Source organism: Pseudopipra pipra, chromosome 1 (assembly GCF_036250125.1).
Source record: "Pseudopipra pipra isolate bDixPip1 chromosome 1, bDixPip1.hap1, whole genome shotgun sequence".
Classification (NCBI taxonomy): domain Eukaryota; kingdom Metazoa; phylum Chordata; class Aves; order Passeriformes; family Pipridae; genus Pseudopipra; species Pseudopipra pipra.
In genome coordinates, this window is record NC_087549.1 from 131,533,331 (window position 1) to 131,677,509 (window position 144,179).

The 144,179-nt window shown below is 37.3% G+C and overlaps 2 protein-coding genes across 4 annotated transcripts; one reads left to right on the forward strand and one right to left on the reverse strand.

Moving 5' to 3' along the window:
- Positions 1 to 1,597: 1,597 nt before the first annotated feature.
- Positions 1,598 to 83,615, reverse strand: VPS50 (VPS50 subunit of EARP/GARPII complex). Of its 2 annotated transcripts, XM_064677525.1 has the most exons (29): positions 83,479 to 83,615; positions 81,639 to 81,707; positions 72,547 to 72,669; positions 71,886 to 71,957; positions 67,497 to 67,550; positions 64,498 to 64,568; positions 63,965 to 64,082; positions 63,841 to 63,876; positions 61,270 to 61,352; positions 59,444 to 59,486; positions 58,150 to 58,248; positions 54,832 to 54,972; positions 50,168 to 50,303; positions 43,587 to 43,684; positions 42,766 to 42,860; positions 42,033 to 42,131; positions 38,969 to 39,059; positions 37,268 to 37,444; positions 32,898 to 33,016; positions 31,300 to 31,406; positions 25,674 to 25,795; positions 23,991 to 24,047; positions 21,051 to 21,131; positions 10,536 to 10,684; positions 9,385 to 9,481; positions 9,079 to 9,237; positions 6,766 to 6,887; positions 3,733 to 3,922; positions 1,598 to 2,339 (listed from the first exon to the last, which is right to left on the reverse strand). In XM_064677525.1, exons 1-29 carry the CDS (start codon positions 83,509 to 83,511, stop codon positions 2,220 to 2,222), a joined length of 2,961 nt encoding a protein of 986 aa, XP_064533595.1. In that variant the 5' UTR covers positions 83,512 to 83,615; the 3' UTR covers positions 1,598 to 2,219. The 2 variants fall into 2 exon arrangements, with proteins under 2 accessions (XP_064533595.1, XP_064533604.1); XM_064677534.1 differs by lacking the exon at positions 23,991 to 24,047 and having other exon boundaries at positions 83,479 to 83,613.
- A 168-nt stretch (positions 83,616 to 83,783) lies between these two features.
- HEPACAM2 (HEPACAM family member 2) lies at positions 83,784 to 112,294 on the forward strand. 2 transcript variants are annotated; one of them, XR_010435557.1, is made up of 10 exons: positions 83,784 to 86,339; positions 90,878 to 91,228; positions 92,038 to 92,322; positions 98,722 to 99,018; positions 101,794 to 101,919; positions 102,002 to 102,026; positions 102,150 to 102,187; positions 103,505 to 103,578; positions 107,089 to 108,458; positions 110,462 to 112,294. XR_010435557.1 is itself a non-coding variant. In XM_064677547.1 (10 exons), exons 1-10 carry the CDS (start codon positions 86,270 to 86,272, stop codon positions 110,469 to 110,471), a joined length of 1,389 nt encoding a protein of 462 aa, XP_064533617.1. In that variant the 5' UTR covers positions 83,784 to 86,269; the 3' UTR covers positions 110,472 to 112,294. The 2 variants fall into 2 exon arrangements, 1 of the variants encoding a protein (XP_064533617.1); XM_064677547.1 differs by having other exon boundaries at positions 107,089 to 107,201.
- Positions 112,295 to 144,179: the final 31,885 nt, after the last annotated feature.

The following is a 144,179-nucleotide window of genomic DNA, read 5'->3' on the forward strand; positions in this document are numbered from 1 at the left end:
GCAGAATAAGAGGCTTCTTATTGCCCAGGAGAATGAAGATGCACAAAGATGCTCAAAAATCAATGGTTTGTAAAAAATTCTCACATCAGAGGATGGAAACTACGAAACAGACGCTTAGTAAGTTAACAATTCAGCATTCAGTGAAAACTTGGCTTCATTTGTCACCCAGGACCATGGAATATAGAATATCCTGAGCTGGAATGGACCCACAAGGATCACTGAGTCCAACTCCTCACTCTATACAGGGCAACGTGACAGTTAAATCTAAGAGTGTATGTAGGCCACTAAGCTATGTGGCTCTGCCCTTAGCATCAATCATGGGGAGCAAGGGAAGGCTTCTCTGGAAAATATAATTTCTGAGGCATATATGAATGAAGATCAAACAGCTGTTGCATAGGTTTAACACTGCATCTCGCACATTCTTTTATTTGGGGACTTACTTAAAAATAACAAGTCAAACTATACGTACACTACAAAAAATCACTGCTGACTATGGTTCATGCAATTGCTCACCTTGACTCTACATTCCAGTCAATGCTTATACTCCTACCTTTTGGTACACAATCAAATTACAGTGACCTAAGCAGTTCAGGAGAAATTAACCATGTGTTCAGCTCACCAAAGCTCTGGTAAAGATATCTGAATTTCTTATTTCATCCAAGAGAAGAAAATTGAAACATATTTTACACTAATCGTCTCCGACACGTTTCTGTTTCTTCTGAGAGCTCTCGCTCAGGATCTGACTTCAGGGCAGATACGCTGACGCAAAAGTCCACACTTTCATTTGAACCACCTTTTTAATGAGGGTAAAAGTGATTCAGCTTCAACCTACATGGTGACAAACCGCTTAGCAAGTTTTAAATGGAACTAGACATGACAGCATGGTCAATAAAGAATGGTGCTAAATTTTGTTTTAAATCTTATTTCCTTTAAAATACACAGATAAACAAGGAAGCTGAATACCACACAGTCAATATTTAAAATGTAAATTCTATCATTCTTCTAAAACTATATACAGGCTTTCTTTGAACTCACACAATGATGCTCAGTACACTTTTGAAGAGGAAATTAAGCCACAGAGAAGAGCAATTGATGATCCAAGGGGCAATTTTCTGTCACTAGGTTACTGCTGTCATTTGTATGTCCTGATTCTCCTATGTCTGAATTAAAAGTACAATAGCAAGTATGAATCACAAACTGAGAATTTTGCATGTTGTATACATTAGTGGATTGCATCTGTGTGAATTATTTTACCTATTAGCTCAGTGTTTCCTTTTAAAAGGTCTGAGAGTACTACAAAAAGTTTATTATGTAATAAAAAATAAAATTTCTACAACTTTACGTACTGAAAACCAAGGGGAAACCTGAAATCTTCAGTCTAGTCAGTGAAGCTCTGACAAATTGATTTCTAGGACAAATATGCAGCCAAGCCATTTTGCTTTGCTCAGGATCACTCAGGATGTCTACAGCAGAGCAGGAAACAGGAAGATCTTAGTATCAATCCAAAACTTCACCAGAAAAACATTATTCCAATTCCCTGGCATTACTGCTGACATTTTGAGTTGTTGAATTGAAAAAACAAACTCTCACAAAGAAATCATATTAGTGTACAGTATTTATTACCTTCTATTAATATGAGGTCAATAATTTTGATATGACTAAATTAATTCTGAAATAAACAGACATTTTTAAATACATATAAGGATGAAGGGCTTTAACATGAGAGTTATTTAGTTGATCTGGACTCTTAATCCACATGCAGGATACATCGATCGAATATTGTACATTTCCTTTCATTTTACACTGGTCCATAGTATAGCACAATTTCTGAGGGTGAAAGCAGGGAGGAAAGAAATCATATTTTCAAGTAGCCCTTTTATTTAAAAAGAGCATCAATGATATATTAAGCCAGTGTCTTTCTATCTGATTTTGATTTTACTTACAGTATAAGTTTTGCAAAATATACAGCTCACCAATGATACACAAACAGTGGCCCTTTACTAAGGGCAAGTAACAAAAAAAAAAAGAAAGAAAGAAAAGAATTCTACAGATTAGAAAAGTCATATTTTAGAACACTATGTCACTTCAGAGTGCCTCCAATGTTGGTAAGAAAGGTCATGCACAACATTTCATGTTGTCATTAGTTCATGGGAGATTTGTCTGCATGCTTCACATGAACAGAAAAAGGTACAAGTCACAAGGAAAGCAGCTTTCTCCAGTTATCTTTTAGGCCTGTCTATGTCGTCAATGGCAGCTAACAGCTTCTGTCTTGCCTTTTTGTTGATGTGGGAGCCCAGACAAACATTCACCAGATTGGTCAACTGCTTAGTGGAGTACTCCTGGCAAACAAAAGCAGATCATGTTACGCCAGAATAAAACACCAAAGATAGAAAATTAATAAAATGCAGACATACTCAGTGTGGACTTTTCACATAGTAGCAGTCAGTACACAAGGCAGATTTAAAGCGGTAGTTAAGTCAGGTCTGGATAGTTTTCAGAGTTGAGGCAGAGGACAAAAATGTATTTCACTACATGGCAGATTATAATGGAAAATGCTTAAGACTTTAGAAGTGTTGGACAGAGTTCACAGAAAGTAACTGTGAATATGTATATAAATCAATTTTTAATATTTTTTCCATTCTTTGGGAGGTATGGTGGGAAATATGTGTGCAAATGGTTAAGCTTTTAACACAAACTGTGACAAATGTTGATCTTTTTTATTTTGTCTTCTCATTTCCAATTAGCTTCTAAATGCTTCTGTCTACAGAGTCTCCAAACAATGTTAATTTCAGTACATGGTAAAGGAGGGAAAAATGACAAAGATGTTAAGACAAGAATTCTTAACATCTGTGAAAACACCATATTTGCCAGGATTACCTTTATATCTAACACTATCCAAAACACAGCTTCCACTAATGGGTTTAAACAAGAGTTTTTCCACACAGGTCATCAAACAACAGCTCACAATCTCTCTCTTGACTCCAGGTAAAACAAGGAAAATTATATTAAAGACAAATTTCTTTCATTCATTTCTACTGGGATTTAAAGTAATCCCAAAATACAAATTTCAAGTGCCCCACTTTAAAAGACTTTTCACTTCAACAACGGGCATCTCCAATAGCATGTGACCATTACTTACACAGTCCTGTTAATAATTGTTAGTTTATGCTATCATGAAAGCATGCTAAATGTTCTCAAAACACAAATGAAGACATCTCAGAGAGCAATGTTAATCCTGATTAAGCACTATTAAATAAGGAAAGAAAAAGCAATTATTCTTATTCCTTGTGCCTTACAGCTTAGTTTAAGCAAACTACTCCTAAAGGCAATGCAAAACTTTATGGTGCAATTTCAAACCATACTTCTGGATGATGGAGTTGTGCACTTTGGCATATTCTGAACAGCACACAAATGTTTTCAATTTCACTTTGCTCTAGTTCTCTACATTTTTGGATACAGTAGGTAGCTGTGACTGGTTTAGTCATCCTTCCTAGTCATTAGACATTAAACCAATACAAACACATACTGACTTCATGTGAGAATGAACACATACATGCACATATGCAATTACATTTATACTTCTTCCTATACAGATTTTATCATAATAAATTAATAGATGCACATATATGTATATATTAATTTTTAACACATTATTTACAGTTGTTAGCATGATTTTATCATCGTGGTGAATTTTCTTGACAGACAATAAAAGAATGCAAATTTAACTCTTACCCTGTGTTCTTTTATCCAGCGTTCCATGTCATTTTCTGTTAGGTAGTATGCTTTAATGTAGGTCTCCACAAATTCTTTATCTGGAATGGGCCTAATGTCTGTTAACTTTTCTAGTTTCATTAGGAACTGTTGAAAGTCCAGTTGCATCAAGGCACGTCCTTCATTGCTGCACTTCTTTACATTGGCATAACTAAAAAGAGAAACAGTGGAAAGCAAAACTTACAAGGAAATAAAAATTAATTTTGCTTCTCAAAGTTGTTAAACCTAGCCCTTCAAACCTTGAGGAGGAACATAATTATGGTTTTAAATTAAAAGCAGACAAGAACTTCTAGGATGTCTCCTGTAGAGCTTTATTTGCATTAGTATGATACGTCTTAGCCCCAGTCATAAAACAGAACCCCACTTTACCCAATGATACTGAAAAAAACCACATGCCCCTCCCAAAGCCAATAAAAATCCTACACTGAACACCTTACTGTAAGTGGGTTAGAGGAAATTAAATCAATGCCCATCAGCACACTGGACAGTGGTTTCACATGATCATGACCACTAAAGTCTGAAAGGTACTATGACTGCTTTAGGAGTGGTCACCAGAACTGTTCAACTGAGTGGGAATATCAAAGAAAGGCACAAAGCTGTTTGCTCAAAATCAGCCACAATAACCAGAGGATAAAGGGTGCCAGCACTGCCTAATCCCTCTAAGAACTTAGTGTGTTAATGATTGACAGAGGAGACACTAGATGAGCTTAAGGCAGGTAATACTAGCAAGGATTACAGTGGGGTGATATGCAACAAATGAGGAAAAGGATCTCTGCGGTTTTTAAAATGGGTAAGGAATTGCATTTGTCAAGATCAGAGGAAATGACACTGCAATGCCCTTAACAATGCCAATTTCAGTTGTGTACAGGGAATAAAAAGGCTTTGGTCAGGAGCACAGTCTCTTGAGAGACTTAATCCAGCTCACCCACAGGCTGCTGCCACAATTTATAATCCTGCCCCACTCTACTCCTCTACTGAATGTAGAACAAGCTCAGTTTTCCACTGATTGATGAAGTCAGCCCTTATATATATATATTTATATATATATGTATATATATATATATATATATATAGTCCCTAGATTATCAGGTCTGATGCAATGGATGCAGCAGAAACATGCAGCTAAAAACCAGATACGCAGCAAAATCAGGTTAAGAGTAAGAAGACATTTCACACTTACAGTGGGTATGTAGAAAGAATTTGCAGAATGCAAAAATAACAGAGGCAAAAAGAGAGGACACCAATACAAAAGTCCTCTGGAGGACTTCTAATCTTCATAGAAGATTAGAAGATGATTCTCAATAGGCTCAAGAAGCCAGCTGGAAAACAAGAGACAGCAGAGAAAGTGGAGATAGGGAAGGTCAAAATTCAAAGAAAGATATAACTGACTGTAGTGGAGATGATTCTTCACTCAGTAAAGAGCCTAATGAGAGCAATTTCAGTTGACTGGTTGACTGAAGGTATTCAGGAGTCAGCTGTTCAGAATACCTTCCTTCCCTTTCCCCAGTGGGAAAAGAAACTACAAGATATGGAACAAAAGAAGAACTGGGCGAGAATGAGAAATTACAGGCAAATATTTGAGAGGAGATGATAATGAGTCCTCTTTACACTCTCAGAAAGGGCACAGGACAAATTATATCAGCAAGGTATTCCCAATCCATCCTGACCAGCCAGTGAAATGTTTAGGTTAAAGTGACAGTTCCATGGTAAGTCATAAGCGTGAACCAAAATTGCAGCATGGAACAAGACATAAGAGCTAAGAATGAAGTGGGTCATGAACACCAAAGTCACAAAAGATGAGTGAGATTGTGATGTAAGAAAAGAAAACAAGTTCAAAACACAAAGGCTGTGAGAAAGGAGGTTGGTAGTGACTGACTGAGTGTTATTGACTTGTAAGGTGGGCAGGGTGAGGAGAAGAGAGAAGTCTTTATTTCACTTATTTTGATTTGAGGTATGGTAAGTGGAAAATAAAATTTCAAAAAGGAAAGATAGTTGTATAGGTCATATGTCATATGAAGGAATTGAGAAGCCAGAGGGAGGTCATGGCTGGATTTAGTTGCCCTGAACATGAAATTGATCTCTCAAGAGACTGCAAAAGGATCACGGCATGAAAAGAAATGGGCATGAGTTAAAAAATGATGGTTTGATGGAAACAGTGAAAGCTGACAATCCTCAAAAGGCAGCTAACACTTATAGAAGAAGGATGTTTTGTTGAGGTCCTAATTTAGAGCAGACAGCAGGAGAGTGGGATGTCAAGAAATAAAATAGGTAGTACAAAGTGCATAGGGTAAAGATAACCAGGAAAGAAATATGGAAAGAAGGAGTGGAAGACAGCATACATTCTATGATGCAGAAGAAGTTGTGATGAGAGCCCAGACATACGTAGCAAGGGGACAAACTCACAAAAATAAATGCAGTGGATCAAAGATCTACAATACTTAGGCTACAATATTGAATCTGAAAAGACTGGGACACTGATTAAAAAAGAGAGGGATAAGCAAGCTGTTACAGTTCCTAAGGTGCTTGAGCCTCTACTGACCAAGCTAACTAAGACACCTTTCTATTCTTGATGCATTTGGAAAAATCCTGTTCCAAGGCTACTCTAAGATGATGGCTATGGTTGACAACTCCATCTTTCTTCCTGGCTAAGATAAATTGTATCACCACTGAGGTGCTGACAATTACCCTTTTAATTTTCTTCTTGCCCTGCTGGGAAATGGTAATTTTCATACAGAAGTAGCTTTGAAAGAGCACTATGTTTTCAAATGCTTCAGTGAAACATTCGATGTCATTCTTCAGAGGTGTCTAGGAACAAGACCATCCCTTTTAGGCTTAGGGCCACACTCTGTGAAACAACTGCTAAGGAGTATGTTAAGCACTATTTTTCAGGCTCCCCAAAAGCACGTGGCCACTACAAAATTAGAACTTCCATAAAACAGATGTTATCATTACAGACATACTTACCCAAAAGCAAGACTTTCATGAACTACTCACCCTTCCACTAGAGTTCTATTGGCCAAGCGTATGCAGTGCTCCCAAAGGATGTTGGAGACTGGCAGGGGAATACGGACTCTCTTAGACACTTCATTCAACCTTCTGTTAAATTCTTCAAATTCCTGGTAAAATATAAAAGATGTTTATTCTTTTAGCAAAAAATGGATCATACTCTATACATCATACAACAACAACAAAGAATTAGAGATGCACATGAAAGAGAATACTGAAAAATAAGAGCAAAGCAGAGAACCTTAATAGACACAGACTGTACAGACAAGATTAATGTCTAAAGTAGAAAACATACCACTTTCTGGTATATAATTCACAACATCACCTCAGTGATTTTTTTTTTTCAAAAGGAAATGCTGCTCTGCTCCCCAGGGCTGTAGTTCTCTGTGAAAATGACACCTTTGAAAATGAACTAAGTAGCTTATCCTTCAAATGCCATTTTCATTGTCTCACTCCCTAAACTCATATTTAACTTCTTTAAGTCAATATACAGCCACTGAAGAAAATCCAGTGATGATCTCTTTATCCCTCTAAATACCCACCCCATCAGCTTTCAAAGAGAAGCTCAGAAATATTGTAACCATTTTTCATTCTTCAACCTTTCAGATTAGAAATTCCTCAGTCCTTTAAAAGCAGCTGAGAGAATCCATTGAAAGAAGCCAAATCTAACAGTTCAGGAGCACACTGCAGCACCAGATAACAATTCAGGTTAAGGGAAGGCACCTGTTTCCACATGAAACATCAATGGCCTGGATGAATTTGAGCTGATACTAGGAGTAAGAAACTAGTCATAACTGAATGTAAGTACTACTACAATGATTTTGTGACTTAAATAAAGTGAAACAGAAGTTTGCTGCCGGTGACTCATGCTTCTATTGTTTAAAAAATGTATCAAATTACTTAAATATAAAGCAGACTGGTAATGAACTCTTCTGTATAACCAGCAAAAGCAGTTTGCAGTGCGGTCTATTAAGACCATATTTGTCCAACAAAGTGTTTTTATTCCAAGGCTGTTAATTTCTTCTTATACCCTTCCCCATCAAAAATTCAGTAAGTGAAGAAAATCATTAAGGAATCCCAGTAACCAATTGGTGTTTAACACAAATTTTCTGAAAGATGAATTTGGCAAGAAGAAGTAGGATACCACAATGTCATGCTTTAATTGGCATACAACTCCCACTTCTGAAGACGCCTAATGCTCCACAATAATCAATTTCTTGAACAATCATCTTTCCCCATTTTATCTGCTTCCATACATACTCTGAATATAGGATTTTGCATATGTGTGCACATGGCTGAAAGTAGTTGATTATTACTTTAGACACTACCTATATTTGATATTCCTGGAGTCCTAGTGTACACAGCAAATCACTAATTGCTTAGCAGTAACCTAAAAGCTTTCATAGTAATTAGTACTAGCCATATAATGTACAGACCAGAATTGGTTTTAGATGGTATTAGACCTGATTGTCCTGAAGCAAATTCATCAGCAGTTGCATACTCACAAAAGGAAAAAGTTTTACCCCAGTGATTAACTATTTAAAGTACAAACTGATATCAAAAAGCCATGGCAGCATAAACAAGGGTAATCACAAAGACTCTGTCAAATTCAGTGCAACAATATATCCTCTGTCAAATTCTTCCTTCTTTGCCCTGATTTTTTTTCAAGCAGAGAAGAGCTACAAAGTACAAAGGTGTTATCAAAACTGTTATTCAACACAGATGTGTAGCTTTTTCTGGGATACACAGTTCACACATCTTTAAAATAAAACGATGAAACTTTCAGTTTCTCTGTAATATAGTAGTAGTATAATTCTACTACTGCCAGATCTTCCCCCTGAAGACCTTTAGAAACATTATTTAGGCATATATAAAGAATGAGAAAGGGACTGTCCCAAGACGTAGCAATTGTATAACCACTTCTACTGAAAGCAATTGAGAAGTTGGATGAATAACTTCCCTTACCTTCCTTTTCAAGTATTAACATCTAAATATAGCAACTTCAATTAGATACTGTGCGATCATTTTCGGTGGTGATTTGACCTACAGCCCCTAAGACAATCACCAAAATTATTCAGAACAGCAAAAAGACTTTGTTAAAAAAAACAAAACACATTATCCACCAGATTTTCCTCAATGTTACTCTGTTTGCTACACATTTCTCTACAATTTTAGACTTAGACATGAGATTCATTAAACTTTTGTGGTCACTTTCACCCACCACGTAGTCAAAAAATCATCACTGAAAACAGTTTAATGCTTATATAAACTCTAGCACACCATTTCTCATAAAGTATTCACCTTTAAAAGAGCATCTACATATACATTGTGCTGTGACATGATTTCCTTCACATCCCATTTCACATTAGCCATGAGAAGTAGCATTTGTTCATAATCAATGGCTTTAGCAGCAACAATCCAATACACTGGTTTACGTAGTTCACTGGCAGTTGACACTGTCTGAAACAGAATATAAATAAAATTCAATTCAGTAAATTTCTGGCTATCAGGAACAATATATAACTATTAGGTACAAGTATTTGCACTGTAATGTACAAGTTTCAAATCTTCTGTTCAAAAATCAGCTGTGAATTACACAATTCTGACCTGAGAATAGAACTGCTGAAGAAAAGGTTTCTTGGCAGCTGGCATCACTGCATCAAGATGAGGTTGAAGAAATTCAAACTGCTCAGCCAGAAATACCCTTTGAAAGCAAAGAAAATTTACTGTGAACTAAATGCAATGTTTGGCATGTCTCTTTACAATTTTTACTCTACAGTTGACATATTTGACAATAACAATATGTAACCTTGGAAAATTTAGTCCTGAGAAGAACTGTATCAATTTCATGACAGCATAACAAGAAGTATTCTCAATTCTGACAATTTTAAAATATGCATGCAAAGAAAATGCTTGAATAAAGAGACTAAGGCTTAAATACCAACAATTCATATTTCTATTTTACTCAGAATACATTGCAAAAGTCTGGTGCAAGGTCTAGTGGCCAAGTGTCAAGCAATTTCCATACTGCAGGATAGTGAACAACAATATTAATAAATCCATGTCATAATTAAAAAAAAATTCCTAATTACTTATACATTAGTGAATCTATAAGACAGAATTTGGTATCATATTCATTGTCACAGGTAGAATTTGTTAATAACAACATAACAAGGAAATACATTTCTAACTAACCGCAAATGAAAAATATATTTTTAAAATTAATTTCTAATCTTTAAGTGTCATCTTATGTAGGGAAAAAATAATTCCTACCTGACCCTTACTATTATTCTGATCAAATAAAAACCACTGTGTAACTTTGCATTACTTGCTCATTATAATCTCTTCTTCACAGTTCCGCTTCCACTCATTGGAAAAAATATGGTAATCCAAGCTAAACCAATATGAACTAAGCAGTTCTGAGTCTCAGCCATCACTATTTGAGTACTTAATATAAGGTTAAAATGAACCATACAGATTAAATTAGCCTCTTTAAAATTAAATGTTTTTCTTGTATTGGCACAAATTACTGGACTACCTGCAGTAAAATTTAATTGTTGTGCTTGCAGGTTGTTAGACCAGATGGTCAGGGCCCACTATCTTTAATAAAGAAATTACCTCTATCACTCGTATTTAAAGTGTCATTAAGATGTAGGAATTTTTCAGCTCTCAAGAAGGTTTTGGCTTGTAATCACAATTTCTTAAACAATCCCCAGCTTTCAATGATCACAAAATACTGTGTACAGTAAACAACCTACAAGGATTCTGTGGCCACCACTCTCTCTGCCAAACCATACAGTGAATTGCCAGATGTCAAAACTACGAGATGACTGAGATGTGGGCTTGGCACCTTCTCTTTTCTCTCTTCAGCAGCTGTGAGAGTTCCTGAAGGATCAGCAGAGACCTCCTAAAAACAAAGAATTAAACAAATTAAACCCCACAAAACCAGCAAGGATGGCTCCAGCTGAGCAGTTTCAGATGCCAGATAAGATGAAGGAATGTTTCAAATTTTAAGGTGTAATTTAAATCAAGCCTGAATCTAAAGATAACCATAGAGTATTCTATTTGAACAGTATAATGTTCAAATGGGTGAAAAAAAATCATATAATATAGATCAGTATCTAAGGAAAAAATAAAAATAAGAAAAGAAGGCAGAGAACAAACTTCTCACTACACCTTAACACCCAAACAGGCTTTAGCCCAATTGCCTTTTGCAAAACTGACTTCTCACCCTTGCAGATAGTATCCGCAATCTTACAGCAACCAAATTAGAAGTCATATCAAAGGAATGTTACTTATGCATGGGCTTTACTGCTTATGTGAGCTGTGGCTAATGTAAGTAACATACAATTGATGTACTCAATCAAGCTACCATTCCACAAAAACTTCTATTCTGAAGACATCTTGATGGCAGAAAACCAGAAAATACTCACAGCAAGGGAACAGTAACTGTAGTAAGAAACAGGTTACACCATTGCCCTGTTGCAAAATTAAAGAAAAAAAATAGGGAAAACCTCCATCTGTACATTTGAGGAATGTATGTACAAGTTACAGCTAGGAGAGGAATCACAGAAGGAAGAAATTCCCAGAGCTATCACATTGGTCTAAGTGGGTGTATAAATGGACACCCCTTGAAGCTTGGCTACTTCCTAAAACCGCAGGAGGACATGGAAACATAAACGTAGGTCTGGCTTTGGATTAATTACTCATATCATGCTTACACACAGGCTATAAAAAGGTGAGAAATGCTACAAAGTAAAGGTAATATAAACCCCAGAACAGATAAAGAAAGTAGGCATGACATGGCACTGATTCAGTAAGTAAGAGCCTTTTATGTCTCTGGGGATAGAAACTCTGTGGCCAGACAGGTGCTACAACATATCAGCCTGTATGTTTGGAATGAAAATAAATAACAATAACACAGTGACAAAGTAGTAGTAAAAATAATTTCTTCAAAAGCAAGATCAGTGGCACAACATTTCTGTTGTAAAGCAGCACATGAACACACAACAAATGTGACAACAACAATGCTTAAACATAATATTTATGGTTGGACTCAAAAAACCAAATCAGTTTAATTCTCAAATGGCTGCAAAAAATTTGACAAAGATGAAGCCAAAAACAAGATAATGAAAAAAAAAAAGCCTTGAAGTTTGTGGATTGTTTGTTTGCTTGTTTCAACTGGAGATAGAAATAAAATGAGAGGAAATTGCAGTGAAGTAACTAAAGAAGGAGGAAGAAAAATAGGCTCAAGCTGACCACAACAGTCACCATGAGTTTCTTCCAGGCTTCACAGCAGAGAACAACTGTGAGAAGTGACCTGAAATAGAATCATTGCTATTCACACAGTTTTTTTCAGACACTTTTGCCTAAGGAGAAGAGGAGAGCAATGAGCACCAGAAACATCAATGGAACTTAGTGGTAGTGTAACTCATTCTGTATGTCAAGATTGAGACAAGGAGGAATATGCATTGAAGCCAAGAGAAAAGGTACTGCACAGATGATCAGGTGAAAAGTGGAAAACCAACAGGGAGGTTATTCTGATAGCAAAATATCTGACAGACCTATTGTGGTTATACTGCAGCAATTAAAGGTAGGACAGGTGAAAATTGATTATGTCAAAATGTGTAAGCACTTGGTGAAAATTAAATGAGCAGAAAGATCAACACTTTGCTGCCATAGACAAAGCAGCACCAGAATGTGTTTACTGCTTGGATGAAAGCCAAGCCAAAAAATGACATTAAGAATATAAAACAACTGAGAAGATAATAATGTCCAAGCTGTTAAAATGGTTTGAGGTGTGGAAGAACAAAAATTCACAAGTTTCACTTTAACTATCTTGGATTTTAGTTGACAGTTTCCTCCTGTGGTGTGGCAGGCCAAGGCAACAGGGAGGTAGATTTGCTAAATCAGAAAGGCTCTTTCAGTTTTGCATCTTCCAAAGACATCAAACACAATGATAAAAACAGGCTACAGCAGATGGAACAATGCACAGACTGGGAACGCACAGTTCTCTCTAACAAGGATGAGGAAAGTATCCTCAGATTTTTAAAAAATTTTGTAATAAGGTTACAGAAGCAAAAAGCTGATAAAGCAGGGAGCCTTGATGGATCCCCACAGAAATTCTGACATTAAAAACAAGGACTGCTGACTGAACAATACCATCAACACAACTATTTGTAGCGTTAAGAGATCTCACAGAAATAGATTGCTGAGCAGAAGATAGAACTTCTAAAAGAAGCTTATGGCAAATGCTATTAGATACAGTTGCACTGAGCACAGGAATGATTATAAAGGCTAGCCACAATGCTATGTTATTTGCAAAATGAATATTCATTGCTCTGATCTGTATTCACATTCAGTCAGATAAATTTGCAATTAAACTGGCCAAATGCTTCACAATACAATGAAGTTTGCATTCTGCTGAGTCTATCAGAATGGATAAGCAAGTCAAAAGGTCTGGATATCTGCCAAACCTCACGTAATCTCTTTCAGGCAGCTCTAAGATACCTACTGAGCACATCCACAAGTATTCTGCACTTGGGCAGTGACATCCGATCATCTAGGCATAACAGTCAATTATCTAAAAATATTAACTGAGCCAAAGACACCACTAATAAACTATTAAAATTCTCTCTTTATGTGCCCTTTTTCTTTTTTCACTTCATTCCATTCTCTAAAAACCCAAACCAACCCAAACAAACAAACAAACAAAAAAGGGAGAAGCTTTGAAATGTTTACACAGAACAAAGAGAAACAAACACGCAGACCACTCTGTTCTCAGGAGAGACAGAAAGTCACAAAGCAGGGGGAAGAGTATCAGTGGTAAAGATATCAGCAGCTTTCTTTCTCTCAGACTAATTACAAATTATGTAAAAAACAAATATTTTGAAGGTTTAATTTTGTATTTATCACACTTCACAGTTGTCTGCCACTTTGGAGACATTTTAAACACGTTTTTTCTTCCTGCCTGCTTCTCATGAAGGTAAATATCCTATTAATCTTTTAAATGCCAAAATCGTGTTGCATCTGAAGACACAAAATGTACATGAGAACTGGCTCAGTCAAAGACACGCTAGGATTCAACTAAGGAGCCAAACTCTGGTTCAAATACACTGGCCAAACACAGCATGAGCATTTATTCTCCTAATTTGTTGTAAAAAGCAGGCACTGCAAAAGTAAAAAGGAAGCCCAGGGAAACAGCCGATGTGCCAATCCCCAAAAAAATCAGAAGATCACTCTGAAAGGGCCTCAGTGATGCATGTGGTTTTTCCTCCTGCCTTCATTAACAGAAATGATCAAATGACTGAAAGCAGCAATACAGTGGCAAAACATACAGGCTAGAACAGGAAAAAAGGCTACAGACTACTTAAAGAGATCGGATGTTTTTCAGTGTACCAGACTTTTTAAAGTTAACCCTTCCAGTAATTCAGAAAATCTGCAAGACAATGTCTGTTGCCAGTGACTCCTTTGGAGTACCATAGCAAACAGGTAAAGTCCTGTAAACCAAAAGTGAGTGCCAAGCCCAAGGGGAGGAGGAGGAGAAGGAGGGAAGTATAAGCCAGGACATTAAACAGCAGCCAACCAAATTTTAATTTCAAGAAATGTCAAGTTACAGAGAACATATTGTAGTACCCAGTATCAAGCATGCACAGAGCAATATCAGAGCAGAACAAACTTGCTTAGCTTTTCCTTGGATCAAACTAGCAGGTCTTGCTGATTGAGCAGAACTCTGATATATCTAAGACATATCACAGCCCACACAACATCCTTGTAAGCAAACTTGGCAAAAGAGATTTTATAAAATAACTTCAAGGTATACATGGAACTGATGCAAACTACAAGATGCTCTTCTCCTTCCTTGACAAACAGGAAGAAACCCGAAATGTCAAAAAAAAAAAAAATAAAATTCATTAAAGGCACCAAAATTATCTGAACAATAACTACATGAACTGTAGCAGGTGCAGCAGGACAGGTTAACCAGGATTGCACACAGAAACTTTACAGCTGGTCTTATCCATTTAATTTTCTCTAGTCTAGTCTAATTTCCTCATACCATCATAGGAAAAGAACTGTTTTCTAATGCTACACACGACTGGCATACACAACTAGCAATTATTTATAAAAATGGTTTTGCTACAAAGGTCTGAAAATATCAGCATAAAGAAGTGTTAAAAGAAGCTTACGAAACTGCTTTACCTGTTTAAGGGTTGCTAATAACACTAGCATGAGTGACAGTGTGTGCTTCGGGAAGTATCTTTATGAGATATGCATATTTGAATTAAATTCCATCTGGAACATGTTTTTACAAAAGAAAGGCATGTATTAGCAAAGATCAGGTATCAAATGAATAGAAGCATGATATTGTTTAATTGCTGGGTATTTTTACTTTAGCATTTAATTGTTTACTCCGAAGAAGAAATTTTAAATGAACAAGAAGGAAAAAAAGACCTGTAAGGAACAAGCATCTCCTTCAATCTCTTCCTCCAAAAAGTGTCATGTGTAATACAAGAACATTTTCATTTCAGTAGTTTGGCTGAACCCAGTAGCAAATTTCTGTTAAGCCTTTCATCTTAGTGGGAAGAGAAGACTATGAATTAATTACCTTAATCAGAAGTATAAACTAAGTTAATTATGTAAGTCAAAAATTTCACATGCAATTTGCAAGAGAGACATTTTTACGAGGCCTGATTTCATCATGAGAAAAGAAGTATGTATTTATTTCAGTTATCCAAAAGAACTTATAACCAAAATGACTGATTATCTGCCAATTATGGTGGGGATAGTTGACAGTTAATTACAATCATCCACTTCCATTAACTTTTAACAAAAACCAGTAAACTCCACAACCCGTCTCCAGCACACAAAGTTCTGCAGATGACACTAACAACCAATAAATTCTTCAAAACTGTGCTTCTTCTGACCTAATACTTTTGCATAAGACTTTAGTTTTAGAATTGTTTTAATATATACACATACAATAGCAAAAATTTTAGTTTTGATTTTGCAATACCTCTTTATGCTACCGGAAGGATCTCAGTCTTAAAGGACTAAGTGGTGTTTGAAAGGCATGGACAAACCTATACTATCTGAAAAGGCTCTGGAGTGGAACGGTCTACAGCAGCTCTGACGTACCAACACTGTTACCAAGAACTTGATGTGTGCTGATGGACAAGGAAGAGCAGAAAGCAGACTAACCCCAAATGTTTATACAAAACAGGGTAGCTCTATCGTATATAAAACTGTAATTGATAGTTTCTGTAATATCATGAGCACAAATTACAAGAAAATAAAGTGATCAAAGAAAGTGTAACTTCTTATTGTATTCAAAAGCTGTCTTAAAACAGCTCAACTAACTCCAAGTAGTTGCTTAATATACAAGAATTTTTTTCATAAGAAATGTACTGAAAGCAACAAATCAGGTTATTTTCCTCCCTTTTGAGCTTACACTTACACATCCACAATTGTTCTTCAAACAATGCTAAAAATGATAGGCAAGGTCAATTGTAAAAGCACATTGCTTTCAAGGTAAAAGTACTTTTTGAATATGATGTAAATGTGTTAAGGTTTAAAAATGGTACTTTACAATACTCCTACTATGTTTTCAGTTGCAAGATGAGTATTTTCTTGCTGAGGGGCATGAAGCCTACCAAGCAGGTAATATTGACTCAATTTTTAGGAAAGTAAAGCAAACACAAACAATGTAAACTACTACAATGATCACTACTCTACAGACTTTAAGAAAGCATATCATTAAAAACCAAACAACAAACCATCTTGAGAAACCTTTACAGCACAAGAGCCATGCTGCAACAGAACCTCAAGCTTCCCAACACATACAGTGCACGCATTAAGCATCAGCCCCAGGGCTGAGTTGATCAGCATTGACTCACGGCAGGCATGAGGTTCTGACTTCTAGAGTGTGGATCCTCCATGCTCTTTGTCACAAAACAAGCATGTCCCAAACCTTAGTTGGGTCAGTCCCACTGACTTCAGTAGAAGAGTATAAAGTATAAAAGAAAACAATGTTTGTGCAGAAACTTCTGGGATCTTTGCATTTCTTTTATTTTTTAGTGTTCAAAGTTAAATGGAAGGCTTTTTGCATAAAAAAATTACCAGAAGTTAAAAAGTTTATATATTTGTGTGACCCAATGCAACAAAGCCTCTATCAGGAATCACTGTGTGCTGACAGACAACCGAGGAGTCATTAACTACATTCTAAAAAAAATAAACATCAAATGAGACACCACAGAAAAGCACACCCACTGCCACAGCCTTGGGAACCTGAACCACTACCTTACAAAAAAACACGTAAGACAATCTGGTCTGCTCACACACATTTTTACTGCAGCACTTTCTTATACAAAGAAAGTTTTTCAGCAGGAGCTGCCACTGGTTCCCAGGTGCTCAGCTGTAACTATGTGGACAATTGCACTCCTCTGGAACTGTTTTGAGTGCCCAGGAAGGAGAGTCTGAAGTGACTAAAATAAGATGGCTCAGAGACCGCCCAAAGAGAGACCAAGCAATTGCCAAAACCTAGAAAGCTTATTCAATTAAATAAGCTAGAAAACTTCACTAAATTATTTCAGTCTACTTTGGTAATACAGCCAAGTAAACAAAAAAAGCTGTAAGAAGAACTCTAAATGAATAAATGTGAGGAAGCAAAACAGCTGCAGAAGTCCTAGCATAATTTCAAAGTGCTTGTCATGTCAGAACTTTCTTTTGTGTACACAGAGTTTTCTTCCTTTGACAAGCAATTCATACAACATCTTAAACATTGTCATTATACACCTTATGGAAAGCTTTTTCAAAGAGAGGAAGGGAAAAAAAAACCACAAATTGCGTTTCCTCTTTTTTTCTTCATTTTTTTTTTTCTTTTAAGCAGCAGGAGACTAAGCAAGGATTAAAAAAATTGCAGAAATTATCTTCAGCCAAGCAAACCTCACCAAGAATCAGAAATACCACTTCACTGAAGACCTTAGTTATGACCTTTAGGAGCTGAATCCTATGCTAGGCACTGCCATGTCAAGTGAAAAATTCCACAGCAAGATTCTCCAGAGCTTGCCTTTGAAATGAAAAAACATACATAACAGGGTGTATGTCCACACTAAGTAATGCAGGACTGTGCTGTGACATTTTAGCAAATGTTTGTTTCCAGAACTGGGACTAATGTAAAGAACTGTACCATTCCACAACATCAAAGGGTCAAAGCCAAAATGGGCGGGAAAGTCAGGCATGAAGAAAATCTTACCAATCCTTATCTTATTTCCACAGATGAAAAATCTACATTTTCCTTCTCTGCACCATCAGTCTCTAACTTACTGACTCTGTCAAAAGACATATACTTTCTGGGGAAAGAGATCAAAAGCCAAAGCAAAGATAGAATATAAAATATACTGACCAACACTTATTTATATCACTAATTCCTTCCATCTACTCTTCTACACATTGCATTGAAATGCTTGTATACTTTACCACAATGATTTATTTCCTACTGCTGTAAGGCAGAGAAAATCTAAGAAACTTCATCTAAATTTCTGTTTTGCTTGGGCAAACTTCATTGCAATGAAATATTTATGAGTATTCCATGGTTATTTGCCCCCAGTATTCTCTTTTGAATGCAGCAATAACGCTCAAAGCAACTATTTACATACACAGGACATTCACAGACATCATCTAGGTAATGGCAGTATCACAAGTGCACTACATTTGGTGAAGATAAGGGTGCTGGTTGGAAATAGATAAAGTAAGGAATCAGAAGTAGAAATTTTCCTTTCAAACCACCAATTATCACAGATCACACCATTCTGATTGATGCCTTGTACCTAGCTGAGGGCTTACAGGTCTCAGTGAACAAACATGAACATCATTACTGTGTAAAAACACATTCCTGTTAGAAATGAAAAACACAAGGACCAAATGTGTGCAAGTATCTCTACACACCCCACTCAGGAACTCCAAATGAGGAGATATAGGCAACTCAGAAACAGGGACTTGTTTTGATGTATTTAGCCTAATCAAAAATCACATCTTAGTGAGGCTGAAAGGATAGCACCTCTTCATCCCTTTTTCACTCTTCTCTTTCTGTGTTTTCTTTTTAATACATCCTGCCGATATGAATGAGTAGAGTGCTTTTAGAGTGCTATTTCTGGAGGATTGAAATTATTAACTCTGAAGCTGCTGCAGAGCAGAAATCCATATGAAACCCATTTTGTACTATCTGTGCAAGGGCCTGACTATGAAGTTCAGATACACATATTATGGGCAGTACAATGTAGTCAAACAAATTTTTGAAAGTCATACTGTTCTCTTACCTCTCAGAAATGAAACTGGACCCTAAACTATTTTGAAACAAATACTCAAAGTGCTTTTATTTTTTATACTTCTGAGTTAGCCTACAAGTATTTCTTTAAGGTAAAGTAGGTTACACACAGAAAACTCCTTACAGAAAACTGTACGCTGCCAGAACAATTCCACATAATTTACTATAAGAAAGCAAATAAAGGCAGTTTTGCTAATTGGTAGGCCCCTTTTATTTATTTTTAACTAAACCTGTTTTATTTACTTATCAAAAGAAATTTCAGATCATACTTAAACCAGTATCTTCAATAGCAGGGCAGAGATTAGAAAGAGCCATAATTGGACAAAACTTCATTATTAGTATATTTGTAAAAGTTTGAAATCAGAAGCATGTCTTCCTCATAAATCAAAAAGTGAAAAATTTCCATTTATAGTATAAGACCAGCATAAGTTCATAAGATATTAACAAATCTCATAGAATGCCTTTAAGTCAATAGGAGTTAGATAAGATTTCTTTCCCCTTTAAAATCATACCTTGAACTTAGCCATTAATTTCAATTGACAGTAACATTATCTGTTACAGGACTGTTAATGACTGAGGAAGAAAAAGAACTGCTCTTATTTTACTCCTAGAAACTTTGGGGGTTTTTTGTTTTGGGGTTTTTTTTTTTTTGTTTGGTTTGGTTTGGTTTGTTTGCTTGTTTGTTTGGTTTTTTTGTTTGGATTTTTTGGTTTGGTTTGGTTTTTTATTTTATTTTTATTTAACTGCTAAAAAAATTCAAGTCTGTAAAGTACTGTCAGGAACCACCACTACAGAGTAAGTTTAAAGAATGGATTCCATAGCTTGTCATTTTTCCATAATCTTTAACTGATTTGTCTGCAAGTTCTTCTGAGAATTAATTTTTCTCTCTTAATACACTGCCTTTGAGAAGAATATTAAGATGAGTAGCCTTTGTCTGTTTTTTAAAGGCCTAGTCTTATTAGTTATCTTATGCTCCCTCTACTGACTCAATAAGAAATGGCCCCAAAACCCTTTAAGACACTTCTCTGAGAGAACAGTTTAGGATTTGATATAATATTTCAAGGAATTAAAAAGGCATAAAGTATATTTCTGTGGAGTGTCAAATCTTTGTGAAAGTCAGACTAGAGCATCTGTTTTCTACTTCTTTCTAAGGCAGAAGCCTTAGAAAATAAAATGTTCCTGTAGCATTAACTACTATACAACCCAGTTATCATATCCCTAGGAAATTTATTCATAATGTTTGAAGGCATTTATATTTTGGTGGAAAAAGAGAACTTTAAATTTCCATTTCTGGTGTAGTTCTTATCAATATTTCTCTATAAACTCTGCTGCTCAGTTGAATCCACAAAATCTACCTAAAGTCTCCTTTACTATCCTCCTGTGAAAGACAGTAATCTACTACCAGTGTGACAGAGCACTGCATTTAGTTTTCACATTTTGAAAATAAGTCATGAAGTGACCAATGAGACACAATGTAAAAAATATATCAGGGAAAGTTCCCCAAAATTAAGAAACTACTTAATGAAGGACTTTGTATACTACCTCTGCTATCTTGAAAGACAAACAATCTTTAGGATGGTTTACTGTTTTGCTATTCTTTCACCTAAGAAAAATGAGTCATCTATTGTGTTGGTTTGGTTTTCTTTTTATAAAACCTCTCTTAATAAGGATAATACTGATTGTCTCTCTTTATTACATGAACTGTAATAGAAGATTTAAATACAGAATTTCACTGTTACATCTAGCAAAAGCTATTAAATTAGTTTTGCTGTGTATTAGAAACAAGTCATTTCATACAATAATGATCTCTATATCATGAAACCAAGCCTTTCTCATTACAGACACTGACGTGAAAAAAGGAAAAAATCCAAAAGCCAAGATGAAATATAATTCCTAAATTTTGTACAGAGACCTCTATTCCACTGAGCATTAACAAAATACAGGTACTTACCAGATCAATCAGACTCTCCTGGATTCTGTTCAGTGTGGTGCGTAATCTGCTGCTACTGAGGCCCAGCCCTGTTAATTCAAACTGGAAGAAATACATTCTATATAAGTTGGGAAAGGAAAACTCATTGGTTTAAATTTTACAGTTATACAGCAAAACTGAAGTTTGCAAAGACTATCTACAATTTACTTACATTAAAGTTTTAGCACATAATCACAACCATACAAAATGAAAAGAAAATCAACAGAGCTCATGGCACTCAACATTGCACTGGTGTGAGGACCGACATAACTATCTTTCATGAAGATGACAGCTTATCATTCATGTCAATAAAACAACCAGTATCCTTTACTATTATAATACTGCATTTGGCTGCAGGACTCTACGTTTTCTCATTTGGGCAATGAGCCCAGACGGTGCAGCACAATGTCCCCTCAGAGACTTGCACGCACACCCCACCCAAGCCAAATGGTCTTCACTCTAGCTATAAAATCTCATTTAATTACCCATCATGTATCTTGCATATGTAGAAATTATAACCATTGATCTTTATAAAAGAGTCATTATCACTTAATGCTTATAAAGATCTACCTGAGAAACATGCCATCTTCATGTTAGTGGCTCAGGAGTATATGGTGCAGAGGCTCAGCTGGGATAAATCAATATAGCTACACTACTTTCCTGCTAAGTGCAATGAATTATACCAGCTGAGGGTCTGATTTGACATGCAGAACTATTGTAACTACTTATCTTCTACTTTTAATTAAAAAGAAAACCAATAAACTAAAAACCAGTGAAGGTGGAAATGGACATCTAAGAAACACACATTTAAGTCAACAATCTTGAAGGATTTGAATACAGTTCTGGTATGTGATTCACACCAAAAGGCAATTTACTGAACAATATTTAGAGCTCTGTTGTGCACTGTATTATCAGACTTTCTTCAATGGGCTGAATCAGGGAAGCCAAGTGTTTGAGTTCAAGTCCTCTCCTCTGCTTCTTTAAAAGACAAACCAGTATAATTTAGGTCCTCATTTACTGAATCTAAGTTTCTGACTTAAGATGTCCATCTGCCCCAATTCTCCTACCTATTAAATGAAAATTTACGTCTGAGCTGAATTCCCACTGAAAGTACACTCTGATGAAATCTAGAACCTGATCTAGGAGACATAATCACTATCTTGATGTCCACATTTGATAAACTGATAAATAGAAATGTTCATGCCTTTGTTTTTCTGCGAGTAAGATTTTTACTAAAATAATTTGTATTTTTCTTCAAATTTTTACTGTAGGAGCATCAGTTCTGAATTGCCTTTGATTTTGCAGGTATGTGACTGAAAAAGCAAATAACATTTTTCCCTTACAGAAACACATCCTTTATTCTTAACGTTATATAGTTGTTGTTCAGGAAGTGGGCATAAGGACTGCAAATTCAAGGCTGACTATTCTCTCTGTCAGGGTAAGAACAAACGGAAAAAAACCCCTACTTAAAAGAAAAATATACATGTATTAAAAATCTATTTGCAAGTTTCAGCCATTAAAATTTTATTTTAAGAAATTTGCAGCATGAAAACTACACATCATGCAATCTACCGCTAATTCTTTCTTTCTCTACCTTTTGATTGCTAACTTTCAATAGCTATCAGTAACTTTTACTTATTTCTTAATATAATTATAATATATAATTATATAATTAATATATAATGATATATTTCTTTCTAAAAAAGGGTAATTTCATATTTGAAACATATCTGAATAAAAAAGAATGTAAAAACAAACTTAAATTTCCATGGAACACTACATATTAAGTAGCGTTTTACTAGTTAAAACAGATTTATCAGGCAGCCTGAAGTCAGAATCATGTACCCATATGTATGAGTGGCCAAAAAACCAAGAAGCAAACAAAAAATATCAAAAAATAATTGTTGCTCAGAATTTTTCCACACAGACAGAACCTCATGGCTTAACACAGAACGTGTCACTCATCAGTACATCTGATTTGCTTCATAGAAGTTTTTACTAGTTCTATATGCAAAATGATAGGTATTTAAATTCCACAGGTTGATGACCTAGTAAGGCTAGTAAGCAGAGCATTAGACAATTTGCAGAATAATTCTACTCATCACCAATTTTACATAACTCCCTTCAGTTATAAAAAAAATTATGTTTACAAATTGGTGTGATATCCTGTCAAAAGAAAATTAAAACTCACCTCACCTGTTTTCTGCTAAGGAAGATTATTCTGTGGTATGTTCATGAATGTCTTACACTGTAGCGAGTAGATATTAAACAGAGCCAATTTCTTTTAATTTATATTGGATTTCTCCATAATTTGAGACAAAGCAGTCTTAACTTCCATCGCACAAACAAAAAAAGTGTTGAAAGAGCAATTCTGATTACAATGATGTTTAATTTTTGACAGTGAAGAAAGCTAAATACTGACTACTTAGGATAATGGTTCTAAAGAGGTCTGGAAAGAACAATGACTCAGCATCGTGACCAGACATAGAAGTCAAAACATTAATTTTAAATCCCTGGGTTTCACTGAACTGGCAATGAACTCTGTACAATTAATCACTCTCCTTATGTGTCTACTAACTCATACATACAACATAAGCACAATATTCACAAATAATTTCAAACATTTATGCTTGAAGTTATGCCAGCGTACTCTGAGAATCCCATTTGAATTTATTTTGTAAATAAAAATAAACCAGGAATATTCTCAGTGGTCTAAATCACATACCATCACCCATCTCTACTTTCTATAGGTTTATAAACACTATGGGGAGTGAGGATATTTAAGCAGCATTACAAGAGGGTTTATTACAATCATAAACCCTTGTAAGCATTGTGTTTCCCACGGAAAATCATCTGTCAAAACAAATATTAGGCATGCTACAAAAACATCACAATTTTACCACCATCTGCTATAATGTTTACCTGCCTATCACTGTGCTGTTCTCTGTTAGAAGCACAGAGTAAGGAAGTCGGTATGGGCTTTAGAAACACAAAATGGGAGGTGCAAAAGAAACAAAACAAAACAAAAAAAGGCAACACAATGTGAATATCAGAGCAACTGACTAAGCCAACAGAAATCAATTATCTTAACAAAACAAAACCCAAACAAACAAACAAAAAACCAAACAAAAGAAAACAAAAACAACCAACCAGGAAAAAAAAATTCAAAAACCAAAATACTCTGTCTTGTAAATACAAATTGAAAGCATATTTGCCCTGCCAAATAGAACAGCTCAAAACCATTCAGAACCATATGCCAAGTCTGAAAATCCATTACAATTTGCCAACAGATGATGATGAATTTGGAACCCCTTCATATTACTACTTGTGGAGTAATTTAGGGGCCAAGAGAGGAGAAAATTGTTTTTACATGCAATTATTCATAAACACTTAAAGACAAATAGCGTGGCCAGCAGGAGCAGGGAAGTGATCCTTCCCCTGTACTCTGCATTGGTGAGGCCACACCTTGAGTATTGTGTTCAGTTCTGGGCCCCTCAGTTCAGGAAGGATATTGAGGTGCTGGAGCGGGTCCAGAGAAGAGCAACAAGGCTGGTGAAGGGACTGGAGCATAAGTCCTATGGGGAGAGGCTGAGGGAGCTGGGGTTGTTTAGCCTGGAGAAGAGGAGGCTCAGAGGTGACCTCATCACCGTCTATAACTACCTGAAGGGAAGTTCTAGCCAGGTGGGGGTTGGTCTCTTCTCTCAGGCACTCAGCAATAGGACAAGGGGACACGGGCTTAAGCTCCACCAGGGGAAATTTAAGTTGGATATCAGGAGAAAATTCTTTACAGAGAGAGTGATCAGGCATTGGAATGGGCTGCCCAGAGAGGTGGTGGATTCACCATCCCTGGAGATTTTTAAACGCAGATTGGACGTGGCACTGAGTGCCATGATCTAGTAAATGGACTGGATTTGGACCAAGGGTTGGACTCGATGATCTCGGAGGTCTTTTCCAACCCAATCGATTCTATGATTCTATGATTCTATGATAATTCAACTGAAAGTGATCTATGTTATGTAAAGACATTGCCAACAAGTACTTATTTCAACTACAAGATCACTGAAAAATGTTTTCATTAGTGCAAGTAGTTTGACAGAAGAACACTAGATCTGAAAAAGTATTTTTCAAACCTCTTAAACTTGAGTTACAATTTAACTTTCATGGTTCCCTTCTCCTCTTTTCTTTTACTATTCTTATGGAAGCCGGAGAAATACATACTGAAAAATAAATCACCTCACACTCCCTGGGCTCAAAATCACCACCATTCTTCTGCAGACTGCTCCTTTGCTACCCACTTTCTGCCACTACTTATATGTGTCTCATGGATTCTTTCCTCCCTTCTAATACTGCTGGAAAAAAGAATAGAGAATCTATCTATTCAAAACATAACATAATTAATGTCCTAGTGACAATAATGCTTTCAGTACTTATTTCCCTTATGGCTGATCTAATCAGCCTTTTCTTACTTCTACATTCAAATCCATTCTGTTGCTGCTAATTTTTTGGGGATTACACATTGGGTAGTATTTTAAGCAAAGAGATCTCCTCTGTATTTTCATTCTATGTGTACAGTGATGCTTGAAAACTAAAAATGTTTCCACCTACCGTGTCATTTCGGCCAAAAAACGTATAGACTGCATACAGATAATAATCGAAGAGCTGGGACATGAAGTGGATCACATCAAATGCAATTGGTTTCAGAATATTCATCATCTGCATGTATTTCCCTTAAAAATTAAGTACAGAAGATCAGCTTTCTCAGTATAAGCGCTACAAAGACAATTCCAAGCTCTAAAAACTCAAAACCAGCTTTACAAAGTATATTATTTAGCCTCCAATATTGATAAACAACTCAGTAAGTTCAGAGACGGGGAGGTTTAAAAACCAAGATAAAAATGACACCTAAGACATCACAAATGCCTCAAGATTTCTCAAAATGTGGACATTAATCCATATCAAAATGTCTTCTAACATTCTTGACCTTCTGGTACCAAATTCAAAATACACAACTTTCTAAATCCTCTACAAGTTTCAGCTTCATTTAGCCAAAAAATAATAGTCCCCTTAAGTAGTTTCTGGCAAGTGCTATATAGAGTCACTGAAGATTTTATGCATTAGTGTGTGTTCATATATGCATATAGGGATATTTTTCAAGCAATAGAAAAGTACAGCATAAAAATTATATGACCAGGATTGGATTTTACCGAAGAACTCTACAAATAATGTGTTTCACATCGGTTCTATAGCATTTCCTGCTCTCTCTCCCTTTTATCCTGGGGTAAGAATCCCAAGTGGTTTTAAGATGTACACTTGAGATACTTTTAGAGGGACAGACTGTGAGTAAGGGAGAATGATGGGACCTTGGCACATACAGGGAGAAGACTCTTCCTTCCTCTTCTCTGTTGTAACACATTTGACTTGAGAAAATGAAAAATTTCTTAAAATAATTAAAAAAAACCCAGCCTCAGGACTTTCATCTATATGTTATCTGAATCAAACTGATCATATGATTCGGACTCAGAAGAAATTTTTCTCTGCAGGCCTAGTTCATGGGGCCTATAGTTTTCAGTTATTTTGTTTTCCAGCACAGGGCATGGCTCTTCATCAGGTCATACAAGAAGAGGATTTAATGAAAACCCTGATACTGTAGAGCCCCCAGACTGCCTGCTGGTTACCTCAAAAATGACATCCTGCTTGCTCTTTTAGCATTTTAAAAACATAAAGAATATATAATAAGCTTTTGGTTATTATAGTAAGAGACAGTAATTTTTGAACTGTAACACAAATGCAGCCTACCCAGCATGTAGGATATAGCAGATCATTTAACAAATTGTCATATTTCAGACATGTTTTGACGTGACAGGTTGAAAAAATTACATGAGGGTGCTAAAACAATTTCTTTTTCCTGTAGTCAAAAACATTGTTTTTCAAGTTAATGTTGTGCCCATCAAAGTATTTTACTAATAGATACAGAAAATCTTGGTTTAATCACAGAAACTGGGTAACAGAGAAACAAAGTTACCTTTTAGTACTGAGGCAATGGGGAGTTACTTAAATTTTTTTAAGCAAGTAATTGGATAGGTTAGCAAAGATAACATTAATTTGACAAATACACAATACAGCTATGAACCCAGTAATATGGTAGAGCACCATATTGGTTGGTAAGAACCAACCAATAACCTGATTTTGCTACTTTCCAGATTTTTATCTAGCTCAGAAAGAATTCAATCCCTGCTTGAATGCTATGTGTCTGTATCCCTGTTTGCTAACACACACAAGCGTATATTTTGGTATTTTTGGACATTTGACACAGGTGGTAAAATTCAATACTTGGCAGTTTAGACCAAACATTAACTCTATGCATAATTATTAATGCTTTGACCCACAGTATTATGAACAAACTGAAAAGCAGACTTCAAAAATTCTATTTGCCTTCCAAAAGGAAAAACCAAATGCACAGCCCAATGTGGAAATTTTTGGATGTTTGGGAAATGATGGTACCCCAATCAAAGCAACTGTCACCTTCATCTGTGTTATGTAAATATTCTGTATTGCCACAGGCTGATTTTTTCCACTTACTCTGTGATAAACACATTTTTAAACTCGCCTGCAACCTAAACACAACATAAGAGTGATGTGTCACATTCTGGACAGTTAAGACTTCCATATATCTGTGCAGCTGGCATGAATATTGAACGTAATCTCTTGGGTAGTATCTTACACTTTTCCAAAGGGCTACACACTGTACACTGCCCAAGTATTGTCCCTATAAAAATTTTCTGATGCCAAGAACATTTCTCTATTACTACATCACTCAGCATCTTGACACAACAACTGTTCCAAGAACATTTCCTCCTAGTTGCTCCCTCTAACAGGACACTAACTTTTAATTTCTACATATTGTTACCTAATTGCACTAAAATTCCTATTTGGGGTGAAAAAGGGATATATAAGAACATTTCCAAACAGCACAAACAAATCCACACCATGATAGAACTTCCAGCAATACCTGAAACCACCACTAAACAGTTTCAGCAACTCAAAGTAGCTTGACTTTCTAGAGGCTCCCTGCTAATAGCTAAAACTGCTGAACATTTGCCAGGTTTCTTTTGAAGCACTGCTTCCAGCACTCCTTCTATCCTTAAAGATAACAAGTAGAGAGTATTCCCTAACAGACTACTCTATACAAAACTGATGCACCTCACGAATTAGCACACACAAATCTTTGCCGATGGAATGGCCAACCTGGAAAAGCAAGCTTTAAAGTAGGAAAGCTGGGGAAAAGGGGAAGTTATAGTGCCCACCCAAGCATCAAAAGAAGGTTTAAGCGGAGATACCTCCAGCAAGTACTGGCAACCAAAGACAGGACTATAAGACAGGAGCATGGGGCATCCCCTTGCACTCCCACTGGGATACTGACGCACTCATATACCACTATGAAGTGCCTGTACACCAACGCACGCAGGGCAAGGAACAAACAGGAGGAACTGGAGATCTGTGTGCAGTCACAGGGCTTTGATATCATCACAGTTACAGAGGTGTGGTGGGATAGTCTGTGTGACTGGAATGTTGTCATGATGGCCTACATGCTGTTTAGGAAAGACAGACTGGGAAAGCGCAGTGGTGGGGTTGCCACCTATATAAGGCAACACTTGGAATGTATCAAGCTCCATCCTGGGGTGGGTGATGAGCCAGTTGAGAGCTTATGGGTTAGGGTAAAAGGGCAGACTAGAAAGGGTGACACTGTTGAGGGTGTTTGCTACATGATGCCTGATCAGGAGGAGAAAGTGGATGAAGTCTTTTAATAGACAGGCCCTGTTTCTCATGGGGGACTTCAACCATCCCAACATCTGCTGGAAGAACAAAACATCAAAGCACAAACAGTCCAGGAGCTTTCTGGAAAGCATTCACAACTTCCTGACACAGATGGTGGAAGATACCAATGAAGAATGGTGTGTGGCTCAACCTTATACTAATGAACAAGGAAGGCCTCGGAGGTGTGAAGAGCAGGTGCAGCCTTGGCTACAGTGACCATGAGATTGTGGAGTACAGTATCTTGTATGGAGGAAGCAGGGCAGCAAGTAAGGTCACAACCCTGGACTTCAGGAAAGCTAACTTCAATCCCTTCAGGGATCTTCTTGGAAAGAATCCCATGGGAATAATTAACCATTAGTTCAAGTAATGTGTTTGATGCCCCTATTGTACTATAAACTAGCAGCTCGTTCTTTGGCAAAACAATAGGCAAGTACACCTTGTACACCCGCCAGCTGTACAAGGTCATTACAGATGGACTGATAATACAACAGAGACACAATGCAGCGAGATGTCATTCAAAGTATTGCACATTATTTTGGTAAGACTCTAACAAAAGTAGAAAAACAACTGGTAAGAAAGCAGGAGATTTAAGTTTCTGGCAGATAAATACAGAGGATGCTAAAAAGCTTAGTACATTCTGTTTAGCAAATCAGAGAGTGAGAAGAAATAGGATTGCTTTCTGTAAAACCAGCAGCACAGTATGCCCTGAAGAACAAGACAATCTGTTAAACATAAAAAGTTCTTTTGGCATAAGATCGAGTGGGTAGAAAGTAAGTGGATAATTTTTTTCTTTTTTTTTTTTTTAACCATTAAGTTGTTAAGGTTTCGGAATACAATTCCTATTAGACAGAGTGGTGGGAAGAGAAGTATTTTTAAGCCGGAGCTCAAAACATGCACATTTACAGGCAGTAGTAAATGACACAACTTCCTACAAGGGGCTGCAGGGGGTCATTTTCCAATTCCATGTTTCTAATAGTGGTATTATCAGTCATTACAAAAACAATATGAAACACCCCAAATAGCAGAAAAAAATTGAAAATTAATCATAATTCCAGAAGGAGAAAAAAAGTGTATATATGAGCTTTGAAAATTACGTTTAATTTTGGGTTATGAACAGAATCCACAAATAGAAAGACTCCTTATGTAAAACTGGAAAACCAGAACTACAGCTCCACCTACTCACACCCTGTTAGGGCAGGGGCAGAGGCTGGGGTTTGCATGAAAGTGCTATGAGTGGTTTCCAGATTCGATTCTAAATTTTCTTAGATTAGAAAGGAGCAAACAAATCTCTTCAACGTAACTCACAAACCAACGCCAGAAAAGTTACAACAGAATAATCTCAAATCTCATTTCACCTCTATATTGTAAATGCTCAAGGTAAAAAAAGGTTTCAGCAAACCTGCAAAAAACGTTTAGTAAATTAATTCCTGATTGACATGCTGCCCCCAAAGACAGCAAAAGGTACTAATCAAGTGTTGGAGTAGCCTTTTTTAAAAGAGCTTACTCTGAAATACAATAATCATTTTCAAGCACATAAATATTGAAGACAAAGTTCATTAATGCAACACATACAGAATTCCTCTCTCTTCTGCCTAACCTGATAAATGTAGGTAGTTACTTCTATGAATAAAATGAAAGTCAGTAGCTACTGTACAATTATCTAGCTAATCAAATGGAAGGCATGAACACAAAAAATCAATTCCATTAGACCTAGATTGGAGGCAAGTGTTTTCATAGAAAATGTGGCTAGAAAAGGACTGAAGAAGTGGCCTAGTGCAACCTCCTGCTCAGAGCAGGTGTAAGGAAATGAGGTTGCTCTGCAGCCTTTCCAGTCATGTCTTGATCACATCCAAGGACAGAGATTCCTTGAACTCCCTAAGGATTAATGGGATGCATTTCAATTACTGAAATTATAGTACGGGTGAGTTTTTTTCTTCTAGTTGTTTACCACATAGTAAAAATAGTTACTCTGGATGTGAGAATTTGTGTAATGAAAGAGGAGAAAAACCTAGTCTGTAAATTCTTACTTCTGCAACAATTCTACTTTAAGACAAAGCATTTAATAAGACACATCAGCAACACAAGCATTCATCTTTTTGCTTGCTATCTCCACTCTTTTTACACATTCAATATGTTAGACAAATAATCCACCATTATAAGTTAAAAATCAATATATGCATGCAGATTAACTTTCAAAATGAAGTAACCCATAAGATAGAAGCAAATTTGTCTATTTAAATAAAAAATACTTGTTTAGTGATTTATTCCTATTTTATTAACATTTTCAAAGAGTAGAAAAGGAGCCCAACTAGGTATATTTTTAAGGTCTTAAGTTTCATTCAACATATTTGCTGTAATAGGTACGTTTGCACAAAAATCAAAAACACTTACAAAAAACTACAATTGTTCTACATACCAACAAGCCGTATTACATTCAGGGTAGTGTTTGTTAGAATAGGTGCGTTCACTTTATTGAGGTTGTAATCTGATCTCTTTCTGCTCCTCAGAGTTTCTCGAGAAACACTTTAAAGAAAACAAAATACACCAAATGTGACAATATTTGAGGACATACAAATGAAATTTAGTAGAAAATACATTATTCCTCCCCTCTTCTTTCACATGACAGTATGTCTTCCGGTGAAGCATTTTATTTATGCCAAAGCATAACTGGGTTAGGATTCTAACATTTAAGAGAGAAGCCTGACCTAATTTACACAGAATTGTACTTGAGAAAGGAATTTCTTGGACTGGTAGTCCAAGGCTTCAGTTATACAGGCCTCTGCCTTGCCCCACCAACCGTTTTAATCACTCTGACTCAAGACAACAGTTCATGAAGTAAAAAAAAGAAAACAACACAAGCCACAACAAAACAGGGGCAGATTAGTCAGCTACAGATGAAAATTACTATCTGGAAATGGAATTAATTTTGAGGAAGATGAAGTTAAAAAAAGTCACTGAATTTTTCATGAAGTCTAGTCCTGCAAGTGGCAGGGAGTCGGACTCAATGATACTTATGGATCCTTTACAATTCCAGATATTCTATTTTCCTATAAGAGAAACCTTCTGCCAGCTGCCATAGCTCAAAACAATATTATTCCAAAAATTCAGAATGCTTGAATTTCACAGCACAAACATAAGGACAGTAAATATTGTTTGTTCCAATTAAGGAATTTTTAAATATATCTCCATCAATTCTTTGAAATTAAGTAGTTTACATGACGTATCTTATGGATTCATTTAACAATATTTTATCCTGAGGAGTTATTCTGTAAAAAACCCATTACTCTGCTTTGACATAATTGATAGCATTTTGGTTCTCCTGCAATCCCTACATAAAAATAATGTTATCCTGCCTTACAAAGTCTGAATAGACATCTAAGTTGTACAGTGTACTAGACAAAAATTTCTATTTCAGATCCTTTTAAAGGCTACAGAGTTGGCTTTTGTTTATATTAATAGATACTAAATTTTTATTATATTCATCAAAATAGAATATGTATATTCATTCATATATGTGTGTGTATATATATTCTCAAAGAAAAAGATAATTTAAAATTCCAAAGGACTGTCTTTAAGCTATGGAAGAATCTCATTTTTTTTCTTCCTCTGTAGAAGTTTACTGTTCTGCAAAAGCAGAAGCCCAAAACTCAAGCCATTTGTCTGCAAACAACTGATTTTGACACAACAGAAATTATACATATGCACAACAGCTGCTATAGAAGAACCTTCAGTTAACATCTAGTCCTTGCTAATCAGTATTCCATGACCTGCTTCAGAGAGCCTTTGTCCTCTTTCAAAATGTTGCTTTTTGCAGCTTCTCTCTGCAATAATGATGAGCAGTTTTATGTTCCTCCCCATTCTGGAGATCTAAGTGCTGAGACCTTCTAACTGTGCAGGCAGCATAAAGATTATTTAATTATTATTCCACTGTTGTAGATTATAGAAAGTGAACTACTTAGAGTACTGAGATGAAAAGCATGTAAATTAGACCAAGGACTCACAGAGCCTACTTACCTTTTTATCGGGGCATCTCCTGTCTGCTCATCCACATAATCTCTTTTCAACTCTTCAGGAACATCACTGTCACTATCATACTCTTGATATGCACCTTTTTCTTGTTCATCTGATTCATACTGTTCAAAACAAACAAACAAACAAACAAATAAATAAATATACTAACATATCTCTTATAATAATATCACTCGTAATGTGGCACTTTGGTAATTTCTTGTCTTTTACCTTGATCATAATACAAATAATTTTGCTGGTTGAAAGGCTGCTGACAATGTTCATTAAAAATGCAACAAGCAAATTATACAAAGCCATTTTTAAGTGCATTTCTATTTTCAGATCTTGATTGAGTAAATATCTGCATCATCCTATTTCTCCCATCCTATTTGCATTCTAGTTGGTGTATCAAGTACCCACATATCTGAGATTTTATTATTTACTTTCTAATCTGAAAAAATAGTAATAAAACCTCAAAATTCATCCATACAATGGTAATAAAAAAAAAAAGCCTGGCACTAAAGAATCCTTAATTATTATCGCAAGAAGGACTAAACTATTACTTCACAAAAATACTTATTTATATTGTACACATTTATTTTTTAAAAAATACAATACCAAAAAAACAAACTTGCAGTTGCTTGCAAAATTGCTTTTAGAATACTCCAAAAGACATTTCTACTAGAGAGTCTTTCAACCACTTAACCTGATAGAGACAATGCAATTTTGACTAAGCACAAACACTTCACAAAAACAATATGTCTAAGGTCACTTGGTCTGTTCAGCCTGGAGGAGACTGAGGGAAGACTTCAATGCAGTTACAACTTCCTTGTGAGGGGAAGAGGGGGGGCAGACATTGATCTCTTCTCTCTGGCAATCAGTGAAAGACCTAAAGGGAACAGCCTGAAGTTGTATCAGGGGAGGTTTAGGTTGGATATTAAAAAGAGGTTTTTCACCCAGAATATGGTTGGGCACTGGAACAGGCTCCCCAGGGAAGTGGTCACAGCACCAAGCCTGACAGAGTTCAAGAAGCGTTTGGATGATACTCTTGGGTACATGGTGTGACTCTTGGGGATGGTCCTGTGTGGGACCGGGAGTCGGACTCGATGATCCCTGCGGGTCCCTTTCAACTCAGCATATTCTGTGATTCTCTGAAATGCTATTACAACTATGTAAGTATTTCTCATGGCTTTATCAGCATGTAATTTTTTTCTCACTCATTTTTCTGCAATGTATGCCATACTATCTACCTCAACAGAAAGGCGGATAACTTTGCATACATCTGTATGCCCTATGCACACAAACTTTTCACTCTCATGGAACAACCAAATATTGCAGAGCATGCAAGCAACAGGATTCTGCAACCCAAATTGGTGTATTTTTCCTCATAGAGAACAAGAACTATAACAAATCCCAAACCCACATGACACCATATGATTGTGAGAAGTACTCTAATGATATAATTCAACTGTATCAGTGGAATAAATCACTGGGGCCTAGATTAAAAGTATTTTCCTTTCTCACCCACCCTTGCTTTCTCAGAAACCTCTATCAGGTGTTTGGAGCATGCTTGCATTCATTTGTGTGTGTTGGTTTTGTTTTAAAACAGACACCATCCCTTATCTAGTTAAAGACACAGAATCCTGATAGTTAAAATATTGATGTAATTATTCATGAAACAAATCCTTTTTGATGGAATAAAGTCTCATGCACCATTTGCTTCATTTGTCACAAATTATTCCAGAATAACCCTACAAAATATGTGAAAGCATAGACAAATTAATCATGTACACCTGCTTCAAGACCTGCCTTTCTATACATTTCATGTATACATTTGATGGTAATTCCACCTCTTGAAAACTATGAAACTGAAGCAGATACAGACAACTACTGCCTCCAAACTCTCAGCTGCATTTTTGTTTCTTTGAAACTGTTTCTCTCTGTTCAATTGTTAAATTGCGTTTCAGAGATCACAAAAGAATTATTTTCAACTCAAGGATGCAAGGTAGGAGCCTAAAAGGTGATATCTGGAAAACAATAAGCAACACAGGCTAGCACACAGAAAATACAGTTTAGCATTTCCATGCTGGACATCTATTACTATTGCCAGAGTATGAGCTTTGTGGCTACATACTAGTCACAAATACAGATACTAAATGCTTTTTATAAATATGAAGTCACACATACATATTAAAAGTGTACAATTAGGATTTTTACACCTGTAATTTGCAATCTTCTTTTCACTCCAATTAAAAGCAGTATTTAATGCCAATCTCTTTTTCAGGTGTTCTAGGTTGTTCTCTAGCATACATGCTTCAGACACTTCAGAAATAATGAAATAATTTTTTTCACAAAGTGAATTTCTTAAGCCAGAAAAGATTAAAGAAAAACAAATACTTGATGCTCTGTGATACAACCCTTTTTCCGGAACACCTACACAGCGATTACAAAGTTAATCGCACCCATCAGGCTTCAGAATGCACTTGAAGAAACCCTATCACTTTTCCTTTTAATTTTCCTTAACATGTACATTGCTTTGAAGCCACTTTATCCAAGTAGTCAAAAGTGACAGATATGACAGACAGTCTGGTTCCAGGATCCTTAAAAAATGGCAGGTTTTTAAAAAAGGATAAGACCTCTCTAGAGAGGAAAACCCAGTCTCTCCATCATGCAAAACACCAGGAAATATATTTTTTCAGTTACACCTGGCAATTCCCAGCCCAAATCCCAAGTTCCTGAGACTTGTAAAGCCTAGCACTATGAAAGCACCATATTATAAAAGCAAGAATCCCACATTACAAAAATTCAAAGCAAAAACAGCTCAGGCGAAAAAAAAAGAATGTAGTATGAGACACATTCTAAAACGAAATATTGACATCAATAGTATTCACAGGCAAAATTTCTGCCTCTTGACATTTTAGACAAAGGAAAGCTGTAATGAAAGCAGCTCATTTATTTAAAAAATGAGCTGAGTTCAGCCGTGGCTAAGGACAAAAAGAGCCACAGTTTAACTAACTTGGGTGGAACATTAGCACAGAGAATTACCACCACTTATTATGCATTAATATGTAATAAATGACATGCTGACTCAATTAAAATCCAGTGACAGTAAAATGATAAATTGAGAACAAACCGTTAACTATAATTCGTACTGATATATGAATCTGACAGTTGACATTAATTAACTCTCTTAACATCATAGAATAAAAGGATTTTAAAAAAAAAAATTTAATGTGGAAAAATACTTTATTAAGTCTCCTCAATATAATGCTATTAATGATCTGGAAAAGTTATTTAATGAGTTAAATGCATCTGCATTTTAAAGTATGCAGTAACTCACAACTATTAAATAGTGAACTCAACCCAAAGAGATCTTATAAATCTATCTTGAATATGCACACTCTGCAGTAAAATTTTAAAGTGATGAAATGAATTCAAGTATCTTAAATGTTTAGGCAATCAGCCCAGGCAAACCCATAGGCAGTGGTAAGATTCATCAAAGTTGAAGAATGCTACAATACTTTGAGTTAACTGTATCACAACAAATACATTTTAAGAAGCTACAGAAAAGGGACATAAAGCATCTCAATGAAGATCAAGATACAGAGCTGAGGTGACTGGGTCCAGAGGCCCATTTTCAGTTGTCCAGAACTGCAACAACTAAGCAGTTACAAAGACTTTAAAATTCTCAAAAGAAATCCTGGCAGTTCTCACCATCCTACAGATTATTTAACAAGTAAATTAATTGCTTATGTCCTTGTCATGATATTTCTTAAAATATTTGGAAACACGTCTGCATTCTCTGGAAACAAAATTTTGCAACCTCTATCTGCAATAATTTCAATTTTAAGTTCTAAAATGTGCCTCCATCTTAACCAGTCAGTTAAGAAACCAAAACATAAAGCCTCCATATAAATTTCATCCCACATTACCTAAGCAAGTTATTTCTCTTTCTGTGTAAAGGATAAGGAAAACCACAGCCTGCCACTGCAGAACTGCTGAGGCAGCCACTCTCAGCCCAAGCAGAGCAGGTATATGGCATCCTGACAGGACTCATCTCCACCACAGTGCTTGCAGCAATACAGCACCTACCTGCAGAGCATGAGGCAATCCTTTACTAGCAAACTAATGCCTACTGTCTAAAGTAGCTCCCGCTCTGAGACTGAGCCTCACACACCTTCAAAAAACAAACTGAACTTTAAAAAGGATGCCTGACTTTCTGGCACTGCTAAAAGAAAAGCAACACAGTACTGCAGGTAACTGATTCTTGTATCAAGACATTTTGCTGTCATTGTTACACAAAATGAGTCAGCATTTACTGAAAGCACAATATGCTCTTCTTTTTTTTTTTCTTTTTTTCCTGAATCACTCCATACCCCGTTGGAAGCTAGCACGTCCTCTGTCTCATCATCTTTGTTGTCGGCCTGAATTTCAAATGGGTTTCCTCCGTTACAGTACTGCTCAAATAACGTCAGCGTTGCTGAAATTGTTGAAGCAGGCTGCTTACTAGGTGACACAGATGGGGAACGTGACTGCTCCATGAACTTAAATTCCTATTAATAGAAATAAAGTACAACTTTAATCAGGCAGTTTCAGTATTATTATGACAGCAGTTCTATAAAAATAGAGGATAAAAACAAACTTTTGGACAATTAGCCAAAGATTGCTGCTTATTTAAACATGCTTTTCATGCTGGCTCAAGTTAACCTTGAAAGTGGCAATCTTATACTGCTGGTCTTGGCAATTTTAGCAGTTTTTCACTATGACATGCAATACATCTGCATTCTGAAAGTATTTACAGTCTAAAACTAGGTGAAAGCTAATTGGTTTTTTATTTCACAGAAATGAGGAGATAAAACAAGACTTAAATTCTATCCAAAAATGTAGTTTTCATTACAAAAGTTACCAGGAACTTCACTAAAGCTGAAATTTTCTTGTTGATACTTTATTTTTAAAAAGTTCTTTTCCAAATTTTTTATTTCTCAAACCCACTGCACATAAGCTTTCTGATCACTGGGTGAGTGCAAAATCTTTTGCAAATAAATGGACCAAGTAGGACACATAAGGCATGATTTTTGATATTTTTTTCTAAAAATCCTGACTTAGTTGATATACCATTTTTATCTATTAAACTCTAGCTATTGATTTTCAACAATGGCAAAATGTACATCGTCATTTAACTGAAGGTTTAAAGATCAAAACACATGCAGCTAAAAGGATTACAATATTAGATTTCTGTTTGCTTAAACGAATCAGTTACTTTCTGCAATTTTCTGCTGCTCCAGTCCCTTGAGCAGTATATATGATTTATAATCCCATTTCTCTACTAAAAATATTATTTCTTTTGTTACTGGATGCTACTGAGTGTCCTCCTTCCTTTTTCCTTTGTACTATTACTGCCCCAGTAGCCTATTGCTTGCTTCTACAGTTAACTCTACAGAAGCTGCAAAACTATCTTTTTCTTAAGATTGCTCCACTAAATCATTTTTCACTTTAGTTATAGCTTTAATCACAGGCACCATGTTTTATTTGGCAAAACAAGTGAATTTCATTCACCACATGCTGAACTTAACAAAAATCACTTTAGGACAGAAAGTGAGCACACCAATTACTTGCTTTCAGTTGGACTTCAGCACAGGAGAATATTTTTTTCCCTTTCCAAATGAGCCAGTATGACCTATGTTTCCAGAAACAGATGCCAGATTGGTACAAGGTAGTGAGCACTCATGCCACTACTTTTAGGTGTTCATCTTTTAGCATCTTACTGTCAGACAAACAATTTAGAAATTGAAAACAGACATATTAACAGTACATTAAAACATGAAAAATAAAGGCTAACATCATGCTTACAACTCTAGCATCTTCCATAAACCCCTACCTGCCTGAAACAGAAACACTACCATTTTAAAACCATTTGGTTCTTGGGTTTCCAATATCATGAAGTAAAATTTAAGGGTTTTTAGCAGCCATTAAAAACATTTGAACAGTAGTTCATGGATCTTACTACTTCTTAGAACACCTGGACTCTTACTTGTTAAAGTATTAATACATTTGTATGTTTTATATGTAGAACGTACATGAAGCTGCAGAATATTAAAGCTTGATTTAACAGGACAAAGTTCCCAGGTCTCATTCTCCAAAAACATTCTTAGTTCTTCAAGACGGGTTCTGAAAAACAACAAATGAATACTCTTAATTGGCAGGAAGTGTAAATCAGAAAGTCTCAAAGAATGTCTATCTCCAAAATTTGGAAACAAATCTTTTTGGTCAAAACCATTACAAACTATAGAGGGACATCTATGATTATGCAGCAATACTGGACTTTTTTTCCTCTATGTAAACTGTAGAAAGCAACACTATTAGCAGTACAACAGCTTCTCAAAGACCAGACAAGATAGATGCTCCTTTCAAACACACTGAAGCCAACACATAGCAAAGGGAAGTGGAAAGAACTCATGTCCCAAGGGCATCTCAACTTTTCAGAGAAGAAATACTAAATGGCTATTAATCTGTATTTTTCTTCATAGCTTAACTTCCATTTGGTACCAATTAGAAACTGTAATAAGGAAAAGTAATCAAGCCATTACATCCCTGCATTGTTTCTGTTATGTTTTTAATCTCTAGAAAAGCCTCTGTTTGGTCATAAGCAGAAATACCTTTAATAAAGAAAAAATTTTGTCACATAAGTGGAACACAGAGGAAAAGACAGCAATGAGTGCTTATTGAGGTCACATAGCTCTATCTTTTCTTCTTAATATCTGGTATATTGTTTCGTTTAACAAGTATCGGTTGGTAATTTATGCACTGGGTTTCTAATTAGGTAATAAAATATTCTAGAAATACCACTACTTCAATAATGAACTACAACCACTGCTACCATTAAAATTTGCCTGCCTCAATGAGATAAAGCAATGTGTTGAATTATGACTACAGTTTGCTGTGTCTATTTAAATTCACCAGTTAAATGCAAATAGACTTCAGGTGCTATTTTCAGTGCATTTAGTAGCCACAGCTTGCAGACCTCACAGAAAAGCCAACAGAAACAACAGACAGAGATGCTGTGAAAACCAGAGTTAGATTAAAATTCTTAGTGAGGGAGACTAAGGGGAAAGAATCACAGAAAAGCAAACATTTAAAACCCACACAGCAACAGGCTTTGTAGCATTTCAAAACTGAAATCAAGGCTCTGACAAAGTATTTGAACAAATGCTCTTCATTTTCACCAGCATATGTCTAGAAAGGGGCACACACAGAAGACCTGATGCATTCATTCTCTGAAAAGCTTTAGTGATCAGGCACACCTTTTTACAAGTGTATCAGTACAAAAAGTAAATTGAATTCCAAAAAGCACCTTACTGATGCTCTTCACCAAAAGCCCATTCAAATTTCTCAAAATAATCAGTTTTCACTGCAAAAAAGGCTCTAGTACCATGTTCTCTTCCACATTTTTTGAATTACATGGCAAATTCCTTTGAATGTTTTCTTTGTGTTGGCAGTTCTCTATAACTCCACACTGCCCAGGAGGTCACATATGTCAAATTACACAAAAAAAGAACTGATTACTCCTGGACACTAAGCATTTCAACTCTATGTAGCTTTTATGTACTAATTAATCCTTAAAAGCACTACTGCTTTTCTTCTTCCCCTCCAATTAAATACACAAGAGGAATGAAAGCCACATTAGCTTGATCTGAAAAGGCAAGATGCTTAAAGCTTTTATATAAAATAACCAGAGGCACATAGCTGTGAGGCAAGGTTTTTTAATATTTTTCCTTCTGAGGATGAAAACATCAGCCAATTAATCGTCACAAAACCCACACAGCATAAAATACACAGGAAGTATTAAAAGGTTCACACAGCTTGAGTCATATCAATAAATATTTCCTTTTATTTTCACAAGATTTACATTACATTTTTAAAAAACACAAGTTATTTCAAAAAATTATTTCTATATGTATTCCATCAGTGTTCCTTAACCTTTATTTTGCCCAAAGATAATTCAGAAAATTAGTCCCTAAGCAGTTAAACATAAGCAAAACCACAGCAGTCAAAATGATATTTACTTAACCAAATAAGGCATTATGTGGTAAGGCAGTGTAGTAAAAGATGGTTAGGTAGACCAAAATCAGTTAATGAAATTCAGTTCAGGATTCGGAAATGCTTTCAAGAAATAAAGATAGGTGGCATCTCCTGACAAGACATAATGTAGATATGATTAAAGCTCAAGTTTTTCAGACAAACTGGAACTGAGCTCTTCATCAAATGTCCAAAAAGAAATACTAGCTACAAACTACCAAAGCTGGAAGAAATTTTAAACCACATTCTCATCTTCTGAATTTAGACACTGTCTCATGTTCTCCTGCCATAATTTTCATACTTTATGGATTTTAGGCAGAAAGTCTCAGACCAAATATGTCTGGATGTTATTAGCTGTATGACAGATGACAACAGATCAAGACTAGGAAAGTAAGTTTCTTAGAACACAGAACATTCTATTTCTTCTCATATCTTTCTAGCTTTTTACACACAGAAAGAACATAATGCTAGACAACTGGAAGAAAAAAGTTGCCAGTCATCCAAACCAAAATATTTGGAAAATCAAGGCAATTAAAACAAATAAACAGAAAGACAAGTCTTGAAGCTGTCATAGCCATATATCATATTTGAGTCCAGAGACTACCTGTCCATGACAGCACATATAACTGGCCTCAGATACAACAACAGAGTTGACTGAAATGTAATTAGATACTGCCAATGAAAACACCATGAAAACATGACTCAAAAGGATGGACTCAGTTCTAAATATCTCTTTTGATGCAAGACAAAATTGCACATTGAAAAAAAAAATTTCATAGTCATACAGGACCACTCTTTTTAAGCAGTAGCATAGAAAAAGAAGTAACAATTTGCTACAAAGATTGGACTTCAGAGGCATTCATCCTCAGGATGCCAGGGGACAACTTAAGAGTTAACCTGCAAAATTCTACATAAAAAAATTGTTCATCTTTATCTGGCTTGCCAGCTACAGAACTAGGGCTTTCCACAACCATATCAGAAGCAAAGGCTTCTCCTTTGGAAAAGCATTTACCCAGCAAAACTAAATGCCATTAGAAACATTCACTGCACATATAGCAGTCTCACCTGTGGTATGTTTTGAAATAGTTAACACTTTGTTTTCTGATAGATTCTTGCAAAACTTCAGACTTACTGCCACAAAATTCCTCTCCAACTTGCATCAGCCTATAGTAATAAAACAAAGTTTAGAAATATTTATTGATTTCTTAATACTGCTGTTCCAACCATGAGTGTACAACATGTATCTCCATAAAAGCAGAGCACCAGTGTTACACTGCAATGCCAGGGCTGCATTCCACAAAAGCCCATGTCTGATTTCCCTCTAAATCTTATCATTATGTTCCATACACATAGAGACAAAGAGCCATATAAGCAAAATAGATTTTTTTTTGAGATCCCACTATGCAGGGCAAGCTGTCAGCTCACAGTCTCAATCTGTCATTTTTTTACCAAAACTGAAAGATATAATATTGTAAAGGTTGGCAGTACCACAGTATTTTTCTGCTCTTGACTGAGAGTCCCTTTAAAAGCTGTTAGAAACAAAATTGCTAGACCCACACATCTCAAATCTTAAAGGCAGACAATACTGAAATCATATCACACTTAAGCACTACTTGAGCAGCAAAGTAATTCATGCTACCTCTCCCAAATACATCCTCAAACTCCCACATAAAGAAGAATTGCTCTTCAAGCTCAGCACATATGACTGAAGCCAAAATGTTAATATCAGCCTTAATCAACTGTGCTATCTTATCAGAGTGGACGTGTATTAAATGGTCTTACGACCACATCAGTATACCTGCTGATAACATCAAGTACAAATATGAAGTCGTCATATTTGAAGTTAGACAGATCCGTTCCCAGAAGGTATGTTTTCACTTTCAATTGAACATCCTACAAAACACAAACAAGTTTTTGTATACCTAATACACTAAAGACAAAAAGTGAAGACTCAGATGCCTGGTTCATTAGCACTTTCTGGTTGCTTGCACTTATAACTTCTATTTTTGAGATTTAGAGTAGAACTCCATTTTCTTTAACAGGGATGAATTCTCTAAAGTAATTTTATAATCAGTTTCTTTAACACTCTATACCACAAGGTCAATCACAGATGCTTTATTATCAGTGCAAAAGCAGAGCTCAGGATTACAGCTTTTTCATCATACATCTGGGGTGTCACTGCACATCAAACTGATCCAGTGGTCAGATCAGGAATACTGTGAAACCAGGCAGATTCACAAGACTCCAAGTTCTCCATAGCTCTGGTTATACCAGAAATATAAAGCAGTATGACTGTGCTAACACAGAAAAGCACATGAAAAGAAAATAGATAGTGGGGCAGCACACACACGTTGTGAGAAATGGAATCAAACTGAAAGTCTTATTACTATATCTTTGTATCTTGACTGAGTTTGTAAGCGCAGCAACCAAGTAGTAACTGAGTCACAAATTATTTTTCAATGGTATTGATATATTCAAATCAAACCAAATCACTTTTTAAAAAATCCCTGGAGATATTTCTTTAAGAAGATTAGTATAAATATAACTGTAATTAATAATGGGGGGTGGGAGAAGGGAAGGAACAAATATTTAGTGGGTAAAAAGAGTCAAAAAACATACCTGCCATATTCGTGAAAGCCCATGTTCTAATTTCTTTTTCACATAGTTGCGGTCAAAACTGTTCTCTTCAGTTCCCATCACATTGTTGCCATCTGAAACTTAAGGTGAAAGGCACTGTACATAGTTCCAAAAGCTTTGAAATGTATCTTATTTTCCTACCCATAATGAAACTTTTCCTTTAGCTATTGCCATATTATCCATTATGCAAACTCCAGGGGACCTACTTTGCTCTAAACTTTCGAATGGAAATGAATAATGCACATATAAGTATTATATGCTAATACAAACCAGGAAAGCTCGTGATGGCTTTTATGTGAGAAAGATATCCCATTAAACAAATTAAGACAAGAGCAACATATACTGATATTTCAAATAAAAAAAGTTAAATGATTAAGTGAGCACTGCTTATCCTCTACAAGATTCTCTAAGACATTCTACCTTTGTAGACAAGAATCATGAACTTAAAAGTTTCAGAAGCAAGATTTTTAACTTTATGCCGCAGCAAATTCTTACTGCAACTCCAAGGAAAAATACTGGAATTTTTCCATGAACTATGCAAACTATATGGCATCTTCTTTCCTTTTCCCCATACTAATCTATGTTTGTGCATGAAATAATGTCAATCATACAACCACTCCCACAGCACTGCATCACTCTCCAAGAAAGCACTGTAATGCATGGTAAACTGCTCCTGCATGTGCTCCCCCTTCTCCCCATGGAGGAAATAGATTTTATTTCCATTTTCAGAAAGAAGAGGTAATATTTTAAATGCAGTTTGTGAGCCTATAGCAGTAGTTACCCCTGCAGTCAGTGATGGCACAGTGTCATACAGTTTGCTTCACAGCCTATGACTGACCACAGGAAAGCTCAGGTTTAGCCAGGCTATACAGACAAACGATAACTGTGCTTCCCTGACAAGGAGAAAAGCTATACATGTCCTCAAAAGCCTGAACCATTTAGTGATTTGACATGAAAAATAAAAAATCCCATAAAATAACACACTGGAATATTACACAGCATACAGTCCTCCTTCCATTCCATCATTCAAGAGGCTGCAAACACAGAAGAATTAGGATTGCCTGTAGTACCCTAGCATTGCTGTGCAGCTCAGACCAGTCTTTCCATATCTTCTGCAACCTGCAGCTAGTTTTCAGTCTCTTGCTCCCAGCCCAGCTGGTCACATCTCTCTACCTCCACACAAAGGCTCCCAACTCAAAGAAATTTCTTTCCCTTACTCCTGATCCCAGCATCTCCTCTCAGAATACTAAGAATACTTGAGCCCTAAACTGTCACTTTGCACACATATTAGGAATTCTCCCCTCTGCCTAGGAGTCACAGGAACAGGCAGCACAAAGCCCAGATCCTATAGGTGTGCAGAGAAGGACCTGGAGAAAACTAAATAAACAGGCAAACAAAAGCAGTTGTTTATGATATCGTGGGAAAGACAGTTACTATCTATAATTTGAGTTTACTTGGAGATAAAAAGGACATGTCTAACAGATTAGGGCATGTCTAACATTCTTGCCTTAGATTATATTCCTGAAAGAGAAAACTCTTTTTTAACTTCAGACTTCACAGCCAGATAGATACTACACTGCTACAATGAAGACAGGAAGGCAAAGGAAAGAGTAGAACTTTTAACAGCTCCTCAATGACCTGCAGTAATGTATTGGTCAGCCCTAACTTGCAGAACACTTTATGTGGAACAAATAAATACTAAAAAAATAATAACATTTTATTTCTAGCATCAACAGGGAATTCAGAAGCAATCCAAGGTCACCAGGGAGACAGCACTAAGGTCGTGTAGCCTTTTCAGCAGTTAAACTGTGTGATGCTACCAGATGCCTCAGGTGCAGCTCCAGAAGCTTTTCATTCATGAGCTGACCTCATCAATGCAGGGACAAGATTTCATGTGGTCATTCAAAACTTGCAAGGACAAAAATGTCACCTGCATACCAAATACCTGTCACAGCAGTGTTATTTAGATGGTAATGTGCTACTAGGACCACAGTGAGAGCTAATCCTGACTGACCGTTGCAGTTCTTCATTACCAGGCTTCACAGCTTTTTCCAGAAAAGCTCTTGGCTTAGTTTCACTTTCCTCAGAGGAAAGAGCAATTTTTCATGTCTAATTGCAAAAGAGTCCAGAAACATAAAAAACCTACTGTCCTCCATCTGTCAGCACTAAGAAATTTTTGTCAACAACTTGTCAAGCCTTGCCCTGAATCCAGACCTTGCAGTCTAGATGAGTATCATGTAAATACTGTGAGCACTCTACTAATGAGCCAAGTAAGGAATGGGAGGCCAGACACAGGACTTTGATCAACCTTTTCAGATGTGTGCAGAACAGATCTCCACGGCATTATCTGGACTACCACATATTTAAGAGAAGGAAGGAAAAGCATCCAGTGACAGGAATGGTTATGACTGGTATCAGACACTGACAATTCAACTAAACCGAAATACAAAAGAGCACAGCAGTCTGACCATGTTCTGATCATGTCTTCTTCAGATCATCCAGTACTCACTGTCAAGTGAGCAGAGTTTCCTTCTCTAACTATCGCTAATCATAAATAGCACTTAACAGTGTTTCATACTCCCAGTCTTAGGCCAGACTCTGTGTAAGTAGAAGAGCATGATATAAAGTTTTTCCCCCCTCAACCACCTGGTTTTTGCTTTGAACCCTTGCAGAATATGTTTCTCAGAACAAGAACTGTTACCTATTATATGAATGTTTATAAAACATATAAGCATAACAAGAATAACAAAAATATGAAATCTTCAACATCTGTAACTCCATTTAAATTTAAAAAAATGTGTGGAATATGAATACTGAGAAGGATGCTGGCCTTGCTTAATTTCCTTCAGACAGAGCTATGGGTGTATTTGGACATGTTATTAAATTATGAATTTTATCAAACACTGAGAAAGCTTCAACTGCAAGCCAGGGACCATGGTATGAACACTATCAAGAAGAACTGCCTACCCAATATGTCTGCCCACGAGGCTAGAACTCAAGAATACAGAACTAGTGTAATAGTGAGATAGTGTAACTAGCCAGAATGTAAAAGCTCTGGTACTGTCAACTGAATAACTCCTCATCAGAATTAAAAACATAACAAAATACAGTCTGGAATTTGGGCTTATATTAGGGACAAATATTCGTTTCTTCCAAGGCTGCAAAGCTATATTCAACTTTTTCCTCTTTAAAATCACTGAGACTGCTTTTGCAGATTAACTGAGAATTTACCCTAATTACTCAAAATGAGATGATGAAAGGCTGTTTGATATGCAAACAAGACCCAAACATAATTCCACACTATATCTACTCTTGCAGGGCACTTAAAAAAATTTTTCCTTGTGAAAGAAAAATCATAAAACAAATATTAGCCTCCTAAATATGTTCATCTTCTGAAAGTAATAATTCTGACAAATGCATTTTCATAAGTGATTTACACGGAAGATTAAACAAAATATAAACAGAAAGAATAAGCCAACCAGAAAAACTCTAAGTGGATTTACCATTTCTCAGACTATACAAGGAAACAAACCCAGCTATCTGAGCCACAGCACGCTCTTTGTATGATTCTGTGACCTCCTCTGTTCTAAACTTCTGCAGATTGAGGCCACTCCTAAAACAGTCAGTGTCTTTGACATATTCTCTAGATTAAGACCATAGTCCTTGTACTCATAAACTGCTACTCATGAAGGAATGGTTGGACAGACATTGTCATATAAATGCTATTGTTCAATGAAAAATCCATGCAACATTCTCTCTGTCAATCTCCCGGTGCTCACATGGTTTACGGACAGTCATGCTACAAGGTCTTGTTTCCAGTCTTTTAATGAACTGTACTGCAGCTAATTTCACACATCCAAACATATTAATTTCCTTGAAAATCAAGGATTGGACAAAGGTCCACAAGCATTTATACTTTTTGCTTTGAAGAATTTATAACATGTAACAGAACACATAAATGTTCATAATTACACAGAAAAACAAGAATCAAAAGCACCCAAGGAGTTATTCTTCTAGATGGCTGATTTAAATACAGTAATTCTTCAGGTTTTTCAATATTTCTCAAAAACTCATAAAAGCAGTCTTCAATCATAACAAAAGGTTTTTGTTTAATCCTCGCTGGACAAAGGAAAGGGAAAAAAACCCCACCAAAATCAATCGCATCTCTGTCCTCTAGCCTCACTCTTTCACTCTTTAAATAGAAAGCAGATCTTGCAGAGAATTTATACAGTACTATAAATGAAAATTTTTGAAAATTAAAATGGTTGACATTCGATTTACATCTTGCATCATTTTCTTCTTGCTTTTCTCTGAATCTATTATAGATATTAGAGTTATTACCAAGGATTACACCAACTGTAATCCTTTTACCACTAGGATTACACTTGTGAAATCAGTAAATGCTACAAGTGATCATTTTACTGCCTCCTTTCGTTCTTCTGTTAAATCATTGTCGCATAAATACAAGTAAATTACATCAAGGTCACAGTAAATTCTATGGTATGTGAAAATCCAACTGAACCAGACAAGGCCTCGCACAAACCAATGCAACTTCGAACTTTGCTTAGAGCAGGGAAGATAAAAATGACCCGCACAAGTCCCTTTAAAATTCATTTTCTATTTGATTCTCTAGTACAAACACAAACAATGCTCTGACCACAACCAATAATGCCATGGAAAATTTTCCAGTAATTAGTTTATTTTCAGCAATGAAACTCCATATCACAGCAATTTGCTGTTTACTGTACAAGCAACAAAATCACAGAATAAGCAACAGTTCATTAAATGTGACATAGAACTTACTTCATGCTATGAAGTTGATAAATTTAGTTCACTAATTTTATCTTCAGTAGGATTAAACAAGTTCTACCTATGGACACTTAATTCTGTCTTTCCAACAGTATATTAGAACAATTAAGTGTTATTGATAATCATAGAACTATTAATACCATACATTTCACTACGATTTACTGCTATTCTGTTACAGAACACTTCAGCAACCTAAATCTCATGATTATTTCCTTTTTCATGAAAGGTTCTAAAATATGTCTCATTATTTTAAAATAATTAGGATTCCATTTATATCTAGAGATAATTATTTGTTTCCATTTAGTTTATTTCAAGCGAGTGTTTTTTCAATTGATCTTAGAAAAGGTAATCCCCAAAGATCAGTCCACACTATAACTGAAATAAACTGCAAATTCTGAACTCCATTCAATTGCTCTTCAGACTTCTCAGAACAATAACGAGCAGAGTATTTGAAGATATAAAGCAGACGCCTCTTTCCTCAGAAATGCAGAAGGGCAATTATTTACAAGTTAGGTAAAGTACATTTTAACATCTGTAACAGGCCTCAGTAATCACAAACACTTGATACATGACCTAGATGAAGTGCAACCTCCTTTCGATAATCCAAGCAGGACTTCTTTTGGATAAGATTCAGTATTAAAATAGAAAGAGCTATGTAAATCATGCCATCGAAGTCCAGCTTCCCACTTCTACAGCTGTGTTTGTGCCCTAAAATCAAGAATCCCTTGACACACTTCAGGTACTTTCTTAGAGTGCTGACATCAACTGGTACAATGACAGAAAAATACCAGGACAGCCTTGAGTTCTCAAAATGATAAAAGGCAGACAAACACACAACACTGAAGCCTGCCACTTCTATTGCTTCGGTCTATGGGGTTTAATTGAGGAAACAATTTTAGCATAATGTCCTGAACTGCCTCCCTCTTTCCTTCTCACATACATGCCCTTTCTACAGGAATTTTACTCTTTGGCTTTCGCACATATCACAGCCATTAAACTAGTAAGTATGGAATGAGAATTCCATGTATGGGTTTAGTAATTACTGCAGCATGAGCAATAAGTTTTAGAAAAAACCTTTAGTAGATATTTATAGTCCCTCTGAAATTGTACTTGTAAAATTCCCTCTGTGTGCTTTATCATTGTAGAGGTATTTGAAAAAGTGATTCAGTAGATCAACTATATTCCAGTTGTACATTACAGCTAAGCCACATCTCCAGAACCTTAAAAACTAAGAGACAGAAGATTAGTAGTAAACATACCAAAACACTCTGGCATGCATGTAAAAAGCAATGAATTTAAAATTACTCATATGACTGTATATACCACTTCATTAGGCTTAATGGTTCCTGTAAAAGGCTTTGCAGTGCAGATTATTTCTTTCTTCAGGATATCGCAAGGAACGACACTAAGGGGAACTAGTTTTGGAAGTGCATCTGTGGCTGAGTAAGTTGTCAACTGTGATAATGTTTCCATGCAATAAATACCTGCTTGATTTTACAACACACAATAGGGGAAGGACATGTCCCCTAAGAATCGTTTAAAATAAATGCATTTATATCTACAAGACTGGCACATACAAATATTCATTAAAAAATGAACCTTATACTGAAGAGTGCAAAAATCCAGTGAGTATTTCAGTTCTTCCTGCACTCTATCAGCAATAAGGCTGAAGGCACTGAGTCAAGACCACAAAGATACAGCACAAGAAAAGTTACATCCAAATATCAGAAGTTTTGTTTCCAGAAGTTTCTTACCAGAAGACACAACTGCTGCCTCGTCTTGGTCATGGTTCTCATGCCACTGCATCGTTCGGTAGTAACTGAGCATGACTTCCCAGAGGGCTTTGCAGAGATCAGCCAGGCATGGAATGTAGCTGTCTGATGTAATATGCTACAGAAAAACAAAATAACACTGTGAAACTTCAAAATTGTGTTCGTTTTTTACAGTGGCAACACAAAACATACAAACCCTTCCATATTCATACAGCTGAGGTGCTTGATATATATCAGTTTCATTTTCAAATGTATTTGAGAGGTGACAAATTCCTAATTTTAGTCAATTAATCAAATACTGTCCAAAAGCACAAAGTTTATTTGTTAGCACTTTTCTCTTTTCTCAGTTGGCCCATATGTTAAACACCTCTTACATTTATGGAACAATGAAGCAGATACAGAGGTAAAGCCATGAAGTCTAATGATCAGCACATCTCATTATCAAAGAGGGATGCAGACACCCATGACATGCAGACACTGCATCTTTTCAATGATGCAGATTCTTGTACTTCAGTAGTACACAGAAGCCATCCTGGCTAGTACCCCATTGGGTTGAATGACGTATAAAGAAGTAGTTTAAAAGCAAACAAATTTAGATGGTAGCTGCCCTACTTCCCTGAATCACCCTGCTCCAAAGAGCCAACTATGATTTCAGATACTCTTTAGGCAAAGAGTATAAATTTTATCAGAGAGCCAGATACACAGAAGAAATAACTAAGATGAGATTGTCAGGAAAAAGGATGACTTTGAGAAGGGGTCTTGCTGGATAAAGAAAAAACTGTAAAATATATTGTTCATTGGAGTGGCAATGCTACGCCACCCTTGTCTCAGTCACTGTGAAGCACAGTGTCACAACTTATAGACAAGGGTAAAGTCCAGCTGCATAGATATGATTTTAATTACATTGTTTACATTGTTATTTAAAGTTTCTCATAGAAGTCTGGAAATTAGCACTTCCAACTAACACTGCTCTAGAAAAGAGATCATGTTTTCCAATAGCTATATCAGTGTCCACAGCTGGCTTCTGCAAGGTTAATTAGCTTTTACCAACTGGGTACTGTGTGCCTGCTAACCCAAATACGTATATCCATGATGGTACAAAAGTTTTGACATTAGTTACAAGAAAACTCTTCAAAAATACGAACTGCTTCTGCAACAGGGTGTCAACATAATCACCAAAAGAATCAACCATGGATTCCATAGAGAGCAAACCTTTAATTAAGGCAATCAATTCCCTCAACTGCATCCTCATCCACTGACCTCACTGAGGCTTTCAAAACATGGTGTGTCCTTCTCAAGAATTGTAACACCACTAATCATCTTCAGTACATCTGCTGGAGAATAAACATTACACTGAACAGATTTCCTATACTCCTCCTATTTTTCAGCTTTCAAGTAAAAAAAAAATATAAATCGCACATCTTTATTTTCTATTTAATCATGTTCTCGTTTCCCAAGCTTAAATAATGTTCCTGGCAGTAGGACATACCGCTCAAGCCATATTTGCCTAAATTCCACTTATGATTAAGGACTCACAGGAACTGCTCTTCAGCATTAACAGATGTCACTAGCAAAAGCATCTGGAGACTTCATGTTAATAATCATGTCCTTTCATTATGCTTGTTTGGTTTTTTTTAAACTGTATTATTATCCTGGTTCTGTGCCCTACCAAACCAGAGCTTCCTCAAGGATATAAATTAGGTATCCTGGACATATTGACAAAAAAAAGAAAAAAAGTCATGTTCTTGGTACATAAAAATTCTAACAATTGAGACAATTACTTTTTTTCTAAAACACCCTTTAACTGAACAGTTGATATACATTAGTGACTGCATTATTGAGACATTTTAATCTCAGATACTATAGGCCTTTACTAACAATCGAACAAAATAAGGTAATAAGTTTATTATTCAAACAGTAAATTGTCCTGCCAATTCACCCACTGCTTCAGCCATTTTCTCTGCCAACTCATCAGGAAATGTAACTCTTACTGTATTTCAGGGTGTTTAGTAGCTAGAAAATCTAAACCTTGCTTATGCAGATCATTATACTTGAAGATATACTGGCCTTCAGGTGGCCAGGAAGAAAGTATCACTTACTAATACCAAGTTAATTCCATTTAGACTAAGGAAACGAACAACTGAATTTCTTTGGACTTTTACTCTCTGAATATAGAAATTCAAAACTTGAAAATGAAGCAGCCAAACTCTGCCCTGCTCCAGTAGTATTCCAAAAGTGAAAGGATGTAAAAGCTAGAGCACAGCACATTGCTAGGAAAAGAAAGAGTCAACAAGGAAATAGTGAGTCTGAGTGCACAAGTACATAACTTGCATAAATGCTTAAAAATTTCTGAAAATATTATTCTTTTTAAAAAACTCACATTATTATAATATCCAGTATCTGAAGAAACAAACAAAACAAAGAAAAAAAGCCACTATACCCCCCCACTACCCATATAAAATAGAAATGAGCTAAATGAGTTCATTGTGACAGATTTTTAGAAACACACAACAGGAGATCTGTTCAAAAAGGAATACTTCAATTTTATATGACTTCCATTGTTTAATTAGAGGAAGTACTCCATAATCACTTATATGTTAAGAGCATCCTGGCTTAACAGCATAGATAGCCTGAAGAGGGTTCTCACTAGAACTAAACAAAGAAAAAGAAAGCTCATATTTTAGTCTTAAACAATTTATTCCTCCAAAACAAAATGCAAGAGATAAAAATCTGCTAGTGTTTTTGCTGCAGGAAGTTAGAAATTTAATTGCTATGACAGTCCAGCTTATTCAGCATTCTGATTTCACAAATGCACTGCAACGGGTAACAACCAACACTGAGCAGCATGGTTTGTAAGAGATCAAAATTGCCCATCTGCAGCCTGTCCCTAAATACCTAATTGTTACCAAGAGAGTAATGAAAAAAATAAAAAACTAAATTACAAGCAAATTACAGCAGTATTCATAGTACATTACAGTCCCAAAGTCTCAGTACCTTCCTTTATACAGACTGCCAGATTCCAGCTATTGCAGGCTCACATAACTTAAGCATCATCTCATTAAGGTTTTGCATAATTAAAACCAAATAGAAATAGAGGTAATAATTTTGTAACCATGCAGTTAAAGCCACTCTCTTCCTGTGTATTACAAAATGCGATATTTCCAAGTATCTGAAAGATTCCTCTGCACTGTAAAGAATAGGGATCAACAGCAGCACACAACTTGTATTTAGAAGCTGTCAGAAGCAGCTCAGTAGTACTATTTGTAAATGTAAATAAATGGGCTTAGTATCACTAGCATTAGCAAAGAATGAGAAATAAACTAAAAGACATACATAAGTATAAAGCAGAAATAAATTTAGACAAAAAGTGCATTAGAAAGAAATGAAAATAAAACCACACTCTGAAGACTTATAGCAGAAAGATGAAAGGGCTGCAGTCTAGAGAACAGAGATCAGGGTTTGCTGGCTTTCTTCAGCTAGAATTCATCTCAGTGAAGTGTGAATTCCACCCATCTGGAACCTTTTTCATTCTGTTCATTAATACTTGTGTCAATTATTCCCAATAAATTAATTTTTCATATCACACTTCCATTCATGTGAAGGTCCTTAGATTATGTAAGCTTTCAAAGTCAAAGGGGCACCTCTTTAAAATTAAATGGCTTTCAATGTCGATGTGTTTACTAGTTGAAGCTACACGATTCCAGGAGATATGAGAAGTGAAAGAGCAGAAAATGGATTCGAGTATGAACTTTAATCTTCTTAGGATTGTACTTTAATTTAATAAATTGCAACTGACAGGATGGGTCCATGAGTTGATGAAGTATAATAAGGATTTAGCCTGTGACTGAAACAAACATCCTACAGCACATTCAAGATAGAAACATAATTTCAAATTTTAAATCAATGTTAGAACCACCTAAAATATCTAACATTCTTCCTCACCAACACTGAAGTTTAAGCAAATTTCTCAGGGTGTAACAGTAAAATCGCAAGTGAAAAAACTAAAGAGTGAACTAAAAATGCTACTCAAAATACAGTAATTCATTCTAATAACATTTAAAAAAAATAAACAAAATACAGATGTGGAAGAAACTGCACCTAAAATTTATACCAGAGAGAAATATATGGTTATTCCCAGTCCACGTTTTCCCTATTATCCAGGTTTTACATCTCAATATAACAGCTGTTCCTTACCTTGATATCAAAAACACAATGAAACTGATACAAAGTCATTTGGGAAGACTCTAATTAAGTTAGTATCTTTACAAGAATCCTTACTGAAATGCAGTATTATAGAAATTGTGAATACTACTTAAATGCACTAGAATAGAGTTCAAAGTTAATAATGATGCAAATAACTAGCATATTATAACGAAGACATGGGAGTTTGTCTTCTGTTTGTATCCTATGATTTACTTCGTATTTAGATGGAGTGCACAGTAAGTCCAAAGTGTTAAGATTTAGTGCAATCAAAATCAGCATTAAGCTGTGAATAACAAATCTCTCAGTTAGCCTATAAGTTGTACTAATAAACTATAGTAGCTGCAGAGTTATTCTCATAACTGAGTCCCTACTGACATAAGGTACACTTACAACAGTGGAAAAATTCAGATTAAAAAATATACGTATATACAAGAATTACATACCGTACAGAGGTCTTTGTACTGTAACTTCTGAAACTTGGTGTCTGTGTTTCCTGCACACAGCTCCACATATCCAAGGACTACTTGAAACACGGTGTTGTGAATGGCTTGAGTGAAGTGCATATGTAACTGGTCCATTGCTGTCTGAAAGAAATGGAGTGACATAAAATCAAATACAAAATTCAATTTGTCATATGCCATAATCTTTAAGCCATCACCCTTTAAGTTAAGTTTTTTTCAGTTCTGAACAGAAGAAACTGTAAGCAGTATGGCTTTCAATCTTTGTCTCAAAAATACCTAACATAGAACTTGATAATACTACAATCCATCCTCCCTCTACAATTCATTGTTTTTTTTTACATTAACACGAGTAAATATTAATTGTACACCTATATAATATGGCTAAGCATTCTTTTACTCTCCCAATTACTGATTTTGTGTCAAAAAGAAATTAGTTGAGATCTGTGCTCTTTCTCCCACTAGAAACACTTCCAACTAAAATAAAAATATTTCCTTTGCAATTATTAAAACTAAAACCACAATTACAAAGTCTTCAATCCATCCACTTGCCAAACTGAAGAATATAAAGTAGCATTAAGTGTTACAGAAAGGCATGTACATCATATCAATAAATTTCCTATAAAACTCCTCCTTGTTACAGAAAAAAAGACATTTGTTTAAAAATAGATTACTTTTTCCAGAAAAAGATATACCAGTACATGTACTAGGGACTAATCAAGGCATAACATATTAATTTTACCACAATCATGCCTGAGTTTCAGGTCAGGATGTTTCCTTAGTTTTCATGTTGTTAATAGACTGTACATAACATTAGTGCACTTCAGAAATGGAATTTTCTCACTGTTTCATGATATGCAAATAAACAGCATATGGTATATATAGGAACCAATAAAAAATATCTTTCAAATGCCAGAATGAAGTTATCAGATCCTGCAGATTTGAAAATGTTTACTTTCACTACTTTCTATTTGACATTTTTAGCTACTGACAAGAGCTGAGAACTCAATCATCCCATAAGAAATGAAAAAGCAATTCTGCTTAAATCCTATTGCAAACAACCAATCTTCTACAGCTAGTCCTAACTTGAATCAGTCAAAGAAAACAAAATGACAAATGAAATATGAGAATTACTGAATATACTGAAGGTTATTGACATTTTGTTTACTGAGAAGGGGTCAAAATGGGAGATATTTCAGTAACAATGCAACTAAATTATATTTAGGACAAGTTCAAAATACCTACTTTAATAGTAATAAAAAGAATGTCAAAGCCAAGTCACTTCATCATGAGAACAAAGCAGGCAAAACCATGCAGCAACAAATAACACTTTTATTTTGTTCAGAAACTTCATTCCTCTGACAAACAATCTGCCTTTCTCAACATATCATGCACTTGACTTCGGAGCAGTGAACGCATTATATCTACTTTTGTTCAGTAAATAAAGAAATCACATACAATGCACCAATGAGGGAAAAGCCTAATTAATCTTCTCCCCTGGTTTTAAGTTGCAGACTCGAGGCACTCTAATAGTTCTGCACATTATCAAAGTATGGGAAGATAAATCCATTTCTATCCTATTGCAGAGTTACACTGTTATCACTGTCGAGCCATGAAAAAAAGAACCCAACTTTGCTAGAAAGGTTCTAATTAGAAAGAAAGAAACAAACAAACAAAAAATGAAACCAAACCCAAAAAAGCCAATCTACTAAAAGATATAATTCTGAAATCTGGAAATACCATTAAAAACCCCAAGCATTATAAAGAACAAATGGGGTTCTTGTCCTGTCTTCATCAAGGGATAGGCACTTTGACATGACCTGTAGCAACTAAAGCTTTCTGAAGGAATCTCTTCTCCAAGCAAATCATCACTGCTACACTGGCACCAACCATGCTCTGCCTCAGTGTGTTATGAACACCAATCACTGACAAAACATGCCTCCAGGATTTTCTTGTTTCTTTATCCCTCTTTACTTTGCAGGACCTTGGTATTAGCTCCCATACTTCATACCTGCTTCAGAAGGAAACTGGTTCACCACCTTCCCAGAGAAACCATATGAAGTCTCAAGGCAGTGCACCAGCACTTACATCTTACAGGAGAGCTTAGATCTACTATTTACACAAAAAAATGCTCTTGGCATGCAGAGATGTAACTTTTAGGACATATCCACAGTGTATGTTTGAACACACATCAGTGTTCAGGGCCAGGCTGGATAAGGCCCTGAGCAACCTGTCTAGTGGGAGGTGTCCCTGTCCACGGCACAGGGGGTGGGACTAGATGATCTTTAAGGTCCTTTACAACTCTCAACATTCTATGATTTTTTTTATGCCTTGAGACATATTTTATTACAAAAAACTATCTCCTCACCTCTTCATTCCTGTTGTGTTACAGTACAATATAAAATGGAAACACACATGTCAGGTACAGGTTGTGCACAACTCAGTGACACAGATCTAGCTATTGAAAAATATTATTCACATGCCCAAAATCAATTAATAATGCAAACAGCATTATAAACAGAGCTGAAATATGGAACTGTTACGTATGCTATATGTTGGAGTAATACACAGTTTACCTTTACCAAGTACTGTTAAATTATCCAAGCATTATAAAAGCCTTTGAATACCTGGCAAGATTCATAAGCATTAGTGTGCTGATTTTGGCTGGAATAGAGTTCATTTTCTCCATAGTAGCTGGTATGGGGCTATGTTTTGGATTTGTGCTGAAAACAATGTTGATAATTCAGGGATGTTTTAGTTATTGCTGAGCTGTTGCTTACACTGAGTCAAGGCCTTTCCTATTCTTCATCCCATCCCACCAGAGGGTGGGGGTGCACTAGTAGCTGGGAGGGGACATAGCTTGGACAGCTGACCCCAACATGTTCCATAACATGTGGCATCATGCTCAGTAATAAAAGCTGAGGGAAGAAGGAAGGGGGGAATGTTCAGAGTGATGAAGTTTCCCTTCACAAGTCACTGTTACACATGATGGAGTCGTGCTCTCCTGGAGATGGCCGAACACCTGCCTGTCCATGGGAAGTGTTGAATGAATTCCTCATTTTGCTTTGATTGTGTGCACAGCTTTTGCTTCCCCTATTAAACGGTCTTTATCTCAGCCCACAAGTTTTCTCACTGTTATCCAATTCTGTCCCCCATCCCACTAAAGGGGAGAGAGTGAGTGGCTGTGTGGGGCTTAGCTGCCAGTTGGGACTAATTAGGAAAACAAATTTCCATCACAGTACTCAAAGTTCCACGCTGTTACATGACTGTTCTTTGTAACTTACTCAGAAGATGAGTACTAACCTGTGTTTTTCCAAGCAGCCTGTAAGCCTGCTGAACCTTTGTATAATGATTGATATCAAAATTCTTGCATATTTTGGAAAGTGCTACGTCCAATTGTTCCTATATGAATGAAAGAAAAGACTGTTAAACATCAGATAAAAACAGGCCAAGTAATATATTACTTAAATGACAGCAAAAGAGGAAGACATTTACTTAAACAGTCTGATAATTATGTTTGTAAACTAGCCAAGATTGTACACAATCAGACTATTCTGAGATGCTTAAATGTTACTTCTTGAGCATAAGTATTTCAGTCTGAAATTTCTATCAGCCAATGAGTTCCACTATTTCCAAGAACAAGCACAGTAAAAAGTACATTATTTCACTGAAGTCAAATTCAAAGTGATACTGAGAAGGCCTAGCACCCCAGCATGGGAGAGCTGGGATTTCTAACTTAGTCTAACTGAAGGAAATATAACAAAGTTCTAATTTTGCAGGGAATTTAATAACAAGGTACGATAATACATGCATCAATCTGACTTTCTAAAGAGCACATGACCACAGGTGTAGACAGCTGCTGGAATAGCTAATTCAAGTTCCTGTTAAGCATTACATGTGTATGCATTACATGCACTACATACACATTATATATATCTACGTTACCAGACTTCTTACAAAAAGCTCACCAAGTTCCAGCTCAAAATTACCTAACAGTGGAGTTAAAAGAATTCCTTTTTTTCACCACCAATTTCCAGCAAGACACTTACCATGTTATATTCATTTGCTTTTGTGGTACTATCTAACTTAAGACTGGTCTTTGTTGCATCCTTCACAATTATTTAAGTCTTACTTCCTCTGGCTTAGCACTGGCCCTATCCAGCAGTTTGCTGACCTCTAAAATTTCCAGTGATACTGTGATGTCTTGTGTAGCTTATCCAAACCTAATGGCTTGCTGCTGATTTACTTTTCACAACTATTTACAAGTAGTCTAAAGAACTCACAGAAGTTCAGTACTTCAAATGTTATTTGACTTTTTAATTTGACTGCTCTACCACTTACAGTGGGCACAACTAGTGAACTGGGCTCATAAGTATGACAACATATTACAGAGCATTTAGATTAATTGCATCACAAAAGTTTACATGAACAGCACTGACCATAGCATTCCAAAGAGAGTAATTGAAAGAAATGTGCACGTTCTGTAATTGCTAACAACATTGTATTGGAAAGCTCTAGTACTTTAGAGGTTAATTACTAACATATACTTAGAGGTTAAATACTAAAATATACTAAACATCAATATATCAACTTTTACCTCTATTTGTTCCAAGGTGTCTTGCAGTTTTGAATTCAACTCACTATTAATGAAAGAAAAAAATGTTTAAAATAAAATTACTGATTACGTTAATATTTCAGACCAATTTCCTTGTTTCCAAAAACACGTTTGCCTGCTACCAAGCCACAATATAGTAATTTATCATAAACCATTTAAGCTGCTGTTACTGTGTCAGACTAGCACCATCTCACCACTGTTATTGAAAGGTATCTACTTCAGGCATATGCAGTATTCTTAATGCTTCAAATTAAGGTATTTGTTGCAGCACACAAAACCCTAGGTTTACAACGCAACACTGTTAAGATGGCCCAGATAAGGCCCCATCCTGCTAGGGTTTAACCAAGTATTCAAAGACATTCCCAACCCCCAAGAAACTCATGCTTCGAATGTTTTGGTTTGGCACTGTGGTCTAGAGCAGAACATACCCAGAAAGGTCAAGGCTGTCAGGTCTTTGTAAACTATAGTAACTTTTCTTTGTTGCTCGGGAACCTGTTACAGAAATGCTATAAAAGAACTCAAGCTTACAAAACTCTCAGAAAAATTTTTAAACACCATTATTTCACTTCTCTGAGCTATACTTGGTAGAAAAAGATTAACAAAAAATAGTTACCATAAGAGACACTCCTTAGGACAATGAAAGACACCACTGCATCTTTGCAACAATCAGGTTTAAAAATTTTAGAACACCGGCCAGAAAAATAAGACACAAAACATGACTACTATGTTTTTGTTCAGAAGGGTCAAAGCAACAAAGAAATCGGCAGGATATTCTCTTCATGCATGGAAAGCACAGTTTTCATTAAATAATCACCATAGCTGATTTTAAACAACTTCCTTCTGTGCTCTGAATCTTCTCCTAAGGGGCCTATGTTAATTATCAAAAGATTCTAGCTTCCCTACTTAGTTCTGTAGCTTAAAGATTATGCCCATCACCCTCCTTTTTTGGTTCCATTAGCAAAACTGGACACAACATCCTCCAAAGAAAGGTTTAAATAGAAAAAAACTGCATCAAAAAGAGCTGGCATTAAAAACTAGAGTAGAAAATATTTCCTTATTGTTTCTCCACATGCAACAAGCCTTCAAACAGAAAAGCCTCCACAACAATTTGATGTTACTACATCTCCTGCTGGAGTTTATGAGCATTTCCTGCTTATTTTTTTTCCTTTTTAAAAGTATGGAAACATCAAGTCTTTCTAAGTTAGGACTGCAGATATTTGGATTAGTTCCAGTTCTGAAAGCAATTTCTTCATGTCAGCATGAAATTCTGCACTTGCTAATTTCAGTGCCAAGAATCAGGGTAGGTTATCCTCCAGAGGCCATCTTGCTGTAGGTAAATTAATTCCAGAATATAAACTTGCTTATTAAAAAATCAGCTCAGGTATCCCTAGGCTGCATGTTGTAGCACAGTTATAATTCAGTCTTAGTTGAAACTTTACCTGCCAACATATTACAACAGTTACAAAACAACGATATAGTCCAAACACAGATTATAGATTGTGAAGACTGGTTAGTAGTGGTACCAGAAAGCGGGAAATTACAGTGGATACTTATGTTTTTATAAGTGACTCAATTTACTTTTCTAAGAAGAAAATAACATTTCCATCAAACCTTTAGAGAAGAAGAATTAATGGTCATTGTTTCATACATTGAGACTGGATGTGGCACTTAGTGCCATGGTCTAGTAACCACGGTGCTGTTGGACTTGATGATCTCTGAGGTCTTTTCCAACCCAGTTGATTCTATGATTCTATACAATTTCCAAATAAAATCATACAGAAGCTAAAATCTGCACAATGTTACCTTACCTTATACAACTGTAGTGTTTGAAGGTGCTGGCAGCTTTCTGGCATTCTAAGCACAGCTGAATAGCTCCTGGATAATCCTCTTCCTTAGGATAAAATACAATTGAAAGCTCATTTGAAGCAACAGTACAACACCCATTTTTGCTTGCATGCTTACAAGTTAACATTAAGAATAAAATATTTTGCCTCATGTCCATACAGTAAAGTTAAAAGAAAAGAGTGAGGGTCTACTGCAGCACTTAATGTGCAAGTAGTTTGGAAACTGAAACAGATGTTAGCAACGTCTGAAAACACTATCTATTACATTACCTTATGCAAACAACTTGCTGTATTGCTTCCTTTTGCATTCATAAAAAATACATCAGAAAATTTTTATTACAAAACAACTAACATCTTCTCAGTTAAACATCTTTCCAACCTTTGTTAATACAGTATGATCTATTCATGAGCATGGAAAGAGGTAAGTTCAGACACTGGCAGGCTTAGGTTACAAAACCTAAAAAGAGACAAGGAAGACACTTCTAACATTATGCCCAAATAAACACTATTTAAATTGACACATTCTATAGGTTATTAGAAATTAATTTAAATACAAGTGGCCTCAGACCACACAAGGCCTCAGGGCAAAAAGAACATACTTTAGAATAAAAATATGGGCACATTGTCCTAATTTGTAAAAAGAATATCCAATATTCTGATTCATCCAACAGATGAATCAGGAAATATATGAAGATGTCAGGACAAAAACAAAAAAAACCATAGCCACAAAAATATAAAACCCCAGGATCTTGCCATCAGAACATGGACAGTGATTTGGATATATCTACTATTTTTGTATTTTATTAGACATGAGACCAGAAAGAGCCTTGGAGAAAGGAAAACCCTCTTTAATAGCTAAGAGCTTCCCTTTTTTGTCATAATTACATCAGCTATAATATGTGCTTTAGAGAGCTCAAATACAAAGCTGTTACTGGCATTTCAGTCATTGACTGAAGAGTAGAAACGCAGGGGCAATTTATATTCAGCTATTATCATAAAGGAGGTTCTGAAATGAAGTTGGTTTTAACAGCAGTGTTCTAATGCAGATCAAGTTTAGCTAAAAAAAATACACAAAAAAATCCAAATACATTATCCATTAGATGAAAACAGAACAGTACATTGGTCTAAAATGATTGCTGCATTTACAGGTCTTTGCATCTTTCTCCGTTGTAAACCTGGTATTTGCTCCATTAAGTCTAACAGAGCTCAAATCAGAAAGCCTGTTTGCATAAGATATATTACTCATGTATTCCAGATGCAGCTTAGCCCTATAAGCTATTGTAGCTTCATTTCTAGCCCTTTTCAATTGGGAACCCTTTCCAAATCCTCTTCTGTGAATGGCTACTAATAGCTCTTGTGCATATTCCATTACTAACTTCTTGGAGTAAAGTCAATAAACTGGTCAATATCTGGGATAACTTATTGGGGGCAGACACTGAGCACAGCTTTAAAACTGCACTCAGCTAGAAACAGCAGTTCCAGCCCTTAAATATCACTGACGGATTACGATAATCAGATATCAGAGTCTGTGTGTGAATGCAACACCCACGCCTCTATCTCAAGACAACTCCTACTAGTAGACAGTTGATTTCCTGTATGACAAAATACAACACAGAAATTAAAAGCTAATCATTGTACAGGGCTTAATGAGCAGAAGGCAATATTTACACCACCTGAAAATGAGTACATTCCTGCTTGGTACAGAATAAGAAAGTTTGCTGACACAAGGGGATTTACTCTAGACGGAATTAAACTCAATCTTAAAAGTTACAACCATTAAGATCCAACTTCCAAATTTACTAACTAAGGATTATCATCATGACATTCCATCCAGTAATAGCTGCAAATACATGTACTATGATTAAAACATAGTTGTCAATAAAATTCTGAATTTTCTTTCACACAATTAATCATGTTAAGACAGGATCTTATTTCACTCTGTGCAGTATCTACTGCATTTTTAGGCAGTATATACAAGAGTATCAGAATTTTCAGTGTCATGAGCTGCATGCTGCAATGTTTTCTACGAGTGACTACTAAAAAGCCAACCCAATGAATAAGGAGAGAAGCTACTACACTTACAAATAAAATACTATTTTATTAATAGAACAAAAATAATTTACAGCCCCTCTATAAATTTGTACAGTAATATACCAGTAGAAGTACTTTATCGAGACACAGCATATCAACAATCAGCTAAATCTCACCTTCTGTTCTTCCCAACTATCAAGCTAAGGTCAGAAAAGAAGTATAAGTTGAGGGCAGTAGGGGGAGTGAAGATTCCACAGCATTTTTACCAAACTAACTCAAGCCTCAGATCTAAAGGCAGGATTAAGGTTTTTACAAAAAATACTCTGTCCTGGCACAGGGGCTATCTAATTGGATATGAAGTTTTTTGCACAACATTTAAAAAAAAGAATAAAAATAGAATTTCATCCCATGCACGTACAGCCACAGCCTGTTTGCAAGAGGAAGGGAAGAGACAAAAGTAGACTTAGAATAGCTTCAAATTTAACCAGTCCAGCAGGGACTTACCTCCAACATCTCACTCAAACGCACATCAGTTCTTTGCTACAGAAAAAAACCAAAAAACAAAGAACAATAACTACACAGAAAATAAGAAAAATACTTCCCACTGAAAAAAAATAACTATACATACCAGTGTTTTTATTGTTCTCAGAGACTTTAGCAGTCCAATAAGCAACTGTCGCTTCCTCTGATTTGCAAGAAGCCCCAAACTAGTTTGTGTGAAGCCTTCCTTTGCTATATTCAGGTGTCTGCAAAAGTTACAAATTAACACCATCTTCAACAAATTCAGAAAATGAAACTTACTTCTAATCAATTCTAACATGTCCATCAAAATACATGCTAGAAAATAAGATCATCAGCATTTTTAAGGAAACTCAGAAAATGAGATATCAACAGACTACTAAGAAGGTACATCCTCCCTTCTGCATTTGTCTGTGGATCAGTGGTGTATCTCAAAACCTTCCTGTTTTGAAGAGAACCCCCAATGGCAAAAGTGAGAGCTGCAAGAGTTTGCAATCATTTTAGCATCCTTAACTACTACTGCTAATAGCATTCAGTACATAATATGGAAATATCATCAGCAAGCAAACTTCCTGGGTATACAGATTTCTTCTTAAATACTTTTTCTCCCTTTCAATCTCTGCAGTTATTTAAGCAAGATACCTTCTTCCATTTGTGCAAATAACAGCTGCCAACTGAAGGCCAGTCTGCAATGATGTAACACGTTCAAGTTCCTACAGAGAGACAATAGGTTGAATAAATATACAATTTAACGTTGTGCTACACACCAGTAAAGACTAGTGATTAGTAGATTTCTCTTGAGATGTTATAAAGACCTTGTAGAGTTGCTGTATATATTATTTGTTTCATCATTTTATATATGGTAAGCATTGCAATGTAACATTAATGAAAACTATCTTTTAAAATACAACTCTCTTTTGAAGTTAGATATTTGAAATCCATTTCCATTGCAGTGGGACCCTCTATATTTATATATTATACATTTAGCCTAAGAATCTCTAAACCATTAGTGCATCACAACAGAATGATCAAAGCTTCAGGGACAGAAACACAGGGACAGGCATAATTAATATGCCAGAGAGCAGCAAAACAAAACAAACAAAAAAAACATGTTTCACACAGCATTTTCTTGTTTAGAAGCACTTGTGTTCTACCAATTTAATAGATGTCACTTCATAATGAATGTTAATTGTATCCTGTTGAATTTCAGCTGAAAACTCTTCAGCAGAGGTGACCTGATTTTAGCTTGATTTTTGACTCAGTGAAGTGCCTAGTGTAATCCCAACTATTAGGATTTCTTTTGTTAGGAACAGTACTGTAGAAAAGTGAATGCTTTCCCCACACTAGAGAAAATGATAATTTTTTTTTAAATTCTGTTCATCATTTCAAAACATATCAAGTGCTTTCCATGAGGGGAAGGGAGACTTTCACTTTGAAAATCAAACTAATTCTAAAGATATGACAAGCAAAAACAAGTCCACAGTTTAGTTCAGTTCCAAATCAGCTCCTGGTCAGTCTCCAAATCACTGAGCTGCACCTTTCACCAAAATCAGCTCCTTTATGTTACCAACGTTGCTTTTGTAAAAATGACAGCTTAGTTGCTGATATGCAAAATATCTTAAGAAACCAAATTCAAAGATTCCTTTCCTCAATACCTACTAAAAACATACTTTGAAAATATGAGAGTTATTCAAAAGGCTTTTATTTCCTTTTTCATGAGGAAACACATACAATAAGGAGTAAATCCAGTCCTGCCTGTTGTAAAGATTCTATAAAATCTCTCCTTTGAATGTGACTGGATGAAGAGGCACAAGGAAAAAGTGCAGCCTAAAGGTCCCCAGAGAGAGTCTTCTGCCCAGCATTTAGGGCTGAATAAATTTTTTCTCTTCTCAATCTTCCACCCGCTTTTTGTTCCTAAAGCATGTCTTTCCTTTCAAGGAGAAGGGAAAACTATAAATCCATTGCCCGGTGTCTGTGCTATGCCTCTGTTAGCCCATAGTAGTGCCTGTTAGACAAGTATTTCATACTAGAAATGGGGTGCAAATCATGATATCCCTAAACTTTACTTTGCACAGTTAAAATGCATCCAGGAGACAGTCAACTGCATTTTTTATTCTTCTAATGACCTGCTGCTGTAATTGGACACTGAACTGCAGATGCCATTATTGACTTAATCAGGCAAATATGCACTTAAAAGAAACGTTTTTAAAAGATTCCTAGTGGCACAATGGATTTTTAACTGTCCCATTGGAACATCTGAAAGCACTTCTTGATATAAAACATGAGCACCTTACTAAGATGTTGCTGCGATAAGAACATTAACATTACACAGCAAAATCCAAGCAGCACATTTGCCACAGAGAGAAGAGGTTTTCAAAGTGAAGCTGCTGGATTCAGAAAAGCAACACTCACTCAAAAGTATCAATTTCAAACACGTGTGACAGTGCAATAATACCAGAAGGTTTTTATACCACACAATTACTCCCCCCTACACTACCTTACGAAATGTCAACCACTGTAGCACTTACCAGCCTCTTTCTGCAATAGCCTCCCACCTCACTCCTTTAACTAAAACTGAAACATTACTGTTACAGCTTTTTTCTTCCACCAGCTATTGCAGGAGATGAACCAAGCAGTGCCCAATCCCCCACATTTATCTTTAAACAGCAGCACTCCTCCTTTCACCGAGTGAAATGCCAAAGAACAGATGGCAGGGTCAGTAAGGCTGGATGCACGGGCCATAACCACAAGCGAGGAGAAGAGGATGTTGTGCCCTCAGGATGAAAGAGGAAAATAACTGCACCTCCATGACAGCTACCATGGGTTCACATTCAGAAGTACAAGCCATCATTGCTCTCCCACACTCTTTACAGCTTCTTGACCAATATGTGAATTGCCATAATCACTGGTATGACAACGGTGGCAAAAGGTGCTGTACATACACAGAATTATTCATCACATGATAATTCTCAGACTGACTTGATAACAATCACTATTTTCCACTTTGCAGAATTCACCATGTTGTTTCCTGAAACAATCACATAAAATCAGGCAGTGCTGACCACACATTATAGGAACAGTATGAAGAATAAATGAGTAAAAATAAATGAAAAAACCATCTTTTTAGAGAATCATTATGACAGCTGTTGCAAATATGTTTTGGGAGGAAGGAGAGAAGCCATGCCAATATTCTACTGCAAGCAGCTAAAGCAGTTTTGCTTTGTTTTGCTTTTAAGAGATCTCTGACATGGTGAGACTATTTCCAGCTCAGTCTTCTCTTACATGCTTTCTTCTCGCAACTGCCTGAGATCAGTGAAACTGTTCCTAAGCATAGGCACTAAAGCAGTTCCTATTCCAAGTCCACTAGAGGTACTAATCAAGCTTGTGAATTCATGTTTTCAGAAAGCCTTCTTAAAACTGACCATATGCCAAAACATTTATCATCCTAAGGAATTCCAACTCAATATGCCCTTGGTTCTTTTCACTAGAGAGGTTTAGCATGCATAAATAGCTGGTTCCAACCAGACATTAGCATCCCTACTAACAGATGACTATATCAATCCTCAATGAAACCAGTGCAGCATTATAACATCACAAAATTGAGCAGTTTACTCTTAAAAAGTAACTGTTAGTCTTCTTACCTCAACATATGCAGGTTGTTTCTCAAGGATCAAGTCTGCAACTTTTTTAGATACCTTAAAAAGAAGAACATTCCAATGTAATACATAGCAATCTCAATTAAGTAGGCCATGCCCATACTAAAGTTCTACAAGTTTGTGCTTCTCTATCATTTACTTCTCTATTTTTGAAATTTCTTAATAAATGTTCCACAACAACATAAAAAAAATCATAACAATTATGATCAGTTTTCCTTAGAAGCAAGGTAAGAAAAATGTTCACAGTTTCATCTAGGGATTAGTGGGCATTTTTAAATTAATCCCTTAACTCTCTGCTTGTTAAGGAACATTAGCTAGAGTATATAAATAATTTGGCACACTGCAAGTATATTCTGCTCATCCTACTACTAGAGTACAAATTTAAGTTAACCATCTACCAAGGTGTGCTGGTTTGAGCTGGGCTGGAGTTAATTTTCTCCATAGTAGTAATATGGGGTTGTTTTGGACTTGCACTGAAAAGAGTGCTGATAACACAGAGATGTCCTAGCTGAGCAGTGCTTGCACAGAATCAAGGCCTCTTCTACTCGTACCATCTCACCAGTGAGTGGGCAGGGTGTGCACAATTTGCTGGGAGGGATCATAGCTGGGATAGCTGACCCCAATTGACCTAAGGGACACAGGGTCAATATGATGACCTCTATGTGACCATACGGTGACATGCTCAGCATGTAAAGCTGGAGGGAGAGGAAGGAAGGGAAGGATATTCAGAATGAAGGCACCTGTCTTCCCAAATAACTGTTACACGTAATAGAGCCCTGCTTTACTAAAGATGGCTAAACATCTCCCTGCCCATGGGAAGTAGTGAATTAATTCCTTGTTTTGCTTCACATGCTTTTGCTTTACCTACTTTTCAGCTTTTTTTTTTGCATTATCTACCTTTATCTTAACCCATGAGTTTTCTCCTCCCATTCTCCCCTCCACCCCACTGGTGGGGAAATGAGTGAGTGGCTGCAAGGTACTTCATTGCCAGCTGGAGTTAAACCATGATAGACGGAGATCTAAGAAAGCCATAAAGACTGACATTGCATTAAATTAAATCTGTATCAAAATGAATATTCACCCTATGCACATTATACCCTTTCTTTAGCACACAGAATATGCGTATTTTAAAATTTTCCTCATTGTTCTGAAGTAACAGTAAGTGAAATACTACTGAGAGCTGCTGTCTGTACTGAATTTTAAAAAAAGGCATTGCTACCTCTTGTGCACAAACACAGAAGCTTAAAAAGAAATACAACACTAACAGTCTTACAAATGCAAGCTTGAGAACAGTGTGTTTTGTTTTGTTTTTCAGAAGGGACTACAAATATTTAAGAAGAAATGGTTTCAAACATGACAGAGAAATTATTGGTATTGTTATATATTCTTCTGAGGGAACAATACTCGCAGAAAGAGAAATAAAATAAAACTGGCTGACAGCCAGCCCACAGTACACTACTGGCAAAGAGAGACAATGAGGTTTTTCTACACCTGCCTGCTTAGTCAAACATAGCACGGAGTTGGGATCTTCAATAAGCATTCCTGTAACAAACTTCTACCGGCTCCCCTAAGTAAATTCCCATCCTCTGGAAGAACATTTGCATACAAATGGTCTTCAAAGTATTCCAATATCGTCAGCTGGCAATCTGGAAAAGGGTCTTATACCTAGCTATGCTTTCTTCCTTCCATATTAAAAGCAAGTCAGAATCACAAAGCAATTTTAAAACTTCTTGCTGGTTCTTAAAACCTCTCAGTAGTTCTATAATTAATAAAATGTTCCTCTTGCAGGACAGCAAAAGAACCACTCCAGAGTGAGGTGTGGTCAGGAAAGGATGTTATCAGGCCAAATGCCACACGAGCCTACATGACCTTCGGGCTCTTAAGAAGTTTTGTTCACTGCACAGTCTATGCCCTGTGAAATTTTTCCTCCCTTTTCCAACATGTTCTTCATTCTAGCCCTGTACCTGTAAGAAACTTCAGGACATGGATATACCTGCTAGTTATCCGTTGCTCTAGTATAAATCTAACAGTTTGATTCTTCACTGTTAAAGCAGTACAAGTGAATAAGAGATATAGTTGTGCTGTGTTAACTCTTGGAATCCTGAATTGCAGTTGCTAGCAACAAATGTGACCACCACGGTTATCAAGGCATGACAATAACATTTTCTGAGGGGACCAAACAATTGTCTCTTTCCTAATCACATCACATCACATTGTCTCCTGAAGAAAAAACAACACAGCTGAGGATATTAGCCTACTAATTAAAATGAAGTATGAAGTCTAGCAGACATACGACTCAAGAAGCCTTCTAATACAAGTTGTCCATAGTAAGGTGATTACAAATTAATGTTGTCATGATACATACATTAAAAAAAGTTTGAGTGAGCTGGAATCCATCCAGTGGAATGAAAAACCAATGAGCAAACTACAGAAAATACAGAGTGTATAGTGACTCTAAAAACAAAGGCATGTCCAAGATCAGCTGTGCAAATGCAGATGGTAACAGTCAGTGAGAAGTGAAAGATGAGCTCTAGTATCTGTAATTCACACTCATATGACTGCTTTGTATAAGAGAAGTTTAGAAGTTGGTATTATCTCTAAACCACCGTTGTAAATTCCTATCCTACCTATAGGTACAGACACTGAAGTGAAAAAGGCAGTATTTAGTCTTTTTCAAAAGCAGAGGTATTGTGTGATATGTCAACAGACTTCTTGAGTCCTCTACCTAATAATTTATTCAAATCACGATTAAAATATTTTTAGGACTGAACTAACAACATACAACATTCTGTACTACTGTCTTCCACAGAGGACACTAAGCTCCTTTAATGCAGACAGTAATCTAAATGACCAATCACAAGATAAATGGACAATAATTAAGACAGAAGAAGAAAACATGCAACAGCCTCTCACACTCCACCTGGAAATATGACACAAGGACATGAAATACAGCATGTAAGAAATTTTAGCACCTTGGCACATGCCTAAGGAAGAAAACAACCAAGCAACAATTCCCTCCTATAGCAGAAATACATTTTGACTAGATTAAGGAACAAACAAGAAAGGCCCAATCCTGACTGGGGAGATGGTAGGAAAGAACTGGGCACATGTTTCTTGTCAAAAGTTTTGGCTTTTACCTGTTTGTATTCTAAAAGAAAGACACATCTGGGTGATATTTACTGGAAACCTTGTGTTCAGTTCTCACCCCTAATATTCATTAGTTGCATGCACTTTCCAGTTCAAATATTTCAGCAGCAGCCAAGCCCTGAAACTATTCCCCCAGCTGCAACCAGTTCCCATCCTGAAAGCAAAAATGGCCAAGACATTGATAACACACATTAGGGTTATTCAGCATATCTCAGTGAAGTTGTCTCAGTCATGAGAGCATTTCCTTTCAAAACAAGGTAATCACCAGATGTTCCCTTAAATTTAAAAAAAGAAAAAAACAAATAAAACAAAAACCTACCACTCACAACTTCTTTCCTTTTAGCTCTTGGTGAGAAATATGGGATATTGGAATATTCATTCATTTCCTCAACTTCTCACTAGTACTTCACATAATTTCATATGTATATTCTGGGGGAAGCAGCCTTAGGCAGAAGGCACTTGTTCTCTATGTATTGTTAACAATGCAACATTCCCCTTCTATACATTTCTTTCATTTAAAGACATGAATTAGGACTACTGCTTTTATTTTACTTACAGATACTCTCCAAATACCACAGTTAATACATTTGTTTCCTGTACCATATTATTCATCTTAAAAGAGCAATGGAACAACAACTAATGTATGAATAGAAAATAAAAAAGCCAGGAATATAACAAGTACCTTTCAAAAACTGCAGCTTTGACTTCTCACCTTTGACTACTCATAACATTCCATTCAGTTTATTATGTAATAACTCTGTACCAGTATTCACTAGAAACTCTTGTGGACAATTAACAAATTGGCAAATGAAAAGTAAGAGAAAACAGCATCTCCAAGGAGACAGTTTTCAAAACATTTTATGTCTTACGTTGCTAGAAACCCCGCAAAAAGAGAGATACTACTGCACCATTCAGCGCCATGTTGAACATGACCTTTCTGGTAATAGACATGAAAAGATGAACATTCAGAAAATCAAGTTTCTAAAGAAATAGTTAGCACATCTGCTCGTTACTGTACTTGTCACTAAGACTTACTTCCATGATTTTATACGATTATATGAGGTAGTGATGCTTTTCCACTATAAAGGCCCACAATATAATATTTTTTTAAAATTGCATAATATCTGAAGTGTTTAAGAAACCAAAACTTTTTCAGTTACACTTCTTGCTAGACTTATAGACAATATGCAAATTGTGTGAGGGTACAGAAGAAACAAGTTTACTTACAGCAGCTTGCTGTTGTTTTAATTTGTCTCTGTACTCTTCCAGTTCTTGAAGACTAAGGACTGGAGGAAGCCTCTGCATATAAACAATAAATTAAATTCAGTGAGAAATTAAAGGATGTTAAATCACACATAGTATTAACTAAGCAATCAATTTCATTAAAGAAACATTCTTATTGATTTTGCAATCTAATTTGCAGAATTAATCCATTATTTCAAATGATGGATACTGAAATCAATTAGTGGTAAGATATACAATGTATTATCATAATTGCCTCATAATTACCTCAAAGTTACTTTATTTTAAGCCATATATACATACACACAACCCCCAACAAGGAAATTATTATATCTCAGTTAAGTTTGCTAAAAAAAAAATACACAAAATATAGAACCAACTTTTTTTTTCCTGAACATTTTGGCTTTTTCACTATAGTTTGAATTATGAAGTGTCTGTTAGCACAACTGATATTAATGCTACCACATTAAAAGAGACTGCACCAATACTATACACTAGAACTGCAAAATGACGTAAGAGAGTATGGTTTCATATTAATGCAAGATATAAGAAACAAAACAAAAAATAGCTCATTGAAATAAGCATATTTTTGATCTTCATTTTTTGTTATGCTGCTGTCTTTTCTCTTAAGCAGAGAAAAGCTTACCTCTAACTCATACTTCACAATATCAAAGGAATCATTGGAAAAATAAACTTCTTCAATGCTGTTAATTATTTCCTGCTGTGCCTGAGGATCAGTTGGTTCTTCATGTAGTTCTCTGAACTCCTCCTGCACAAAACAAAAAAGGATTTCCATAATGTAATAACACACCCTAACAAAAACAATGTTTTAACAAACCAAAAATCTTTAAAAAGCCATTTACAACATTAGTACAAGAAGCAAGGGCAAAAAACAGAAAGATGAGTATGCTGTGGCTTGTTCTTCCCATTAGGGACAGCAAGATACCTAAAACATTTCAAAAAACATAGTACAGATTTCAACATTGCAGCTCATTTAAACACTTCTTCATCAATACATTTATGGCACAAATGCATGTTGAGTCCATGGATTTTTCCCCCTGAAGTTTAGAAATTCTCATAATAAACTGGCAGGCTATTTCTCAGAAGGAAAAAAAACCAAAAACAAACACCAAAACCTAAACAAATAAAACCTGAATTTTTAAAATCAGAAGAATCCTCTTTGCAAATGTAAGGTAGACAGTGACACTACAAATGTATAACTTTCAAGTCAGCACTCACAATTCACTGAAATAAAAGTCATGTCATTAAACACTTGAATTTTTTACAGGTAAACCCAGAACAGACCTGCCTTCTTTGCACAAGATTAACAACTCTCAGATTTTAGCACAGTGGTCTAAGCAGAGATGTGCTGTCAGCTTTCTGAAAGCTAATATTCAAGAGGTAAGCATTCCCCTCCTTGCTGTCACGATCTCCCCTCAGTCTTCTCAATGACTCAGCTGCTACCAGTGGCTAGCAAACCAAGAACTGAGACTCCCCCTGCTGTACTGGACATTGCAACTAATTCTTATCCTGTCCCAGATGTTGTTCCCACCAAAGGAATGAAAAATCCTTCATCAGACACTCTTAAGGGAGAAGTGCTAGGATATTCTTCCATCAAAAATAAAGATAAAACGGACCAAATTGCCTGATATCGGAATTAAACCCTGGTGAACCAATCCAGAGGACTGAAGAGTCCCATAATGACCCTGAGCCTCCCAACAGTGCCAGGTTGTTACAGGGACAAAGTGCCTGTATTTTCATCACCAAGAGCTCAAGGGCTTATTTCACTAGCTAGAGGCATCAGATTTTAGATTAATTGACTAAACAACCACTAACTTGCTTCTTTTGTACATCAACTGAAACAAGGTCAATGTGTACATATTACGAGGCAAAGTGACACTTATAATGCAAGCAAGGTGCTGTTTTTCTACAGTTGGGGGCAGCCAAAGGGTGACGAGTGGACGGTTTGGAAGAGCATCAGAAGGAGCCGCTGCTCCTCTGAAATACCTCTCACCGGAAAAGAAGAGAGGGGCGAAAAAAAAAGAAAAAAAGGAAAGAAAAATAAATAAAAGGGGGGCAGACAAAAAGCAGCGGCTCTGATACACAGAAAAAAAGATTTCCAGCGGATTTCGTGATCCCGAGCGGCCACAACCGAGGCTGAAGGAGCGGGCGGTGCTCGGGCGCCACCCGCTGGGCCGCGGGCGAGGCCGCAGCTGGAACGCGTCTTGGAGCCGCGATGGGGCAGCGGGTAACTCGGAGGAAAGCCCTCGGAGCTACCTTCTTCCTCTCCTGGGCGGCCCCAGGCGCCTCTGACCTCGTCTGAAACGCCTGATGCAGTCACTGCCACCAGAGCAGGTGAACGCAGCGACCCATCTACCAACAGCACGCACCGGCGGCAGGTGAACGAGGGAGGGCACGGACTGCACCAACAGGCCGAGAGAAACAAGGAAATAATACAGATCAATAACTATATATATAACAACATATATAATAAATAACAATATCAAAGGAAACTGATGCCGGTGTTTAGGCAAACTCTTTGGAGCGTGGACCCGCTCTTAGCGAGCGCGTCCCAAGTGCCACGAGCCACAACAACGTCTTGCCGAGACGAAAGCAAAGGCTGGGTCAGCTCCGGCCACTGAAGAGCAGAAGGTGCCAACACAAGTTTGCAGGAAGCGCCTGCAGCTCCACACCGGCACCAAAGAGACAGGCAGGACTCCAGGCAGCCAGGACTGTCCCTTCAGCGCCAGCCACACAATTCACCCAGCAGTGACACCTTTCCACCTCATGTTTCCGCTTTACCAAGATCACGAGAAACGGAGGACAGGAGGGCTGGTTAGGGATGAGAGCAAGAAGATTTTTGACAAATAGTCCTTTAGAGTCTGTTTCAACTTTTTTATCTGTTGTTTGAAGTTTCCCTCACGTGAGAGCACACGGACTGGCAGAGGACACACACATTCAGACTCAACGGCATACCACTTTTGCACTAATTTAATTTAGAAAGCAATGAAGCTAATAACTAACCATATGCATTCCTGCCCCTTAAAACAAACAAAAATTATTTCCCTCCGGGCTCCTTAACAAATCATAGCTTTATACTGTACATCCCTCTATAAATCAGCTTCACATCTTACAGTACATTTAGTTTTAGCTATATGAAACTAAAATTAAAAATTATCCAAGACAGGAAACAGGGTCCACTGAACCATTGCAAATGGAACGATCCAATTTATCATCTGATATTTGCCTACAAGTTCCTGCATTGCTGTTTGCTAACAGAAAAAAGATGAAAAACTAAACCCAAGGGGAAATCCTCAAGATCATTTAAAATCTGCACCATTGATATCTTGTCATATTGGTGAAATAATATGTTAATGCGTAGGTCAAGGTAACTGACATCTGATAAAGATGCATTAAGAAAGCCACTGTGGACACATATTCTGGATTTGGATCCATGTGGTAATGAATTGGAGGCGTGTTTTTAATATTAGGATTTCAATGAAGCCTTATCAATGACATTTGCTGTCATAGAACACCACAGTTTCCAAGACAAACATAAAGCTGATGTTGATGTGACTATGGAAATGGCTAAGAAAGCATTTTATCCTGCCTCAGAAAGACCATTCACCTCCGTGTTTCTTGCCAAAATACTACTCAGGAAAATATTTTTTAAATGGACAAGGTTTTTCATTATATTGTATATTTTTTTAGAAAAGCAGTCTAATGAGATAACTCTCCAGGATAAGCTTTAGCTCCCATATAAATTACACTGTCTGCCACCAGATTTTATGCCATGATAACCTGCACCTTCCAATACATTACACTCCACTAGTTTCAAGGAATAATATGCTGAAGGCCAATGTATTCACTCACCACTGAAGGATGCAACCACCATTGGCTACAGCTTATTTGCTGATATTCAATTTTCATCATCCCTTCAATTAGATATACAAAACAATTTTGCTATATATAAATAAGCCCACAGTTTCAGGGGCCTCAGCAAAGGCCAGATTTAGCAATGTGGAGCTTGTACTCACACACTTTGCAGATGGAAAGAAGGAAATGCTATTGAATCCCTCAAGGCATTTTTCCACCTCAAAACCTTTAACTATTGCCACTTAAGTATCTGCCTTTAAAAAAAGTCATCATTAAAACATACTTGATAGTAAATTTTATGTTAATTCAGCAATTCCAAGTGCTATTCTGAATTTAAAAAATTGCAACAGAGGGAATCATATGATAACAGTCATGCAGAGGACTTTGCCATTGCTAAACTGAATCAATTAAATATATAGGAGATGAAGAAGAGCAGCAATTGGCAAGGTGGATCCCACAGTAGTCACTTCAATCCACCTGCCCAGGTTAATACACACGTTCAGCAGTTGGATCTCTCCAAGCAATAAAGGGCCAACAGCCATCTAAGAAGCTGTGTCATGGGCTACTCCTTTTTACAAAGTTTTCTTCAGCAAGAGGCTTTACCTCCTGAGTAAAACTTGTGTCACTTGTGAAGCCAACCGTGCTTTTCTTTTTTCCCCCAGTACTTTCGATCATACTTTCATGGAAATACAATTTCTCCTGTCAGGCTGCCATCAGTGCAACCCTCAGCAGCAGATCTCTTCATAATGCTCCCTAAATAGATCAGTGAAAGACAGCTTCTAGGGAGGGAAAGAAAAAAGAAAAACCCTACCAGTCTGATGGCTTTATATACTTGAAGAAGCCATTGCCAAGTAAAATACAGTGCTTGCATCCACACACTTCTCACATCATTTTGCCTTCCTGTTGCATGGAAATAAAAGTTTACCATCTAGGAGCCTGTGGCAATTCCTTGAAATATATTTCAGAAGAGTCATCTCATTGCAGACTCATCTGAAATGCAGTTTAGCAAGTTTTAGATGACTACCCAGCTATTTCCCAGTGCGTCACACTCCCACTCTCCTTGTATTCTATGCTGCCTGTAACAGCAAAACCAATATTGCTCTGTTGAATGAAGCATTACTGGTAGGGAGTTGAAGCAAACACCTTCTGTATTCCAGTCACTATCAACTAAAAGACTTGGGAAGTGAAGACGTTGAAAAAAGGTAACTGCTACCACTCAGATAAAAAAAAAAAAAATTCTAATCTAATTAGAAGCTGAAGTTCAGAAACAGCCTATGTACCTCTACCCAGAGAGTGCCAGGAGCCAAATCTGTGCTATACTCACTTGGACACAGCCTCCTTCTCTTTGTCATGAAACAAAAACGCACCAATGAATATGGTGTAGATTTATATCCTTCCATTTTGAACAGGAATAATACGTCCATTAAAAGCTAATCCTAAATACCAGGATGAGGGCTCTGCTCAACAGATTCAATCAGCAGGTATACTGCAACATCCTACCATTATGAAATTAAAAAAATATAAAAAAGTATTTATATACATATATACATAAACCAAATCGTTTAATTTTATCTATATACAAATAGATAGATAGATATAAAATATGTGTTCTATAATGTATATATAATTATATCCATAAACTAACTTTGTTTTCCCTCCCTTCTTTTCGCCCACTTTCCCCCACATGCAGGAAGGCAGTCCCACAGGGAACTTTAAGGTATTCCCTATCTTTGATGCAAAAAGCCCAGAACTTTCTTTTGCTCTTTCCTCCTTCAGTATGTATAGAGAGTACTTATTAAAAAGCTCTCACTAAACCAAAACAAACTGTGAAAACAGCTCTCCTGATTAAGAGAACAACAAAGCTGACCTATAGAACAGCTATTAGCCACACCACCACTTAATGCACTCCTTTGAAGCACTCAGCTACTGCTGGGGAAATAGAAGCCCACACAGACTAACAAAGCCATACTTCTGTATCTATAGGAAAAGCATAAAAAATAAACTTTTGGTGTTGTTTACCACCATAAGCCACAAAGTCAAATAATAGTTGTATACTGTGTATGAGCTGATTATCATCAAAATAAACATAATCTAATTCAAAGTCAACTCATCATTAACCCCACACACTTGAATTCAAGCATAGAAAATACCTATCTCACCCTTTTGTGACAGAATCTGCTAAACAAAACTGTTATCAGCTTGGAAAACAACAGAGCTGACAATTCCAGAATGGTTCAAAAAGAATTACCATTTGCCAGGGCGATCAAGGCATACCAGTGAAGTAAGGTATCTCAGACAAAAAAGATATTAAGTCTTTCTGCAAACAACTTTTTCTTCTAGATATCATAGAATCATCACAGAATCACAGAATGGTTTGGATTGGAAGGGACTTTAGAGACCATCTATTTCCAACCCACCTTTCACTAGACTAAGTTGCTCAGAGCCCCGTCCAGCCTGGCCTTGAGCACCTTCAGGGATGGGGCATCCACAGCTTCTCTGGTCAACCTGTTATATCCAGCCCAGCAGTTCAGATTTGATTGCTCTGCAGACACTAACACAGACTTAAACTATTATACACTTACGTCTTACTATGATACAATTACTATTATACACATACTTTGTGTGAGTTGGCTGTATGAGTCTGTACTGGAACATAGAGTAAAGCAACTTTGCTAGTGATTTGGCTTCATGTGATAGAAGCAAATTGAAATTTTTCAAGATAGTTGCAGAAGTTATTGGAATACTGGTTAATGTGAGTGCATTCACTCAGTAAAATACCCAGGAACCAAATAATTTCATTCCTTAAAAATAAAAAATTGAGAAGCACAGTCATCATTGAACATGCTGCCCAGCAAGCAGTCAGCAAACTAACAACTTTCAGACATCAACACTCAAAGGAATTTTGCCGGATTTGCCATCAAGAGATGAATTGTCAACATGTTCTTCTTCCTGTGCTCCATATTTCCCATTTGACCTCCAAACTAGTGTGACAGTCCCTCATCTCAAAAACATGGTTTTGTTCCCAGAGTCAGCATGATCTGTCAATGGCTTGTGCTTTTTCCAGTAATTCATGCTGGCCCTGCAGCCTTTCACTCTGTATAGCCCTCCATAGCTTTAACACAGTTTTTTGAAGCTTTCAGTAACACTTGCCCTAAATCAATCTGGAGATATGAAACCGAATGTGGAAGTGTGATGATGAAAGTGCAGCATCATAACCATTCTGTCATCAAACATCTTGAGACTTTCATGATTCAAGATATAAACAAAAACAGTTATAAAAACAGGGCAGCAAAGAAAAACATTTGTGTTCAAGTAGCAGCTTGAAACAGTACAAAGTTATGCTTTTACTCATTGCCTTTAAAAATCTGCACCTTTTCCTAAGTCTTTACTTTTGCATTCAAAAGTGAATTCTCTTTACCAAACCTGTCCATTAAAATACAATAATTACTGAGAGGCATTAGATTATATCCAGCAAAGCTGCTTGATCCTACAATTATAATGCAATTCTGTTTTGTGACATCAGTACATTGCCAGGGCACTGAATACAGCTTTAGATCAAAATAAATACCAATATCCAAAAGCTCAATGACTTTCAATTTCTGTGCAGTACTGAAACCTAACCTCCTTGACAGTTACTCATACCAGAAACAGAGACAACATCTCCCTCTCCTCAACCCTCAAAATTCCTGTTTTCAGCATATCTGAATCTACCCTCCCAGTGACAAGAAACATATTACTGCGCCTCATCTGATGTCTCATCACCTGAAAAGTAAAATCCTACAATAAAGGCTTTAACAAAGCTGAGGAGGCATGACAATGTAAATCATTCCTCTTAAAGAAATGGGCTGGAAGTAAAGTTACTGTGACAAATGGGTTGGGACCCTAGCCAGAAGTTAAACTGATCAAAACACATTCATTATACTCTTAGAATCATAGAATGGCTCAAGTTGGAAGGGACGCATAAGGATCATCAAGTCCAATTCCCAGCTCCTCACAGTACTCCCTGAATATAAACCATATGACCAAGAGCATCATACAGATAATCAAATAACCACTCAAATTTATAAAGGTTTCCTTCAATACAGCTTTTTGAGGAGGTGAAAGCAACTCTGAATATATTCCAAATATAGAATGTATATTCTGAATATAGTTGTTATTTTGAGAACTAGTCACTTAAAACATTTTTGAAGGAAAAAAACATAATTATAGAATTACAAAGTGGTTTGGCTTGGAAGAAACCATAGAGATCATCTAGTTATAACCCCCCTGCCCTGGGCAGGGACATCTTTCACTAGATCAGGTTGCTCAGGGCCTCATCCGACCTGACCATAAACACCACCAGGGTTGGGGCATCCACAATTTCTCTAGGCAACCTGTTCCAGTGCCTCACCACCCTCACATTAAAGAATTTCTTCCTAACATCTAATCTAAACCTACCCTAAATATTAAAAGACTGAAAAATATAAAAGCTTTATTCTGTGGCACAGGAGAGAATAACACTTTAATTCTATCAACTCTAAAAAAAAAAAGTAATCAGATTAAAAGTTCCAATGTTGATGCAATCTACGTTTTTCAGGCCCAGATTTCTGTTTGCAGGACAGATGCAGATAATTTTTTCACATTGCATATGTTTGACATAAATGTGTGAAAAAAATACAAATTATTGAGAAGTATTCGATTTCCCATTGTTGTTGATACACAGCTTAGATTTACCAGACACGTAACATCAAACTGTTACAGAACAGAAATCTAGCCAAGATACCCTTCATCTGCTTTTACATGAAGAGTCAACTTTGTTAAAAACATAGTTTGAAACTGGATGCTCAGTGTGTGGCAAGAATCTGCAATTCTGAAATCTAAGCCATGGAGATGAGACAGTTCTTTCAACATCGCTGCGACTGAATACTTTTGCTCTTTGATATCAATATATTGGCCACTGTTTAATAGAGTGTCATGTACCAATTCAGAGATTCTTACTTGATTTTTTAAATATACAGTAATGCTGATTTTCTGGTTGGCCTCAGCATAAGCACCATATTACACAGTACTTATATAGAGGCAAAGAAACACAAGCAGTCTTTTGGGTTGTTTTTTTATTGTAAAATGGCCATCCAAATTCAAGTCAGTGACTTAAATATCTTATTGGTTAAAGGCAAAGCCCAGATTAGGGGAGAATAATAGAATAAATCCACAGAAGTCTTGTGAATCATCCACTCAGATCAAAAGGGTATAAGGAACGGTCAAATATTGTGGTAATTGTTCCCTGACACACAAGTTATTCAGCATGACTTGTGAGATGAGAGTGAGCTGCCATTAGTTAAGTATTGAGACCCACAAAATGCCAAAAGCTATTATTATTATTATAAAGATACAACTTTTAAAACAGAACATGAGGTTAACTATATATGCTGAAGATCAAAACCATGACACTACAAAATATACTTACAGCACCAAAACCATGAAGACACTAAATATCAAGACCAGAACTATACAGGCTACCCATACAGTATCTACTTTCCAAAGTAAACATTAAAAAAGGCATTTTCCTTTCTCCTTCTTTTTTTTTTTAATTCACTCCAGCAAGAAACCTAGATAATATTAAGATCAGCATCCAGTGACAACTCAAAAGTTTCAAGAAAGAAATTTTCATGCAAGTTCATTCAGAGTTGGTGAACAGGTTTGTCTCACAGCTCTTAGTTCTTTCATAAAATAAAATATTTTCAGCAAGAAACAAAACTCTCAAAAAGAACAACAGCAAACCTTGTGTTTAATAAAAAAAAAAGACATAACAAAGTGTCATCAAACTATAAAATGAAAAAATAAAAACTAAGGACATGGGAGTGGAGGGATGTTGTATCATACCTTAGTAGGAATCCGAAAGCTTTCAACAGGACTGAGGTCATTAACACTCTCCTGAGGACTTCTTAGACCCTTTAAGAGAATTTTCATAATCAGTTATGATTGATTACTTTACGTATCTTGCAATCAAACTGCACAAGTCTTACCTGATGTTGAACAGATACCTGTAGGTCCTTTGACAAATACTCTGATGTGGCTGGAAAGCTAAGACCTCATTCTAGAAACATTTAAGCAAGATCATTGGTCTATCAATTATGCTCCTCAAACATCTAAGCATTTCCAACTTTATGCTGCACTATGCACCTTTTCAGCGCAGTTTACTAACGTTCTCTTCATAAAGTTCACTTACATCCTCCTCTCAACTTCCAGACATTACTTTAAATTTTAAAATGAATGTGTGTCCAAAAACCCTAAGTACTCCTGCAGTTGATGCCAACAGTTTTTTTGCAAGCCCCTTTCAGGCTCTAGGTATCTATATTTCTTTGAAACAAAAAGACCTCTGCAAAACTACTATGTGAGTTTACAATGAGAAAAGTTTTGTATTTGTCCTTTGAAAAGGACAATGCTAAAGTGTTGTACATCACTTCTGTCGTAACTACTATATTTTACAATTGCTTCATCTTCCCAGAATGCAAAACCTCTTCATTTTGGTATTGATTCTCAGATTTCATTGTGCATCATTTCAAAACATCCTCCCTTTCCAGTTACCACCATCAAAGATGACTCACCTCTATGCATCAGAAATTCAAGGTAAGGAATAAACAAAGCAACTGCTGCAGCTTCTTGTACTTCACACAAAATCCTTCACATATCCTCTCAAAAATCAGCAGTACTAGAAGCTTATCTCCAGAAGGAATCAAAAGTTTCACTTATCAAATGCTAAATGGAACTTTATCCTTTTCAAGGACTGAAAATTGTTCAAGCCGTATTATTTTCAGACCACATCTCCACACTGGGCAGACTTCCCACTATTTTTCTTAGTCAAGTTGTAAACTCATCAAGTACCCCTATACTGAAGGGAAACAGAAGATTATTTTGCAAATTCCACTTCTGTGCCAGTATTCATTTTTAAGCCCTGCCTCCTGCATAAGCATTATGACTCTGAGGACATAGTTTAAAAAAGAAAAGTTTCTGACTTTCTCATCATTTTCTGTATCTATCTAGAATATTTGATGTGGTAGGTGACACAAGTGATTATTTAAGTTCTCCAATCTAGACACATGGACAAACAGGCTTCATTTCAGATGTATCTCATATACATGAATTATCAAATGTTCTGCTGATACACTTCTTTAAAAAGACTCTCAACCTTAGAAATACTGGTCCAAACGTAGGCTTAGATCTACATAATCCTAAAGACCACTGGTACAGCTGGTACAGAGCAGTGCGGTGACAGACACACACCGAGTGCTCTGGCACACATTCAATATGTGCCCACCCAAATACGTCCCCGGCACCTCCACAGCCTCGCCTACCTTTGGACCGAAAGCGTTTGCTGTCAGACAAAGCCACGCTACCGAAACACAGCCCAGCGCTACAAAATTACATGTCAAAAAGGGAACATGACACAGGCCGGCCCTGTCATCTCCAACAGCGATTAGTCTGGTGTGACACAGCTACGCGCTGGCACCTGCGCACGCTTCCATTTCTCGGTGTAAAGAGAAAAACAAGGTGGATGCCTGTGCCCCGGGAGAGACCTCACACGCCCCGAGCCCTCCCTCCCCGGGCAGCCGGGCAGAGGGCGATGCCCGCGCCTCGCTGGCCCTCCAGGGGGCCCGGGCACGGCGGCCCTGGGAGAGCCCCGGACCCCCGCGGAGAAACCCCCCTTAGAAGAACCGCTCACCTGGCGGGTCATCAGCGACTTGATCTTCTGCATGATGGCCCCGCCGCCCCCCCGACAGCGCTCAGCGGCCCCGCGCGGCGCCGGGGCACGGCGCAGCCATGTTGGGCGCCACCTGACCGCGCCCGCCCGCGGCTCCCTGGGACCGGTAGTTCGGCGGCGGCGGCGCCCGACTACAACCCCCGGCAGCGCAGCCGGGAGGACGGGAGGGCTCCGGGAAGGGCTCGGGCCTGGGAGGCCTCTTCCGTCCCGGATCGGCTGCTGGGCGCCGGCATCCCTGGGCCGGCTCCTCCCGGCGGGGTGCGGGGGTGGCTGGGGTTTGGGGTGTGCTAATGGGGTGTTTGGACCATGAGGTTCGCTTGTGTAGCCTTTGAAAGCAGTTACTTGAGAAGACAAAACGAGGCTTTGTCTGTGGAGAGAAACTAGAAAGTACACGTAGACAATGAGCATTTCCCGGTTGCCGCGGGTTATTTCGAGTTATGCACAAGAGCGTCTGGCCTGGTCACGGGTGATGGGGTTTTGCGTCGCCAAAACAGGCTTGTATCTCTGTTTGGTTGTATAGATATCAGCTACAAGCAAGCAAACAAACAAACAAAAAGCAGATAGCTTCTTAAATCTACTTCATATCAATGCAAGAAAAGGAAGAATTTATCTGACAACCTTTGCTTAACATCCGACAGTAAAACTACTACCAACACATTCCCTATAGCATAGTAGTACCTCCAGAAAAGGTGGTGTTTCCTTCTGGAGTTATAGAGTGTGCGCCTAAGTCAGCCCAGCACGTGTTTCCCAATCCTGTTGTTAGTTATCTCCCATCTGACCAGTGTGTTTTTGCAGGGTAGGTCAGGTAAGAGCAGGCGTCTGAAACGACATAGTGTCAAAAGGAGGGTCAGGACCGATGGTCCCCTCACTGCTTTCCTTAGCAGGAATTCATTACTTCTGGCTACCATTAGGCATATCATGTGTAATTGTTTCTGTGGAAACCTCTAACGAGTTTAGCACATAACGAAGTTACTTCTTAGTAATAAAATAACTAAAATTTGCAGAAACACAAGTGTTCAAAATGCTAGTACAGCAAATAATGTTGTTTTAATGTAGTTGCTTTTATTCAAAAGAGGGAGGTTTGATTTTCGTAAAGTCTAAATGCCATTTAACGACTAGCACAAGTTAGAATTCTATAGAAAAAATAACATGCATTTTTAGCATGCACTACATTTTTGTGTTATTCAGTGTAAAACTTGCAGCATATTAGTGACATCAAGAATTATTCAAATGCTGAAAATGAGGGGACACACTTGAAAAACATAACTGCTACTCTCTTTGGTTTTTTTTTTAGTGTCTTTGCCCACATCAGGTGTTTAAAGCACCAATACAGGCTCTGTGCCAATGTGAAAGCTCCCATTTCGGTTAGAAATTAGTTGGAACCTGTGATATTTTAATATATGTTGAAATAGTAGATAGTAATTTCTAACTCGGGTTTTATAAAAGGTTGTGATTTGATATATCTAGCCTACAGTTAAGTGGATTAAGCAGGTTATAAACGACAACATTCAGAAGGGGCAGGACAATGGACCCAGGAAGCTGTTGGGAATATGTGAAATACCCTCTTCATCTCCTGGCTAATGTCAGATGGTGATATTATTTCTGCTGGGACCACTGTATTTCTGTTTTTGTTTGCCTGACATAACCCTTATATGTCTTCCATTGGACCTGGAAGGATCTGGGTGTTTTCGCCTCCCTTTAACTACGGTAAAAATTGAATGTTTGGCCCTTCTGCTGAGGGCTTAGAACCTTGCTGTACCCCTGCTCCTAGCACACGATGAGGGGAGACATTTCCTTGCTACCAGTCCTTCATGCACAAAGCAGGATACAGTCTAGCCTAATATTTGTTAATCCATAATAGCCTGCCTAAGTGCTGTATAGTGAAAAATATAATGTGTTTTTGTATGGATAAACCATCTCTGTTGCTGCAAATATTTGCTGTTGCAAACTGTTACTGCACAAGTGTGGGAGGGTTTGCCTGATTTGCTGCTGATTTGTATGGTGAGTGACAGCTTTGGACAAAATCCAAATCCTACATTAATATTAATTTATTGATGTAAATTAATGCAGAACAAACAATAATCAGCAGCTAGCTCAACAACTGTAGTAAGCTGTCCACTCTAGCCATAGGATTCTTATTTTGAAGATGCCTGATAGACACTTGACATCATGTGTTGTTTAGAGAAAGGGAGTAAACTCTTTGCTGAGTTATGCTTATGTTAAGGAAAAAAAGTACGGAAAATTTATGGGCTTGAAAAGTCCTAGGAAAAAAATTAAGTGAGGCTCTTTAAAAGCTGTTTAATGTTTTTTGTAACAGAAGAGGAGAGGCTGTCATTGGCAAAGATCTGAAAAAAATATTCTGAGGACTAATTCTAGTTTGAAATAAGCAGAAGCATGTAGCATCAGGGTATTTTTTATGGAACTATAACTAAGGGAAGTTAATAACTGTATAACCTGTACACTTGGTGCGTTTACTTACTTCTATTAATTAAATGTACTTTGTATTGTGTGCCCCATTTATTACATTCTGTGTCATATTTGCTGTGGCTGCCGGGGAAGGCAGTGAAGATGGGTGCTCATCTAACAGGTGCTCCACTCCCTTTGTTCTTTGTATACACATATTCAAATCACATAAGGCAGGGGACAGGATAGGGCCTGTTAACTCATTACTGATTTCCCTAGCAAATAAACCAGCTGCAGGTCCAAGCCCTGGCTTAGTGCTGAGGAGAAGGTGGCATTTGTGTGGGACAGGATGCTTTCATGGAGCCCCTTAGCCAACTTCTTTTGGGACTTAGAGTGCAGAATATATTTTCTACTTGTAGGTAAGATACAGTATAAATTATATTTGATTGTCCTTGTGGAAATGGAAATTGATTTTATAAGATTTATCTTTATAAATTTAAAGATATTCCTGTTGTGTTCTCAGTTGTTTTGTTTCAGGAAAGTAGCCTAAGAGCTTTTAATCATTTAAATCAGATACTGGCACCCTGTTTTATGAGTGGAGCTCAAGTTCTAGCACCTGACAAAAATGAGTGCTATACGTAATCTATATGTAAAATGTGGGCATTGATTAAATATATATAGTCACATTTATTGAGTACTATATACATTGTGCATTCTTTTTAAAAAGTAAGGCTGGAGAGGTTCTAAACCAAAGTTCATACAGAAGCTGTTACATACCGCTTTAAAAATTTGTTGAGACAGTGCTGATACATTATTTTTCATTTCATTATGATTAATTTATATGTAATACTTAAGTGTACTTAAAACAAAATTAAGCTTTTAGTCAAATGAAGAATGTCTCTCCAGTAATAGTGCATTTGTTTGGTATCTGGGTGCAGTTTTCATAAGTGTGAATTTTTGTTATCCATGCAGTGGATAAAAAGCAGATGTTCTATGCACTTTGACAAGAATATCCTGTCAAATGTTAGAGAAACTTATTTCTACAAACTACTGTAATTAACTTTTTCTATATTTAATTGGGCTTGTAAATGTCAACAGAGGAAATATATACTATTACAAGTGTAGTACATCCTCTAATCTTTCATCTATAAGAAGAATTTTTCTCTTATCTTCTTTGTGAACCTTATATAAAGTCATCTAGTTTCCTTGATTTTGAGCTAAATACTTTTTCAAGAGTTTTTGCTTCATAACAATTGCAGATTTATATGAAGATTATTCGATCTCTTCTTTAAAAATGAAAAATCTTTGGTTGACAAAAAACACAGTGAATGTATATTTTATTTACATTACAACTTTATTGGATGTTTTTCATTAAAACCCTACTAGAGATATTGTCATGCAAACAGAATACTTTAGAGTACATTTGTTCACCAGGAAGTCTTGTCTTATACCCTTACTCAGATATATATATTTTCTAGTAAGGGAAATGTGCTGCTCATACTTAATATCATGACAAGAACCAGGTGCATTGGAGACATAATGCAAAGCCCACTGAAGACATTGACCTCAGAAGCTAAAATTAAGTCCAGTAACAAAGCTCAGTAGAACTTTTTCTTGGGCAAAAATCCCAACCCAGGGAACAGTATGCCCGAGTTTTTCCTGATATAAATGGAGATACAGAAATCGCAGCTTCCCTGGTCCATTATATCTGGGATTTTTTTTCATAAATGAACATACTTGCAAAAAGTGAAAAAAATGCAAAAACTATTATCACTGATCTAGTGACATTTTACACTGAGTTCGGGGAGTTTGGAGAGCTGAAGAACTAAATGAACACTGGTGAAAAGCAGTTGAGAGTCTAAACTCACTTTGACAAGATGTGCATGTTAAATTCAGAGAATGCTAAAACCTCACTAGGCAGGTTTCAGTTTATGCCATAAACTCAAAAGTTATGTCATAGTTTTTTATTTAAACTAAAACTGCAGCCCTTGTTTTATGTCAACAATTCTGTTATGCTTGCTAATACTGGTGATAGCAAAGTGAGATGGAAGCAAAGCACAGATCACTGAGCTCCAAGTGGAGGTCATTTTGGTACAGCCCTTATGGTCATTAAACAAAAACTAGTTTCTGAAATTACATTGTCTTGGAAAAATATATCATATTTGGAAGGCTGTAGGGATAGGAATAATTATATGGAATTTGTGCCTGATGAATATGAATTTAGTTTGGCACATTGGCTTGATTTTGCTATTAACATTAATTCAAGGATTAGTCAAAACGATCTCCAGTTTAAATTTAAAATCAAGACTAGTCTAATACAAGAGAATCATAGAACCGTTTAGGTTGGAAAAGACCCTTAAGATCATCTAACACTGCCAATTTCACCACTAAACCATGTCCCTGATCAAAACGTCTACATGTCTTCTAAGTACCCCCAAGGATAGTGGTGAGTCCACCTCTTCCCCGGGCAGCCCATTCCAATGCCTGAAAACACTTTTGGTGAAGAAGATAACTCTTTCAATAAAGAATATTCCGGACTGCAGAAGATACGGTCTCTGCAAAAACCAGAATTCTTCCATCAGTGCTCCTGTAAAACCCTTGCCTTCGACAGAGCACCATTTTCTAATAACTTGCCCCAGTCTCAGCCTGCCTTGTCCCTTGCCCTGCCAGCCGTGGAGAAGTTCCTGTGTGCTGGTGGCAGTCCACAAAATAATCCTAGCAGAGCCAGATTGAGCAACAAACCACCCCTGAAGGGACACCAGGGGAAAAATGGAGTTTCCGCCCTCACTACCAATGGTCTTGGCTAAAAGAATTTCCTTAACTGCACATCAAAATGTCTTTCCAAGCTGTTACATGGAGCAAATTTTCCCTGTGAATCAAGTTGAACGATGTTAATTTGCAGTTTCTATTCCCGCAGGTTTTAACTGCAGAGAAAGTAAGCTTTCCAGCCAAAATTCTCTTCTTGCTCTAGTATGGTATTACCTTTCATACTGGTGGTCCCACTTACCCTGCTGCTTGCAAGACCTTTTGGGGTTTTGCTAATTTTCTGCACAAACAGATCTGTGAGAAATATTATTTGTTTTACATATTTTATGATTACATTGCAGCTGTTACTGGCTTCTTATCCAACAGCACAATCACTTATTGATAGCTAAATAAACCCAGAAATTGAGCAGCATCATATGTAAAGAATGAGGAAGGATATGGACAGATCTTTTAACTGGTCATTTACAGATCTTCCAGCTCTCTGTTTGAGAGATGTTTTTTACTTCATTCCAGTTGATATAAAAATTGAAATGTATTTGATATGTTATATAAAATAGATCTCCAACATTACAGATTTTCTGGAGGATTCTACTGAGAAGTTATTCTCTTTTTCTGTTTTTTTCAACTGGACAACAGCAATTTAAATCTGGTTTGTGCAGTAGGGTTGTCAGGGAATTAACCTCTGAGAAATGTTACACACATATTTTTTAGCAGTCTTTAATAGCACAGTCACATATTTTTCACACGTAGCTCCCTCTGTCCTCCCCCTACTACACACCACTTTCCAGGTAGAAATGTACTCTGTGTGCTTCAGGTGGGGATTTACTTTTTGGTTACAGGTATTTGTCAAGAATCACAGAATCCCAGGTTGGAAGGGACCTCAAGGATCATCTGGTCCAAAGAAAGATGATCAATAGCAGAAAGAGAATAGATGGTGCATGGTGAAAGCATTGCACGTTGTCCTGGGTAGTGCATTCTCAGTCTCCAGTGTGCTCTTATGCAGTGTCAGATTACTTAAATCCCTTTTTTTACATGTCCTTACTTATGAGAGGTTGCCTTTTTTTTCCTAGGGTTATGTCTTAGCACTTCTAGTGTGCTTTTCAGCATTACTGAGCACTCAAAGCTGAGCAATTAAACCTGGAGTCAATAGGAATTGCATCTTGAACATACTAAAATATGTTTCTATGTATTTTGGGAAATCCAGTCCTTAACATTTCAAAATGATCATCCAAAATAAGTGGGTATTTTTGCTGTTCATTTTCTCTGGGCTTAAATTCTTCACTTATAAAATCTTATCAATTATAATGGTGTTGTGAAATCAGTTCATTAATGTCTATGCCTTACATCATTGCTGTTCTTTTGAGTTCTGTGGAAAAGTTCATGTGAAAATCAATCACTCAGTCCAGAGACTAAACCTTTAATAATGTTCTCTAAATATGTCTCAGGCTGGCACAGTGAAAAATGATTTAAAAAAACATACATGGGAAAGACAATGATTAACCAAGGAGTGGCCTTTTTGCACCATAACAGAGACAGAATTCTTGGAGAACAAAATTAATCATGTAGCTGAAAAATTTGCTTTTGTGGATATCAACATCAATTCTGCTAATTTCCTAAGATCAGAATACTTGACTTTTGCAGGCTTAGTAATGTTTCATGAGTCTAGTCTTGCAGATACTCAGCTGTCATCAATAATAACTATATATAATTATATCAAGCATTCATGGAAGTTCTGCTTGTCACATTTTCAGTCAGTTTCTCAATATAGCTGGCAAAGCAACTAAGAAGTTGCTCTGTAGCTGAACCAACCTAGAAAAAATTCCTAAAAATTGAGTGTGCAATCCAAGACTATTAGGGAGTGTGAGACCTAGAAATTTGAAATATTTTAAAGGGAAAATATTTTATACATTAATGTAAATGTACATTTTCTCATTTTTCTCAAACTTTTAACAGTAGAAGGTCCTTCCTTTGGTTTTCTTTATATTTTGAAGCTGCAGCTAGACCCAACTTCACCAAGGTCAATGAGCGTTTGCCTCTTTCTTACTTGATTATCTGAGTTATAACCGTACAAAAAAGTGTAAGTTTTAACATTGAGAGTTTTTTCGTGATGAGAATTTCTCATTCAAGTTTTCCAGGTTTTCCAGTTGTGGTTTGGGTTTGTTTATTTGTTTGTTCTTTCATTTTTATGCAGGTATTTGTTCTGCCTTAAAGTTGACAGTACCATCTCATACCATCCATGGTATTGAGGGACAACCACTTCATCTTACTGTTGACTACAATTTCAATGCTACAGCTTCTGAAATCCAGATAATTTGGCTTTTTGAGAGGCCTCAAAGTAATCCAAAATACTTGCTTGGCTCTGTAAATCAAACAGTAGTTCCAGACTTGGAATACCAGCACAAGTTTACCCTTGTACCACCAAATGCATCTTTGATGATCAATCCATTGCATATCAGCGATGAGGGCAATTATATTGTAAAAGTCAATGTCCGTGGAAATGGGACAATAGCTGCAAGTCAAAAGATTCAAGTAGCTGTTGATGGTAAGTTAGTAAGAGATGGTATCTTCATTTTGAAAATAGAATTGCATAAGTTTTGAAGTACTGGTTCTTGGTATCCAGTTAAAATAGTGTATCGTTTAATGCAACCATACATTAATAAATTCTAACAAGTTATGTTGGTTTGTACTGCTACTGGAGGGAATGATAAAATATGTCATCTTTAAACAAAATTAATATATTGACTGATGTTTCTGTATCATAAGTAAAAAACTGAAGAGGTAGAATTATCTAAGAGAATGACAAGAGGCTACTGTAATTTATGGATTACACAGAGAGAGCCCTGTAACTGTTGGGCTTGGAAGAATGAGATGAATGATATCTTGAGGTGACAGAGTTGTAGCTGCCATTTAACTGACAAACCCATCCCAATTTGCAGCCATCCTCACGACTGGATCACCCAGTGGTGCCCAGTGTGGGCAAAGCTGTGGGCAGTCATACTGAGAAGTCATACATCATGGGCAGTGTCATGCTTTGTGCTCTTTTCATTTCTATGGCCTCAGTGATTTGTATGTGAGGCAAGAGCTGGAGGCTGTGGTGTACCTCACTGCAGCCTTTATCTTATTACCAGTAATCTAAACAGTCTGGTTTTATTCAAGTACTGTAACAATTCTTGCAGTCACCAGCTGAGAGTATGGCTTTCTTTTTTAACCTTTAACCACATTTAATAGATAAAATTTGAAGTATGAGTAATTTCCAGTGAGAATGATGACTGCTATTTGAATCATCTTGACAATGAAGACTGTGATATAGTGGCTTGTCACTTTAACAACTCCTATCACTTTATTTTACAGTTCCAGTCACAAAGCCAACTGTACATACTGAACCATCTTCAGGAGTAGTGGAATATGTAGGAAATATTACCCTAAAATGTATTCTGGGTAAAGGTACAAGGGTAACTTACCAGTGGATGAAAAATGGGAAGCGTCTCCATGCTGGCCCTAATTATACCTTTTCATCAAACAATGCTACACTTCTAATTGTTCCTGTTGTAAAAGAAGACATTGGGAATTACAGCTGTCTAGTATCTAACCCTGTCAGTGCAATGGAAAGTGAGATAATTGCACCAACCATATATTGTGAGTATATGAAATATTCATTACTACCTTAGTATGAATGATCTGGCTGGAAATAGTGCCTCTAACTATGGAAACGGGCAGAAAACAGTTGAGTCAACATTATATGTGAGTTTGCATTCCAAATGAGCTTGTTTGTAATAGCTCTCTAACTGACGACAGGATAATCAAGTTACTCAGTGTTATGTGGTTGTGAAGATCAGTCTCAACTGCAGAATTCAAATAAGAATTCCATAGACATCTGGAGGTGATGGGACTTAAAGGAAAAAAAATAATCAGATGGTTACACATGTAAATATTGTTAAAAATGGAGGTGCCAAACAGTGTCAAAAAGCTAAGCACAGAAAGTACCAGGCTGAAGGAGTGGTGTTAGTGGGTTTCTTCAAGATCATTTGGAGTCCAGTCCTGTTTAATACTTCCAGTAATGGCACCAGCATAAAGATTGGGAATATCTCAATGAAGTTAATCTGTGACATTAAATAGGAGGACTGAATAACTAAAACATAGTAGTAGAACTGGTATGAAATTTGCTAGTAAAAAATAAATGGGCATGGCCTTTTAGAGAATAAAAAACATGAACTTCTGCTGGTGAGATTGAGATCTGTTGGGAAATAATCAAGACAGTGAGCCTGGATGATTGAGCTATCACAAGATTTTTGTGAACTAGCAGTGTGATTCATGCATGAGAAAGACATATGTAATTCTAGGGTGATGGGCAAAGGATTTCCAACAAGGAAACAATAGAATACTAATGGCACATAGAAAGTCAGACCCCATGTAGAATGCTGTGTGCAGTCTCTGCAGCTCCTCGAGCACTGATCTCAAACTGGAAAGAAACAGAAAATAAAGAAATGGGGAAGAGATCCAGAGAACTCAGTCAGGCTTAGCAAGACTAGAGCTGAACAGAGTGTTTGCTTTCCACATCAAACGGGAAACAGGAGGGAGAAAGAAGAGTTGCATAAAGACCAGTGTTGCCAGAAGAATAAACCATAAGGTAGCCATATATTTTGACTGGAAATGGAGGCACCTGAGAAACTAACTGTGAACATAGATCGACTTCATGAATTAATTTAATCAGTATTCAACAATTTGTAGTATAAATCTTAGAATGGGCATTCATTTTTCCCAGTGCCTCCAAGATTTGCAAGTAGCACATGCTACACGTGACCTCTACTCATGTCCTCAGGGGCTGAATTGTCATTCTCAGTGGAGAGCTGAAATCAGACAGGTCAGGACCTATTTTGCCACCAATCCTGTTCAGATATAACGAGTTTAACAAATGGCAGAGTGGATGGCACAGTGCAAGGTCTGGAACAGGATTCCTGTCCAGCCAAGTGTTAGTGCTCACTCTTGCTTTTACCAAACTCTGTCATCCGGCAGCTGGTAGGCAGTATATGCCCTAGACTTGTTATCATTGCGCTACCAACAAATTCAGAACCTACACCTCTTACTGTCATATTTTCCTTTTCCTCCTTTCACCTCTTTCATTCTTCTACTTATTTCTTTTTAATTATAACTTGGAAGAATTAGATAAGGGCATGACTTGCACCTAAAGCGTGCGTCCGGGATCTCTACACTGCACCAAGAGTACAGAAAAAGATTGCCTAAATTAGAAAAGACTAACAAGGACATTGTTAGATATGAGCTGATCACTAATGCAGACCTTATAAAATTGACAGCAATGCAGACATGAAGATGAAGAAGCTGCTGCAAAGAGTCCTAAACAGGGCAGATGTGAATTGAGCTTCTGTCTCATTAGACAGAGGAATCATGCTAAAACACTCTACAAGGAAATAGCTCCAGCACCAATAGGAGTTTTAATTTATCATTACCGTAATTTAAAAAAACCCCAACATTTCTTCCTCAAGGTAGCACATTTTTAAATGCCTGCTTTTGTACAGTCAGAATCTCAGCTCACTTAAGTGTTTAAAGTGCTAAGTGTGAGAGATGAAGGTTTATGAATGCAGTGCCTCTATTGCTTTTTTCATTTTAATGAGCTGTGAATGGGCCTTATACACCTCTTTTTTCAAGGAATACTTACACAAAACTTGGGGTCGCTGTATCCAGCCCAACAGCCTTCTTTCAATGCAATAAAATCAGGTCAAGCTAGAAAAATATCTGCCACTCTTGCTAGTGTTCAGACTGCTCTTTTTGTTTGTGGCACAGCCTGCACGGCATTTGCATTTCTGACCTGTTGCACACAGGATCAGCTCCAGAGCACTGATCACACTGATGGGTGTCTGGGACACTTGCACTGACCTTCAGTCTCAGCCTTCTTCCTCACTCAACTACATCACAGTAAATTTGAAAAATCTTCCCAAGCTCTAAACTGGAAACCTATTTTTGACCTATTGTTTATCAGAATTTTAAAATGTCAAAGTTACTTCAATGTCCACGTTTCTGGAACATTTTGCTATTTGAGTGGTTGGGATATGCAGCTCAAAAGATGAGTATATATCAAAAACTTTGAGATTCAGTTTTTCTCCATATGTGTAAATAGCATTATAAGTATTTGCATTTTCAGAATGTCCTTTGTAATTCATCAGAACTGAGGGTTTGCTTTGTGCGTAATGTAAGATTTGAAAAAAACTGTTAAAACAATGCAATGTTCAAAGACTGCAATACATTTGCTGCTGTCTGTATCCGAGTCAGTGATGGGGATTGAGGTCTTATTTCCTGAGCTCTGTTGCCGGTGTATTTTGGTTCTGAAAAAAATCTCCGGAGCAGTTAATTAGGGGTGAGATATGAAAGGGTTTATTTGCCAAGGCAATAGATGATATAGACGCGCGCTCCGGCCGTGCCCGAAAGGTTACCTTTTATAACATTATCCATCCAATCCCAGATGTGTCCACCCTTTGGCCCTTCCTCTGGACCGCCCCTGGCCCTCCCCCTGAGAATTGGGTCTGGGGTCTTTTTGGGACCACTTACTTCATCATCTTCAACTTCATCAGAGCACAAAGGGCACATATTTACCTAATTCTTGACCTATTCTGTGGTTTAGGCCCAGATATGCTGTTCTGTCAACTGTCTAGGCCTTGCCTTGACAAAAGACTAAACAATTCTGCTGTATTCAGAAGCAGGATTGATATGGGGAGCACAGAATGGGGTAAGAGGGTTAGGGAATGTATAAACAAGGGTACTGGAGAAAGGGAAAGGGACAAGGGACAAAGAAGGAAGGGGTTTCTGCTTTTAAACCTACTTATAAAACTCATAAGTCTTACAAATATTAGAAAAATGAAAACCATTAGGGGCTTAAGGCATCAGTTCTATGAAGTCACTTGATTTGGTTCAACCTCTGCCTGCAGAGGTAGTTTGTCTCCCAGCTCCCAGTTGTCAATAACAATCCAGAACAGGCCCTGGGATCTCTCTCTGTGCCATATGTCATTGCTGCCGGGGAGTTACTGGAGGTGATAAAGAAAAGGTCACTCACGGTAAATACCTGCCATCTGCTTGGAAACTGTAACAGTCTCATGGTGATAGGAGCAATTGGAAATATTCCCATAGAGCAGTAAATTGTTACTCAGAAAGGATGATTTATTATTTTACAAGTCATTTAGTTAACTGTTTTTACTGAGACAAAAGGCATGTTGAAAACAATACTGAAAAGGAGACATAGAGCTGAGGGACCCATGAAGGCTGTCACTGTGGTTTTTTACTAAGTATCAAATTAGGTTTTTTCTTCATTTCTTATTAGTATTATTCTGCTTCTCCATCAGCTATGATGATAATGCACCCCTGAACATGGTTACTGTAGTAGTCTGACCCAGAAACTAATTATTTCAAGACTGGAAAAAGCTGTTGTCCTAGAGGCTGCAGCAGAAACTGTTGTACTGTATTCACGGAGTTGAACTTAACAAGCTAAGTGGGGTTTTCTTCCTTAGGACTTCCCAAAGCTGGAATATATTTACTATTAGAGCAGAAATGGTTAATTACCTGCTTTTCAGGATCATCCTTGAAGCTGTGTCAGCTGTCAGCTACCTCGTGTTTAGGGATCTCGGTGAGGCAAAAAACTGAGCCAGGTGAAGCAGAAGGGTTACCCTTGTGTTGACTTCAGCAAGGAATGCCACTTTTCAGATTTTGCCAAGATTTGACTGTTTCTTAAGGAAACCTCTCTCTATTTTTTTCAAACATACTTCCCCAGCCAGTGTGCATCAATGTTTTTATAATGGTTTCTTTCAATTTGCAGCTTTCATAAAAAAGTGTAGTCATGTTGTCAGTGTTACCTTTCTATGCTGCACTGTTACGATACTGATAAAACAGTATCAGAACTCAGTTCTGATTCTTTTGCAAATGTGGCAAATCACCCACCAGTCAGCTATTCTTACCATTAGTCTCTGTTTACACATATCAAAGGTTATATTATCAGTGAAAATAAAAGCTAATTCTTCTAAGAAAGGAAAATTGGATAGGAAGAAGCAACAAATTGCTCTGAAAAGTAAAAAAGTATGTTCCTGCCTATAAATACTGTGTGAAAGTCTACTTTCATTTATGAAAAAGATCAGTACATCCCTTATCCTTTCCCATCTGAAAAAGGGGGGAAGTAAGCACCTGTAAGAGGCGAGCCCCTGAAAGAAGCTGTTGTTCTGGGATAGGTCTGTGCTTCAGAGAAGTGTTCATTACAGGGTTCATTACAGTGGCCCTTGGAGACAATAAAGCAAGTGACTCAGGAATTGCAGAGAAGAAGCAGCCCAGCATCTAGAGTTTAAAAAAATGCCTTTATTCTTCAAAGTGGCCCCTGCAATCTAGGTGGGAGCAGCACTAATTCATGCTAAAGTGAGTCTGTATTTTATTTCCCGAGTAAATATTTTGCATGATGTTGGGCATTCCTTAAAATGAGGCTGCAAAAAGCTTGCCACTAGGAAATAAATACAGAAAATAAAAAGCTTGACAAGTATATATTGTGAAATGTGGACATTTGGTTAAAAGTGGACTAAACTGAAGTCACGTATGGTAGACATTCTCTTGTCTAAGTCTTCACAAACAGAAAAAACAGAGGCATACCAAAAAATGGCCTGTTTTGTGCTGCAGGTGGCCTGTGTGTTCTTAAAGAATAAATGAGTCATAAAAAAAGACAGATGGTAAATAGAAGTGTACGTTAGAGGAAGCTCTAACATCGGCCTGCATTTCCTGGTGAGAAGTAGAGTCTGAAATGTACCAGTGTGCAGCTTCATGCAGCAGGGAATTTCACATTCAAACACAGCTACATTATCTTAATTCTTCAGACAACCATAGGAAGGTGTAAATATTACTTGATTGCATTGTCTACAATGGACACAGTACTGTCCCCATTTTTTGCTATGCCATTCTGTGTGAGGCACTTGTCAGCAGCTTTACTGAACTTCAGGGATCCTACTAAAAAGATATTCTTGGTGTTTTCTTCTTTTGGCTCTGTCAATATTAAGTCTGTGCATTTTTGATCATTCACATAAGTCCTTAGGGAATTAGCAACAATAAAATTATTAGTTTGGTTTTTTTTAACTGAAAAAAATTATTTAATAAGGCACATTTTGAGTATTATATTCTCTACATTAATTTCTATACTTTCAAAACTTGAAAATCATTTTAACATATAAAGATATAAAAGCCCCATGATCTGAAATGATCTAATAAAAATAACATGGGAAATATTCCTATAATATTTAAATATATTGTTTCCCTTCTCATTTTCCTATGAAGATTATCCTAGAAATACCTAGCTGCTCAATTTTTTGAGTAATGAACACATGACTATTGGACAATATATGTCTTTTCTAATTATATTCAGAAACACAGTCTTCTTTCAGCACAAGGACTTACTCTTGAAAAAAAATCTTAATTGTTGGAATAGTATAAACCTACTAAAGTGGGGGGAGGTTAAAGTTTATTCTAGAAGTCATTTATGGAAAACTTTTTCTGAAGTTATCTAAGACCCACTCCACTTTATATTATACCTGTAGAATAGCTCCCTAAATAATTATTATGCTGCTAAATATTACAATTAATGTTTATATACTCCAAGGCTAATTTATTCACTTTTACATTTACAGAGAAATTACTTATGCCAGTAAATTTGGCATTGAAGTAGAAATCACGTATGCCCCTGAAGAAGATATACTCCTTTACTTCATAGCTTTTCCAACTGATTTCAGTTTTCATTCTTTTTATCATACTGATCAATGCATAGACCTGTGCCTTTTCCTTAAACAGCAAATAAACCAATATCGAGTGGATGTAGTTTGACCTAAACCTAGTACAGATCCAGTTACTGAACTGAAAGCTAGACTAGCCTTTAGAATGGATTCTAGGTAAGGCTAGTCTAACTTAAAAATTTTAAGTTTAGAGATATGCTCCTGTTTAAAGTTTAATTATATACTTTGATTTTCATTTTCTCACTGTGTTTTCCTTTTCTTTTTTTCAATGCAGATGGACCTTATGGTCTTAGAGTTAAGTCAGATAAAGGTCTGAATATAGGGGCAGTGTTTACAGTTGACATGGGAGAAGTTATACTGTTTGACTGTTCAGCAGATTCAAATCCACCAAATACTTATTCGTGGATTCGAAGGGATGACAATACCACTCATGTAATCAAATATGGACCCCATCTGGAAGTTGTATCTGATAAAGTGGCCCAGAAGACAATAGATTACATGTGCCGTGCTTTCAACAACATGACTGGAAAACGAGATGAAACTCACTTCACTGTCGTGGTTACTTCTGTAGGTAAGAAATTAACGTTATTGCTGTAACTGTAATATCTGATTGGAGTGTCAGCCACATAGAAAGGGATAATTCTTAGAGTATGTATCAGAATTGAGGTCTGGCTAACAATGCAGTAAAGGGGCTTTTGGCCATTCAGGGTTTGCGATACAGGATTTACTCACTGTGTGACACAACTTCGAACGAGGCCCACTAAGACTGAAGTTTTGTGGGGTTTTATTACAATGTTCATAAAAATTATTTCACTGTCATTTTTGTGAATCTCTGGATTGACTGCTAGGTTCTGTTCTCCTACACTATAACCTCAACTCCTCTATCAGATTGTGTTAAAGAGCAACAAAGCAGTTTTTCAGAAAATCTCCAGAAGCATACAGGGAAGAACAAGATATTGAGGAAGTGTGATATCTCTTATTAGTACAGATGGATACAAGTATTTTCAGATAAAGGAGTGTATGTTATTAATGTTCAACAAGATAGAATAGATTGCCTTTAGAAAATTTAACAAAGCAATTTCACTTGTGCAGAACAAAGAGCTCAGCCATTTGTTAGTCAGATAAACAAGGAGAGCAGATGTCCATCATTCAGGATGATTTATTGATTCATCACAAATCCATGGCTTTCAGTATGCTGGAAGGAAGATGCCTTGCGATTTTACAATGAAAATACTGCACTTGAAAACTAAACTTTGTGGTTAGTGGTGAAAGCAAATGCAATAAGAGCTGTGTCAATAGAAATAAACATGACATTTCTCCAGGAAGTTTGTGTAAGCTATGATATATATGTGAATATTCATCAATATGTGTTAAGAAGTGTAGCTGAGATTTCCTTTCAAAGGGCCAAAAGAAGGGAAAACTCCACAGCTTCATGTTAAGTTGCACTTGAAATAATAAATTTCCTAATTACAAATATTTTACTTTAATACGTATTATTAAAACATTTTATCCTGTGTATTTAAAAATGTAAAAAGGCCATTTTCCCCCTCTGTAACCATATTCTTTTTGATGAGTATTTATCCAGATAGCACTAAATCCAGATGTCAAGCCCACACTTTGCAATGCAGCACTGACTGATTCCGAGAGGTATGAATTCACACTCAAGGCTAAATCTCAGAGATGCTGCTCAGGCTAAATTCTGGTTGTAACTGAATAAACATACCAAGCAAAGACTGTGAAAGTTGCTCCATATTCCTTTTCCCTATCTCCATAATCTAGATATGTAGCCTGGACTATGCTTTTCAAAATACCAGAAACCCCATTTTCAGCAGCAACAGGAAGTCTGATGTTTCAGAAGACCTTACACAACTTCCCAACTAAAGGATAGAAACTCACCTATATGGTGCTATAAACAGCTGCCTAATTAATACTAAAAATGATCAAGCATCAAAAAAAAAAGCATCAAGCACTGTTAAATAATTGTATCAATAAGTTACAATTATATCAACAATTGCACTAAGCTTTTACCCAGTTTTAGCCAGATTTCAAAATAAGAGGAGGTATCTCATTATGTACACAAGCCATTGCTCAGTTCTCAAGGTGAGTCAACCTGAGCGTGTTAAATGCATGCAGAGCATGTCTTTGTTTTCTGCACTGGTATGATTATTGAATCTAAATTTGAAATAATTAATTTTAAAGGACAATTTTAAGAACTCATCTGATTTTCCAGCATTTGGCCTTTTTTTCCCCTAAGGAAAGCAGTACATTGAAGGACTATGAAAAAATTTGGTGAAATTGGAGTGATTTATTTTCCCTTACCTTCAGGACACATCTAGTTCTAAATCCTCATATTTAATCTTCATGATAACCACTGCACATGCAGCCAGCACAATGCCAGTGTACAACAGAGATGTAAGTAGATGTAAGCAACTCTAGCTCTCTGCACAGGAGTTCATCAAGTACAGGAAATACATCCAGCTAAATAATACACATTTGAATTGTACTTATAAAGCTGGCACTGACAAATATGCACCATTAATTTACATATACGGATTGTGACATGGCCATCAATTATGAGAATTCTGCACAGTTCAGAGCAAAGGCAGAGATTAAGGGTGCACAAGCAACTATGTCTGGCACTTCCTATCACGTTCCTGTCTTTCCAAAATTCACTGCAAATGTTTTCCATGTGCTTTTGAATATGTAATTTTAGGCAATTTGTATTTGTGTTGTATCAGTAAATCCTGCTGGCAAACTGCTGCTAATGCATATCCCAGCAAAAGATCTGAGCAAGGGAAAGAAATATTTTAGATATATTTAGACATGAATTCAAACAAACATAATTTATTGGGGTTTGATGGGGTTTGATAAACAACCAGACTGTCGGTGATCTGAAAATCTTGATAAAAAGTATAATGGTTCTTTTATCCCCTCCTACTCTACAGCTCCTACCACTTAGAGGATTTCCCTCCCATCTAACACAACCTGCTCACTTGTCACCCAGTTTCTTGGTAGTTCAGTGTCTCTATGCCTAAAGTTAAAATACAATCCTACTTTTTGTGATGCTGTGATTTGTGGATTATATTAACTAACCTTCATTTAGCTTTAGGTACCAACCTTCTTCTGGACGTGTTTTTGATATGCATATCATTGCTTTCTTAGTTGAAGATTTGTGGGGAAAAGTAAATATTACCAATTCACAAGAACCCAAATTTTGTACCTGTTTTGTATCTCTATGCAGCTTTACTAGCTTCAAAGTAATTTCAAAAGATGTATTTTTCAGTGTCATTGTAGCACATTGTAGAGAACAAGAAACTAAATACAGTATTCATCTTCTTTGTCACAGGGTTGGAAAAGCTGGCCCAAAAGGGAAAATCTTTATCTTCACTTGCAGTAATAACAGGAATTTCATTATTTTTGATCCTAGCTATGACTTTTTTATTCCTATGGAAAAGATATCAGCCATATAAAGGTATGTAAATGTTAGGCACAGTCCAGTTGTCCTTTTGAATCGTCAGAGCAAAAGGAATAATTTTTTTTCTTCTTCTTTTCAGTGATACAACAGAAGCTGCAAAGCAGGTACAAAAATAAATCATTCTTAGGTCTTGAAGTCCTTTCTATCAAGAGAATTGTATTTTATCATATTAATTTTCTTTCCTTGGCTTGTGACGTCAAACTGAGAAACATGTTTATGTTTTCTAGGCCAGAGGCTGATTACAGAAAGGCACAGGCATTTTCAGGTAATGCTAATAAAAGAAATATGAGCATAAGGTCAAAATCCTTTCCTGAAAAAAAAAATCTCCACATAAAAAGGAAAGAAGACAAGGAAGGGAAGTGTGTTTTTAACTTGAGTTGCACACCTCTATGTTAGCTTAGGACCAAAATGACAAGTCAGCATAAATTTAGCTCATGCCTGGAGTTCACAGCAGTATGTACCCTGTTGGCTTGAATTCTAGCTGTTAATCCCAGTATTTTGAGGTTAGAGTCATCTGTATCCCACTGCTCTCACCATATGACATAAATTATTGTCATTCTGGGATAGCAGTAAGAGGGGATACACCATGGGAGGATCACAATTACAGATGTTCATGGCACCAATTGTTACAAAATCATGAGATAATACATGATATTACAGTGTATATGTTTAACCTTCTGCCATATTCTGTACTACGTTTCTCTCTGTCATCAGGACCCAGAGTGGTTTTTTTCACTTTCTCTTTTCCCTCCACAATCCTTCCCACATGATCCTGGGCAGGATATGGAGACCAGCCATCCTTTGGAAGGGTAGCACTTTTATTCCCATCCCTTTCTACCAGAGTGTCAGAGCAGACTGTAAACTGCTACATGCATGAGAATAGGGAACTATACAAATCTTAGGAAGGTAAGAATTTCACTTGAGCACAGAGAGCCCTTCACCCAAACAAGTGATATCAGAGGACAGGATCTCAGCATTGTTGTTGGTGCTGCAGTCTTTGCTGTGGAGTGATGCCCAAGAGACAGCTGAGAGTCTCCAACGTCCTGGACAGTGGGAGGGTAGAGAAAGAGACTAACTACGCCTAACTACCAGCTCTTAACTACATCTAAATACAAGCTGTACCTGGCATCCCAAATAATAATTTGGCACCTATTAGTATCATGTTTCCTTTTATTATTGTCAGCATTGTAAAAGATTCAGGTGGTACTGCCTCACTACAGTGTAGATGTGCAGAGTTTATGGATTGGGCCTCTTTCCTATGGGAAATGAAAGTAAATTTGTCACTTTAGCCTTCCAACAAAGACAGTACCAATGGCTCTACCAAAACTAAGGTTAGCAAGATGCCCCTCACTTGGTCCAAGATGTTGGAGATCACCAAGCACTCTGCACACCAGCACAGTGTGCACAGTGTGCTCACTCTACACCAGTTTAAGAGCTTGGCAGGGAAGTAGTTTAAATCAGATCACATAAACAGTATTCAGATGTTTTAAAAATTAGGCCAAAATACTTTGCCAGCCATTATTTTCCAGGTTCATATTACATCTTGATCCTTTTTTTTCATGTTTGTCTGTTCTAACTTTAGGACATGAAAGTGCTTCAGATGATTTTGGGATATATGAGTTTGTCGCTTTTCCTGATCTTGCCAGTGGTTCTAGGGTATGTGATTTTATATCATAAGCAGATGGTTCCTCATCTATTTCTTAAGGTGTGCTAAATATCTGTACTAGAATCCTTCTGTAGGTTTGCTTCTTGTTGCTTTTTACAGATGTCTGTATGACACTATATTCATGGCTATTGTTTACCCAGTATTTACTCTTTCTTTACTGCATTACTAGTTCAGTACTTTTTATCAGCATGGTGCAGTAAGGAATAACCAAGCTCTAAAGACAGGAATCTCCATTCAACTACCCTAAATTAAAAGAATATTAGTAGTGTTGGGTAACACTGAACCACTTGTGTCACACAAGTAACTATTGTGATGCCATTTTGTCCCTTGACCCTAATATTGCTGCTCATGCAAAATGCAACTCTGTCACTGCAGAAAAGTCTCAGGGAGGTATTTAAAATTTTCATTGTAAAAAAATATGTAAGCCAAATCTCAGCTGTATTTCACAAAAATATTTGTTTAGCTTCATGTATTGTAGAGCAGGACAAGCAAAGGAATTTTGCTAGCAGAAAAAAATCCTACTGCATTTGCTGCTTCTTTGCATTGTGTCTTTGCTGAGATTACTGTGTAGTAGTTGGAGATGATTCTGAATGTTGTGTAAAAGGACCAAGAAAAAATCAGAAACAGGGCCACAAAATTTAGGGACAACAGAGTGAAATTGGGAGGAAGCGGAAGAGCGACTTTCCCACGCTAGAGAAAATCTCTGGCAATAGAATGCTGTGCCTTTTGAGAGTATCAATATGTTCAGGTAAGGGAGAGCTCTTAAAGCATGGTTACAGGGTCACATTGTCACACCTATTTTGTTATTATGATTAGTACTCACAATACGTGATGTATTAGAAAAAAACCAGTCATAGACTAATAAATTCTCTGATGGAGTTGGATGATTGAAATATACATTTATAGGGCTAGAGTGCTATCGTAAATGTTAGTGGAGAGGACAGACTTTTACAGCAGCATATGAGATAAAAGGCTCTTAGAAAACAGGAACTGAACTGTATCTGTGACAGTTTGTGACAATGAGAGGCTTATTAATTTAGAGATCAGGCCCTAAATGATTACAGCCTTCAGTACACTGTGATATTATACTGAAGAGGGTATATTTAGATTATGTATTAGGAATAAATTATGTACTGTGAGGGTGGTGAGGCATTGGAACAGGTTGCCTCAGTTGTGAATGTGTCATAACTGGAAGTGTTCAAAGTCAGGTTGGACTTTGAGCAACCTGGTCTAGTGAAAGGTGTCCCTGCCCATGGCAGGAGAGGGGTTGCAGGTAGATGATCTTTAAGGTCCCTTCCAACCCAAACCTTCTATGATTCTATATCCCTTAGGCTGATCATATCACAATTTTGCAAGAATCAGGGCCTTGGTAGGTCAGAAGGGAGAGACTAGTGACAAGGACAACAGAATGGATGTACAAGCAAAGAAATCTATAATAATTTTCAGTAAAATTTCAAGGAGAAACTCCTCTGGTTTATGTTCCGTTACTCAGATTTGTAGTATTGCAGATAAAGTCGGCATTTGATCCACTCATTCACTGATTTGATCCACTGTCAGCCTGACCTCAGTGCCTGGCAAGGTTATGGAGCAGATCATTCTCAGTGCAATCACACAGCACCTACAGAATGGACAAGGGATCAGACCCAGCCAACACGGGTTTACGAAGGGCAGGTCCTGTCTGACCAACGTGATCTCCTTTTATGATCAGGTGACCTGCCTGGTGGATGAGGGGAAGGCTGTGGATGTTGTCTACATGGCCTTCAGCAAAGCCTTTGACACCGTCTCCCACAGCATATTCCTGAAAAAGCTGGCAGCCCAGGGCTTGGACAGGGGCACTCTGTGCTGGGGTAGGAACTGGCTGGAGGGCCGGGCCCAGAGAGTGGTGATGAACGGTTCTGCATCCAGTTGGCAACCGATCACTAGTGGTGTCCCCCAGGGATCAGTGTTGGACCCAGTTTTATTTAATATCTTTATTGATGATTTAGATGAGGAGATTGAGTCCACCATCAGCAAATTTGCAGATGACACTGAGTTGGGGGGAAGTGTCGATCAGCTGGAAGGCAGGAGGGCTCTGCAGAGGGACCTGAGCAGACTGGAGAGTTGGGCTGATTCCAACGGGATGAGGTTCAACAAGACCGAGTGCCGGGTCCTGCACTTTGGCCACAACAACCCCCTGCAGCACTACAGGCTGGGGACAGAGTGGCTGGAGAGCAGCCAGGCAGAAAGGGACCTGGGAGTTTGGATGGACAGGAAGCTGAACATGAGCCAGCAGTGTGCCCAGGTGGCCAAAAAGGCCAGTGGCATCCCGGCCTGTATCAGGAACAGTGTGGCCAACAGGTCCAGGGAAGTGATTCTTCCCCTGTACTCGACAGTGGTGAGGCCACACCTTGAGTACTGTGTCCAGTTCTGGGCCCCTCAGTTGAGGAAGGATATTGAGGTGCTGGAGCAGGTCCAGAGAAGAGCAACGAGGCTGGTGAAGGGACTTGAGCACAAATCCTATGAGGAGAGGCTGAGGGAGCTGGGGTTGTTCAGCCTGGAGAAGAGGACGCTCAGGGGAGACTTCATCACTCTCTACAACTCCCTGAAAGGAGGTTGTAGCCAGGTGGGGGTTGGTCTCTTCTCCCAGGCATCTATCAGTAAGACAAGAGGGCATGGTCTTAAGCTGTGCCAGGGGAGGTTTAGGTTGGATATTAGGAAGAAATTCTTTACAGAGAGGGTAATCAGGCATTGGAATGGGCTGCCCAGGGAAGTGGTGGATTCACTGTCCCTGGAGATTTTTAAGATGAGACTGGATGTGGCACTTAGTGCCATGGTCTGGGAACCACGGCGGTGTTGGATCAAGGGTTGGACTTGATGATCTCGGAGGTCCCTTCCAACTCAGCTGATTTTATGATTCTATGATTCTATGATTTTGGTTAGTAGAGAAAGGGGAAAATAAGAAAGTGGAGATAATGAAGAGCTGGAGGTAGGGTATAGGCAGAAAGACTGGGAATTTCTTATGGATGGGGAGTCTAGGTATGTCTGTTGTGTTGACATAAGATCAGATTAATATACTTAAGATATTGAACAATTTCATTACTACTTCATTTATGGAAATTCTTTGCACTTCTCTGTCTTTGACATGCTAGTGGGAGTTTTATGCTGAACCCATGCCCTGAATATTTTCTTCTTCTTTACTGTCTGTTCTTCTGCTCTCTCTTTATTGAATGTTTCTTTCTTGACTTGCGGTATGTTAATATAAAGTACTTGCTATATTAAATGCAGAAGTTGCATCCTAAATCTTTTAAGGTGCTAACTGAATTTAAAACTATTACTTGCCTTTTTATAAATGTTATGAATACTTACCCAAAATGAAATGTAAACTAATAGACATGACCTGTTCAAGCCACACAAAACATTGATGAAAAGTTAAAAAAAAGACAAGTTACATTATCAGTCTAATTTCTGTTAAATCTTTTCCTATTTTTACTTACAGTAGGAATACACTTTGCTACTTTTAGGTTTCAAGTCAATCTGTTCCTGGCTCTGACTTTGTCCCAGGCCAGGATATGCTTAATACGGTTTATGAAGTTATTCAGCACGTTCCTGACCAGCCGCAACAAGACCACCAACAGTAAGTTAAAGGCTGCATTCACTCATGTGGTAGCTCAAAGGCAAAAACTTCAGCATCTGGAACAATTTAAATTTTGGTAGCTGTTATTTGATTCCATTGAGAGGGGTAAGGAAGGAAAACAGGTAAAAGCTACACCAGTTTCTCCACCATTTCCTATCCAATTCCTCACTTTTCCTGAAGACACCAGTCTGTTGTTTCATCATGTCAGTTTTGTGTAAGTGTGAAAAAAAAGGTAAGATCTTCAAACACTATTTCAGATGAAAATTCCTGCGTAATTTAAGGTGGTAACTATAGCTTCACAGCACTGGGACATCAGCACTTCCTACTGAGCAGGTTAAATATTCAATCAAAGCAATTTAATTGGCAGCACAGCTTCCAGACCTGCCAGCCATGTGTCAAGTAGAGTTAGGGTGGGCTTTTTTGCCATGTTGAAACTGGTCAGCTGATCACTTATCAATGGTTATTAAAATAGCCACTGAAATATTAATTGCTAATATTAATATTAGTTGCTTGAGTAAGCAGTGTCTTTAGAGCAAAAGAATTTTGTTCTGCAGTACCTTGTCTGGGAACTCCACAAAAACACTTTTGCTGAGTTAAATACCAGGAAGGCCACAGCATGTTGTTCTTATGTGGTTAGTGTCTGGTAGACCTGGTTTTGTTCAAGTCACCTACTGTGTAGCGCTTCTTGGCATAAGAAGAGTGGATACACTGTAAAGTTTCTGTAATTGCAGTATAGCTGCCATAAATCTTTCGTGAATATTGAAAGTCTTTCTTACAAATTAAGAACAGGACACAAGACTTTATTTGGTAACAAGCCTATTATATCACATTGTCCATGTTTTTATGATGTGTTCTGTTTCTTTTTCGGTTGAAAAGAAAAATACACACTCTTACCCATATACTAATCAGTTGGCTTAATAATCACAATGTTTATGTGACTGCATTAGCATGCTGTACTTACAGTACAAAAAATTTTGTGCCAGTTTTATCTTCAACTGTGTGTCCAAATTACGTATGCAAACATACAGCCATGGTTGTAAAAACAAGTTGTGAGAAAGCAACAATGAATTACTAATTATGCTTTTGTTCTGCTTGGCATTTTTCACTTTGAACCCTAAGATGATTTTTGAAGCCAGATGTACAAAATAGCATTCATAAAGTACATATTTTTTTATTCTTCCCTCCTACATGTCTTCCTTCTCAATTCTCTCACTGATACATGACCCCTCTGAAAAAAGGAATGAATGCAACAAAAAGGTAACTTCAACTTTGTGACAGTTCAGATTTCAACTCAAACTTCGCAAAGCATATTCTGTAGTTGTAAAGAACTAATTTGCATAAACCTGTTTTGCTGCTCTTTTCATATTTCGTATTTTAAAAAAGAAACATAGGAACAAAATTTTCACTAATAACACAAAATCTGCTAAGCATGATACTGGGTAAACTACTCAGATTAGAAAGACCATGTTCATGAATTTTCCAATTCCTGACCTGCTGAGAAGGAACACTCTGAGTGATAAATAAATAAGGACAACAGTGAACACTGATGCTTACAGCAGGATGCTTCAGCATTCAGTATAAGGGAAAAACAAAACACCACAGAACAGGGAATAAAGCTGGGAAAGTAAATGCAAACTCCTGTAGTGCAAAGTAATGATTGCTTATGGATGAATCCCACAGACTTGGTATGCAACCATCTGTACAATAATCAGCAATATTCACGAGAAAAATGGTACAAAACTTGCTTGCACTCTGCTTATGGCAGGAATCTCTCTTTGTACAAAACAAAAAGAACAGATATGGGAGCCAAACAGGTTTATTAGTAAACTGATCATTTTGCTCTTATTCCCAGTGCTTCCAACTGGAACTGCTGTAATTTCATAAATTTATTAAAATAAATGTGCAAAGAAAAGTCAAAAGCAATGTTTCATTCTCAGATTTGCAGTCTGAAAATCCTTCAGATCCTCTCTTGAGTGTAACTTCACCAGCATTAGCTGGTGTTCTTTCTCTTGCTCTTAGAAATCCCAATGAGAGTACAAGCACATTCACAGACTAGCCAATGCCTAACACCTGGGAATAGCTTTTCCCTTCCACTTTTCTTTGTGCTTTTATCAGCATTTTTATCCTTTTATCCACACATGCACTTATGCCTTTGACACTCTAAACAGTTACAAAATTTTAAATGCACATCAGCTCTTAAAAGGTAAAAATACTGCTAAAAAATAATTAAACTCTTCAACTCTCTTGGGTTTGGACTGCTGGACTCATAACCTAATTGCAGTTGAAACATGAGGTGAGATGATAGCTGGCTGTGCAAAGTTTTATATTCATGTGTTCACATTAGTTGGTGTTCACAACAGTCTTTTGCAGATTCACCTCCTCTGCTCCTCAAAACAATCAAATGGAAAACTCAAAGTCAGATTTTGAGGAAACTGTTCTGCTCCATCTCTCCACAGTCAGTGGGAGTTACAGGACTGTCACATACTCAAGTATTTCATTAAGACTTTTTTAAGCCATGTTGGTTTGGGGGTTTTATGACATTTTTTTGCACATTTTTTTCAACAAAATATAAATTGTGTGACAAACAGGACAACAGGCTCTTCCACATATGAAAGAAATATGCAAGTGGCTGTAAATGCTAATGAGCTAGAGATTTAGCCAGCTTTTACAGATAAACACTGACAGCCCTCAACTGTTCTGATAACAGAAACTCTTTGTAACTTGGTTTTCATTTTCACTCCAAATGAAGATAATTTTACATCATCTCCCTCTCCTCTGATCCACAGTGTTTCTCTCAGATCAAGAATTAATCATTTCACAGATTTCTGCTCTGCCAGCTGCTGAAGAGCAGTGAGGATGCAAAGTCTTGCCAGGCATTTCAGCACAGGGTTTGTACTGTGGACTGCACTGACTCAGCCCACCATTACCACCACCCTTTAGCAAGTGCTCCAATACATTATTGTTGGTAATGCATGAGCAGCTTGAAATATCTGTACTGAAAGAGCAGCAATGCAGGGTGCCATATTAGCAATTATATTATCTATGGCTCAAATCTGTCTTGTCTTTTAAATATTAGACATATTATGCATACTGAAAATTCAGTCAATGGGTTGCAAATGTGAGCAGGCTGAAGAACTGTTTTACTTCTGTAATTAGAACTGCTGGTTTGTTTACATGTTTACAACAGTGTTTTTTTAAAGAAAAGAAAGGCAGCATTGTGGACAACTGTTATATATATCTATATATATGTTCTTTCCTAGATGTATATGAAGACATGGGAACAGGAAATCAAAGCATCTGCAAGTACTTCTTTTTCTTTATAACATACTGAAAGGAAATGCCAACAACTCCAAGAATGGCAAAGGCTTATGCCACCTTTGCTTGAAATAGCAATTTTTCTTCAGACTGACAGTCCCTTTCCTTGGGGTGCTCCAAACTGCCCATTTCTTAATTTTTTCTTTTTTAAAGTAATAATTCCCTGAAAAATACATGTATTTTTCATTAATTTCTTTTCCTTATTGGTGAACAGAAAAGACAAAGAGACAGCTTTAAAAATGCAGTATAAAACCTATATATTTTAGTAAAATAATCAGTAGAGGCACAAGAAGAAATCAGGCCCAAGATGCCACCCTCACTTGTTTTATTAAAAAATGGCAAAAATCGCATATGAGAGTTTTTCATTGGTGTTGACTTTTACAAGAATACTGCCATGAAAAGTAATAAATGCAATATGACAGATTGCAAAATACATTTGAGGTTTAAAATAAAGTCTTTTAACTCATTTAATGTGACACTGTATTTTAATTTACAAACATAGAAGCTGATCTGTCAGGCAGTTAGAATTTAAAAATGTACATATGTATATTATTCAAAATAATGTGTTCTCATTAAATTCTGTTTCCTTTGCATTTTAACTGTTTTTCTATTTTCTGCTGAAGAGCATGTTTCTCATTGACTAGGAGAACAAGTAATATTCAAGTTATTTCTTAAAGCTGCAGAATGTTCAGGCTACTTGCATATTAAAATTGTAATTCTCCAGTGCAAATGAAGCCTATCTTACTCCATTTAAACAGTGTGCTACAAGTACCTTCACAAATAGAGGAATACTCTTCCAGAATCTTCTATTAGCAGGCTTCTGAATCCTGCAGAAAAATTCACTATTATTTCCTCAGAGTCAGCTATTAGATGGTGTCAGTTGGCTGCAGCCAGGGAAAAGGGGAATTATGAACTGAATTAATCTGCAGGAAAAAAAAGGATACTTCAGTAACAGCTAATTGTGTGGGAAATCATTAGTGTGAGTAATGAGAAAGCATACAGTGTCTCCATCCTTTAAGACAGGCTGAATGGGATTATTTAAAACACTCTTGTTTATGAAAAATTATTTCCACTCATTTAAAGTACCTCCCTAATATGCATTTAGTAAACATTCTTCCTGTCTCCATCTTTAAAACACAAGGAAAAATAACACAGTTTTCAGTGAATATTCTGATCATAGTGATGCTGGAAAAAAGGGAAAAGGACATCTTCACCGTTGCATGTGAGGAAAATAGGATTTGGCATTTCACAGAGGCAGCTGATGCAACCCAAATATGCAAGAAGTACTGACGTAATCTAAAAGAATGTAGTCACCAGATTTGCTCCTTAAGAAATAACCCTCTGACATGAAGGCATCAGACAGAGGCTGTAAGTGTAAACATTTGGGCAAAATTCTAAAGTACTGAAGTTGTCCTAAAGGACTTACTTAGGAACTCAGGGGATTCCCCACAAATTCCCCCATCGTTCATTTAAAGCTGACTTCATCTGTGTGTTTCACATTGAGACAGCCCTTTGGGATGTGCGAAGTCTGATTTTCCGCTTCTTTTTCTTTTCTTGATGGAGTGCTCTGAAATGAGCATACAGATTTCTTGAGACCATTCCATCCAGACCATCTCAGACGTATAATGTCACTGCAGGGCCACAGGGCAGCAAGTGCAAATGGATTAAAAAAAAAATTACTGTTTCTGCATCTCTAGAGCCTTTGTATTTAAAACTGACAGTAGTATACATTTTTCTAAGTTCTTCTGATGAAAATAAAAAGAATTGGTTCAATATCAGTTCTGTTCTACATGCTTTTAAGCTCACTTAGGCCCATGCCTAAGTGCATTTTAAATTTCCCCAAACATTTTGCTTCAGAATCTGTGTATGTGTCTTCATAATGGATCAGCAAGCTGTTTTGGATTAAGCCATTTGTCAATAATGTGAGATGACCTCAGCAATCCAAGACAAAAGTCCACCCTAACAAACTTCTGCAAAATACCTGTAAAAATACCTGTAATTTTAATAAAATAATTTTGTTTATGCATTACATAATGCCTAATAGTTCTGTGGGTCCATTTATGGCTATGCATTTTCACTGGAAAGGTCACATAGCATTAGGTTGGTAGATAAGAAACAAAAATCTACCTGTTGAAAGTAAATTGTTCCCCAGGGGTTCTGTATGCAGGTCATGGTTGCCACAGTCTCACTCTCCACTTCCACATTCTCACTCTTCACTTACAACCAATATTTACAGAGAAAAACTCAACTGGTAGGGAAATTTATTTTATTATAGAAAGAAGAAATATTCATTGTCTGGGTTAAATAATTCTACTAGCCATGGCAGCAGAACCAGCTCTGCAAATAGAATTATGTTATTGCAAGGGACAGAAAGCAAACACAGGCAAGTTGCTTTCTGCTGATATTATATTGTTCTCATCTATTTTTCTTTCACTGCATCTTGTGTATTACTAGCTGTTAGCCAAACATCTATTGGTGGTTTAAACTCCTATTCAAACTGTGCTCATTCTTTACTGTTCTTCCAAAATCTGCACAGTGCATTGAGCTACTTTTCATGGAGAAATACTTTTGGTGGAGGTATAAAAACAATAAGCTATGGGGAAAAAACAAATTCTGAAATGTCATGTAATTTTAATGGATGAAAAAGGCAGCCTTTTCATATTGTATTCTTGCTCTTTTCTCCCTGGAACTACAACATTCAAAAGAGATTGATAAGTTTTTATTTATTAATGTAAAATCTTTTCCAAATTTTACCAAACCAGTGGAAGGTTTATCCAGTGAACTAGATGATGTATGCATTGGGCTGTTCAAATATGAGTTGGGTGTAATGAGAAAGCAGTATGTTCAAAGCTTGAAATGAGGTGGGGGGAGATTTTAAAAAAGTCTTGCCATGTTTTTCCCCCAGTCCTTTTGGTGGAGGCTTTTGCCATTTCATTTACCCACTGATTAGGGTCAAGAATGGCTTTAATGAAATGAGGCTGTGGACTTGAGATCAAAGGTGTGGAACATAAGCCATAACTCTGGAAGTTTGTAGTGTAGGAACAGCAACAGCAGTCAGACCATCTCCAGGCACTTGTACCAAGTCACAAGGTGGTGTGTAGTACTTGATCTTTTCTTACTACATAGCTTAAAGGCAATTCATAAGAATACTGAAGAATATGGGCTGTCACCACTGCTCATATGGGAATGCTCCATCTTACACTTTGTTATGGCTTTGAAATATTAACCCCTTCTTACAGGGCAACAGACTATATTCCACAGTCCTATTAAGACTGCAGGAAGATCAAGACCAACAGTGTCCTGGGCAGCATTAGGAGAAGCATTGCCAGCAGGGTGAGGGAGGTGACCCTTCCCTTCTACTCAGCACTGGTGAAACACATCTGGAGTGCTGGGTCCAGGGCTGGGCTCCCCAGTACAAGACATGGACACACCAGATCAAATCCAGAGAAGACCCACAACAGTGATCATCTGCCATACAATGGTGAGTTGAGAAAGCTGAGACTGTTCAACCTGAAGAAGAGGTGCCTCAGGGGGATCTTATCAATGTTTATAATATAAGGAAAATCTTTTATAGTGTCAAGGTGGTCACACTCTGGAAGTGGCTGGCTGCCCAGAGAAGCTGTAGAGTCTCTGTCCTTGAAGATATTGCAAACCCACTGGATGCAGTCCCAGGCAACCTGCTGTAGTTTAACTAAAATTTTCACTGGCCCATGCCATCTAAGGAGAGAATCTGGGATGCAAAGCATAGAATTACAAGAGTAATTATTTTATTCATGCATATGAGGTATCCCATTCAAAGCAATGCAAGCGTTCAGGTGCAACAGGATTTTACTAATTACTGCTTAACAAACACACACTACCATTTACTCACCATAGTAAAACTTCACAAAGCAGCTATATTTATATGATTCATCATCCACCAGCTTCTTTATTGATCAGATGGCCCTGGAGTTGGTCTTGCTATAGTTACTTATCTATGGAGACAGACAGTGGGAAGGTTTCAAATATATGTTAGAAGGGCTAGGGCTAGGATACTGGCATTATCTTAGTTGTCCAGGGGTATCTTTTATCCTTCATGGACAGTTTTTAAGTTTCCAAGAAGTAAAGTACTTATCTCAGGGACTAGGTTGTCCTCATCATTACCATGAGCTGGGGCCCTTTGTTTTGCTTGCTTAAGCATGGCTATTCAGTATACAATGTAAACTATACATCGGTTTGAAAGTTGATACAATTTTATACTGTAAAGATTAATTGGTATAATAGCTAGGGAATGAGATTTTCCTGAGACCCTGCTTTGAGCAGGAGTTGGACTAGATGATCTCCAGAGGGCTTTCCAGCCTTAGTCATGCTGTGATTCTGTGAGCTCGGGGAGGGAGATGATTAGTACGTAAGTCTCAGCAAAAATGACACTAGCAGTTATAACACAATGAGTTCATGTTAATGTAAAGGGAATGTATGCCTCCAGATAACACTCCCTTAAACATGCATGGCCAGCTAAGCAAGATATAAAACACAGTACTGTGCATGGTACTGTGCATGTACCTCCATGCTTTAGCTGTAGAAAGCTGAGACTTGAAAAGGAGAGACCTTATTGTTTTATGATCTCAGGTTAAAACAGTTTTTTAAGCAGCTTCTCTTTTATTTCTTCTTTTGCCTTACTCAAATAAAATAGAATTACGTATTTTCTATGGACTTTCTTTAGTGTTAGCATAATTCCTTTGGAAATCTGTCACCAGTACGGTGCTATAATGTATCTGTATCATACATCTTTCTGGAAGCTAGAGGGCAATGGCTTCCCACAGGACATGGCAGGAGCTTCTGGAGAACTATGCATGGGACAGTGAGAAAGAGAAAGGGAAAGGAGCTTACATTAGTAAACACTAACTTCCTGGTAGACACATGAATTGATCGTGTCTCATGTGAGTTGTACATTTGAGGGAGGACTATTTCCTCAATCCTCTGTCCTGGAAGAGGCTTCCTGATTTATAGAAGCTACTTTCTATGTAGCTAAATGGTTGTAATGTGAATATTTTTGTGGCTAACCAAGTATTTTTTTTAATGCTGCTGTATTAGATGCCCTTGAACAGTCAGTCATGCTCTATTTTTGAGTATATTCTCTACCCATACACAAAAAACTGCAGAATGTTGTTCATGAGCATCTCTTAAAAACTTTCAGGTGCAGTATCCAATCTTTATCATTGGCTGACAGTATAACAGCCTATGTAAGTCTGTACAGAAATGTTTTGCTCAACAAGTAGTTCTTCCTAAAGACTCATGAGCCCAGCTTCTACACAGTAGGAGCCCTGCTCCCTCACTGCCTTTCCATGGAGGCCATAGGACTTTTCTAGAGAGGCAGAACTGCTCCAAAACTTTCCAAACACTTCACAAGCAGATATAAAGAGATCACATTGTAAGCAATGAAACTGATGCAGCCTTGTGATGGAAAGTGCCAGTTGTGCCGTGTCATCAAAATAATGAGGGGAAAAAAGCAAATTATCATTTCATGATTAAAATCTGTGGTAAATAAACAATAGACAAAATATTAGACATCTTAAGAATCCGTTCAAGTGTAAATCTGCATCACAGTTCAGTTAAACATGCAATGCAAATACCAGCATGTTGGAAATCCTGCTCCACCTAGAAAGATAATATGAATGTATCTCCTCAGGCTATGTGCTGCGTTCCAGGGCAAAGTACAAAGCTGCTGGTTACAGAGGATCTTGTAACTCAGATACAATTTAATGTAGAGATATTAGGGCAGGGCTTCTGACCTAGAGCAACTCAATACAATAGCATACCCCAGCCAAAAATTAACACATGTTCTTATTTAGGAAACTACTGTCAAAGGTCAACACATATCTTCATCAAGGTACATATTTTTTATTTCCTGTAGTGCTAAAAAGTATCTTCTGTGTAACTGGTTTTCATCTTAATAGTAAATGTATAAGGATGTTTTGCTAAGTCAAGACAAAAGCTTACCTGGGAGAGAACTAAATTGTGTTGGACATCTTTCATATGTTTTCCTTAGAGCTACACTTTCCTCTTTAACTTCATCTTGCTAAATTTTTGTATGCTGATTAATCAAATCATATTAAATTCAAAACCTGGCTTTCAAGCACTTTTGAAGTCCTTTGAGTCTGTCATGCTTAGTCCCATCCACAAGTTATATTTAAAAGTACAGAAAATTCCAAATACATTCAAATATTCTGGATCACTATTCTAAACAGCAGGTTAGGACAATGAGAAAACTGGATTCCATTTGAAATTCCTTTCAAGTCTGTCTGAAAATACAGCCAAATGAGGAAAGCCGTAGAGAAGCAACATAAATGAGAAAAAGTTTAGAACAGGCCTAAAAAAATATTTTATCTTAGTGGGAAAAGATACAAAGAAAGATGAAGTAAGTCCTCTAGTGTGTAGAAAATTTCTTCTAACACAAGGGGCTGTGATCACTTCTTGTCCATCTCTAATAAGACAAGGAAAAGGAAAGACCCACTTGGGTCCTCTGAGAGGTCTGCAGGTTCCTTCTGTCGAGACACCTAGTAGTCCAGCTTTTTACAGTTCTCTGACTCCCTAAGTTTCTCAGACACAGGTATTCAGCACTGGCCACAGAACTCAGGGGGAGTGTAAGTAACATAATTTGGGTTTCAGCCCCTCAGGCGTCCTTGCTGTCTGTCTGCACTGCTACCAGTACTCACACTAGCTAATTCAGCTAAGTTTGTACAACTTGCAGTCATAGCAGCATGTAACTTCACAAAAATACTACTGAGCTTCAGCATGCATCCCCATCTGACTGCCAGCATGAGAAGGGAAAACAGAGTGCCATTTGTCAATGATGCCTCTTTAGGAAACTGGGAAAAGAAAAGATTACTCAATAAATGTATTTGTTCCAGTTTCATCAATCATGCATATAATCTACTTAGAACTTCCAACACAAGAAATAAGGGTTGTGAAGTATAATTTTGTAACATTGCATAACACAAAAGAATATGCATAACAATTTCGGCTGTAGATTTTGGAAGCCTGCAAATGCACATGTCCATACAAGTATGTGGTTTTACAACACCTTCCACTCATTCCACTGGCATGATCTGGCCCACTCTAATAAAGAGCTCAAGCAACCTCATAGAAAACTGACTGGATCTGACCTGTCCATAGACTAAGCTGATGTATAACAGTGTGCTGCAGTTCCTTGGACCAGCTCGCCACACAATCAGTGCAAGAGAAGAGGCCAGAACTGGAGGAAGGATGATACTGCTTCAAACCCTACTGAGATCAGAAGCTAGGGAATGTTAGGTTAAAAGCCAGTTTTGGGGAAGGAATGGTTGTCACATCAGCCCATACAATAAAATCACAGAATCACAGAATCAATTAGGTTGTAAAAGACCTCTGAGATAATCGAGTCCAACCTATGACCTAATACCACCTTGTCAAATAGCAAAAAAGACTTAACAGTGTAGAAAAAATATTACAAAGTATCTGTCAGGGAAAAGTGTTTTGAATGTTGGTCTCTTTTCCCACACAACTATCAGCAAGACAAGAGGGCATGGTCTTAAGATGTGCCAGGGGAGGTTTAGGTTAGATATTAGAAAGAATTTCTTTACAGAGAGGGTAATCAGACATTGGGATGGGCTGCCCAGGGAAGTGGTGGATTCTCTGTCCCTGGAGGTTTTTAAGAGACTGGATGTGGCACTTAGTGCCATGGTCTAGCAACTGCAGCAGTAGTGGATCAAGGGTTGGACTTGATGATCTCGGAGGTCCCTTCCAACCCAGCTGATTCTATGATTTTATGATTCTATGTAGAAAACCCCAACACAGACAGTGAAATGTTCAAGGTTGTTGAACATTATTTCAGCTTTTTACGTATTTTGTAATCAAGGTTGAAAAGGGCATTTGACTTTTTGAAAGACTACCTTGTGTTTTTCAAACCACAGACCAGATAAAAGGAAATTGTAGAAGCAAAATTGGAGAGTAAGGTTCAAGAATGTTTAACCAAATACAAAGAAATAAGAAACATTTTGTTATCTCAGTTTTGAGCAGCTAAGAAGTAAACAGATCTCAAACTGACCCATTTCTCAGTATATGGAAGCACACAGGGACACTGGGGGGGCTTTCCAAGCAGACACATTTTCTGGAATTTTTAAATACCTCCTCAGAAATGCTGACAGAGAAATAGAAGACATAGTAGAAACGTATTCGACTGTGTGTGAGAAGAATTAACAAGCAACTTGGAAAAATTAACAGAATTTGATTTTGGCAAATGTTGTTCTTAACTGCATTATACCTAAATCCCCTAAATTACATCATCCTAAAGAGATGAAGAGAATGCTTCTAAGCATTCTAGAGAAAGTGGACCGAACTTCCTAGTGTGTAGAGCCTTTCTTCCTAGCCTCTATATTGTTCTGGCCCCAAAATATAAAACAACTAAATGAAGATTCAAGGAAAATGGAAACTTTTGTTAAATGCTTAAATGAGTCTTTCAAAGAGCTCTATGAAACTCTGCATCATTCCAGGCAGCCTCTGGCTCTTTTCTATCTGGCAAAAGTGGTCTGGACAGATTTGTTCATAAAGGAAAAGTAGATCAGCTTCTTAGTTCACTTCCAGAACATGAACTGGATTCCCTTTGGCAGAGTGGGAATATCTGGAGGCAACACCTGTTCAAGATCTTTTGCTTCCTTTGGATGGAAGAGCTGAGGGTAACGTTATCTACATAGGCTATGGCAGAAATGAAAACTTCAGGATACCAGTGCAGCCTTTTCCCTCACGCCTATCGAAAAATGGCCCATATATAGAAAGAGTGTCTTTTTACCTTGGGTTTTCCATTGCTGGTCTCCTGGCATACAACACACAAAATCTGTCATTAAAATAATAGGTATTGCAGTTTCTCAGCTGCAAGGCTTTTACAGGCAAAATTATCATTTAACTAGTTTTTGCTTTGTTTGGGTTTTTTTGGTCAATAATTGCAAATTACAACTTCAGGCTGTCCATTGTATCTCCTTCCTCACTGCGTTAGTCTTTCGAACCCATGCAGAGTTATCTCTACTGTCATTAAAAAAAAAAAAAAAAAAAGAGAGAGAATTATGAAAAAAGATGATTTTGAAAATGTTGTTAACTTTAAATGACAAAATTTTTATGAACCCTACTACCTGGCTAACTTTTTTGCCATTGCTTGCAATGACAGATATCTCGCCATGATTTTCATACTATTGTATAAGTAATGTAAGAACACAGCATGTATGCAAGATACCATGTATCATGTATCATTCACTGATGCTCCATTGTATCTGGTGTCATCTTGGCACAAGAGTAATGTAAAAGGCCATTCAATTGCAAAGCAGCAGGGTTTTTTTCTGTTGTTATTGTGCATGCTTGAGTAATGTAATGCATTTGTACATGGGCCTGTATGAAAAACCAAGCTGTACATCTTGTGGGAGGACTGAAGCACTTGTCTTCTACCTTCTCAGGGCATTTCTAAATATGTGATTATTAAAGATACTGCTGCTTTCTGCTGTGCTGTAAAAGCACACACCAGTTGGCACCAGTTTCTTCCAGTCACAGATTTCATAGCAACTTTGATCCTTGCAAAAAACCAGGCAATTTAAATGCTTAAAGTGGTCATTGATTGTATTGCCTTGCTCATGTATAAAACCACCTGCTATGCTTAGACACAATATATTTTCCAAAAAAAAAGGAAAATATATTGGTGTGAAGCACCAGAAACAAGAAGTTACTACTGTCTGGGCATATGATTAATGAAAACCGGAGGAGTTCATTGCAATTAACTGCCCGAAAGAGATCTGCAAGACTTCACTTTGTTCACCCCACAAGTCATCTTTGCTCTTTGAGAGGCAGGTGAAAGTAAGTGACATCTCAACAGACACAAATTTGTGGACCACTCTGCTCTACTGCAACTCTTTTTTTAGTTGTAAATACAGATAAAAAGTTTTATTATGTAATCCAGACTGCTTTTCAACTCTAGCCCAAATGTATTTCACTTGACAAGAATGTACATTTCATTTTAATCCATATTCTCTTTGTTTCTAACTGTACACTTTTATTTCACATAGGATAATATAGGATAATTTTCATGAAAATTTTTTATTTGTTCCAGTTGGACCTCAGGATATTGCTGTACAGTCTATCAAGGAGTAAAATATTTGCCCTTTTAAATATTTACAGCAAATAATTTGCCATGGCTTCATGGCAATTGAAAACCTCAGTCTTCATCTCAGTCAAACATACCTCCTAAAAACTGCAAGTATTTTTATGTGCTCAAACCCAGCTGAGCTGTATAGGGTGGCATGTTGGCCACACCTACAGGGTGCAGTAGTGGGTTGCTGAGGGGCGCTCCGTGGTGGGGAGGCCATGAACCATCCTGGGCTGGAAAGGGGTGACCCTTATCAAGGCTGGAAACCCCTGAGGGACTGTAGCCATGGGCAACCCACACCAGGGCAGGGACATCCCTAAGGGACTGCAGTCCATGGGTGAACCATGCTGGGACAGGGACACTCTTGAGGGACTGCAGCCCACAGGTCACACCCACTGGGGCTGAGGAAACAAGAAGGAAGGAGCAGAAGAAAATATTGATAAAATTAGGCCTGTGCCGACAATTTTCCCCTTGCATCTACCTTTTTTCTTCTAGCAGAGTAAAGTCTTTTTCAAAGGAGATAGGTAAACTACTACACAGCAAAGACCAACCTCCTTTGCTGCAGGTCTGTCACCTTGGTTAGGAAGGTGGATGGAGAGGTGTTGGACTGAAGTTGAAAGAGGAAGAAAGGCGTTTCCCTGTGTCTGCTTAGGTGTTTGTCTGCTTTGCTTTTCAATACCCCAATCAGTAATTTAAGTTTTATGTTAATTGGCAACAAATTAAGTCAAACTCCCCAAGTCAAGACTGTTTTGCTCCCAGCACATGTACATTTACTAATAACACTTGGGATCTGGTACAGTGTATTATATGCCAGACACTGCATTCTATGCCTATCTTAGTTTACAGAAGTAAAGATCTTATTATTTGTATACAGTAGTCTGTTTGTTATAAAATTGTATTTTTAGCAGTAGTTTGATAATAAATACAGGTATTTGATAGCATCTTTAATTGCACAGTGTGGAACTGTATTTGATTATATATATATGACAGGAAAAGGGTGACAGAATTGCTTTTTACAAGAATTTCCTATTTTCCATTACTTTGTAAGATTATTTTTTTTTGTGGCTCATAACTTTGTTGATCTTTGTATTTTGAAAACTAAGCTTTCCCATGACAAATATCTGCCTCAGACATATTTTATATTAATTAAAGCCAAAAGGCTCAGCTTCCAAATGTGAGGTCAAGGAAAAAATATGTTGTATTGCCCATGTTAAACAACTCTATCAGCTTTTGCCAGCATGCTCAGGAATTTTTTGGAGTAGTGTTTAAAAAAGGCTTTACTCTGCTAGAGGAAAAAAGGTAGATGCGAGGGGAAAATTATCTGCACAGGCCTAATTTTATCAAGTTGCAAGGCCTGAAAAGACTGCCATTCATTCCTATGTGGGCATATGTAAACTTAGGATTTAGCAGAAGGGTCTACACACAGGTAACAGCCCAGAAGTTGCAGGTCTGGGCTGTGATTGGCCAGGTCAGTGCTAAAAACACAGCCCTGCACTCAGTCCTGAGTCTAGAAACCTGGAGGAGACAACCTGATACAACTTGGTTGTATAGGAGCCAAAGGCAGGTCTGCAGGAAGGAGGAGAGACAGGGAGGCCCAAGGAGCTGTTTAGCTTTCACAAAACACTGTGCTGCTCCCTCAGCAGCTTCCTCCACTGTGCTGATGGAGTGGTCAGGGTCCCCATCATGCCCAAGCAGCATCTGTGGACTGTGAACTCCTGTGTGGGAACAGGAGCTAAGAAATCCTCTCTTGGAAAAGTGTGAGACCTGCAAATACTGTTTTAGGGGGCGGAAGTTAAGAGTACTGAGGAACTTTCTCTGTCTAAAATCAGAGGTAGAAGTACAGAACATGGAGGGGGCTTCGCAAGTGGCAACAGAAAGAATAATTTTCACTAAGGAGAGCTTAGGGGAAACAGACTGGAGCATCCTGCCAAGATTTAGGATAAGAACAGTAGAAAAGGGAAAGTGGAGGGGGATATGCTGTCTTCTAACAGATAAAAGGCTTCTGCAAAGAAGCAGATAAAAGGGAAAGTAGTAAGACGTTCTCCACACCTGAGGTGGGCACAGAGTGAGGGTAAAAATATACCATAGGGTACTGGGATTATCTAGGGAAAGCACCCACAGAGGACATCTCCTACCTGTTCAACATCAGAGGAGATTCCAGTCACCTCTCAGAGGAAAAGATGAAAATTATATTGGTGGTTCTGTCTTGTCTGCAGTTCTGCCTACTCCTGCTGATGCTACAGTCCCATCCCTGGATATTCAAAGAGAAAGATTAGGTAGCTTTATTGCCATCCTCCCCTCTTTTGCCTGTGCAAAGAATGTGTCTATCAAAATGTAAGTAATTCAGCACCAAAGTGCGTGGCAAAAGCATGTCTTTTCTCTTTAGAGGCCATTGTGATTACAGATTGGGATAGTTTTGTCATCAGCACCTCAACAACTTCAGCTATCCACTTTGAGGTTTGAGCATATCTCTGCAAGAGTATAAGATTTGAGTAAAACATATTATTTTTTTTATTGTTATTTCTTCATAATGACTGTCGACTCAATAGGAAAAATCCACTTTTCATAAACTTGAGGTGGGTACCACATGTACACCACACGTGTTATCTGGTAATGCCTGAACTGAAACCTCAGATCTGTCATTCAGTCTCCATATGACATAAAGGAAGCAATGTTATGCCAATATTTCCGTCTGTGAAATGGAATATATCCTATGTACTCATAGTAAATATGTAAGAATAACTTAGTATTCATTTGTTAAATTTTACTGGTGCTGTCTAGTCTTCCCCTTACCTCTGGCTGGTGCAAGAAGCAGTGTCTCTGACACTCTTCACACTTTTATTTCAGACCAAAATGGTGTGGTTCAAGGTTTTTGACAGAACAAATGTGCTTCTGTTTATTTCTGGGTTGTTGGGATTTTTTTCACACAATTGTGTACAAGACTTAAAAGATTCAGGGCTGAAATGAACTAATGCATCCGTGGAATGAGAAAATAAGGCAGGATGAATTTTACCAAAAACGAGCACTGGGTTTATCTGCTGGGCTGACGAGTCAGGCGATGAAGCAGTTTTGCACGGCAGCAGCAACAAAAACGCTTCACACACTTCAACCCCACGGGTGCTGTATGAGAGGTGAACCTGGGGGCTTCTGTTTCCAACAAGAACAACAAAAAGGCCAGAGATATTTAGCTCTCAGCCACAGCGGAATCCCGGGCACAGCCCCGCGGCAGGGCGGGGGCCGCGGGCTCGGCGGGCACCGGGCGGCGCTGCTGCTCCGCGCCAGCGCCGGGAGCCGTGGGGAGAGGGCAGGGAGGGAGGGAGGGAGGGAGGCGCTTTGGCCATTGTGGTCGTTATAAAGAAATATCAATTAAAAGAATAATAGGTTTTACTCAGATCTTATACTCTTGCATAGATATGCTCGAAGTGGACAGCTGAAGCTGAAGAGGTGCTGCTGACGAGACTGTCCTGGTTCTGTAATGAAAACGGCCTCTGGAGAGAAAAGACACGTTCTTGACACATGCTTTAGTCACCATAGCAAGAGACAGCCAGTGCTCGTGTCGTGCCCACGTGAGACGGCTGTGGAAAACCCCATCCCCACAGCCGCGGGGAAATTGCTCCAGAAAATGCACACAAGGCTCACGAGAGTAACCGTGAGCGAAATCCACCATCAGTGGGACAGGGCCTGTCGCTTCCCCACCACATCGCAAACCCATGGGAGAATAACCAGCAATGGTGTGGTGAGGGGGCTGAGCATGGACCTGTGTGAGGGTGTCACCTGTGCCAGAGCAGTGGGACGTGGCCCTCTTCATCACTGCTGCCCTTTGGGCAGATGCTCAGCAGTAGGAGTGGAGACCAACAGGGCTGCAGCAAGTGACCTGGACTTTGTCTAAGCACAAACAACCATGTTGGGAAGCTTCAGACAGGGCCCAATCCAGGTGTCAGTGGGGCAAGAGTTAATGCATCCTGAGCAAAATAGACAGGAGGAGAGTGGCTGAGATCAGCTGGAGGGACTTTGCCTTGCCCAAAGAGAATGAGGAGAGCCAGCACCACAAGGATTTGCTCACTTTGGGTTGATTTCAGCTAGAACAATGTACCCTCCAGTGGAGGGAGCGTTGGCAGTGACAAAGCCACATTGCTTATTTGAGGACTCTGCCGCAGAAAGCTTTTTCTGGTTTCCCTTTGCCTAAATCTTCACTTTATGTAACCTGTCACAAGACAACTTCTGACTTTCTCTTCATAGGCACTTGCTTGTTCCTGGCTGTTGCTTAAAAGCTCAGAATGAAAAACGCTCTCTTTCCTGCTCAGCAGCTGTGTTCCCTGAGAGGAGCTTAGGGCTCCATTGCTTCTTGTTGAGCCAAACTGTAGCACCGGCTTCAGTGCAGGTATGGTTGAGTTGGCAGAGGTCTGACTCTGCAGCAGATGGAAGACTGAAGGAGAAAGTTGCAATAGCAAATAATATAATAACAGTTATGAATTGATAATTATGCTAATAAGAAGAAGTGAGAAAGAAGGGAAGACAGGAGACCTGGTTTTGTGCTAAATTCCCACCTTCTTCAATGATAAATACAGTGTGTAAGTCTTGTAACTGAGAGAAACAAGAAAAGAACAGGTTTAGTTCAAGCAGTCAAGATGGATCCAGTTTATGCATATGATGGGATGTGTGTGCTCCAATGAAACAAAAACATAGGACAGGTTACAAAACATACCTCAGACATGAGTTACCACCTCATGATAGACTGACCATTGGACTGCACAGCAGAGGACTGTAAGAAACAAGAGCTGAGATCCTTGGTAAAAATCCTATTGGCCAATGTGTATAGGAGATTTCAAGGTAGTGATAATCAGTGTGGCCATAGGGATCATTTGCGAATTCCATGTTAGTATACAGACCTGCTCTCCCAAAAGGCCATGTAGAAGGCAAAGATAGAGCAGGGATGAGAGTCTTGCTGAAAGCAAAACCAAAATGGTGTTTTAAAGTCCTGCCTCGTTAAGCTGTTTGTAACTAGTCTTGCAAGTAGGGTTTTTATATTAGAACAAATCTTTATTGGTTAAATTTCTTCAGCCTGCAGTTGTCATGAAAAGGCCAGTAGCAAAAGAAACAAAATTAGCATAATAGCAAAGAGAAATCATCTTTCTTGAGAACAAGCTGAAATGTCAAAGGATTAGGGTCTACAGTGTGCTGATAAGATACACCATTTTGTGAACTTTCCCTCCCAGAGCCATCCATCTCTATTATCACTGCCTGGAGATGGTTCTATGTCAACTTTGCATCTGCATCAGTAACTCATTCTGTTCAGCCATCTGTTCCACAGACATCAAACTGTTAAGAAGCCCCAGTACAGCACAATCTAGTCCAGTAACACAGAAACAGAAAAGAAAAGATCTCATTACCATTTGAATTCACAGGCTCTCCTGTGATACACATACAATATTTTTTTATATTGACATGAACATGGTAATTTGGTGAGTAAACTCTCAGTTATAACAAAGGGATTAAAATCAAACACTTAATATGCAACAGCTTTATTCAGAGGCAAAATAGTTATTGAGTTAAGCCAGGATTTAAGGTAGTTGGTTCTCACTCTGCAGACTTTAACTGAGTTAAGAAAACATTCATATTAACTAGGATGACTATTATATCTTTCCATTTTAACTGTTGAAGATTTCACCAATAATTTATAGTCTGGATGAGGCAGTCATTTAAAAGCTAAGCTCTTATAAGAAAATTATGACAGTAGATTGTCGACAGGTTTCTAGTGCAATTTGATGTTTCTTGTTTTGTTTTTATTTATTCAAGTCCATATATGATAGAAATTTAGGATTTTTTGTTTCAATTTACCATGTTGTCTTTCTAAATTAATATCTCCCAGGAGCTTGTAAAGTTATATCTAATTCAGTGGCTTTGATTTTTTTTTCTATGTTTTTTAGCACTATAGAGCTGGGATAATTAAAGGCCAGAGAGCTGGATTCCATTCTGGCCTGTAAATCTTCAACAGAACTGGTGCTGAAGTTTCAATAACAAAATCATTATTGTGAATGATTACTGAGCCAGAGAAAACCATTGATTGACATTCAGATTCTTAACTGAATTTGCAGATGCTGCGAAGTGAGAAGATTTGGTGGGAGGTCTGTGAGTCATTGAGACAGGATCTTAGCCTCACAGTTTTAGAGAGCTCTCCAGAGAAGCACTGCACTCCAGCATTGCTTTTGGGCTTGGGGAGACAGGGACTGCAGAATCGTGCAAGAGCAACGTCCTCAAGCCTCGTTCAAAGGAAAATGAATGCTGTGTTTAAAACAATAATCCCTTTGGCTAATTAACGTGTGATCTGATTGGTAAATTAGCCTCTATGAAGTTTTTGCTAGCAGAGCTCAAGTATTTGAAGTACCTAAGGGCTTTTATTTTTTAAAAGGAAAGGAGGCAAAGATTCTGCTTTTACGTTGACCCTGTATATTCTCAACATATTATTAAATGTAATCATCTGTTGTGATATAGTCTCCACTGAAGAGCTGGATATACAGCCTGATACAGTTTGGGACTGTGTAGCATGCATCCCATTAGATAAACTATACTCTAAGCCACGTGTTAGATTCTATTATGTTCTAAAGGTTTAATACAACCTTTCTGTTTTTACATGACACTCTGACCTACTCACACATTAATAGTGCACAGATCCTGTCTTTGGAGCTGAAACTTGCTGTCTTGTGGCATATCTTTCATTTCACCTCTATCTTTGTTTTATATAACTCTCCCCCCACTGTCTCTGGGAAAGAAATACGCCAGACTTGTGTCCCCCAACAGAGCTGTGGTCTCTAAGGAAACTCGTGCATTAATTAAGGAATAGTATAATGGGTATGGTTTTGTTTTGTTAACCAGTGCCCCAAGGAGCATCGTTTCACTTACGTGAGTATGTTACCCCCTCCCCCTACTAGCAAATATCAGCATATTTCTGTTAACTGCTATGTGGGTATGTTCAAAACTATACATATGAGATAAAATTTTGTCTTTTGAAATAGCAAGCAAATTGGCACATGAATTTAATTTCTGTAGTAGCTGTCTTCTCTGGTTACTGGTTGTTGGCCTCCCTCTCAAAATGTTCTAGTATTGAAGCCAACACCCATGGCCACACACTAGGTGTGCTTGGCAGCTGCAGGGCCCAGATGCCAACCACTGGAATGTATTTTATGTACCAGTGTCTCTGCCTGTGGCTTGATTTCTTGGCCAGCCTTTAGCAAAGTCTCTTCTCTGGACTCATCTGGCTCCAGCGCTTGCTGCTCTTGCAGCCGTGGAGCTGAAGCAAAGGCGATTTACAGATGACCTGTGTCACCATTCCAGGAACCACTTGCCTGCACCAGTTCTAGCAAGATATATACACTGAATCCTTTTAGCATGCGAAAGAGAGATGTCCCACTTGCCTGTGTTTATTGTGGAGGACCAACTGTATGGATTGACAGGGGTCTGAAAGGGCAGAGCACCCTGGTAAACCTGGCAGACATCCCTGATAGCTACTTTTTGATGTCAGACATGGAAGCCGGTATTTGCTGAACTCCCAAGAGAGGCAAACCTTACAGGGACTCCAAATTTCTCTATTAAATGTCTATTCAAGAAGGAAGGAAGGAAGGGAAAGGAAGGGAAAGGAAGGAAGGGGAAGGAAGGAGAGAAGGGGAAGGAAGAAGGGAAGAAAGGAAGGAAGAAAGAGAGAAAGAAAGGAAGAAAGAAAAAGAAAGAACAAGAAAGAAGGAAGAAAGAAAAAGAAAGAAAAAAGAACAAGAAAAAAGAAAGAAGAAAGAAGAAAGAAGAAAGAAAGAAGAAAGAAGAAAGAAGAAAGAAAGAAGAAAGAAGAAAGAAAAAAGAAGAAAGAAGAAAGAAGAAGGGAAAAATCCACCTGGCAAGAAAGAGCAAGCCGTCTCATTGTCAGGATACATTTAAGAAGTAAGAGAGAATACTGTATTTGCACAGAAGATCCATTAGCATAGCATGCAAAAAATAAAAAAGCTTATTACCATAAGTTATTTACTGAGTAGCTTTTTGTACAATAATTACTAATGTTTTATGTTTTGTAGGGCTTCCAATCTTAATGTTTTCATTGTAGCATTCCACTGTGGTTTCTCTGCTACGGTACCCTCTAGAATTTCACATTTGCCTGTAAACCTGGCTGCTCACTAAAGACACGCCAAGCGGAGCACTGGAGGTGTGTTTTGCTACACGCCCACGATACAAAATTGACTTAGCTGCAATTGCATGCAGCTAACTCCACTAGAGAAAAACACAGCTCCTGTTAAGAAGCTGCAGTAAGAAAATATTGATTTCTCAGCTACTGAAATGCTCACCAAACTGATACAGAATCGCAACCATTGACTGAAATACTTTTAAATATCTACAACACTACAGGAAATAGTTTTACACCCGCTTTGCCGTGCATAAGGGTAATCTCAGCTTCCTAATTTGCATTTAAGGATGGCTGTAACTTGAGAAAGTGCACAGTTAGTTAACCATCTCATCTTTCGAACTGTATTTAAGAACAATTATATTGACAGTGGAAGAACAAGACATTTAGTACATACACTTTTGGATCATGTGTGCACTCACAGGAATTAAAAGGTGTACAAGATATTACTACGTGCTCCTCTGAAAGGTGTCCTTTAGGGAAAAAAAATGTGAATTTATGTTACATTCTTAAAATAATATTGTTCAAAAGTATAATCAAAGAATATGGAACTGATTCTTTTCTGCCTTAGCATTGATACAGCTATGTCTTGTAACCGTATTTGCTTCAGTGCTGTCATTTCTGTTGGCATTGGTGCCACTGGGAGCACCATTATCAACTGGTGTTGTAAGCAATATTTGTGCAGATTTCTCAGTGTACTTTTTTTCAGTTATTTTTTTTTTTAATAGCATTAAAATATAAAATTCCACAGTATGGTCATAGTTGGTTAGGACTCTCTAAGATCTATTTCTAAGTGAGAGTTTCTCTCCTGTTTTTTAACCTGGAGGAAAAACAATAGCAAGCATTGGTAAAAGAGGGAAAAGGTGTACTAAAATGGCAAGAGGCTAGGAAAAACAAGGGGAAATAAGGAAAAGTAGAAACATGACAACATAGAGATTTCAGTGTGGGTTAAGTCAAAGAAATCAAACTACTTGTGCATGTTGATGTACTATAAATCTGCTGAGAAAACCTATATATTATTACAAACTAAAAAAAAGATCCACTCCACTTTTAACAGTCATTGAAAAGCAAGCAAGAAATTAAGTCACTCTAAGAAAAACATTGGGAATAATATTATAAACATTTTAATGCCACATAGAAAAGGTTTTACCTCGCTAACCTGAGTGTAAGATCATAAGAGCTCTCATAAAATCCTTACTAGGGCAGAGAAGGATTTCAGCACAAATTCAGACTAAAAATTTTGAGGCAATTTAGACTAAAAAGTTTGAGGCAATTTAGGCTCATTTAGGGAGAAGGGATATTAGAAGAAAGGTGAAGTGTAGAATATGATGGTGTAGAGAAAGCCCATTAGGCGTCTGTATTTTGCTTCTTATATTCCAAAGAGTATATCCAGTGAAATTAATAGTAAAAAGTGAGTATCAGTTAGTGATGTTTTCTATATAATGAGTGCCTGAAGCATGTTACTGGAACACCTGAGACAGAAAGCTTTGCAGTATGTTTTATAAAATTGTTCAGACGTTTGTTTGCATCATACAGATGTTTTCTGTGAGGTCAAGCAAGACAAAATCTGTCAGACATATCCACCCTCAGTTCGTAAGAATCACATAAGCTAGTTATCGGATCTGTTAGTCTGCAAGGTCTGTTATGACACAACTCTCCATGATGGGTGTTGCCCTTCTGTAGAATTTGATTTTCACTGTATTTAAGTATACAGCCATTATTGTGAACCTGTTTATCAAGGTTTACATTACATACTTTCTCTTCATTTAAATGCCTGTAAAAGTAAGATACAGGTCTATATGAATATAAGCGTCTTTTCACCATCTTTGAGCTCAATATAAAGGTACCTGTGGGGGCATTAAGTCTGCTGTAGCTTATACCTATTGTTTAGCCAATCATTTCCCTTTGACAGGAAGGATATAAAAATAAAAAGATGGACAGAACAGTGAATGATCTCAGAGAACTGTTTTGAATGACCCCCCAGTGACAGAAGAGTCAAACTTTTCATTATATAAGCTTGTTGTGGTTCAATAATCACAGGTTCCTTCTCACTTTGGTATTTCAGCTACTCTTTGAGCCCAATTGCATCTTCCCATGCATAGAGGCAATTGGCACATGTCTCCAGTACTTCAAGCAGCAGGTGGGAAATGAAGTGAAGAACTTACAGAGATGTTATAGATGTTACAGAGAAAGGATAAGATTAAATAACAGGCATATTCTCTTGATTTCTGATATTAAGAAAGCTCAGCTCATAAGCAGGCCTCCTTAGTATTTTAAACATCAACCTCTAAGGAACTGATATTCATATTTCAGTGAGTAGTACCCTGACATCATGCCACGAGCAAGTTAGAAAACAGTTTCCTTGCTGATGAGAGCCACTATCGTGTTCACTATGACATTCTCTGACTAGCATATAAAATGGAGGTCTAGACTTAGATAGCACTCTAAATAATACAGTGGTTCAACTGTTTTAAAAGAGCTGATCTTCAATTACAGTAATATCTTAACACTTCCTTGCTTACAGTGTTGTTTCATTTCAGTAATGCAAAGTGGTCTTTCCATTCACACATTTGAAGGAATAAAACAAAATCCCACCAGTGCAGAATGGTAGAATGAAGACTCCAGTGTCTCCTTGCACTAGTTTTACCTCTGTGTAAGTGCATTACTTCAGTAGAAGTAATCCTGGGTCCATGCTAGTTATCCTCCTTTAAATTAGGGAGACTAGAAAAAACAAGCAGTACATTCCAGTTATATACAATAAAAATCAAAGTAGGTATGTCCCTTTTTCATATCTATTTTTCATACAAATTATGGGGACATACAATACTGGTCATTTTTGAAGGTGAAATGAACATTCTTATTTCTTCTGAATGAACATGAAGGATCTCAGGTGACCTATTAAAGTAAAATTTCCTTATAATCCCTGCACAAATTCTCCTTCCCTAGTAAATGGTAGGGCTGTCCATCAGTGGTTGTATATACATGCAATGTGGATGTAAATGTTCATAGATATTGTGTATGTGATGTACCTACATATACAGTTTCACACTGTGTAGATAGATACTGTGTATACATACAGTATTATCTTCATAGGTATGTGTACAATATCTCGGTGCTATTGCCTAGTACAGACACAACATATTCTGTAAGTTGTGTAATGAAGGGATGGTATTACATGGCAAATATGAAATCTGTCAGACTTACAGCAAAGTCAGTTGCAGCAGGATAGCTTGGATACATCTTCTGTTTCTTGGAGGCAGCAACAACAGTGGGAGTAAATCTAACAAGTCTCAATAGACAAAGATTTTGTTCCCATTCTTCCTGCCTCAGCTCTGCTCATTTTGCTTCACACTACTTAGACAAGTTATTACTTTTCCCTTTACACTGTCACTTCAGTTAGTCCAGCCCTGAACCTTTACTGGTTTTTCTTCTTCTCTAACATTCTTACCCTGGAACTTTCTGCTGAGTGTGCATGTGTATGCATGTGTCTGCACATGTGCAACTGTCAGATATGTTCCTTTATTTATTACATTATTGAACCTTTGAGATAAAATGACTGTTAAAACGAAGGGGCCTCATCTAAGTGCATTCTTTTAGAGCTCAGCATGGGGTTTATGGCTCACAGAAGCATGCAGTCTGACCGTATTTTTCTTTCATGGGAGAACATCGAATAGCAATTGGTGTTTGTGTTTACTGGAGTTCACATCTCACAAAGCAGTTCAAAAGAGAATGCAAAGGAAACTAATGTGTTACCAGAGAGAAGAATATGGAGAAGTTAAATAGTTAATTTTTAGTAGGCACAAATCACATTTCCATCAAGTGCAAGCAGTCAGCTGTTATTGTAGGTCACTAAGATACAATGAATTATTTTCTGCAGTTCGTGGAAAACATTAGGCAGCTGTAATAAAGTCAATGGTATTTCCTTCCTCACTGAAACATTACTTCAGCAAATCCCCTTGTTTTGTTAAAACACCATTTGATGCTTGATAAAATTTAATTGATTTCTTCTTTTATATTTTTTTTAAATTTCGTTTATTGATTACTGCAGATAGAGAAAACACTGAGGGAAAAATATTAGAAGTGGCTTTTCGTGTTCAGATGGTTGACAATTGATCTAAACTAAAAAGGCTGTAAATGGAAAGGGGAAGAGAGCACTTCAGTGGCCTTTATATAACATAGATATTCAGTCCAGGAAGCATACCACAACATAAATGTCTTTTTAAGATATTAAAACTCAGCTTAAACAACAGCTAGAGTATTTTATACCCTAGTTCATCACTTTTAATTTTCCTTACATATTTATCCATCGTTATCTGTGGTAACATACGAAGTTATGTTTTCAAAGTTTATCTTGCTTTATAAGCATCTATTTAAATCCTGCATAAAGTATCTGTAATAAATCCCTTCAGGTCAGATAATAGTACGGTTTTTTACCCTTGCTTTCTTTTAAGATCTGATGAATATGAACAATTTAAGGATTCCTGGGAATTTTGAATGAATTTATTTAGAGAATCTAAGCTTTTTTTTGAGATACTAATCAGTGGTGAATATCTCAGAATGCTGTGAAATGAAGAATAAACCTTGACTGTACATATGCAAAAACTGGTCAGCCAGCTGGTTGTGCATTATCAGGGAAACACTTTTACTTTCTACAGGGAAACAGCAGCCTCAGTGTTTCAAAAATATGCACTGTCCTATGGATTGGCTCACAAACAGTAGCAGCTGGACCTCAAGTTAGGTACCCACACTTTAGTAAGCAAACTAACATTACAGCAGAGGAATGAAAAAAATGTAGGAATTAGTAAGGGCTAGAGGGGCATATTTGGATGAGAGGTTATGACATTTTCACTAGCAGGGACACAGCTTGGATAAAACCTACAAGGACTTTTGTAAAATGTTGCGTTAACAATTGGCGTACTCACTTTTCTTAACAACACTCTATTAATAAGATGGAGTTTCATTCCCCTCCTCTCTTTCAAACTATTTTAGCTACTTCAAATATATGTCCAACTGAATATGAATTTAAAAATGCCAGATCACAAAGCAATTTTTCGTGAAAATTCAGGAATAATATCCTTGATACTGGAGAGCTAATGATGGTTCGTAAAGGTTTTTAAACTAACATTGCTGAAGTTGATAGATGCTGGCCCTCTCATAAGAGGGATTGGCTAATTTAGAAGAAGTAAAAAAAAATTGTGAATCATGCTGTGAATTCTGGACTAGACGTGCATCAGGAGCAGCAGTGAGTTAAGGGTAAATCAACGTATAGATCATATTCAGATGTGTTTTCTTCTGATGTTTGTACTCATTACTTAAATATTCATTCCCTATTATCAGAGTTCTGTTCGTGTTTCTAAGAAGTGATAAGGGTAAGTGGCTTGCTCTATGTTAATGTCCTTTCTGTGTGCAGTTCCTAATCTGCTCCATATCTTGCAGGGCCTTGAATATGTATGTGATGAGGTTAACATAACCAAACATGCTTCTGCAAATCTTTCTGCTTTTTTTTTTCTACATACCGTAAAATTTTTACTACCTCCTTGAGCATTGTATACATGACTTCAGCTTGCCACAGTTTCTTAAAAAGAGCTGGTCATTAAGAAGTTCATCTGCCAGTAAAGCAACCAACTCAATTGAACTGCCCCATTTTAAGGTAGGAGAACTAACAGGAGCAGACTTCAGCCTAGTATGGAGGTCTACATGACCATGCACATACTCTGCTGCACCATAAACCAAGCCTGAAGAGGTACAGCTGTAGCTCTCTGGGCACACTTAACAAAGCTTTGCCTTGGTAATACATTGCTGGATAGATTAACAATACAACAGACTGCTTATCTTTACCAAACATTTCCAGAATATAGGCAAAGGGTTACTAGTCCTAACTATTTAGTTAAGGCAACATGGGAATTATCTGACCTTTGTTATTACTTGTCTTCCACCTACATTCTAAATATATGTCTTTTCTTCTATAAGGTCCCTACCCCATAATAAAACTCTGTTTGTGCCATAGCTTTAGCACAAAAAGCTATGAAATGTAACTCTGTAGAAAAAACCCAAAATGTATGTAATAACACGTAATAAGCTTTAAATAATAGGTTTGCAGCTTGTCTTAACTAACTTTATTTGCAAATAAGCATACCTCCATTCTTCTGCTGAGAGCATTTGCACCTCAGAACCTTATCTTTCCTGCAGTTAAACTAAGCAACTTGTTGTCTTGTCAAGGTTCAGATCAGAAGAGATCATTAGATCCAAGCATCTAATCAGCATATCACATTGCTTTTCAGTCCCTCACCGCTGTCCTCTGTCGTGTCTTCAGCTAGACCACGTATGCTAAGAAGATATCTGATTGTTCTTCAGACCGATTTCTCCATTTCCCCTTCCCCTTAGTTTCCTCCCTGTTTAGCTACCACCAATGAATTTTTTCGTTATTCTTCTTCTTCCTTGTTCTAAGAAGCACTTTTTCAGTGAAACTAACCTTTTATATATGAAATTTTCTTTGCTATTCTCCAGTTAGAAGGTGGCGTTGTCATGTCTTCTTCTTCTTCTATATATGTCCTCTATCTAGCTGTATTAAAATGTGACATTCTGGAATGGGATTATTATTTAATCTGGTTCCTCTGCATTATTCCAGCAACCATTTTTTCGCCTGTTAAATTTAGCAGAACTAGTTTCACATTTACTCCCAGATCACTTGCAAAACTGCTGATGTCATGATGTCATAATGACAGAATGATTCTCTAGTGAAAATACTTCTGATTTGTTGATTACTTTTTAAACTCCTGTTAAACTTGTTCATAAACTGTTTTAGTGCGCTGAACAGTGGTGATGCCCAGCAGAACGCCAGGTAAGACTTAAACATCCTGTGAATTACAGTGTTTCACCTGTCCAGTTACCTTTACCAAGCAAACTTGGAGTTTTCTTTTATAATGGCTACAGTCTAGTTTAAAATCCTCAATTTAAAGAACATAGAGCTTTACTGAAAAGCATGAATTCTATTCCCACCCATTCATTCTGCTAACTGAATTACACCACTATTTCCTTTTATTCTGTCTGGACCTGATGTCACAGCAGCAAAAAAACTCAGGCCTTTCTTTATGTCCTTTTAATACTGAATCAATGTTACCTCATTTCTACTCCTGTAGACTTTCCTCACTGTTCCAGGATTTATTAAAAAAGACATTTTCCCAACCAACTCCTTAAGCGACTTTTGGGTGCTAGTTATCTAGCTTGCTGATTTAAAAACATTTAGTAAATGTTTATCACACTTCAGAGTTACTAATGGGCTGCAAACTACTCCATCATCAAAACATGAGAAATGTGTAAAAGTGTCTTTCCTGATATGGGACAGAAACATTTGTTAAGTATTTCTGCATTTTGCTCAATGCATGTCAATAATTTAACCTGTCTTTTAGAACTGAATCATAGAATTAAACTGCTCAAAGAGTTCTGATTTGTCAGTAACTCCTTATTGCTACTTTGTCTTTAAAATAGCAATTCTTTGTGTCTATTTATATGTGATGTAACTGAGCTCTCTAATCTGAGAATTATAGAAGGCATGTATGCTTTTACTAGCTGTCTATAGTGGTTTTCACAAATACCTTTAGAAGCTATCCCTATGACTGGTCTTGGGTTTAGGGGTAAGCAAATGGTGAAGGTTAATTTACACCATTTTTTAAAATAGCCTCTATCAAATACTGCGATTAGAGTAATGAATATGAAATGAGCCTTTGTACAAATATCTTGAATACCTAATTTTATGTATTCCTCTGAGGATAAAACACCCCACACATCCACAGACACACATATGCTTCATTGTGCTCTAATAAAATGCAAAATGCAAAATTCAAAATGCTCCATCCCACTTACTCATTAGTCAGTGTGAAATGGTTTCTTCTTCAGTCACTGTGCCTACAGGGAGACTGTATAGTCTTATTGTTTATAGTGTTATTTTAGTAATGGGTAAGCAGTGGTAGCTCCAACAGCACAAAACACCTTTAAAATTGTTTTTATAGAGAACTTAATCACACAGGATCACCATACACCGTAACAAACAATAGTCATTTTTCAGGAGCTCACCCACAAAAATCAGCTGTTAGGATAGAGGCCCCAGTACTTCACCTCACTTGTGTTGCAAAGACTGGATTTTAAATCCTCCACTTTTAGTTGCTTAGGTACCTGGCCACTCTGCTAGGGCTTCCTAGCAATTAATGAAGAGACATAGCCCTCTCAGAGAAGTCAAAGCACGTATTTCAGTCAGGGTCCTGCTGTGATCAGCTTCTAAAGCCTTCTCTCTCATCAAGTTATTGTTTCAACAAAAAAACTTACAAATCTGTGGTGAGCAGAAGTCTGAGCACTGGCTTTGGCAGGGTCGTCGTTGGCCTGTGACTCACAGCTCCACTCAGTCACATCAGTGCAGATCTGATACTCAGGTAGCTGGAAATGGAGTGTCCTCTGGAAAGCTCTATAAAGAGAGAGAGACAAATATCAGGGTAAGTATTTGTGGTCAGTACTCCTTCAGACAGTTCAAGATCGTTTGGTTTAATGGGTCATTGTGGTATTACTTAAACAAAAGAAAGACAATAGCACGTCCCTGGACAGACCATGCAAACAAGGTGTTTTCTTAGAATCCATGCATGCTTGACATCAGACACAACTCTGCAGTCAACTCTAAAGGTACCAGAAGGCCTGTCAACCAGGATAAATGCAGTCAGTAAATCTAAACAGAAGGGACCATCGTCCAAAAGCAATAATAAGAACCTAAGAACCTCTGAAGAGCCAGAAAGCCTTTATTATTTCAGAATCAATTGCTCCTAGAACAGGATGTTGACTGTTAAACAAGAGAATGACATATATTTTCTTATTTTTTTCCCAAACAATCAAGGTTAAAAATATGCCTGGTTAAGAAGCAGAATTTTTTTAATATTCCTAAAACTGAAAAGTTTACTGTGGCAATCTTTGAGAGGTATGTAATAGACCAGGTGTGTAAATGTTAGTCAGGCTGCCTGAAAATTTGTTTGCACCTGAAAAGAAACTAACTCAGAATTGCATGTTCTGTCTTCTGTGGAAACATTTTTTTCCACTATTTTCCCTTTTTTATTATCCTGCATTTTTTTTCCAGACATGTAATATAAGGGGAAAATAGTCTCAGAGACCTGCAGGTAGAACAAGTACTTCCGTATAAAAAACTATGCTGATCTCATTAGTCCTAAGAGGGCTTAGGTTAAAAAGGAAAATATTCACAAAGAGCATAACAAAAAATATATATCACATCAACATTTTTGTGTCCTGAAACTAGGAATAAATCATGACTCTTGGCTGACAGGTTGAGAGCTTTATCTATAGATCCCAGCAGATGGTTTAACTTTTGGATTCTCTCCATTTGAGAGAAAGGCACACTTAGACTGTTGCTAGATGAGAGCCTCCACAAACACAGGGAGTTCTTTTCTTTAGAGCATTTGCTCTGGAATCTTACAGGCTCAATTACACAGCTTGCACATAGCATCCACATAATTTATGGCTGTAGGAAATACTGGATCATTTGATACGAGTCTACTGTTGATGTTTGCAGAAAGCAAGACCATTCTTTCTATAATAGAAAATTTAAATAAGTTTAATTTTAAGGTGGTCTTGTAACTCATTTTTAACCGAGCATCATAATGTTCAGTGTGTTTCACGAGTTAATGTGCAATGGGGCAAAGTGAGATTTTTGTACTACCAAAAGGGTGTTCATCAAAGGGAATTCTACACGCAAAATGCTTATCAAATCATGTTTACAGGATTTTAGTCTTTCAGTTTGGTTTTGCATGAAAAATGATAATCCCAAACAGTGCTGATTAGTTGTCCATGTCAAAACTGTCTCTTGAGTGTTTCCTTTTCTTTCCACATCAGTTTGATTGCCCTAAAAACATTATGCATTAAAAGCACGTGTGCTTCTGGATGACATGGAGCACACATCCAAACAACGTTCGGATAGAATGTGCTGTAGCGCAGTGTAAGGGATCGGTATTTCTAGACGGTGAAGCATTGTTTTGGGTTCCTACAATCAAACTGGCTTTTTCCAGATATTGTTCTAGTGTCTAGATCCTAAAAGACTGAAGGCATTGAAAACCTTTACAGTTGATTGTGCAAGGCACAGGGTCCAGACATTACCTTGTGGAATCCCTATGGAAGTGCTGCCCTACAATGCATGAAGTCCTTTATGACTCTACATAATAAGTGACCAGTGCCAACTGTGCACTTTGACTTAATACTTAAGTCAAAGTACTTTTTTACTTTGACTTAATAAATTTTTAGTCAACTTGAAGTAACATACAATTTTATCATACTTAGCAAGGTACCCACACACTCATTTTTTTTCCAAGCTCTTGGGACTTTTGGGTTACCTTAACCTAATCTCCACAGAAAATTAAAAAAAAAAAAAAGCCTTTGAAACTTGAAAGAAACATCTGCAGAACATATCTGCATAGAGAAATCCGGACAACTGCATGGCCACTTCCCCTGTATTCCAAACTGCCCGAGGGAGAGACAGCTCTGATCCAGAAGCCTTGTAATCACACTTCTCTAGCTCTTAATCAGACCTCATTTAATGGGACAGTAATTGTTTCAAAATCAGAACTGCTTCATGTGTAGTTGACCTAAAGCAACTTCCTAGTCTTCTGCTGCTACCTGAATACCTAATGAATTCACTGAGCCATACAACTAGTAGATAAAAAAAAAAATTCACATAACCCACAGAAACACCATCCTCAGATTTCAAATTTTCTCAACCAGAGTCCATCATTTTGTGCTGTGTCTGTGTAACAGCATATGGGGGTCTCATCCACCTGTGTTTTCCCAGGTGTTGCCCTGATACATGGAAACAAATCTGTTTAAGTTATATTCAAAATGTAAAAGTACCATAGCAGATATTTTTAGTGATATTTGGTCAGGTAGCTGGTATGATCTTTTTTAACTTTCTGAGATGTTACGCATCTGCAACTAGTACTGGCTTTAGGAAAAGCTGACCTAGTCTTGTGCAAAAATAATTCCAGAAGACAATCTGACCACATCTGTGGCCACTGTGTTATACAGGGATTTCTGTTTGCAGGATTTGCCTATCTTAAGAAATTGTTAGGTTAAACTGTCTTTTTTGTCAGTAGTACCTTGTAAGGTAATTCAGAGCAGGCCACTTAGGATAACCTCTTCACTAATCAGCCATAAGAGGCCCACACCTTACTCCTCTCACATGAGGACTGTGTTTGTCATAACCAAAGTTGACCTTAAAGTGAATTCTGCTTTGTTCTGGTTCTTAGTTCCCATTATAGCTATATTTCTAGATGTCTCTCAGATGTACGAGAAGCACTTCAGCTAGTTTTTGCCACATGTGAGCAGGAGAAGGTCAAACAGAGAAGGGATTTCAGATGTTAATTCTAAGAGAAAATATTGATATTCAAAATACTTGAAACCCTCCAGTCATACTGGAACTTTGATTCTAGTTTAGTGATTTGTCCCTTTCCCAGTAGTAACTTCTAGATGGTTTCCATCAAACTTCTTTATTTACCCAGTTGCAGATTTTAAAAATCTCTGTATAAAACACAAAGAGAAAAGGAAATAGTTCTTTTCTTATTAAGTAGTGAGTGCTTTTTTGACAGCTGTAATCAGGGAAAAAATGCTTCTGTAAGGTCGGTTACTAATCTCTGTACTCTTGTTTGTTCACAAATTCTACTTCAGGTTGTTCTGAATTTTTTTTTCAGATTTCAGATTATTTTCATAAACATACACTTCTTTCCATTATGTTTCTAGAACTGGTAGTTATTCAATCAATATGTTTTATTTAAGATTTTTGCACAGATGTCAATTTCTACAAGGTTTTTGTTGCCTTGGGAGCGTACAATGACAGAATGGCTTTGTACTCAGAGAAGGATGTTGAGCAGCTAGTTTACATATGGCATCAGTTCCTGTTCAGACACACTTTATAGGTGATGTGTACTTTTTGCCTGTTATAGGTGCTGCGATTTTCATCTGTTGAACTCAATGCTTTCAGTAGAAGAAAATATACTACGGCTGCCGTTCTCTCTCTAGGATATTGCCTTCATGCAGCCCCTTTTTGCTGCTGTAGAACTGGAATGGGATAACATTAGTTTATGCCACTGGAGCCACATTTGGAATGCTTAACAAATTTCCTGGACCTCTGAAAGCACAACTTCTTGGACTGAGTAGGTCCAGTGAACACAAATGTGCAAAAAAAGAACTTGACAGCCCAAACCAGTATCAATACTGAATGAAAAAAGTATGATCTAGAATAAGAAACTATGTGCTTAAATAAGAACTAATTCAGCAGAAGAGCTGGATTAGGAAGAAGTATGCTCAAAGAAATGGTACCAAGAGCAATTAGAAGTAGGAATAATGGCTTATACAATGGCCAGGACACTCTGCCATATAGTCCTAGTGTGAATGGTTTACTGTGGAAAATCAGTCCGCTCCAACTCTTTATGTTGCAGTGAAAAAAACCTGGAGAAATATTAGTTTAAAATACTTGCTAGTAAAGTTATTTAGATTGATTCACTGGTACAAATTTGGGGTTAAAGCATCAGATGAAGCTTCAGGAAAACTGGATAACCCACCGTTTTTCAGATCCCAAGGTCAGTTTGTGTTCCCTAGAAAGTAAATGGCTAAACAAATGCATATCCATGTGCTCACAGTGATAACTAAAGTTTTGTAACACAGCTGGTAAAACAAAATATATCCTCAATCTGACAGACTTTGAATAGCTTACATACAGTAAAAGAATATCAAATATTTCTCTGTTGTTGAGGAGAAAGACATAGTTTCTGATCCTCCTTGGATGTGAGAATTGGATATTTTCCCATGTATATTTGTCATCTATATTCTGAATGGACAGTGCGACAAGATAGCACGCACTGCCCTTGGATATCACCCTTGCCTTGCTTAAAAAAGTTTCCATTCTCTGGTCATGGAAGACTCCTTTTCTGTACTTTTGTTTTTGTATTTGTGACATTTTTCTGCTAGATGTCTCTGTAGTGGTACAGGGAGCTTCCACACATGTGTGATCATTAGTGCCACCTGTTCCCCAGGTTGGGAAATTAATTGTATTTTTAACCTAATGATATTCACTCTGCCTGCAATGCACTGCTGGAGGAAGACTTGAGATCAAAGTCCCCTTTACAACAGAACTACTCCAAACATTTGCCAGTATTTGGGGAATAGAAAAACAAGTTTTGCATTCAAAAAGCCAAGGATCCCACAAGTGCAGCACTGACCTGCTGCAAGAAGATGGACTATCTAGACCTAAGGGTGTGCACTGAAATGTGCTTATCTCAGCTGCAGTCTGGCACTAAGACTCTTGAACAAACCATGGAAACTACTTCCCTTCTGCCCCATACTAAGACATGCTTCAAGGATTCTCACAGGGGGGGGTTTCTTACTTATATCCATAAAGAAAAACTTACACCTAAGTTGTTTTTACACAGCTTGGCTAACTCACCACCCACTGTCTCAGATGGGGTGTTCAGGAATCACCCAGATCTAGGGACTTTGCCTAAATCTTCACTTGCATGCTTTATGATCAGTGCCAAACAACAAAAACCTCTACCCAACTCACCTGTGCTTTTCGGTTTACTCCTACAGAGACCAGTTAAGCATTCAGATCCTCACACAGGACATTATCGGAGCTGTAAAACATGAAATGCAATCTTAAGCTGAAGTTCTGCAGACATGGGTTACCACAGTTTACACCTTCTGTTGGGACTTCTGGACTAGGTTAAAAGATTTTCATTTTGTCATTGTGGAAGCATTTAAGCAACAGGAAATAAAGTGGTTTTGCACATGTTTTTGCACAACTGAGATCTTAGTAATATGTGGGAAATACCAAATTTTCAGCAGATGTAATGAAAAATAGAGAACTTGGACAGAGATCGCAGTTTTCTTACTCCAATGAGAGAACAGTTTATAGTGTTTGTTATAAAATATAGGCTACTCAGATATTCTTATGTTCAATGCTCACACCAAACAGCGAATCCTTTAACAAACTAATCATGTTTTTTCACCATGGAATTTAAAAGCTTCCTCATAACTATTTATCATCCTTCCAATCTGAATCTTGGAAATAACTGCTGCAAACAAACTTGTTAGCCTTGCCTACCAAGTCCTCAGTACTTGGACAATTTTGCCTCTCTTTATGTCACCCCATCAGTCTATATGGTACAACAAAGATGCCAGCCTTTGTCTTCCATTTATCTGCCTCTCTCAAATCTGGTTTCCATGATTTCCTCCATGATGTTTCCTATGCGTAACCTCCACAAGCTTTGTTCCTCACATCACAGGACCTTTATTTTCTGCACCACAACTTTGCAAGACCTGTTTTCAGAACAATTTCTATATCTACAGTAAAGTAAATGTTTGAAATCAGGACTTTGCCATTCTCCTGCCTCATAGGGAATGAGAGACACTAACACCTACAGATACAATAAAAGAAAGACAAAACCTTCCGTTTCAGCACCCTTCCATCCTTTCTTCATTCTCTATTTACAAATTGTGACGATCTCTCAGAAAAAGAGTTCTATGACCCACAAGTTCTCCTCCAAAGAAAATTATGTCCTTGTTGAGTAAAGCATAAGATTAAATTCTGCTTCACCCAGGGAGGAGACAGTGTTCTTGTCAGTTAAGAGATACTGGACTGAGGTGAGGCTGTTTCTGGTTGCTGTCTTCTGGAGCCTTGCTTTAAAAAACAGTGAATTGTCTGGTTAGTTTTTACCCTTGTTTTCTTTCTGTTGTTGTTGTTTTCAGATGTATATTTTCCTAAAACTGTACCATTAGTAGAAATAACATGTAAAACTTCTAGTCATTCCCTCTTCAGTATAAAGATCTGAATTTCCACGTGTAATGAACACATTTGATCTCTGCTTGTAGATACATAGAGGATATTTTTTTTCTTACTGCCCCAAAGAGAAAAACAGTGTGGTCTCCATTTAAAATAGGAAACTAGGTATCTTAATCCTGCTTCCTTGTGTTTTCCATGTTCTGGACAGGCTGTGTTGTTCTAAGTGATGAATACTACAGTCAGTTGTGGAATGAAATAAAACTGGAGATTTTTCAGATCCCTTCACTGAAAAGATGATGGCTAAAATAGATAACCATTGACAATGTTCCTCCAGGGGGCATTCTAATACATTATTTATACTTCTTATGTAGGATAAAAGAAAGCCATAAGAATTTCTGGTTTATTAAAGAAAGTCATAAGGATTTCTGGCTTAAACCAGAAATTTAAACTCAAATAACTTATTTTTTAGCAACAGTGCAAATTAGTAGGAAAAAAAAACTTTAAAATTTAAATCTTTCAATAAAACACATCTAAGTCCAC

What these genes read in the sequence shown, in the direction of transcription:
- VPS50 (XM_064677525.1), bottom strand. Translation starts at nt 83,511, where the DNA reads ATGCAGAAGATCAAGTCGCTGATGACCCGCCAG. An exon ending in TTGTGAAGTATGAGTTAGAG is followed by an intron (nt 71,958 to 72,546) that starts GTAAGCTTTTCT and finishes GTTTATATGCAG; the next exon opens with AGGCTTCCTCCAGTCCTTAG. An exon ending in GTTTGAGTGAGATGTTGGAG is followed by an intron (nt 61,353 to 63,840) that starts GTAAGTCCCTGC and finishes TTTTATCCTAAG; the next exon opens with GAAGAGGATTATCCAGGAGC.
- HEPACAM2 (XM_064677547.1), top strand. Translation starts at nt 86,270, where the DNA reads ATGCTTTCATGGAGCCCCTTAGCCAACTTCTTTTGGGACTTAGAGTGC. An exon ending in AATTGCACCAACCATATATT is followed by an intron (nt 92,323 to 98,721) that starts GTGAGTATATGA and finishes TTTTCAATGCAG; the next exon opens with ATGGACCTTATGGTCTTAGA. An exon ending in AAGATATCAGCCATATAAAG is followed by an intron (nt 101,920 to 102,001) that starts GTATGTAAATGT and finishes TCTTCTTTTCAG; the next exon opens with TGATACAACAGAAGCTGCAA.